Genomic DNA, 132,152 nt, shown 5'->3' on the forward strand with positions numbered 1-132,152 from the left:
AAGCACTCTGGCTTGTTTATGTAGAAAGATAGGTAGAAAGGGGAACTACTTGAATTAAAAGAGGGGACTGGGTGCTTATGATTTTGTCAGATTAGGTGGAAGAGCAGGTTTTAGGTTGGGCTTTAGGACCGACTCCCAGAACTCCAGCTCAGTGGACTCTGCAAAGGAGTCTCCCCTTCTGCCATGACCAGGAAACTGGGGGTTGGAGAAGCCGTGCCCCAACTGTTGACTCAGCAGTCTGGGACCAGGAAGTCTCAGCCACACCTCGTCTCCAGGACCACACTGCCTCAGCTGTATTGTGAATGCCTTGCACCCTGTCCCCAACACCCATGTGGCTGGAGACTACATCTAGACACTGAGATCTCCACTATGCTGATGAAGGAGAGAAAAAACAAAACCAAATCAAACCTGAAAAATAAAGACCACCCCCCCATCTTAATCCTGGGTGCCAGAGAGTCAGTAGATCTCTTGAGGATACGTCTGCTCAGGGGAAACCAGGTCACATGTGGCTCAGCTCTAAGGGAGACTGGGAATTGGAGACATTAGCTTTTCAGGCTCCAGCAAGTGGCAAGGGAGGTCATACCACTGGGTTGGGCTGACAAAACATGTGCATATATTTATGTCAGCACTTCCTTTACAACACTGCAATAGCCTGTTCTTGATGCTTTTCTCACCTACTGGCATTTCTCAGTCACCATCGGTATTCTTAACAGTACTTTATGGAGTATATTTAACAGCTCTGGCCAACATACCACTAAATACAGCAGTAATCTTTGATACATCCATTCCCCAGCATCCCAGTCACTGTTAACAACCAAAATTTCCCGAATATTTCTAAACATACCAGCTCTGCTTCTTAGTTGGAAGGAAGCAAGAGAAGGAAGGAAAAACTGGGAGTGAATCAGAAACGACTGGATAGCATCACTCAGGGACCTGCCCAACTCCCCTTCTAATCTTGAGATGTCCAAGTTCAGCCTGTCTTTCAAAGGCTATCTTTTCTACAGTTTTCCCACTAAATTCCTTCAGCTCTAGATCTGTTCCTCTTCTGATTCCTCTCTTCCAACCATCCATCCATCCATCTATCCAGTAAGTATTTATTGAGCACTTACAGTACACCAGGTGCACTGACCACTTTCTTCTTAGATAACAACTCTTTGCCTAAGTGTCTTATCTGATCTAACATGTTGTAATCTCAAGCAAATCTCACGTCTGATCTACTTTTACTCCTCCCAGTGTGCTTCGCAGAGCCAGTGCTTCTGCTGAATATGTCAGGAGAATGAGTGTTGCTGAATGCTGACACAAGTTTTAATGTACATTCCACATCTTTGTTCAAAGGCAGCAGGAATGGGGAGAGGGATGGATTGGGATTTTAGGACTGCAATGTGTACACTACTGTATATGGAATGGATGGTCAAAGGGACCTGCTGTATAGCACAGGCCTACTCTACTCGGGATTCAACTCAATACTCTGTGATAACCTACATGCGAAAAGAATCTGAAAAAAAATGGGTATTGGTATATGTGTAACTGAATCACTGTGCTGTACAGCAGAAATTAACACAATATTATAAATCAGCTCTACTTCAATAAAATTGCAAAAAACAAAAACAAAACCCCACAGGTGTTCTCCTTGTGGCTCAGTGGGTTAAGAACATGACACAGAGTCCATTAGGATGCGGGTCGGATGCCTGGCCTTGCTCAGTGAGTTAAGGATCCGGCATTGCCAAAAGCCGCGGTGTGGGTCACAGAGACAGCCCAGATCTGGTGTTGCTGTGGCTGTGGTGTAGGCCAGCAGCTGCAACTCCAATTTGACCCCTAGCTTGGGAATGTCCATATACCACAGTTGTGGCCGTAAAAAGAAAAAAAAAAAAGTATTTTTTAAATTGTGGCTTTATAATTAAAAAAACAAAAAACAAACAAACAAAAAAACTCACAAAGGCAGTGGGAGTCTTTTTAAAAAAGCAATGCTATTCTGATTTTCACAACATCTACACTATTACTTTCAAAAATTACCCATAACCTCAACACTATTCTTTTCCTGAAGGAGATAGAGTAAGGCGTGACAATTTCCTTCTTGGCCAGTCTAATCTTGTCCCAAGAGGTAACAACTGCCAATGACTTGCTGTCTTTCCTTCCAGACTTATAAAAACATGTTTATGTACCTTCTATACATATATGTCTACATGCATATTTATTATGTTTAAATTAGCACATGTTAGCTATGAGAATTGTGAATTCGTGAAGTAAATAAATTATGATGTCTAATTTAATGTATAAAGTTCTTTGTAAATACAAATACATTTACATTTACAGTTTTGAATTCATTGTGCTTATTTTATTCCCCAACTTTATCATGTAGGCTCAGAGATGTTGACAGACAGACTCCTGGTCACACAGCTGGTAAGTGGTAGCACTAGAACTTGAACCCAGATGTTTTGCCTTCTGATTCATTGCTGTTTCTACTATGTAAAATATTACCTGAATGATGATTTATGTAATAAAATTAATTATTCTTTGCTTGACTTTAGACGGTCAGTGTAGAATTTTTTGGAAATGCTTGTTTATATTTTCCAATAGTTATCAAGTGCTTACCATGTGCCAGAAACTGTTCTAAGCACTTTCCTTGCATTGCTTCATTTTATCCTCTTATAAGCCTATCATGTATGAAGTGTTGTCAACTCTATTTCCAACACAGAAACTCAGGTTCAGAAAGGTAGATAACTTGTTTGGGGATGAGCACCTGGTGTGCTACGCAGGCTCCCCTCCCACTCCCCATGCTGGGTATTTGAACACAAGTCTTTCTGCCTCCAAATCTGTACTTTTAGCCCCTCTCCTATACTTTGCAGCAGGCTATACACATTTTACATATATGTAACTTCACACAAGTAACTATTAGGTAAAATAAAACCAGGTGCAAACACGATGGGGATTCTAATTTAAAGGAATTTGTAAATTGAAAAAAGAAAAATCAATCTACTGTACAGAGTAAGATATTCAGATAAATGCTTGAATATGAGAAAGGGAGAAAAATGGCAAGAAAGAGAAATAGGGGAGTTCCTGTTGTGGCTCAGTGGCTAACAAATCCGACTAGGAACCATGAGGTTGTGGGTTCAATCCCTGGTCTCGCTCAATGGGTTAAGGATCTGGCGTTGCTGTGAGCTGTGGTGTAGGTCGAAGACGCATGTTGGATCTGGCATTGCTGTGGCTCACATAGGCTGGCGGCTACAGCTCCAATTCGACTCCTAGCCTGGGAACCTCCATATGCCACGGGAGTGGCCTAAGAAATGGCAAAAAGAAAAAAAAAAGAGAGAGAGAGAGACAGAGAAATAGGAACATACACAGAGACTGAAGAGACTGATTCTTCCATTGAGTTGAGAGAAAGAGTGAAAGATGTGGGAAACAGGAGATGGGAGGAGAAGGGACCAGAGCCACAGCCCTTCCATTCCTCTCACGAGTCCAGTCTGTCCGGGATTCTCCAGCCCCACTTGGGGCTCATTTTACATGTTCCCTGAAGCTACTTCTGCCTGTAGTCCTGGCCTAAGAACTGGGACTTGAGAGCAGGAGCTGAGAGAGGAGTGGAAGGAGTGTCTCCCAACATCCGCAGAACCCTGAGAATTGAGAGCCTGAGCTGGGAGGAGAGTGGCTGGGACAGAAAAGCCGGGAAGATGGCCCTGGAGAGTAGGGTCCCCTTTATCTGGGCTGAGCTGGGTAAGGCTGCAGGTGGGTCTTATTTGATGACAGATGTAAGGCCATCCCCACTGGCAAGGAGGCAAGGATGCTGCCACAGCACTCTTCCTCAAGAAGTCCTGCGCGTTTTGGGTACCACCGATCTGTGCGCTTGGTGGAGGGCACGGGGCAGGGGCGTGCCTGAGATTGAGCTGACAGATGGAGAGAACCACCCTTCCAGAGGGGCTGGCAGAGTGGAGGCAAGACCGTGGCAAGGGCAGAGGAAAACCCCTTTTGCCCTTGGGTGGTGGCAGCACGTAAAGGGGGAGCTGAGTCACTAGGGGAGGCCTGGAATCACTGGGATGGGTTTACACATCAACCTCCCTCACTTCCTTTCCAGTCATTTGGCTGTTTTCAAATTCTCCACCCCGTTGCCAGCTCTTTGCCGCCCCCATCAAATCCGGTTTGTACGGCGTCGTGTGTGTATGTGTCTTGGTGTGTGTGTCTGTGCACAGTTGGCTCTAGGTAAGTATAACATTAGCTAAAAACATAGAAACTGTGATATGATCTGACTATTTTGGCCAATAAAAACAGCTTTTTCACATGGCTCAGGACGGAAGGGGAAGCTAAATAAAAAGCTTGGTAGAACTCGTCATGGATGAATACATGGACCATAAATCCCAGCTCTGAAGCATGCTTCTCCTGACTTCAGTCAGAGGCTCTGTTCTGAGCCAGCTGCCTTGCTGTGCCCATGGTGACAGAGCACAAATCCATATGGTAGCTGGCTGAGCACCAGAGGGAATTTAGGCAAGTGTCTGCCTGGGATTGGGTGGTCACCTCTGTCGAGTTCTCTTAGCCATCTGCCAAACCTGTCTTGCTGCACTTGCAGTGTTTTTATACATATCCATCCCTCCAGGGTTGGTTGGGCTAGCTTCCAGGGGGTAAGAATGACAGAGGAGCTCAGGGAACACCTTCAGCTGCTGTGCTGTTTGATTTTGTGAGGAAATAGAATGCCCATCAGGACGCCACAGGAAGCCTGGAGGTCTGCCCCAGCTTTTCTCGGACCTGCTTGCTTTTCTGTTCTCCTCAAAGGCTGCTGTGCACCGTGTCTTGAATTCTCACTCCCACGGTGAGGGCACTTGCTGGGTCCAGTTAGTCACCATCTAGCACGGAACCCCCACAGATGACTGCCAAGGACCAGTAGATGATAGCCGGAGCCCAGTATATATGGAAAACATGATCTGCTTGTTTGAAAATGATTCAGAGTTTCAAGACAGCCTTCTGCATGGCCTGTGTGACTGCACAGGTTGTGTGTCCATGAAGCCAGTGTGGGTTGGCTCAGGTGCAGAGGCCAAGGCCATCATGTGGGGCCAGGAAGGCCACAGATGTGGAGTCCCCTTAAGAGACCACCCAGCTGCCTTTCCCTGACTGCCCCTAACCTCCCCTGCTACTTTCCAGAGGAGCCCATGGAGGGGGTGCACATAGCAAGGAATTGGGGAAGGAATTTAACTGTGGGTAAAGCAGGGCCAAATCAAGAAAGGAAGATTTGGAGAGTTTCTGTTGTTGTACAACGGGATCAGCAGCATCTCTGGATGCAGGTTCGATCCCTGGCCCCACACAGTGTGTTAAGTATATGACTCAAAGAGGCAAAAAAATAAATAAAATCTAGGAAAGAAGGAAAGAAAGGAAGAAAGAAAGGAAGAAAGAAAGAAAGAAAGAAAAAAAGAAAGAAAGGAAGGAAGGAAGGAAGGAAAGAAGGAAGGAAGGAAGAAAGAAAAGAGAAGAGAAAAGAGAAGAGGAGAAGATTTGGGAAAGTCTTTATCTTAGCCTAGAGTCTAATGGATCACTAACCTAAAGTCTCCAAATAACTTAATGCAAAGAGCTGGGAAATAGCATAGGAAAGAGTCCTCAGGCCTGACTGTAAATTGGGCTCACCAGCAGCCAAAATCCTTTCTGGCTACCTTTTTCTGCAACCAAAGTTTTGAACTGCCCTCACCTACCCTGTGCCCTCTTGGCTCCTCACAAAGCAGGAGTGAGGACCCCACTAGGTGAGCTGCCAGCCCAAGCATGGCTGGCCAGAATTCCAGAGATTTCACACAAACACATCCTCAGAGCTTTGGGAACCCATATAGGCAGAATCACTCCCAAGCAAAACACCACATTTATTCAGGACCTTCAGGTAGGGTTTACCTACAGTTCTGCCAGGGATGCGGATTTTCTTATAGGAATTGGGCACCCCCTGCTGGGCTCTAGGTAACATTGACATCCAGCTGTCAAAGCACCAAAATCTGAAAATATGCTTTAGGGGATTTGACCTTGAATAAGAACCGGAGACAGGGATGTGACTCATGGTAAAATCGTAAGTTATATGAGATACATGTGAGCTTGGCAATAGGTTGGATTTTTAAATGTTTCATGATTCCTAGGATCCTGATAAAAATTGTTTTTCAGTTCTTTATCTCGATCATAAAATAATGTAAACATTTGGAAGTTCTAAGTGATCCCATAGGATTTTTTTCCTAATTCAGAACAGAATGGTTGCAGAAGGGTTTTCAGGGGGAGATTACATGGTCCAGGGAGAGGACCAGGATTTTAAGATCAGACAGCCTAGGTTGGAATCCATTTACTACTTGAGTCACTTTAACTTGGAACAAGTTATTTAATTTTAAGCTGCTGTCTCCTGATCAATGAGGTCAGTAATACCTTAGAAAGTGGACTGGAGGGCTAGAGATCATGTGTCTAAAAAGCACAAAGAAGCACTCAGTTGACTGTGTTGTTACTGTATTATGAAGAAATGGATTTAAGTTGGGCTTTAAAGGATGGGCAACTCCTGGACCAGATTCTGTGTTTTTAGAGGACAGAAGTTACACCTGGAGTCCTGGGTCTGGGTTAGAGAATTTGCTTTTTGGTCACAGGACAGAGCTCACACTGGATGCCTGCGTGTGCCTCCTTTGAACCACACAACCACCATCTGGGGCACTGTTGTCATGACACACACCTCTCACCAGGCACACCTGGACAATGACCTCTGAGATAACCTAAGTCCCTTGACAACCATCCCCATTCTGCTGGTTCAGGCCATCATCATCCCTCACTTGAGCCAAGGCAAAGCTCTTCTGTCGTTCCACTTAGAAGGTTTTAACCTGTTCAAGCATAGAGTGTTTATATTAAAAAAAAAAAATCTGGTGGAGCCGCTCCCCCACTCCCTCCGGCCTCCCCACCCACTTTGCTTGGTGCCCACCCCACCTCCAGACTGCATGCAGTTTGCTCTTGGCCATCACCCCTCATCCCTCAATTCTTCCCCTGGCTACTAGGAACCATGAGGTTGCGGGTTCGATCCCTGCCCTTGCTCAGTGGGTTAACCATCCGGAGTTGCCGTGAGCTGTGGTATAGGTCGCAGACACAGCTCGGATCCTGCGTTGCTGTGGCTCTGGCATAGGCTGGCAGCTACAGCTCCGATTCGACCCCTAGCCTGGGAACCTCCATATGCCGCAGGAGCGGCCCAAGAAACGGCAAAAAAGACCAAAAAAAAAAAAAAAAAAAAAAAGAAATATCACATTTTATTGTCTTCAGAGCAAATTAAATCTTTTTGGCTGCACTCTGCTGTGCTGCAGCAGAATTAAATCTGTGGTCACTGGGGTGTTCTTTTCTCTTCCAGAGTATCACAGGCATTTAGGATGCTTACAGATAAGCTCATAAAAGGGTGAGGGGCTCTACTCTCCAGTCCATTCGTGTCCCTGCTGCCACCCTCACTACAAACTCTGATGGGCCCTTGCGGAAGGTGGTCCCAGTGCTTGGGGGGTCTCTGCCCAGGCTGAAAGACCCAGGATGACTCAATTTTCTTCAGGGAACCCCCAAACCGGGAGCCTCTGAAGTTCACCATCTCCCTGGGTACCACTGGAAACTGGGGAACAGACTTCAACTACTCCTAAGAAGCTCCTCCTCTCTCTCCCTCGCCTGCTCTTCAAACAGGGAGTAGGGTTGGTTCTGAGCATGTCTGCTCTCTGCTGTGAACAGGAAATCACTAAGGATCTGGCCACTTCTTTGGAAAATGGGATAAATTCAGAAGCAAATATTTGAAATGATGTGCTATCAAAAGCTACTTATCACATGGTCTCGCTGTGACTGTCTAATCTAAATGAGTTCCCCAGTCATACTCTATACTCTGCAGTGGTCACTGTTGGGGTCCAGGTCCTCTGCCGGTTCTGTCTGCACGCCCGTTCCCTGGTTGTGTTGGCTGCCACGAGCTCACAGCCACACTGTTGCCTGGAGAGCCCTGTCCACTGGCAACTCCTGGTTTCACCCTCCCTGGGGGAGGCCAGGAGGGCAGAGCCAATGAATGACCACCTCAGGCTGAGCACAGACGCCAGAGGTCTTGCTCCAAGATGGGAAAACTCTTGGTGACACCAAGCTCTGTCGCACGCATGGGATCAGGCAGAGGCCAGACTTCAGCTGAAGCCCCATCTTTGCTCAGTGCCTTCCCCTGTCCTACCCTGCTTCCCTCACATGCCCCTTCTGAGAACACAATTGCAATGAACTCCTTGCACAACAGACTGCCTCAGATTTTGCTTCCAGGAACCTAAGTAACATTTTCATTTTTCCTTCCTAGTGTGTGTCACAATATGAAATCCTAGATTTGTGTACCTGCTCGTTTAAAGCTTGTTTCCCTCACTGCCATCCTTATTTTGTTCACTGCTGTATCCCCAGCACCCACAGCTGCAGGACACTGCCTCTCAGCCTCCCTCTGCAGAAACCCTCCTCCTCGGGTGTTTTGATTGAAAAGCCACACTACAGTGGCAGCCGAGCATCTCTTGTGCCCATCAACATCCTCAAGTCAGTCCTAGACGGACAGGTTCCAAAGCTGTAGTTGATAATCTGGCCCAGAACTGGTCACCTAATTCCTCCTACAACAAGCTATGGTTCTGCCACCATCACAGGTCACAGATTTGGTGTGGGAGCAGTTCTCAGATGAGGTTCACGAGCCAAGCAGACAAAAGAGCAACCATCCACTGTACAGATATCATACGCTGATTCAGTTGAAATCCAGACAACTTTCATATTTCATTGGTCTACCAACACTCCTGGGAAGGGCTGGGCCCACAAGCAAGGCTGGATTCATAAGAACATCTGATAATTTCTAGACGTCAGTGTCTTAGTTATTATATACCAGAAGTAAAGTTGTAGGAAAACCCTCATTTAATTACAATGAAGAACTGTGGGAGCCTAGGTACTTTAGCTCTCTGAAAAGCTGTTTTCTGAGTTCCCGTCGTGGCTCAGTGGTTAATGAATCCAACTAAGATTCAATCCCTGCCCTCGCTCAGTGGGTTAAGGATCTGGCGCTGCCATGAGCTGTGGTGTAGGTCTCAGACGTGACTTGGATCTGGCGTTGCTGTGGCTGTGGTGTAGGCTGGCAGCAACAGCTCTGATTAGACCCCTAGCCTGGGAACCTCCATATGCCGAGGATGTGGCCCTAAAAAAGACAAAAAAATAAAACAAAATACAAGTTCTTATACGAATGTGTAATTAAATATTGAGTCTATGGTACCTCAGTTATATCTGAAAGGGCTTTGAGAAAATAGAAAATCCTGTTACTGAATAAAACTAGTGGTCCATATCTTGCCTCTCCAATAGCACCATAGGAAGTTATAGGGAAACCAGAAGTTAACTGTTGCATAGCTTTCAATCCATACATTTACCCAAAGTTTGAAAATATTCTGGGGAATCTTAGGAATCCCAGTAATCAGTAAATGGGCTGTCTATATATCCACTGTATCTAGACTCCACTCAGACCCTCCTCAGAATGGGGGTTTATAAAAAGTTAATAATTCTCATGCCTGGCCTCATCTTTCCTCATCTTACCCTCTCATATATTCAATCACCTGTGTCATAGGAAACGTGTAAATTTGGGAAAGGTTAATGACAGTAAAGCAAAACCAGAGTTAAAGGCAAATGTTTAATGAATCATGTTCAAACACAAGCTAGTCAATGAAGAATTTTAGGTTCAAAGAGTCAGATATTCCTGAGAAATCTCAATCAGCTTCTCATTCTGGGGAGTATTTTCACATTGCATTTTGCTGCCACAAAATAAGCCAATGTACATTTTTGAGTGTTGATCTATGACTAAAAGATACGAATTCGGACACTGACAGAAAACATTTTGCTATGTATTAAAAAAAAAAAATCCGTCCATGAACAAGGAGCCAGGCGTCAGTTTCCTATGGGGGGTACATTCTCATGGAGATACTGTAAGGCCAAGTCAGTCCACTTCATTTCTTGTTCTTTAACAGATTCTGTGGTGCCGCCATTGTCCTGTTCAGGTTCAGGAAGCTCATTCTGAAAAGGTAAAATGGACGTTCAGAATGATGGTGCACTATGCATTAACAAGACTCAAGAGCACTTAGAATTAAAACCTGTGAGTTCCTAGAAAGAGGTAGCATAGCTGGTAGAAGCATAAGCTAAGGAAAAGAGCTGGAATAAAAGATGTGAGGAAGTATCACAGAGTATCACTCAAATGCACCCTCTTCTGCCGTCTCCAGTAGGGAAGATGGCATTAGGGCCCTGGCACTTGTGTGGCAGAAGGCTAATGACACAGGCTTCTGGGAGCCACCAAGATTCAAGGCTCCACCATTTGCTGGGTTTCTTGTGCTAGGTATTCAGACCCTCGGGACCTCTGCTTCTTCTCTGGCAATGAGAGAAAAGAGCAGTCTCCTCACAGGACTACAGGTAATTTAGTTGGGTGCTCAGCACTGCATGAGATATCCAGTGCAAGGCTAGGAACACCGAACAGAACCAGCACTAACTCTTTTTTTAGGAGGCTACTTTATAGAACGCCACATTTGCTCTCATATTCCTTAGGCACAAGATAGGCATTCAAAACTATCCTGAACCCAGCATGCCTACTGTAAGAGAGGTAAGTGGGGAGCACTAGAAATATAACATAGTAGCTGAGACTGCCCCCTAGTGGTGGAGCAAGGCAACTTAACCTATCTTACCTGCAGTTTTCTTCAAACCCTAAGCCACAGGCCAGACTTATTGTAGAATCTAGAGTAGTTTGTATATATACTTTATTTCCAGCTTTATTTATTATTATTATTATTATCATTTGCTTTTTAGGGCCGCACCCACGGCATATGGGAGTTCCCTGGCTAGGGATTGAATTGGAGCCGTAGCTGCTGGCCTATGCCACAGCCACAGCATTGTGGGATCTGAGCCATGTCTGTGACCTACACCACAGCTCACAGCAACGCCAGATCCTTAACCCACTGAGTGAGGCCAGGGATTGAACCCACATCCTCATGGATACTAGTCAGGTTCATTACTGCTGAGCTATGACGGGAACTCCAAGATTTATTTTAGATGCAACACTTGTAAGTTTAAAGTGGTCAACATGATAAGATACGTGTATATATGTGAAATGATTACTGCAGTAAGGTTAGTTAGCACATCCATCACCTCACATAGTAAACCATTTTTTTTTGTGTGTGTGGTGAGAACTTTTTTGAGTTTCCTTGTATTTTAAATTTAATTTATTACTACCAGAACTCTGCTTCATACTAGAAATCACCGATAGCAAGATATTGCTTTTCAATTATCTAAATTGACTTGTTTTTCTCTTTCAAAATGATGTTCAATATATAAAAAGTAATTTATTTACAATACGTACAAATATATTTGAAACACATACATCCTGCTCTACAAATGTAACATGCAGATTCAAACATACTTGTACAACTTGAAAGGAACTATCATTTACTGTAAAGCAATAATACCCTCAAAGAAAAAGTCTGGTTTCAATAATTACTCATAGCTGACAAAGCATAACAAGTCCTTGGTTAATGAATTATTTCATTCAGAAATTATTTAATTTCACCTTGTTCAAAAATAACATGTCTTTCATTTGGATGACTGCCTCCTGCAAGGAATGCCAACATATAAAATTGCCTATGTGCTTGGAAAACAAAGTATCATAAAGTATTGTGAACACAATCATCTATTATGGGCTACTACAAAAATGGCCATAATTCTTGGCAGCTACTCCTCCTTATGAAAAGGTAGAGTCTATCTCCCCAACCTTGGAGTAGGACCGGCCATGTGACCTCTTGGTGTAGGCACCACAAAGCCTTGCAGCTTCCTCATGCTGCTCTTAGAACCTAAGATGACTATGTGAAGGCTGGACCAGTCTCCTGGGTAACGGCTTCGTCAACTCATCATCCCAGCTGACAGCCTGCTAACTGCCAGACATGTCAAAGTGTCCTGAGTGACACAGCCTCCAGCCAACCCGCCAGCCGACTACAAAACACCACCAAGTCCAGCAGGGATCAACCAAGCTGGCAAATATCAGGAGACTCTCTCAGCTGAGTGTCACAATCAGGACATAAACAGCAGTTGTTTTAAGGCACTATGTTTTGGGGTTATTTGTTAGGCAGCAGCAAAAGCTAACTAACACAAACATTGCCTTAGAACTGCAGGCCCTGGGAAAAGACATGGATTAGCAATACGGCCCGGCTACAACCTGGAAGTCGGCATTGAAATTTCCTTCTCCCTCAACCCTTTCTACATAAATGGTCCTGAAATTCTGCTGTTAGCATGTCCAGAATTCAGCAACTCCCTCCACTTTCCTGCTTTTGTTTAGGCCCTTTCTTCCTTGTCTAGACGTTATAATAGCATCCGAACTGGTCTCTGCCCTGTCACTGAACCCTTTCTCCACAACAGACATTCTTTAACAATGCTAAGCTGATCTTCTAATCTATGTGAGTGAGAAGGCAGATTTCCACTTTGAAGACCACTCACTCCTGCATATCCTTAAGATGAGGGCTAAGCATGGCATCCAATGCTCCTCTCAGAATTGGGTCCAACACCAACTTTTCTTACCACATTTGATGACGAGTATACCCTCCATCCACACGGAGGTTTCACCATCTCCCAAAGCCTTTCAAAACTCTAAGCCTTTGCACATTTGTCCCCTTTACTGGAGGGCCCTTGTTTACCCACTAAACCTCTGGTCCTTCCTCGTGACCAGCTTAAATGTGATTTTTTTTCGCTGAGGCCCTTCCTGATGTCTACTGCCTGGCTGTAGCTGTTTATCACCCCCCACTAAGAGCACCTACTATTAAAATTACTTATTATGTTGCATCTCTAGGCCCTGAGGGGCAGAAACTATACTTATGTTTACCCAGTCTTACGGCACACAGTAGGCTTCAAAGAGTTGCTTGTGGAATGAAGATACCAAAAAAGTCCACAGAACAGGATCTGGAGTCTCAGAGACTTAGATGTCAAGTCCAACCTATCAGCTACCAGCCTTTGGGCAAATTCCTCTCTTTGATCCTATATCCTTCCTGTACATTGAGGGTAACACCACCACCCCGAAGTTTAAGCATCAGGGATAATATACGTCAGACTTCGATCTTGGTCCATGGCACAAAACAGGTATTTGATAAGTGGAGCTATAGTTCTTGTATGCGCTTTTGACTATTTTTCTAAACTTGAACTAAGTTATGTGTTATGTGTATTATTCATTGAACATATTACCCGCCCCCCCCTTTTGCCATGCCTTAAGCATGCATAAGTTCCTGGACTAGGGACTGAACTCATGCCATAGTAATGACCAGAGCCACAGCAATGATGGATCCTTCACCTGCTAGGCCACCAGGGAACTCTGTTATCACTTATTCTTAAATGAAATGTCAATGGCAGCAGCAGTCCGCCTGCAAGCTGTCTTCTATTACCAGCTCTTCCTAGGAAAGTTGGTAGGCTCTAAAGGAAAACTCCCTGTTCTCCTTGTTAGGCCTTGGTAACATAAATACAAATTTTAATAAGCCCTCATTCAAAAAAAAAAAAAAAGTTTAGATAACTTATAACACGAGATTTAACAAACTCCTTGCAGAATTTTCCAAAGATCAGGAAACAAGAGAGCTCGATGGTCTAAATGCAAAAAAAAGAAAAGCCAGGTGTCTTCTGAGTATTTTCCAGGGAACCTAGGATAGGTGTGTGTTTCAAAAATGTGAGTGTCTAAAAATGTCAACTGATAAACCCACCTGTGGTGTGGCAGACAGAACATGGCTCAGAAGACCTGGGCTCTAGTTCTGGCATGACCCCTAACTGAGCTGGTCACATCAGTTCTCTGAAACACATTTCTCTTCAAATAAAAAAAAAACAAGATAATTGTTCTTCAGAGGATTCTAGAGTTAGAGGACTCTACAGCACTGATTTCTTTGCTTTACTAGTTTATGTGCCCATTGATATCCTACTTCTACTATATCAGACCTTTAACCCATCACCTCAGAATAAGCAGGGGCCTACCAGTGGTATTGCAACATCTTCATAAGGCAGCTTGTCCTCTCGCCAAGCATCGTCAATCAAATCCAAGATCCTTCCATCTCTCTGTACCTCACTGTCCATTTTCCTGCAGCTTTGCTCTTGCCAGATCTGAAAGCCAAAGAGGTTATTTCTTAAGCATGAGGAGATGATGTAATCTAGCACTAGGGGTTCTCCAAGCTTTTTAGCCTGGATGTGTCTTTTGGCATGATATCACTTTGGGAAAGACTCATCTCATCCGGGTCAGGTTATTTACAAGATCACAGTCCCTTCCAGCTGATTTTCCCAGTCACACACAGATCCCACCTTTCTGTAAGGGTTTCTCAGATCACTCCAGCTTCAGCCCACATCCTGCCCTTGATCTACCTTTTGTCCTTATGATCTACTAACCAAGTCAGGTCGACTTTGTGACCAACTGCTCAGGTATTACTGCTTCCAATTGCTGTGTGTAGTAAAATTTTTTGTCAGTGACTCAGCACATCTTTCCTCAATTTGGCCTCAATCTTTTTTCACCTGTCCCTCTTCCGAACACCTCTAACTCTGTTATCCTTTCCAGCCTTTGCACTCAAAGTTCTTTACCCCATCACTAACACACCCATTTTTCCTTCCAAACTCAAAGCTGGCGTCAGCTCATCAGAACCAACATGCCATTTCCAGAGTTAGGCGCTAAGGTGCCTTCTCTCTTCAGGGGCTGGAAAAAAGGAAAGCACAAGACGGGCAAAGAGGGGCAATGACCAGGAAATGACTACGTCTCAAACACTTGCCTCACTCAACAGAATGAAGCATTACCACTTTCCTGAACAAAGTTTTCTTACACATACGACTGTCCCAATGCCTGGAATGCTCTGTCTTCTTCCTTTTTTCCCCAGCTAACCCCAAACTGTCCAAAAAATTTAGCTCCCAGGTCGTCTTCTGCAGGAGTCGTTCTCTAAGAGCCAGAAGAGCGCAGTCCCCGCCCCTCCGCGGGTCCCATAGTTCTCTGGGCACAGAGAATGATCCCCATCAGGATCTTGGTATATTGCCTGTCACACGGTCTTTCCAGACACGAGACGCCTGCGTTTCCCGGGGGGAGGGCAGTTTTATTCATCTCTGCTTTAGAGCTCTGTGAAACATGCAGTTACATGAGCAAAACTGGGACGCCTTTTCCCTCGCTAGAAATGACCCTCTCGGGCCACCACCGTCCATACAGGCCTGGGAGGCCGCCCCACAGCCACGGCTTCCGGCCCGAGGCGGGATATACCAAATGCGGAAGCGAGGGGGGGGGGTCCGGACAGCCAAGCAAGTTCCCCTCCTCCCCGCCCAACGTGTGGTAAGAGAAGTGGTTAGGAGGGAGAGGATGATGTGAAAACAACGACCTAAGCCAAGAGAAACGGCAGGAGTCCGAACGCGCTCCCGTATCTCCAGACCCTACATTACGTGCGCGCAAACCCTTTTACCAGCCCCAAACCCAGCGTGTCACACACCCCCGCCGACCGCGCCCTCAGCATCACGTGACCCAGACGTCCTTCACTTTCCGATCCCCGGATGTGGGTGAGCCCATTTGCCGGAGCACAGGGGGAGTTAGGGAGGACATTGTTTTAATTAAAAGTGAAGGAGCAGTGGGCAAAACGAACGTGCTGACTGCTGTGGCTGGACGTCAGGTTGGCGGTGCCGCGCGTGCGCACCCCCAGCCGTAGGTAACGGCGGGAAGGCTCGGGGAGCGCTCGCGGCAGCCCTTAACCGCATTGCGAACGTCGGACGGGCGAGGGGCGGCCGTCTCTGGGCCTGGAGGTAGCCCTGGCTGCGGTGGGGCCGCGGGCCGAGCGGCCGAATGGCCTGGGGCCTGCTTCCTCAGCCGCCCGCTGGCCTCCAGGCCCGCCCCCGCCGGCCCGGCTCCGCCCCGGCGCCCCGCCCCCCGGCCTTTTCGCTGACGCCCGGCTGACCCGCGAAGCCGGATATGGCCTCCCTCGGCGTGCGGTCCCGGCCAGCCAGGTGGTCAGCTCTTACCTAGAGACCGGGCCGGCGGGAGGGCGGCGGGGTGGGCGAGCTGCTCGTCTTCCCGGAGCGGAGTTAGCCGCGGGCCACTCTTCCACTTCAGGGGAGGGATCCTCGGCAAGGCCCTCTCGCCTGGGCTGCCTCATCTGGTTAGCTTCTTAGCATTGTTGCGACTTAGGTCATTGATGGCAGGTGATAGCGGTTCATTCACGGGTGGGAAGTTTAGCAAGTTTTAAAAAGTGAGTTGGTTAAAAACGTATTGGAGGTACAGAAATGTGGCAGAAAACATGAAGGACTCAATTGGGGAACCCTGGACTTAGGGATCCATACAAATCAGGGATGGGAAATAAATGATAAATTGAGGAAATAAAAGGTATAGGTCCTTAGAACACTTTAATCATCAAGATACTTTAAGGCGGTAAATCTAGGCTTATAATGAGGTTTTTCTTATGCTTCTTGAAACAGTAAAGATGAGTCCGCTGTCAGCGACTACTCTTCCTTTGCAATTACAGTACATTTCTTTGCACAAAGTAGTTTTCCTTGAGCCTTACAGACAGTTCCTTAAACCAGTCTTTAAGAATTTTTTCTTCTTTTAATAAAGCAGTATTGTAGGGTTAGTGCCCTGTGGTAATAGTTTCCCACATGCGTGCATTTAATTTTCTAGACATGAAGAGGAAATCAAGGATTATTAACTACATGCTACCTTCGAATATTTATATTTATACTGATCACAACTGTAGCTTAATTATATAATAAAGTGTATGTGTTTTATTTTGAATACCGTATCCTTTTTTTTTTTTTTTTGTCTTTTTGCTATTTCTTGGGCCGCTCCTGCGGCATATGGAGGTTCCCAGGCTAGGGGTTGAATCGGAGCTGTAGCCACCTGCCTACGCCAGAGCCACAGCAACGCGGGATCCGAGCCGCGTCTGCAACCTACACCACAGCTCATGGCAAAGCCGGATCGTTAACCCACTGAGCAAGGGCAGGGACCGAACCCGCAACCTCATGGTTCCTAGTCGGATTCGTTAACCACTGTGCCACGAGGGGAACTCCCCATATCATTTTTAGATGGATTTTTATTCTGCCTTTTGATTATATCATTATCAGTGATTAGTAAGAAAGACAAATTAAAACGGGTTAGACATTTATAAACTTTCACTTTAAAATGAACTGCACTTTAAAATGTATGTTGATTCAGTTTTTAAAATTATTTCTAGTAATTGTGTATATTAATAGTACTGAAGCCACTCTTCTCCCATTAAAGGTAGAACACTCTTGCTTGATCCTACCTGTTCTTACTTGTGTACTAGTGGTGGTAGGTGGTGACAGCATCAGTAGTAGTCCACTTTATCAGAACTTCCTACTTTTAAATGTATATTAACTTGATTTGAAATTCACCTAAAGCCAGCGTTGACATATGTTTCAGGAATTGAATTTTTGGTCTTTATGGTATTTTAGGCTTTCTTCCTTCAATAATTAGTGTTTTCAGTTTTACAAAATTGTATTACTGTCATCACATCTATGACAATTAGTAAAATACCCGAAATGTCAATATTTAGTCTGAGTTTGGATTTCCCCAATTGTCCCAAATACGTGTTTTTACAGTTAGCTTGTTTGGATCAAAGTCCTTTAGAGACCCATTTGTTGCATTGGGTTGATACACCTTTTAGAAGTTTTTTATATGGCAGTTTTGTTGCCTCCCTTATTTCCCTTAACATTCTAGATTTAGTTGATTGCATCCACATAGTATCCTTTAACTTATATATCTATTCCCTTTATCACCTTTAAACTGGTAGTAAGGTCTAGAATTGCCCTGTCTAATATAGCAGGCACCAGCCAGCTATGGCTGTCTAAATGAATTAAAATAGGAAAAAACCCCAAAAATTTCAGTTCCCTAGTTGCATTGGCCACATTTCAAGTGCATGATAGTCACAGATGCCTAATGGCTACTATTTGAATTGTATATATAAAGATTTCCATAATTGCATAAAGGTCTTTTGAACAGTACTGATCTAGAAACTCGATCAGATTCAGCCTTGACTCTTTGGGAAGGGTGAGGGTGGGGCAAGATTTCATAGTTGGTGCAAAACAGTAATGTCCAAGTTTTTTCTCTTTGGTGTTACAACTGGGCAGCTATGGGGGTTCAGGTGTTGTCAGTCCAGTTTATCCATGATGAAATTCCCTGTGAACCTTTCACTTAATGGTGAGATCCTGTCCTGGATTTAGATTGCTTATATCCATTATTGCATTAGAGTTTGCAATATGGTGATTCTTTGATTCTATCCTCAGTATTTAATTAGCTGGAAATTTTTTGTGAAGAAGAACTTTTTACTTCAGCAAGCTATTTGACTACCCCGCCAGCTGTTTGCAATACAGTTTGTATAGGAAAGACAAGAAAAATGCTGAATTCTTTCCCTCTATTTCCAGAGTACAGTAATGAGTTGGTGGCCTAGCAATCTCCAAAGGTAACCATGAGCGTTTTGCCTTTTTTTTAAAAAAATCATCATGAACTTACAGACTTGAATATATTTAAACTGTTTCAACCTAGTGCGGGTTTTGGGGGGGGGTTGGGTACTTAACTTGTCCTGTTGTTGGCCAGTAGTAGCCTGAATAAGTTGTCTTTTGTCCACTTTGAGAGTTTCCTTATTGTTGAGTAAAAGGTGTTATTGGCTTATTTGTATATTTCCGACCACTAAGAAGCCCTGATTCCTTTGAGTGGATACTAGAGGTATACTTGCTGCTAGGCTGGCCATTGGTTTTAGGATTTAGTGCTCGAAGTTAGGAAATATGTACTTTTTTTCTTGAAGAGAAATACACAGAATTCACATGATATTTCTAATTTATTATTTATTTACTCACACTGATATTTCCTATTTATTTATTTATTTATTTTTCTTTTTAGGGCCACACTCATGGCATATGGAAGTTCCCAGGCTAGGGGTTGAATTGGAGCTGCAGCTTCTGGCTTACGCCACAGCCACAGCAAAGCCAGATCGGAGTTGCATCTTCAACCTCCACTGCAGCTCAGGGCAACACCAGATCCTTAACCCACTGAGCAAGGCCAGGGATGGAACAGCGTCCTCATGGATACTAGTCAGGTTCTTTACTGCTGAGCCACAACAGGAACCTCCCAATTTAATTTTATAATTTTTTAAAAACAACTTATTTAATATGTATCCTTTTCTCTTTTGCTGAAAGTCATGGTACCTAATGTTATTAACATGGTTACTTTTTTTCTTATGTATAAAGCTTGCAAATAAACAATACCAATTTTATTTTTAACAATATGATTCCTGAATGGTGTTAGGATTTCTTTGTATTACTTTTTTGTCCTTTGTATGTACCCCATTTGGAATATGTACAGTAAAATGATTACATTTTAAAAGCATATGAAACAATTTGTTAACATTGGCTGCCAATCTACTGTCTAGTTAAGTGTTGATGTATTTCATTTTGTTTCCAGTATTTTTCAAATACTGGAAACAGTATTTGAAATTACTGTTTTAATTCATTTGGATTTGGGAATTCCCGTTGGGGTGTAGTGGAAACGAATCTGACTAGGAACCATGAGGTTGCAGGTTCGATCCCTGGCCTTGCTCAGTGGGTTAAGGATCTGGTGTTGCCATGGTGTAGATCGCAGATTCGGCTCAGATCTGGCATTGCTGTGGCTGTGGCATAGGCCAGCAGCTGTAGCTCTGATTTGACCCCTAGCCTGGGAACTTCCATATGCTGCTGATATGGCCCTAAAAAGCAAAAAAAAAAAAAAAAAAAAAAAAAAAGAAAGAAAAGAAAAGAAATTCATTTGGATTTGTTTCATTATAAAGTAAAACACTAGCATAGTGCCTATCAAGCAAGTATCTGTTAATATATATGCAGACAAGTTAACCTTCCTGTTTTCTCTACTCTGACTATTTCCCTTCCTTGTAGGTATCATATTTACTAGTTTGGGGTTTATCTTTCCATAAAAACAAATGTACTATATATATTATGTAGTTATATACACTTAATATATTTTAATATGTTATGCATAACATGATACATACTTTATATACTATATATCTGTCATTTTCCCCCTTTGTTAGATAAAAGGTAGTATTTGCAGATAATGTTTTGTACCTTGCTTTTCTCATCTAATATTATATGCCCTATAGATCCCACCGTAGAATTATGTAGTAGAAGTATGTAGAATGTTTTTCTCCTTTCATAGCTTCCTAGTATTGTTCCATTGGTGGATGAGTATGCACCCAGTCCCCTGCTGATAAGACATTTGTGTTGTTTCCTACAATTGCAAATATTTCTGCAGTATATATCCTTCTGCATGTATTTTTTGTATTCTTGCCAAAGTATGTTTGGGATAGATTCCTAGAAGTGGCATTGTTGGATTAAAAGACTTCCAAATCAGTGATTGGAAATAAGAGCCAATTTCATCTTCCCAAATTGGTGTGTGGGTCAGTCATAATAAAATATTTCAAAAACCATTCAAAAATATATAAATGCATGTATATCAGTTGCTAAGTATTGCCAAAATCTCTGTAATGATTGTACCATTTTGCATTCCTGCTTACAATATGTGTTTTTGGTTTTTTTTTTGTCTTGTTTTTTTAGGGCCACACCCATTGCATATGGAGGTTCCCAGGCTAGAGCTATAGCTGCTGGCCTACACCAGAACCTCAGCAATGCCAGATTTGAGCTGCATCTGCAACCTACACCACAGCTCATGGCAGCGCCGGATCCTTAACCCACTGAGTGAGGCCAGGGATTGAACCCTCAACCTCATGTTTCCTAGTCAGATTCATTTCAGCTGCACCACAACAGGAACTCCTGTCTACAATATGTGAATGCCTGTTTTCCCTTAGCCTTCTCATCAGAGTATATTGTCAAACTTTTAATTTTTCATTAATCTGATACAGAATGGAGGGTAATTCAGTGTAGTTGAAATGTCTTTTTCTCCTATTGTGAGCTAGGTTGAGCATCTTTTCATTTGTTTAAGGTCATTTGCATTTCTTTTTCTCTGTATTCTTTGTTTATATCTTCTGCCCATTTTTCTATAGATTGCTTTTTTCCTTCAATTTTTTAGCAGCTCTTTTTGAATATGTAACCCCTTGTGACAAAATTTTCAAATGTTTTATCTTTCAACTTTTCGGAAGGCATTTTTCCTGTGTAAATGTGTATTTTTATCTACTCAGTTTTCTTAGTCTCTTAGTTTTTTTTCTTATTCTTTCCAATTTTGAGTCAAAGTTTGGACAGTGTTTTAACATGTCTTTCTTTTTTTTTTTTTGTTTTTGTTTTGTTTTTTCTTTTTTGTTTTTTAGGGCCGCACCCAGCGCATTATGGTGATTCCCAGGCTAGGGGTCAAATCAGAGCTGTAACTTCCGGCCTACACCACAGCCATAGCAATGCCAGATCCCAGCCTTGTCTGTGACCTACACCACAGCTCATGGCAACGCCAGTTCCTTAACCCACTGAGCAAGGCCAGCGATCAACCCTGCGTCCTCGTGGATATTAGTCAGCTTCGTTTCTGCTCACCCATGAGGGGAACTCCTAAAATTTCATTTTTACTTTGGAAAATTTCTTTAATACTTTATCTGATAATTTTTCCGCTTAAGTTTAAATAGGGAGCTTTCTGGGCAGGCATCAATGACATTTATTGTTTATTGGAGCAGCCACAGTTTACCAGTGGTGTTATATCTGACATAGCTGTAGGTCTTCGTACTCATAATAACACCAAGGCAGCTCAGGGGCAAAACATTGTTATCCTCCTTTAAATGAGACTTGATGAATAGGCAAATTCTTTCTCTTAGTACACATTTATTCATGATTCTATCCAAAGCGTTAATTTTCTTCCTCTGTCCCATTTCTTGAGTGGCCGTATACTCTGGATATTTTTCCTGATCCGTAAAGTGAAGAGATTAAATTGGAGGCCTCAGGTCCTTTCTAGCTCTTATATTCCAATGTGTCAATGAATTTCAAAAGATTTGCCCATGATCAGATACCCTCTGGATTCTTTTTCCTGTGTGATTTAAAGTATGTTTTCCCTGGTTCCCAGACTTGGTATAAAAGCTTGTATTTCTTTTAACCATTCTATTCCAGATTTCGGTGATTTAACACAGTTTTCATTCTAGAGGAGAGATAATTAATAACTTCTGTTTGTTGATATCTTAATCTAACTGCAGAAATGACTGAGATTGGCCTCTACCAATTGTAGTTTCCATTTAATTGCATTAACATTGTATGTTAGTGGCAAGGAGTAGCAGATTTATCAGGCTACAAATTTAATTACTTAAATTTGTATTTATTAAGGACAAAGAATGAACTTTACATAATTGACCACGTGGCACCAGCAAAAAAGAAGGCAAAGTGATGTAGTGCATGGAGCTAAATGAGGATACAGTTGGTCAGGAAAGGAATCAGTGATATGGCTGTGAGAAACTCAGAAAAGTCCACAGAAAATCTGCTTCCTTCCTGTTCAATCCTAGGGAATGACAAATGATAGTTTGTCAGCTGATCAAGGAGGTGGTGAATGTATTGTTAAAAAAAATTATATATGAGTAAGATTATTTCCAAGAGAATGGTACCGGTTCCCCTCACCCTACCCCCAGTTAGGTTTTTGTTTTGTTTTGTTTTGTTTTTTAATACAGACGTCTCCTAGGTTTAGTCTTAAACCATGATTTTAATTTCTGAAATGACTATTTTCCTCTATGTGGACTATTTTCACCTTTGTGCTACTGCCACCTGGTGGCCATGGTGGTGATGCCATACTTCAATTGGTATTTTTTTCCTGTGTCCAAACTTTTTCCATTTGGTTTGTGCCGAGAAAACGTTATTAAACAAAAGAAGATATGCGGCTGTATTTTAATATTTAGAATACTGTGAAATATGTAAATATTTCACATTGGCTGGCTCTTAGGAGTTCCACTGCCTGGGTTTGAATTCTAGGTCTGTGATTTATAGTTTACCATAGTCAAGTTATTTAACCTCCTAAGCCTCAGTTTCCTCCAAGTAATAGTATCTGTCTTTTATGAGTTTTTTGAAGATCGAATTAGACAATATAGACAAGGCAGAACAGTTGAGCGTTCAATGACATTTAGCTTCTATTATAAATATTGCTAATTACTGAAGAATGTCATCCAGAAAATATATTAACGTATTATACATTACTAAATCTGTGTTACTAGTATATATTACTAAATGTGTTATTTAGTACGGTAGCACTGTCCTTAGGAATAGCACTTTCCCATATACTTAATACATATCCATGTAGAGTTGTCAGAAGATGATGTCAGTAGACATGTAATTGGTCATTAGCATCTTATTAAAAAGTTGGAAGAAACATTGGAGATTAAATAGGTCATGCCGTTCACTTTATAAAGTCAAAACCTGAAGTTCAAAGGATACAAAAGCTAGTTGATAGCAGAGCAGGATTTTAGCCTTGTCTCCATCTGCCTGCTACCATGAACTGTGTACTGCCTCTCAGTTCCCTAGAATGGCTCAAAACACAGAATCTGTATTGTGTTGTAATTGACCATATTATTGCTGACAGCAAGTGGAGTAGAACATGAAAACTTTTTTCTTTAGGTTTTTATTTTGCCTAATGTTGGTGTGATACAAAGGATAAACCAACTGGAAAAAAAATTCCCTCCGCCATACTTGTGTATGAATAGTTATTTAATACTCTTGTTAGTAACTTTAGATATAGATGTAAATAATGTGCAGTGGTTCTATTTTCCAGTCTTTTCATTCTCCGGTGTCTCTAGGACACCCTGTGCATGCCTCTGTCGTTACACTTATCACTCTAGGGGACCATTTTGATTAATTTTTTCTTTCCCGTACAGGACTATTAATTCCTTGAAAGGGGCTATTTCATCACTGTATATCTAGTGGTTAGTGTAACACTGAATTCTCTGTTGACTAGAGGAGTCCTCTTCTCTGAGTAATATAATTTGAAGATGAGGCATTAGAACAAAGGAGTAGAACCTCCACACTACAGTCTTTGGGAATTACCTAAAGACTGATTCAGGGTTGAGCTGTGAAAGTTTAAGGAAAAAAGCAGTTTCTCAGGAGAGAAAAGTAGTTTGACATTGATGAACAGTTTGAAGATTTGTGATGAGAGGAGAAACGTATAGGAGGTACTACTGATTGGCATGTCTGATTTTAAGGGTGTTTTTCCCTCCTTCCTTCTCACCTGCTTTTCTTTATGGTGTGTCTCTCTTTCTGTCCCAGTCTGTCTTATCTCCCCTTCTTTCTCTGGTAGACTCTTCTCTGGGGTTCTCTAGCTATGACCTGTTTGCATAGGGGGTAGGTCAAAGAGGGAAGGGAGTTGGAGGTAAGTTCATCACAGGCCAGGTTGAAATGCTCTGAAACTGCAAGCATGAATAAAACGGGTTTTCTGCCCTGGAGGGTTGAATAGTAAGGAAAAAAAAAATGTGCCCCCCAAGAATAAAAATAAAGTTTCCAGTGTGGTGTAACTCCTGTGAAATAACCTGTTAAGAACCAGGAGCAATGAAGTGCAGAGGAGGGAGGGCCCACATAGCAGCCTTCCAGGGAAGGAAGGTTGTTCTGGGAGCTTCTTGGGCCTGTCATCTAGAAGGTGTATAGGATTTCCCATGATGGACCAAGGAGTTCAAGCCTAGGGCATTTACCCTTTTTATGCTATCAAAACAAAACAAAAATACACTTTTCCTCTGACCTGTATGACCCCAAATTTCTTCCTCTCATTTTGTGGCAGTGTCCGTCTGCTTGATCACCCCACCTCTACCCACGCCCACCCTTATATGAAGAGGTAGGGATGTGACAGTGAGGTATTTTGATTTCACTCATGCAGAGGGAGTGCCAACAACAACTCATATCATTTTAGATTATTTTCTTCTAGTTTAAAATATATTTGGATCTAGTAGTTTTTGAAGAGGCATTCCTTGACTGCTTCTACACTTAGGATTCTTCCATCCTAAGAAGTGCTGCATTTTCTCATCGTTACTTGTATGCTTTCTTTCACATTCTTAAGTTTATAAGTTGGAATGTTAGAGCATAAAACATAAAATTTCTCCTGACTTTTTTACTTTCCCAGTTGCCAGAACAAAGGGGATTTGGTGATGGAGGCTTTGTTGGAAGGAATACAAAATCGTGGACATGAAGGGTAAGTTTGCTTTTGACCTTAAGCTTCTCAATGAATTTAAAAGGCATGTCTGAGTTAAGCCTCTGACTATTTTGTGCCTTGGGTACAGACGCAGAAGTGTGAGCAAAAGCTAGGCTGAACCATGTCATGTTGTGGACAGCATCTCCCTTTGGGGTGTTTGCCTGATCTCAGCCATGTGAGGCTTGTCTTCATCCCAGTTTAAGTTTTCTACTCTTAAAAAAGCGAAAGGCTATAGAAGTTGTGTGACACTAGGAACAAATGCTTTTTTAAAAAAGTATTTAAGGCCTAGTAGTTACCTCTGTGGCCATTCCTGGAAACTGCTTTGAATCCAGTACAGCTAGTCCACTTTTGTTTCCCACCTTTGCAATATCTGGCATCTCCTGAAACACCGAAGGACATTAGTAAGTTAACAGTAATGTAGGTTGCAGTAAGTTTCTAACAATCAGGTGGAAATAGTCAAAATGAATTTGGCTCAAGGATGAATTTCTTGAAACAGCTCTGAAAATTGTACTGTCATTTTTCCTGATAGCCTACTTGTTTCCAAAGTGCTTTATTTTGGCCAGCTGAAAAGGTGACATATGCTTGCCTGGATTCCTCTTGAAAATTTCCTCAACATTTTACAAAAGAGCTAGTTGCTAGTTGTGGAAGTCTCACCCACAAGCCAGACTTGAAACATCAGCCTGTATTTGACCAAATGACTTAGGCTTTAGGTTGGCTATTAGAGGAAGACAAACTATTCTGTGGAATAAGTAATCACCTTGTATGAGCATTAAAAGGAGAAGCTCAGAGATCCTGTTCTTTGCTTCTGATAATAGATTTGTTGACTTGTTCCACCTCGGGTAGGTTTACATCTGCTGTGTTTGTTTACATGTGAAAGATGAAAAGCCAGTTGGATATATGTTCTATGTTCCTAATGGTCTGTTTTTATTTATAGGGGATTTTTGACATCCTGTGAAGCAGAACTACAGGAGCTCATGAAACAGATTGACATAATGGTAGCTCATAAAAAATCTGAGTGGGAAGGACAGACACATGCTCTAGAAACTTGCCTGGATGTCCGTGAACGGGAACTCAAGGCTCTCAGGAGTCAGTTGGATATGAAACACAAAGAGGTAAAACAGATGATTTCTTGCTCTTTTTGATATTTTTACCTTGCCTTTTATAGTGAATATGTTTTCTTAAATATTTCTGAAGAAAGCATTTAAAAAGTTTTTGGAAATTCAATTTACTTAAACTAAAGCAAAACAAAGTTCACTTATTTCTTCCACTCCCACTGAAGCCTTATCTCTCAAAGCCACAAATCCATTTTCTGTATCTACGAACTTGTTTTTTGTTTACTTTTTTCTTCTTTTTTTCTTTCTTTCTTTCCTTTTTTTTGTTTTTGTAGATTCCACATGTAAGAGAGATCATAGGGTATCCGTCTATCTGAATTATTTCACTTAGGGTAATGCTATCAAGGTCCATCCATGTTGAGGCAAATGGCAACATTTCTTTTCTTTCTTTTAATAGCTGAATAGCATTCTATATACATATGTACTACAGTTTTTTTTTTTTAAATAGATACTTAATCTGTTTCCACATCTTGGTTAATTATAAATAATACTGCAGTGAACCTGGAGTACATATAACTTTTTGAATTAGTTGGGGTTTTTGTTTGTTTTCTTAGATAAATACCCAGAGGTGGACTTGTTGTATTGTGTGTAGTTCCATTTTTAATTTTTGAGGAATCACCATACTATTTTCCATAACAGTTGCACCAATTCACCGTCTCACCAATAGTGCACGAGGGTTCCCTTTAGTCCATATCATTGCCAACACTTGTTATTTGTTGTCCTTTTGATAACTGACATTCTGCAAAGTGTGAGTTGATACCTCTTTGTTTGTTTGGTTGTTGTTGTTTTTTTTCATTTTGTTTTATTTTTATGGCCACACGTACAGCGTATGGAGGTTCCTGGGCCAGGGACTGAATCCAAGCCCCAGCTGTGAGCTACACTGCAACTGCAGCAAAGCCAGATCCTTTTTAACCGACTGGGCTGGGGATCAAACCTATACCTCTTCATCACCCCAAGCCGCAGCAGTCAGATTCTTAACCCACTGTGCCACAGTGGAAACTCCACTTTGTGGTTTTGATTCGCATTTCCCTGATGATTAGTGATGTTGATCATCTTTTCATGTACCTGTTGGGCACTTGTATTTTCTTTGGATAAATATCTTTTTGGACCTTCTGCCCATTTTTTTCATTAGATAGTTTCATTTTTTGCAATTGAATTGTATGAGTTCTTTGCATATTTTAGATATCAACGCCTTGTCAGATACATGATTTGCAGTTATTCCCTCCCATTCATTAAGTTGCCTTTTCATTTTGTTAATGGTTTCCTTTGCTATGCAGAAGCTTTTTAGTTTGAATTAGTCCCACTTGTGTATTTTGCTTTTGCTGCTTTTGCTTTTGCCATTGGTATCAGATTCAAAATATCATTGACAAGACCTATATCAAGATTACTGCTTACTGCCTGTTTTCTTCCAGGAGTTTTATGGTTTCAGGTCTTATATTCAAGTCTTTAATCCATTTTAAGTTAATTTTTGTGAATGGTGTAAGATAGTAGTCCAGCTTTCTTCTCTTGCAAGTGGCTGTACAGTTTTCCTGACATCATTTATTGAAGAGACTGTACTTTCCCTGTTGTATGTTTTTGGCTTATTTGTCATAAATTAATTGGCTGTATACATACGGGTTTATTTCTGTGCTATTCTGTTCCATTGATCTAAGTCACTGTTTTTATGCTAATACCCTATTGCTGTATGTAATAATAGCCTTATTACATTTCTTTGAAATTACATTTCTTTGAAATTAGAGAACGTGGTGCCTCCAGCTTTGTTCTTCCTCAAGATCACTTCGGCTATTCAATTCCATACAAATTTTAGGACTTTTTTCATTCTATTTCTATGAAAAACACCATTGGAATTTTGATAGGGATTGTGCTGAATCTTTAGATTGCTTTGGATAGTATGACCATTTTAACAGTATTAATTCTTTCAACCATGAACATAGAATATCTTTGCATTTATTTGTATCTTTTTTCCATTTCTTTACTGTCTTATAGTTTTCAGTTTACAGGTCTTTTACCTCCTTGATTAAGTTTATTCTTAGGTATTTTATTCTTTTTGATGCAGTTATAAATGGGATTACTTTCTTAATTTCTCTTTTTGATAGTTTGTTATTATTTAAAGACACACAGTCAACTTTTGTGTATTGATATTGTATCCTGCAACTTTATTAAATTCATTTATTAGTTCCATTAGTTTGTGGTGTAGTATTTAGGGTTTCCTAGCTATAGTTTCATGCCATCTGCAAACAGTGACAGTTTTACTTCTTTGTTTCCAATTTGGATGCCTTTTATTTCTTTTTCTTGCCTAATTATTCTGGCTAGGACTTCCAATACTATGTTGAATAAAAGTGGTGAGAGTGGACATCCTTGTCTTGTTCCTGATCTTAGAGGAAGAGCTATAAGCTTTTTAACAATGAGTCTGATGTTAGTTGTAGGCTTGTCTGTACAGCCTTAATTATGTTGAGTTATGTTCCTTCTACACCTGCTTTGTTGAGAGAATTTATCATAAATGGATTTGAATTTTGTCAAATGCTTTTTATGCATCTACTGAGATAATTTTTTGTGTTAATGTGGTATATTGCATTGATTGATTTATAGATGTTGGATCATCCCTGCACCTCTGGAATAAATCTCACTTGATCATGGTATGTGATCCTTTTAATTTATTGCTGAATTTGGTTTGCTGATATCTTGTTGAGAACTTTTGCATCTGTGTTCATCAGGCATATTAGCTTGTTAAAAAAATTTTTTTTTTGGCACTCTGTTCTGGTTTTGATTTCAGACTAATACTGGCCTCATAAAATGTATTTAGAAAAGGTCCTCCCTTTTCTATTTTTTGAAAGAATTTGAGAAGGATTGGTACCATTCCTTCTTTGAATGTTTAGTAGAATTCACCATTGAAACATCTGGTCTTAGACTTTTGTTTGTTGGGAGTTTTTGATTAGTGATTCAATCTCCTTGATAGTAATTGGTCTGTTTAGATTTTCTTTCTCATCATGATTCAGTCTTAGTTGCTTATATGTTTGTAGGAGTTTATCCATTACTTCTAGTTTGTCCAACTTGTTGGCACATAATGGTTTATAGTAGTCTTTATGATTCTTTGTATTTCTGTGGTATAGTAACATCTCCTTCATTTGTGACTTATTTGAGTCTTTTCTTTTCCTGGGTGAGTCTACCTAAAGTTTTATCAATTTTATTTATCTTTTTACAGAACTAGCCATCTCTTAGTTTCATTGATCTTTTTTGTTTTCTTTTTAGTCTCTATTTTGTTTACTTTTGCTCTGTATTTCCCTTCTACTAATGTTGGGCTTTGTTCTTCTTTTTCTAGTTCCTTAAGGTATAAAGTTAGGTTGTTTGTCTGAGACTTTTCTTGTTTCTTAAGTACATATTTATCACTGTGAACTTCCTTCATAGAATTGTTTTTGGTACAGCCCATAAATTTTGGTATACTACATTTCCATTTTGTTTTTCTCAAGGTATTTTAAAATTTCTCTTTTGATGTCTTCTTTAACCCATTGGTTATTCAGCAGCATGTTGTTTAATCCCCACATATTTGTGTATTTTCCTTTTTTCTTCATATAATTTCTCATTCCATGCCATTGTGACTGGGAAAAATGCTTGATATGATTTTAGTCCTCTTATATTTATTAAGACTTGATCTGTGGCCTAACATGAGAACTATCTTGGAAAATGTTCCATATGCACTTGAGAAAAATGTATATTCTGTTGCTTTTTATTCCTTCAGCCACTATGTCTTTTTGTTGAAGGATTTAGTTGCTTTTGGATGGAATGTCCTATAAATAAATATCTGTTAAGTCCATCTGGTCTAACGTGTTATTTAAGGCCAATATTTCCTTACTGATTTTCTGTCTGAATGATCTTTCTGTTGATGTAAGTGAGATACTAAAGTTTCCTCCTATTATTGTATTGCTGTCTGTGGCTCCCTTAAGTCTGTTAATAATAGTGTTAATAGTGTTAATAATATTTAGGTGCCCCCATGTTGGGTCTATAAATATTTATAAATGTTATATTCTCTTATTGGGATTGACCCCTTTGTCATAATATGTCCTTCTTTGACATTTATTAAAGTATTTTTACAGTCTTTTTTTTTCTTATATAAATATAGCTACTCCACCTTTCTTTTAGGCTTCCATTTGTGTGGAATGTCTTTCTCCATCCATTCACTTTCATTCTGTGTCCTTACCTCTAAAGTGTGTCTCTTGTAGGCAGCATATATAGATGTGTTTTACTTTTTATTCCTTCAGCCACTATGTCTTTTTGTTGAAGGATTTAGTCCATTTATGTTTAAAGTAATTATTGATAGGTGTGTGCTATCGTATTTTCTTAATTGTTTTCTAGCAGTTTTTGTAGTTCCTCTCCATTCCTTTCTTCTCTTGCTTGCTTCTTTTGTGGTTTGATGACTTACTGTAGTGGTATGCTTATATCCCTTTCTCTTTTTCTTTTGTATACTTACTATAGGTTTTTGCTTCCTGGTTACCATGAGACTTATATATAAGAATTTATATCTGTAACAGGCTATTTTAACTTGATAACAACTGAAGTTTTATTCCTTTCTCTAAAGCTCAACATTTACGCTCACATTTTGTGTTTTTGATTTCACATTTTTACATATTTTTATCTTGTGTATCCTTTAGCTAATTATCATATCAGTTTTGTTTTTTAACCTTTATACTAGATTTATAAGTAATTAACCCACTACCTTTACTATATATTTGCTTTTATAGTGAGACTTAGTCTTTCATATGTGTTCTTGTTACTAATTTGTGTTCTTCCTTTTTAGCTTGAAGATGTCCCTTTAAAATTTCTTGTACGTTCAGTTTATTGGTGATAAACTCCTTTAAGTTTTATTTATTTGGAAAGCTATTTTTATCTCTCCTTTGATTTGAATGAAGCTTTGCTGGGTAGAGTATTCCTGGTGGGAAGTTTTCTTCTTTCAGCACTTTGAATGCGTCATGTTTTCTGGCATGCAAAGTTTGTGCTGAAAAATCTGCTGATAGTCTTATGAGGATTCCCTGTACAAAATGAGCCATTTTTGCCTTGCAGATTTTTGTCTTTAACTTTTGATATTTTAATTATAATGTGTTTTGGTGTGGGTCTTTTTTATGTGACATCATCTTATTTTGAACACTCAGGGTTTTCTGGATCTAGATGTCTATTTTCTTCCCCAAGTGAATAAAGTTTTCAACCTTTTTTTTTTTTTTCCCCAAATAAGATTTCTTCCCCTTTCTCTCTTCTCTTTTTAGGAGTCCTACAAAGTGAAGGTTAGTCTCTTTGATGTTGATCCATACATCCTTTCTACACATTTTTTCCTTCTTTTTTCTTTTTGTTGCTCTTCACATTTTTTTCATTCTTTTTTCTTTTTGCTGCTTTGGTTGGGTGAATTCCACAGCTTTGTCTTCGAGTTGACTGATCCTTTCTTCTGCTTCTTCTAGTCTGCTGTTGAATTACTTTGGTGTATTCTTCAGTTCAGTTTTGGGATTCTTAATTCTGTGACTTCTACTTAATATTTTTCCATTCTCTTTGATGAAGTTATCACTGTGCTTATCCATTGTTCTCCCTAGTTCATGAGCATCTTTATGACCATTAGTTTGAACCCTTTATTAGGTAAATTACTTACCTCCATTTAATTACAGTTTTTTTTTCCCCCCTGAGGTTTATCTTGTTATTTCATTTGGAACATATTCCTCTGTTGCTTCATTTTACTTGACTCTGTTGGTTTCTATCTAGTAGGTGAAACAACTGCCTCTTCTAGTCTTGAAGGATTTGCCTTCTATAGGAGATCAACCTTGTTATTTAACCTTACTTCAGCTTCTCGTTGTCTTTCAACCCTCTGTGCTTGTCCAGGAAGCCTGTTATACTTTTAATAACTCCCAGTAGTTGAGGATATGCCAGGGCTTGTCATTATCCCAAAGTGGAGGATCTTGGCACCTAGATTCAGACTGACTAGAGGCTGGACCCTCAGGCAGCAGCTTTTAAAGTAGGCAAATATATGCAGTTCTGAGGGGCTGCACGGGTAAGCCACATTGGTTCTCAGAGCCAGGTTACCTGGAGGTGTCTATGTGGGCTCCAAAAGAGCTGTTTTCTGGGTGATGCTAGTGTGCTGGCACAAGGCAGAGGGAGAGTGCCAAGATGGTATTCACAGCTTACATTCCTTGAGGGCAGCTCCATAGGCCCCTAAATGTGAGTCAAAACAAGTAAAGAGGAGTCTTTCATAGAAAACCTGGGGAATGTACTTCATTATGCTTTCTGTGCAGTGCCCTGGGGTGGTAGCCTGCCAAGAACTATTCCTCCCATTGCCACAGTCTTGTGGGATCTAGGAATGCAAGCTCCTCTAGTCACTGGAGCAGTCATGGTTTGTCCCCTAAGTGCCAGCTGTGTATATAGCTACCCTCTAGGAGATACTGATACACTGGAGGCATCAGAGTATGGGAGCAAAGATAGCACCTGCCCTCCAAGGTCTCTGGACAGGATTACTATCAACCCCAAGATGAGTGCTTAATCAGAAACCCACCCCTCAGGCAACAGTCATGATGATCAATTAATAGTTCACCTTCACAGACAGATTGAGCTCCCAGATCTGTTGCCTCTTGCTCTTCCCTTGATATGGTAGCTGTTTATGAACTCTTTCTTCTTGGGCTGCAGTCCTTTAGGGACCATAAATAAAGGCCCTACTGACTTACCAGAGCCAATTGATGTAGAGGTGTCTCCTACAGCAGTCACAAAAATCCAGGCACCAGACAGGGGTGTGAGCTCCTTTCTGGGTGTCATCTGTTATATTCCCTTGGGACCCAGATTACAAGTTCTCCTGGCCTCCAGAGCCAGGTAATCAAGAATCATATCCTGGGCAGCAGCTGAAAAAATCAGGATACCAAATGTGTGTAAGGGCTTCCTTCCTGGAGAGACTAGTGCACTGGAGCATGGCAAAGGTGATACCTACCAGTCTTTGTTCCCACAGACTGTTCCAGCAGGTTCCTAGATGTGTGTGTTAGATGCCTGTCCCTCAGACAAAGATTTTAATATAAGTAGGTGAGCCTCCTTCTCTTTAATTCTAGGCATGATTGGCTGCCTCTGAGCTGGGCTCTGGGATGGGCACGAGAGCCCTATAGGAGGCATTTCTCAGATTGCTATTGTTTTGTGGCTCTTGGAACATACGACCCATTGGCTTTCAAAAATTAGATGTTTGGGAGGCTCATCTCTTAAGTGTAGGTCTTAAAAGTTGGGGTGTTCATTGTGGGGTTTGAGCCCTTTGCTCCTCAGAGAGAGCTCTAGATTTTGAGTTCCCTTCTGGTTGTTGGTTGCTATACCATGGGAGAGGTTTAAGATGAGATTGAGTCTCTGTCTACCCTATAGGCTTTTATATCGTTTTCTTCTTGTTTGCCCAATATATAGTCATCACTCAACTAGCCTTTAGGTTTTTTTTTTGTAAGGAGAAATTGTTCCATATTTAACTGTATATCCAGTGAATCTGGGAAGAGGTGAGTTCAGGATCTTGAACCGGTGATACTGTCTTTTTCATAATGCAGAGAAACTATTTGTGTGTCAGATTAGTTTCTATTCTGTTTTTTAATTCTGACGGTTTCTTTCAGAAGAAAAATTCATTGGTGAAAATGCATAAGAATATTAATTTAGTCCAAGGATCATCTTATGTTGGTCACATGCAATACATATATAACTAATTTAAGAAAATGTTAAGAGTGTCGCATGTTGTTTGTAAAACATTCTATTACATGTCCATATTAACAATCACCGAGTTTAGTAAACATTGCTTTTGGCCTCATTGTATGATTAGTGTAAAAAGTTAAGCCCCAAATTCAATAATTTTCTTCTTTTGGCTAGATTTAAAATAAAAGTCAGAAAAATCTTTTTAAAAAATTTGTATTTGCATTTGTTGAAAATTAGAACAAAAGAAAGAAAAGAGGAAAATAAAAATTATTTGCAATTTTACCACCCATAGTTATCGGTGACTTTGGGGAAAAGTTTAATAGTATTTCTAGTTGATTTCTCTTTATTTAGCTGGTATGGTAAAAATTACATTGAATATTGGAAGGGAAGCAGAAAGCATTTTTACGTGCAAGAATTACCTCTAAATTTCTGACATGAATGTCAATCTTAGAAGGGTTGGAAGAGTTGTATGGAAACACTGGTCCCAAGCCCACTTGAATGGGCTTTTCCCTCAGTAGGATCACCACTCATTAGTGCTGTTCTTCATCTTTAGCAGCACTTACGTGAGTGATACACTGAGATTGTGACTCTGGTGATAAGTGAGACTTATCAAGAATATTATATATTTCATGTCACAGGAAAGGAGTTAGTTTTCATAAAGTGGTTTTTTGGTTTTTGTTTTCTTTTGTTTTAATTTCAATGTCAAGAGAATCTTAATGGTTGGCCATTTGCATTTTGGGTCAAAGTAGTACAGTCGACTGTTGAACAGTATGGGGGCCAGGGGCTTCTAATCCATGTATAACTTTATAGCTAAACGCAGTCAAATCCATGTATAACATTATAGCTAACTCTCCTTGTCTGTTATTCCACATTTGTGAATTTATGTAGTACTGTAGTATTTATTGAAAAAGTCCTTGTATAAATGGACCCATGCATTTCAACCATGTTGTTCAGGGGTCAACTGTACATAGGAACATTGGCTGTGTTAGATTCAGTGTTCTGAGAATGCCACTTGCTAAACTGGAATTCATTTTAAAATTTGGGTAGACTTTTGAGAGGATATTTTGAAGTTGCACTTTATACAAAGATATAGAAGGGGGTGAAAAAGTATATGGAATCACAATCATATTTGACTTTTTCAAAATTGTAATTTAGGTAGGGTCAATACTCTTTGGCAGGGTACTTTAGTTACCACTTCCTTTATTTCTCTTCATAAAACAACAGAAGTTCTGTTTAGTAAGTTAAAAGTAATAGCAGTTTCCTAGTTAAAAAACACTGTACAGTTGACCCTTGAACAGCCTGGGAGTTAGGGGCACTGATCCCCCATGCAGTTGAAAATCCACATATAACTTTGCAGTTGGCCCTCGTATCTAGTTTTGAACACATGGATTCAATGAACTTCAGATGTTATAGTACTTGTTATAGTACTGTAGTACATATTTATTGAAAAACGTCCATGTATAAGGCGACCTGTGCAGTTCAAACCCATGTTGTTCAGGGGTTAACTGTATATCTAGATATCTAAGTTGTTTATTTTGTTAGAAGCACAAATTAAGAGAATTACCTCGTGTATAATCATGAGAATAGTCACTCTGAAGCTGTTTAAACTTATTCCTGTAGCTTAGTTTTGATGTCAAGGGCATTACTGCATTACAGGCAGGCCTTGTTTTATTAGCACTTTGCTGTACGGTGCTTTGCAGATGGTGTGTGGAAGGATTGCGAAAGCCTTGTGTTGAACAACTCTTGGCACCATTTTCCCAACATCATTTGAGTGATTCTTGTCTCTGTCAGATTTTGGTAATTCTTAAAATATTTCAAACTCTTTACCAGCATAAAGATTATGACTCATTGAAGGCTCAGATTATAGTTAGCATTTTTTGAACAATAAAGTATTTTTAGGAGTTCCCGTCGTGATGCAGCAGAAACGAATCCAACTAGGAACCATGAGGTTGTGGGTTTGATCCCTGGCCTTGCTCAGTAGGCTAAGGATCTGGCGTTGCCTTGAGCTGTGGTGTAGGTCGCAGACAGGGCTTAGATCCAGCATTGCTGTGGCTGTGGTGTAGGCTGGCAGCAACAGCTCCGATTAGACCCCTCACCTGGGAACCTCCATGTGCTACGAGTGCGGCCCTAAAAAGACCAAAGACCAAACAAACAAACAAAAAAACACAATAAAGTATTTTTAAAATAAGACATGTACATTGTTTTTTAAACATGATGCTTTTGCACCCCTAGTAGACTACAGTGCAGTGTAAACATAATGTTCACATGCACTGGGAAACTAAAAAATTCATGTGACTGTTTTCATTGCAATATTTGCTTTATTTTGGTGGTCCGGAAGGAATCTGCAGTATCTCTGAGGTATGTCTGTACTTAATACTTTAAAGAGAAATTAAAGGGATTATATAGATAGGTTCCTTGGTAAGGATTTGAGTAGTACAAATTTGGTCTGAGGACATAAAAGATATTTAGAAATGTAGCTGACTGGTTGATTTGCTGCTTCATTGATTGGGTTGCTGAAAGTTGATTACGTTTCTAGAGATAAAGTGCTAATTATAGGAATCTATTCCATAGAGTTTGTCTGTGAAATTGTAATTTCACTGTATTATTGGTGATAACATGTTTATAATCTACTTTGATCTGTACATGATAGAAGAACTAGAATATAGGGCTTTTAAGTTTTCATCATTTTTATTTGTTTGAAAGTTTCAGGCCTAGAAGCAGCTAGTCCTGTGGTATAAACCAGTGCTACTCAAATGACAGGTCCATGTGAGATAAAAGCCTTGGACCAGAATCTAAATCAGTGCATTGCGTCTTTTACCTCACTGAAGGTTTTGCTGTATAAAAATGGCAGTTGCACTAAACAGTGTTTTGTAATGTATTTGATTCACATTTTGCTTCAAGGTTCTAATCTCATGTTTGATTGCTGTTGTGACCAGCTCCAGCCCATCTCCAGATCATACTTGGAGGAATACTAGTATAAAGAACGCTTTTCTTTTCTTTTCCTTTTTTTTTTTCTTTTTTGCTTTTTTAGAGCCACACCCGAGGCATATGGGAGTTCCGAGGCTAGGGGTCGAATCCAAGCTACAGCTGCCAGCAACAGTGGATCCTTAACCCTCTGAACAAGGCCAGGGATCAAACCTGCATCCTCATGGATACTAGTCAGATTCATTGCTACACCATGATGGAAACTCCCAACAACTCGTTTTTTAAGTGAATGCTTTATATGTTTTCTGATTATGCTGTTGGGATTGGGTTGGTTTTAATGGACATTTTTGCTGATGTTACCTCCTAATGCTCTATAGAGCAGCAGGTAGAACCAATGAAACAAGTAAGGAATTTTGAGTCCTGGCTGTGCCTTTTTTCAGTTAAATGGGCTTGGACAAATAATTTAACCTCTCTAAGCCTGTTTCATCATGTGTAAAATTAGGGTATAATCTCTATGTCCTAGTGTGAAGGTTGAGTTACTATTTAAGAAACCACTTTGAAAACTCTAAATTGTATTTATTTACTAATTTTTAATTTTTTTAATTTTTTTTATTTTCCCACTGTAATAATTTTTTAAATTATAGTTGATTTGCAGTGTTCTGGCAATTTCTACTGTACAGCAAAGTGACCCAGTTACTCATATTATCTTCCATCATGTTCCATCACAAGTGATTGGATGTAGTTCCCTGTACTACTCAGCAGAATCTGATTGCTTATCCACTCCAAATGGAATAGTTTGCATCTACTAATCCCAAACTCCCAGTCTGTCCCACTCTCTCCCCCTGGCAACCACAAGCCTGTTCTCCATGTCCATGAGTTTATTTCTTTTCTATAGATAGTTTCATTTGTGCATATATTAGATTCCAGTTATAAGTGATATCATATGGTATTTGTCTTTCTCTTTTTGACTTGCTTCACTTAGTATGAGTCTCTAGTTCTACCCATGTTGCTGCAAATTGCATTATTTTGTCTTTTTTATGGCTGGGTAGTATTCCATTGTGTGTTATACCACATCTCAATCCATTCATCTGTTAATGGACATTTAGGTTGTTTCCGTATCTGGGCTATTGTGAATAGTGCAGCAGTGAATGTAGGTGTGCATGTCTTTTTGAATGAAAGTTTTGTCTGGATATATGCGCAGGAGAGGGATTGCTGGATCATGTAGTAGTTCTATATTTAGTTTTCCAAGGTACCTCTATATTGTTTTCCATAGTGTTTTACCAGTTTACATTCCCACCAACAGTTTAGGAGGGATTCCCTTATCTCCGAACCCTCTCTAGCATTTGTAGACTTATTAGTGGTAGCTGTTCTGACTGGCGTGAGGTGGTACCTCATCGTAGTTTTAATTTGCATTTCTCTAATAATTAGTGATGTTGAGCATTTTTCCATGTGCTTGTTGAAGAAATGTCTTTTTAGGTCTTCTGCCCGTTTTTCAATTGGGTTGTTTGTATTTTTGCTGTTGAGTTGTATGAGTTGTTTGTTTATTTTGGAGATTAAGCCCTTGTCAGTTGCATGTTTGCAATTATTTTCTCCCATTCCTTAGGTTGTCTTTTTTTTTTTTTTTTTTTTTTTTTATGGTTTCCTTTGCTGTGTTTGCAAGTTTGATTAGGTCCCATTGGTTTATTTTTTGTTTTTATTTCTATTCCTTTGGGCGACTGACCTAAGAAAATATTTGTATGGTTAATGTCAGAATGTTTTGCCTGTGTTCTATTTTAGGATTTTATGGTGTCTTACCTTGTGTTTAATTCTTTAAGCCATACTGAATTTATTTTTGTTCATGGTATGAGGGTATGTTCTAGTTTCATTGATTTACATGCAGCTTTCTAGTTTTTCCAGCACCACTTGCTGAAGTGACTTTTTCCATTTTATATTCTTACTTCTTTGTTGAAGATTAATTGACCACAAATGTCTGGGTTTATTTCTGGGTTCTCTATTCTGTTCAACTGGTTTATATGTCTGTTTTGGTACCAGTACCACACTGTCTTGATTACCATGGCTTTGTAACATTGCCTAAAGTCTGGGAGAGTTATCCCTCCTGCTTAGTTTTTTCTCCTCGGGATTGCTTTGGCAATTAAGGGTCCTTTATGGTTTCATAAATTTTTGGATTGTTTGTTGCAGTTCTGTGAAAAATGTCATGGATAATTTGATAGGGATTGCATTGAATCTGTAGATTGCTTTGGGTAATATAGCCATTTTAACGATATTAATCCTTCCAATCCAGGAGCATGGAGTATCTCTGCATTTTTGAATCCCCTTTAATTTCCTTCATTAATGTTTTATAGTTCTCAGCATATAAGTCTTTCACCTCCTGGTCAAGTTTATTACTAGGTATTTAATTTTTGGAAGTGTGATTTTAAGAGGTATTGTATTTTTATATTCCTTTTCTAATATTTCATTGTTTGTATACAGAAATGCAGCCGATTTTGAATGCTAATTTTGTATCCTGCTACTTTGCTGAATTCATCGATCATTTATTTTACATGGAATCCTTAGGGTTTTCTGTATATAGTATCATGTCATCTGCATACAGTGACAGTTTTACCTCTTCTCGTCCAGTTTGGATACCTTTTATTTCTTTTCTTTGTCTGATTGCTGTGGCTGGGACTTCCAGTACTATTTAAATAAAAGTGGTAAGAAAAAAAAAAAAAAGTGGTGAGAGTGGGCATTCTTGTCTTGATCCAGATTTTAGCGGGAAGGCTTTCAGCTTTTATTTGTTGAGTATTATATTGGCTGTGGCTTTGTCATAATGGCTTTTATTATGGCAAGGTATGTTCCCTCTATACCCACTTTGGTAAGAATTTTTATCATGGATGGATGATGGGTTTTGTCAAATGCTTTTTCTGAATCTATTGAGATGGTCATGTGGTTTTTGACTTTTTTTGTTAATATGGTGGATGACGTTGATTGATTTGCTTATGTTGAACTTGGAATGAATCCCACTTGGACATGGTGTATGATGTTTTTATGTGTTGTTGGATTCAGTTGGTTGGTTAAAATTTTGTTGAGAATTTTTGCATCTATATTCATTAAAGATACTGGCCTATAATTTTTTTTTTGGTAGTATCTTTGTCTGGTTTTGGTATTAGGGTGATGGTGGCTTCATAGAATGTCTTTGGGAATGTTCTTTCTTCTTCAACCTCTTGGAAAAGTTTAAGAAGGATAGGGTATAAGTTCTTTGTATGTTTGGTAGAATTTGCCTATGAAGCCACCTGGTCCTGGAATTTTGTTTGTGGGGACTGTTTTTATTACATATTCAGTTCCATTTCTAGTAATTTCTGTTCAAATGATATATTTCTTGATTCAGTTTTGATGGGCTCTATGTCTCAAGAAAGCTGTCCATTTCTTCTACGTTGTCAAATTTGTTGGCATATAATTGTTCATAGTATTCTTTTACGGTTTTTTATATTTTTGCAGTATCTGTTGAGATTGCTCCTTTTTCATTTTTTATTTTGATTATTTGGGTTCCCTCTTCTTGGTGAGTCTGGCCAGAGGTTTGTTGATTTTGTTGACCCTTTCAAATAACCACCTCTTGGTTTTATTGATTTTTTTTTTCCTGTTGTTTTTGAATCTCTATTTTCTTGATTTCCTCTCTGATCTTTGTGATTTCCTTCGTTCCGCTGCCTTTAGGGTTTTTTTTGTTCTTCTTTTTCTAATTCTTTTAGGTAGTAGGTTAAGTTGTCCATTTGAGATTTTTCTTCTTTTTTGAGGAAGGCCTTTATCACTATGAACTTCCCTCTAAGAACTGCTTTTGGGTTTTTTTTTTTAATCTCATAGTTTTTTTTATTACTCAATTAATTTTATTATATTTATAGTTGTGCAGTGATAATCACAACCAAATTTTATAGCATTTCCATCCCAAACCCCCAGCACATCCCCCACCCCCCAACCCGTCTCCTTTGAAAACCATAAGTTTTTCAAAGTCCGTGAGTCAGTATCTGTTCTGCAAAGAAGTTCATTGTGTCCTTTTTTTTAGATATAAGTGATAGCATATGATGTTGGTGTCTCACTGTCTGACTGACCTCACTTAGCATGACAATTCCTAGGTCCATCCATGTTGCTGCAAATGCCATTATTTCTTTCCTTTTAATGGCGGAGTAATAGTCCATTGTTTATATATACCACATCTTCTTTATCCACGCCTCTGTCAATGGACATTTAGGTTGTTTCCATGTCTTAGCTATTGTATATAGTGGTGCAAAGAACATTGGAATACATGTATCTTTTGAGTCATGGTTTTCTGTGGATAGATGCCCAGGAGTAGGATTGCTGGATCAAATGGTAATTCTTTTTTTTTTTTTTTTTTTTTTTTTTTTTTTTTTGTCTTTTGTCTTTTTTTTGTTGTTGTTGTTGTTGCTATTTCTCAAATGGTAATTCTATTTTTAGTTTTCTGAGAATCTCCATACTGTTTTCCACAGTGGTTGCACCAATTTACATTCCCACTAACAGTGTAATATGGTTCCCTTTTCTGGACACCCTCTCCAGTGTCTATTGTTTATAGCCTTTTTGATGATGGCTGCTCTGGCTGGTGTGAGGTGGTACCTCACAGTGGTTTTGATTTGCATTTCTCTAGTAGTTAGTGGTGTTGAACATCTTTTTATGTGATTTTTGGCCATCTGTGTGTCTTCATTGGAGAATTGTCTGCCTATTTTTTTCATGGGGTTGTTTGTTTTTTTGGTATGGAGCTGCAGAAGGTGTTTATAAATTTTGGAGATTAATCCCTTGTCAATTGCTTCATTTGCAAATATTTTCTCCCATTCTGTGGGTTGTCTTTTCGTTTTGTCTAGGGTTTCCTTTGCTGTGCAGAAACTTTTAAGTTTGTTTAAGTCCCATTTGTTTATTTTTGTTTTTATTGTCATTACTCTAAGAGGTGTATCTGAGAAGGTGTTGCTGTGGTTTATGCTGGAGAGTGTTTGGCCTATGTTTTCCTCTAAGAGTTTTATAGTATCTGGTCTTATATCTAGGTCTTTAATCTATTTTGAGTTTATTTTTGTGTATGGTATTAAAGAGTATTTTAGTTTCATTCTTTTACATGTGGCTGTCCAGTTTTCACAGCACCACTTACTGAAGGAGCTGTCTTTCCTCCATTGTATAGTCTTGCCTCCTTTGTCATAGATGAGTTGACTGTAGGTGCATGAGTTTAATTCTGGGCTTTCTTTCTTTTTGCTTTTTTTTTTAGGGCTGCACCTGGCATATGGAGGTTCCCAGGCTAGGGGTTAAATTGGAGCTACAGCTGCTGGCCTACGCCACAACCACAGCAACACAGATGTGAGCCACAACTGTGACCTACACCACAGCTCAGGGCAACACCAGATCCTTAACCCACTGAGCCCAGGCCAGGGATCAAACCTGCAACCTCATGGTTCCTAGTTGGACTTGTTTCTGCTGCGCCATGAATGAGAACTCCCAATTCTGTGCTTTCTATCCTGTTCCTCTGATCTATATTTCTAGTACCTTACAGTTTTGATGACTAGTTTTGTAGCATAGTCTGAAGTTGAGGAGACTGATTCCTCCAACTCCATTTTTCTTTCTCAGAATGGCTTTGCTATTCTGGGTCTTTTGTGCTTCCAAACAACTTTAAAATATTTTGTTCTAGTTCTGCAAAGATGTCCTTGGTAATTTGATAAGGATTTCATTGAATCTGTAGATTGCCTTGGGTACTATAGTCATTTTGATTCTTCCAATCCAAGAGCGTGGTATGTTTTTCCATCTGTTTGTGTCGTCTTTGATTTCTTTCATGAGCATCTTATAGTTTTCAGAGTACAGGTCTTTTGTCTCTTTAGGTATGTTTATTCCTAAGTATTTTATTCTCTTCGATGTGATGATAAATGGGATCATTTCCCTAATTTCTCTTTCTTATCTTTCATTGTTAGTATATAGAAATGTAGTCAATTTCTGTGTTTTAATTTTGTGTCCTGCAACTTTTCCAAATTCATCGATGAGCTCTAACAGGTTTTCAGTAGAGTCTTTAGGATTCTCTAGGTATAGTATCATGTCATCTGCAAATAGTGATACTTTTACTTCTGCTTTTCCAATTTGGATTCCTTTTATTTTTTTTTCTTCTCTGATTGCCATAGCTAGGACTTCTGATACTATGCTGAATAGTAGTCCTGAGAGCAGGCATCCTTGTCTTGTTCCTGATCTCAGTAGAATTCTTCCAGCTTTTCACCATTGATGTTAGCTGTGGGTTTGTCATATTTGGCCTTTATTATGTTGAGGTAGGTTCCCTCTATGCCCACTTTCTGAAGGGTTTTTATCAGAAAAGGGTGTTGGGGTTTGTCAGAGGATTTGTCTGCATCTACTGACAGGATCATATGGTTTTTATTCTTCAGTTTGTTAATATGATGTATGACACTGATTGAATTGCAGGTATTGAAGAATCCTTGCATCCCTGCGATAAATCCCACTTGATCATGATATACAATCCTTTTAATGTATTGCTGGATTCAGTTTGATAGTTATTTTGTTGAGGATTTTTCCATCTATGTTCCCCAGTGAAATTGGCCTATAATTTTCTTTTTTTGTGATATCTTTGTCTGGTTTTGGTATCAGGGGGATGGTGACCTCATAGAATGAGTTCGAGAGTGTTCCTTCCTCTGCAATTTTTTGGAATAGTTTCAGAAGGATAGGTGTTAGCTCTTCTCTAAATGTTTGATAGAATTTGTCTGTGAAGCCATCTGGTCCTGGACTTCTGTTTGTTGGAAGTTTTTTTTTTAATCACAGTTTCAGTTTCAGTACTTGGGATTGCTTCATTCATCCTTTCTATTTCATCTTGGTTTATTCTTGGAAGATTGTGCTTTTCTAAGTATGTGTCCATTTCTTCTAGGTTTTCCATTTTATTGGCATATAGTTGCATGTAGTGGTGTCTTATGATCCTTTGTATTTCTGTGATGTCCATTTTGACCTCTCCTTTTTCATTTCTAATTTTATTGATTTGAATCATCTCTTTTGTTCTTGATAAGTCTGGCTAAGGGTTTATCAATTTTGTTGATTTTTTCAAAGAACCAGCTTTTAGTTTCATTGATCTTTTCTATGGTTTTCTTCATTTCTAGTTCATTGATTTCTGCTCTAATCTTTATGATTTCTTTCCTTCTGCTAACTTTAGGTCTTGTCTGTTCTCTCTCTAGCTGCTTTAGATGCAAAGTTAGGCTGTTTATTTGAGCTTTTTCTTTCCTTAGGTAGGCTTGTATTGCTATAAACTTGCCTCTTAGAACTCCTTTTGCTGCATCCCATTGGTTTTGGAGTGTTGTATCTTTGTTGTCCTTTGCTTCTAGGTACTTTTTAATTTCCTCTTTGATTTCTTTAGTGATCCATTGGTTGTTTAATAGCATGTTGTTGAGTCTCCATGTGTTTGTGGTTTTTGCAGGTTTTTTTTCTCAATGTCTATTTCCAGTTGAATAGCATTGTGGTTAGAAAAGATGCTTGATTTGATGTCAGTTTTCTTAAAGTTACCAAAGCTTGATTTGTGGCCTAGAATGTGATCAATCCTAGAGAATGTTCCATGTGCACTTGAGAAGAATGTGTATTCTGCTGCTTTTGGATGGAATGTCCTATATATATCTATTAAGTCCATCTGGTCTAATGCTTCATTCCGGGCCTGTGTTTCTGGGTTGATTTTCTGTATGGATGATCTGTCCATTGCTGTAAGTGGGGTGTTAAAGTCCCCTGCTATTATTGTGTTATTGGTCATTTCTTCTTTTAAGGTTGCTAGCAGTTGCCTTATATATTGAGGTGACCCTATGTTGGGTGCATATATATTTACAATTGTTATATCTTCTTGGATTGATCCTTTGATCATTATGTAATGTTCTTCTTTGTCTCTTATAATATTCTTTATTTTAAGGTCGATTTTGTCTGATATGAGTATTGCTACTCCACCTTTCTTTTGATTCCCGTTGCATAGAATATTTTTTTCCATCCTCTCACTTTCAATTTGTATGTGTCCCTAGAAGTGAAGTGCTATCTTGAAGACAGCACACATATGGGTCTTGTTTTTGTATCCATTCAGCCAGCCTGTGTCTTTTGGTTGGGACATTTAGTCTATTAACATTTACGGTAATTATTGATATGTATGTTCTTACTGCCATTTTAGTAACTGTTTTGGGTTTGTTTTTGTTGCTCTTTTTTCTTCCCTTTTTCTCTTGTTCTCTCCTCTTGTGGTTTGATGACTATCTTTAGTATTTGAGTTGATATTTCTTATTTGTGTGTGTATCAGTTGTAGATTTTTGGTTTGCAGTTACTCTGAAGTTTTGATATAGAGTCTGTATATACACATGATTGTTTTAAGTTTTTGGTCTCTTAATTGCAAGTGCATCGGCAGTGTCCTGCATTTGTACCCCTCCTCTTCTCTCGAGTTCTGATTTTGGTAGCATAATTGTGTGTGGATGATCTCCTATCTTTACTGCATATATGCTTTACTGGTGAACCTTGTCATTTGTGGTATTTTTGTTTCTAGTTGTGGCCTTTTCTTTTCTGCCTAGAGAAGTTCCTTTAGTATTTGTTGTAAAGCTGGTTTAGTGTTGCTGAATTCTCTTAGCTTTTGCTTATCTGTAAAGCTTTTGATTTCTCCTTCAAATCTGAAATGAGAGCTTTCTGGGTAAAGTAAGGAAGTTGGAGGTTTTTTCCTTTCATCATGTTAAGCACATCATGCCATTCCCTTCTGGCCTGCAGAGTTTCTGCTGAAAAAAATCTGCTGATAACCTCATCAGGGTTCCCTTTTATGTTATTTTTTTTTTTTCCCTAGCTGCTTTTCTCTTTGTCTTTAATTTTGGTCAGTTTGATTAATATGTATCTCAGAGTTTATTTTATGTGGTACTCATTGTCCTTCCTGGATTTTAGTGAGTGGTTCCTTATCTCTTGGAATATTTTTTCTGTCCTTTCTCTTTTCTTCTTATGGCACCCCTGTAACACGGATGTTGGTGAGATTAACGTTGTCCCAGAGATCTCTTAGACTGTCGTCATTTCTTTTCAATCTTTTTTTCTATTTTTTGTTCCACATCGGTGATTTCCATTAGTCTGTCCTCCACCTCGCTTATTTGTTCTGCCTCCTGTATTCTGTTGTTGGTTGCTTCTAATGAATTTTTTATTTCAGTTATCGTATTTTGCATCTCTGCTTGCTTAAGTTTTAAATCTTGTATTTCTTTTTTTTTTGTTTTTGTTTTTTTTTGTTTTTTTGTATTTTTGTCTTTTTGTCTTTTTAGGGCTGCACTGCAGCATATGGAGGTTCCCAGGCCAGGGGTCTAATCGGAGCTGTGGCCACCGGCCTACGCCAGAGCCACAGCAATGCGGGATCCAAGCCGCGTCTGCAACCTACACCACAGCTCATGGCAACGCCGGATCGTTAACCCACTGAGCAAGGGCAGGGACCGAACCCGCAACCTCATGGTTCCTAGTCGGATTCATTAACCACTGCGCCACGACGGGAACTCCTTGGTGTGCTTTTTTACATCTTCATGTTTATCATTTTGCTGTTCCTTGGGTTTATTGTCACTTTCACAGTAGTTTTGTTTGTTTGTTTGTTTAGATCTGTATACTGGCTTATTTAAGTGATTACTTTCCAATTGTGATTTCCTCCATCCTATTTCTCCTTACCTTTTATTTAGGAGAGCCCTTTCAGTATGTCTTTCAGAATGGGTTCAGTATTGCTATACTCTTTTAGTCTTTGTTTGTTGGAGAAATTCTTTATTTCTCCTTCTATTTTAAGTGATATTCTTGGTGGGTAGAGTATTCGAGGCTGCAAATTTTTGAATATATCTTGCTGTTTTCTTCTGGCCTGTAGTGTTTCTATAGAGAAATCAGCTGATACCCTTATGGGGGTTCCCTTATAATTAACTCTTTTTCTCTTGCTCCTTTAGAATCCACTCCTTATCTTTAACATTTGCCATTTTTATTATAATATATCTTGGTGTAGGTCTGTTTGAGTTTCACTTGTGTGGGGTCCTTGGTGCTTCCTGTATCTTGATATCTGTTTCCTTTAGATTGGAAAGTTTTCACCCAAAATTTCTTCAAATATATTTTCAATTCCTTTTACTTTTTTGTCTCCTTCTGGGATCCCTATTATGCTTAGATTGGCCTGCTTTATATTATCCCACAGGTCTTTTATACTGCTTTCATGTTTTTTTCATTTGGTTTTCTGCCTGATGTCCTGATTGGGTGTGTGCATTCCCAGGGGAGTGAGAGCGACAAAGGGTGGTGCTCAGTTTCAGTGCCCTCCTCTGCAGTTACAGGGCAGCAGGTGGTGCTTGTTCTCAGACCCTTAGTGGAGGTGGGCCACAGCCATCTCTGGAATCTGAGATGGCTGCCATGGTTTGTCCCCACCATCCACAGCCCTTGCAAGAGCGCTCTACCACCTAAGTGCCTGCATGTGTGCAGAGAAAGATGTTCCTATTGTGGTCCCACCCCTCCTCCTCCTGGTCCCCAACAATGGTGCCTTGCTTCTCTTGTGGGCCCAGCCCTCCTCCTGGGTTCTTTCTGCTGTTTTGTTCTTCTCTCTAGCCCATGGCAGACTGTTCCCTAGCATCTTAAGTTGTCTCCACACAGCCAACCCTAGTCCTCTCATTGGTACTCTTCCCCGGAGCTTGAGTCTCAGCACCCAGCCCCGGCCCAAGGGTCTCAGGCTGTGGTGTCTGGGTGCAGTAGTACCAGCGGTTTGTGTGGCTTTCTCTCTGCTTTGCCTTCCTCAGTTTGGCTGCTGCAATTTTCTCCAAGGCTTTAAGGTTCCCTCTCAATATCCAGCTGGTCTCCCCACCAGTTAGGTGGCCTCCCATGGTGTGGATTACTTGCCTCTTTCACAGCTCCCTCTCAGGAGTGCTGGTCCCATCCTGATTCCTTTATTTTCCCTTCTCTCTCTTTTCCCTTTTGTTCTACCCAGTTAGTGTGGAGGGTTTCTTGCTCCTTTTGGATGTTTAAAGTCTTCTGCCAGTGTTCAGTAGATGTTTTATGTGAATCGTTCTACATGTAGATGATTTTTTTTTTAATGTGTATATTGGAGAAGTTGAGCACCACGTCTTACTTTTCTGCCATCTTGATCTCCTAATTATATTTAAAATGATATCACCCATACTGATGGCTCCCCAAATTGTATTTAAAATGATATCATCCATACTGATGGTTTTCAAACCTTGGCCCCCATTTCCCTACCTAATGCCACCCTTTCAGCAATTAACCTCTTTTTACCTCTTTTTTTCTTTAACATATTTAAATATTGTCATGTGCTGACTATAAACCAGATGCTGGTAAATAAATTAAGCAGTCTTTTTTCACATTTAATATTTAGGCTTGCCTCATGTAGTAAATGAAAAGAAAAATGGTTCTACAAGGCTCATAAGGGAAAAAAGTGATCGTTTGCCCTAGTCCTCTGACCTTTGCTTCTCTGAGGCGGTATTTCAGTGTCTTTAGTTCTTTCTCTTGGTATTCTCCTCATATTTCTAAATAACATTTTATGGTAATGTTTTTTAATTTTCAGTTTTAACTATTTATCTAATGACCTGCTATTATGAAAAATTAGGGCTTTGCTTTCTCACATATGATTCCCATCCCGTTATCCTGTCAGGATTGTATATCTTTTTTTTTTTTTTTTTGTCTTTTTGCCATTTCTTGGGCCGCTCCCATGGCATATGGAGGTTCCCAGGCTAGGGGTCTAATCGGAGCTGTAGCTGCCAGCCTACGTCAGAGCCACAGCAACGCGGGATCCGAGCCACGTCTGCAGTCTACACCACAGCTCACGGCAACACCGGATCGTTAACCCACTGAGCAAGGCCAGGACTGAATCCGCAACCTCATGGTTCCTAGTCGGATTCGTTAACCACTGCGCCACGAAGGGAACTCCAAGGGTTGTATATCTTAATTTTTGGTTTGGTCAGTATTCAGTATTAACATCATTAAGATGGTAAATACTATTCATAGCTGAATCAAGTAGCATAATAATAATCAAACTTATTTCTTGTACAATGTTTTTGTTTTCCTGGAAATTAGTAACTGTATCTTTTTATTTGCTTTTTTTTTAAATGCACCTTCCCAATGATAGGAAGAATTGATAATGCCAAGGTCTAGATTTGCCATGGATCTCTATCTCTTATTGCATCTGTCTTTTTTTTTTTTTTTTTTTTTTTTGTCTTTTTGCCATTTCTTGCGCTGCTCCCGCAGCATATGGGGGTTCCCAGGCTAGGGTCAAATCGGAGCTGTAGCCACCGGCCTACACCACAGCCACAGCAACGCGGGATCCGAGCTACATCTGCAACCTACACCACAGCTCATGGCAATGCCGGATCCTTAACCTACTGAGCAAGGCCAGGGGTCGAACCCACAACCCCATGGTTCCTAGTCGGATTTGTTAACCACTGAGCCACGACAGGAACTCCCTAGGGTTACTTTCTGAGTGAGTATCAAGCACTATATTTGCAAAATTATTTGAGGAAATAATTTAAGACCCAGAATGATGTTTTTTCCTTTGGAGAAATCTTAAGTTGCTTTTTCCAAGTTCCTGGAAGCCCTAGCACTTCAGAGATGCCTGGGGACAGGCAGTAACATTCTAAGATCATCTTAAACTGATTTCAGAGATTCTAGTGTCTGCATCTGAGTGGCAATTTCAAGAAGGCCTCTTCTACATATGTCCCATCCTTACTCCTAGGGCGCAGCCTTTCAGGGTCCCAGCTCAAAGCAGGAGGGTTTTGAGTGATATTGGGCATGAAATCTTTTATCTTCTTAGTTTCTCAAAGTTATCAAAATCCCCATTTGACCTCTCATCCTCTCAGCTGCCTTTTCTAGTTTTAGCTAATAATTGCCCTAAACCCAGGGCTCACCTCCCTCAACTTTTAGCATGGCCCAGATTCTGGTTTGGTAATTCTTCCCTATCTCGTTAGCACTTGATTTCAAATACATTTTAAAAAATCTAACTTAACTGTGTCCTCCATGCACACCCAGTCTGCTTTTACAAAATGTTAAAGTCTAAAATATTCATAGTAACTAAAGACATCCTGAGTCGAGTTTACTACTAACTTCTACAGCCAATCACTCTTTCAATGAGATGTGAAAAGAGAGTAAAGATATTTTCAGATATAAGATCTCAAAAGTATGTTCTATGAAAATGAGATGTACACTTATGAAGAAGATGACAAAGAGTTAGTTAAAAAAAAAAAGTAAAAAGAGGAAGAGCCAGGACAAGCCTCTAGAATAATGGTGAAAGGAGTTCCCAAGAGGATAGCTATACAGCTAGCCCAAAGAACAACTTATTCATATTTGAGAGTGGCAACCTCCAGGAAAGAATTGGAAACTATTAAAAGATGAGTGGAAATCATAATGCTGAAAAACAGAATGATTGAAATTAAGGCCTTAAAGATTAAGAGATAATTGCTGAACTGGAAGATAGGACAGAAGAAGTGTTTGGAATAAAGCGTGGACAGAATGATGGGAAATATAGAAGAGAGGGTAAGAGAAAAAGGATACAGTGAGAAGGTCTAATATGAATGCTCTGGGAATCCCTGAAGGAGAAAAAAGCATGAGAATGGGAGGAAGGAATATTTGAAGATAAAGTGGCTGAGATTTTACTCAAAGTGAGGAAGGGCCATGTACTTAAGAAGTCCAAGAACCTCAAGCAAGAGAAATAAACAGAAATGTTTACCTAGGTTGAAAACTAAAGACAAAGAAAAAATCTGAAAAGTAATCAAAGAAAAAAACAAGATATTTACCAAGAAAAAAAGATGACCTATAAGCAGCTCCTAACAGTTGACTTGTCAACTAAAACAGTGAAAGCCAAAAGACAATAGAATGATGTCCACAAAGAAATGACTCTTTTTTTCCCTCCCAAACCAGAAACAAATTCTATACCCAGACTATAGATGAAGTAAAGATATTTTCAGATCTACAAAAATTGAGAGAATTTGTAACTAGCAGACCTGCACCAAGGAAATAATAAAGAATGTTCCTTACGCAGAAGGAAAGTGATCCTAAATGGAAGCTCAAGAGGTAAAGGAAGAAATGAAAGGTTACAGTAAACGTGTAAGCAAATTTAGATGAATATTGACTGTATGTAACAAGAAGAACATTAAGTTGAACATGTATGTAGAACTATGATGGCATTTCAGTCAAGTTGTTGGGGAGGCGAATGGAATTAAAGTGTTGCTTAGTCCTTGGGTTGCCTGGTAATCGGTAAAACTACTAGTTAACATTGGATTTATTAAGTCACAGACCTATGTTTTAATCTTGAGAGAACCATTAAAAGTATGTATCTTCCAAGCTAGTAGAAGGAGAAAAATGAAATAAGAAGTTATCATTTCCACAGAAGGCAAGAAAGGAGAGAAAAAGGAACATAGGAACGTAGAGCGTATTAAGTACAAGTAGCGCTTAATAAGATGATAGATTTAAATCCAAAGATGTCCATTAAATGTAACTGTACTGAATGGCCTAATTAGAAAACAAAAGTTGTCCAACTGGGTAAAAATAATTGAACTCAATCATCTGATGTTTATAAAGATACAGCAAAGTTGAAAGTAAAATGTAAAAATACATGTTATGCAAACACTTTGACTAGAAATATGGTTTATCTATATTCACATTAGAAAAACCATAATTGAAGCATAATCAGTGACCATTATTAAAGTTCAAGAGAAACACTTTATAATGATAAAATATGAAATCTCAGGATAGGTAACTATAGCAGTTGTGGCCTATGTCACATCTTCTTTGCCCCCTGATTTCACCAGCATATTACATATAGTTTACTGTGTACTGCCAGCATCTTACTATACTATGCTTCTCCTTCTGGAAACTTAGAAAGATGTTCAGGTGAAATTGGGAGTGTGGGGCAGTTAACACTCCCTTCCAGTGGAGGGCCTGGGATCAGTGGATAAATTCTCCAACATCTTATCCCTTAGAAGGACAATTCTGAAACATATTCTGTTTGATTCCTTGGTGAGTTTCCTATGGGATTTGGCTCCACTGCTTACTGCAGAAATCAACCCAGTAACATATTTTATTGGCTTTACTTCCTTCTCTGGATCTCGCTCTCCATTTCTTCACTGTGCTTCCTGGGATCACTTCCAGTTACCTACCTGCCCTGAAATCTGCATTTTGGGGAGAACTCAAACTAAGACAAAAAGAAATCTAAATTTGTAAGGATCTTATGAGACAATATTAAATCTCTCCTTCTCTCTCCCTGTCTTTTTGTAGAGTGGCAGAACTACAAAGAGGACTAGATGGAGCCATAGTTGTAGCTGGGGATTTTAACCCAATTTTCTTAATAACTGCTGAAACAAGAGACAAACATTAGTAAGGATAGAGATTTGAACACTATGATCAACAAATTTGACCTAATTCATACATGTAGAACATTGCACAGAGAACTGCAGAGTGTATGTCTTTTCCTAGCACAAACGACTCTTGCCAAAATTGACCATATGCTAGACGATAAAATAAACCTTGACAAAATTCAAAGGCTTGAAATAATGGAGTACCTTCTTTGAACATAGTGGAAACAAGTTATTAAAAAGATACCTAGATACTAAAAATCCTTTGATATACTTTCGCAAATGTTTTTCTTAGTTTATTTTTTAATTTTAATGAGATTTTAAAAAATACAGAAGTTTCACGTTTTTACATAGTCTATCTATCATTCTCAAATGACTCATTAGTCTGTTTCTCCCCGTCCAGAAATTCAGTAAGTGTTCCTTTAGATCTTTTTTTAGGGTAGTTTTCTCTTTTCCGTTTTATTGTCTATATCTAATCATTCCTCTAGTTTGAACTTCAGAAGCAGTATTTTATTCCAAAAAAGAATTCTATTGGAATTTCTAATTGGAATTGCATTAACTCCTTGTTTTTATAAGAATTTTATTTCTGGGAGTTCCTGTCGTGGCGCAGTGGTTAACGAATCCGACTAGGAACCATGAGGTTGTGGGTTCGATCCCTGGCCTTGCTCAGTGGGTTAAGGATCCGGCGTTGCCTTGAGCTGTGGTGTGCATCGAAGACATGGCTCGGATCCCGCGTTGCTGTGGCTCTGGTGTAGGCCGGTGGCTATAGCTCTGATTTGACCCCTAGCCTGGGAACCTCCATATGCCGCAGAAGCAGCTCAAGAAAAGGCAAAAAGACAAAAAAAAAAAAAAAAAAAAAAAAGAAAAAGGAATTTTATTTCTGGAGTTCCCATTGTCGTGGCACAGCGGAAACGAATCAGTACAGGAACCATGAGAATGCAGGTTCAATCCCTGACCTCGCTCGGTGGGTTAAGGATCTAACATTGCCATGGGCTGTGGTGTAGGTTGCAGACATAGCTTGGATCTGGTGTTGTTGTAGCTCTGGTGTAGGCCAGCAGCTACAGGGCCGATTAGACCCCTAGCCTGGGAACCTCCATATGCTGCGAGTGCAGCCCTGAAAGGACAAAAGACCAAAAAAAAATTTATTTCTTTATTTTTTATTGAGATATAATTAAGGTATGATATTATATTAGTTTCAGCTATACAATGTAATGATTTGGTATTTGTGAGTATTGTGACATGATTGCCACGGTAGTCTAATAATATCTGTCATCAAACCTAGTTACAGATTTTTTTTCTTGTGATAAGAATTTTATACAGTTTTTTAATTTTTAAATTACCATGCTGTATTATGATTACTGCTTACTGTTCCCCACTCTCCCTCTCTCTCCTCACCTATTAATAGATGAAATGCCAACTGTTTATTGAGAGATGTAGAGAAATTCTGATGGGTATTAATGGAGGTGAGGGTTGGGCATGAGCTAGCTGTGGCTAGTGAAACTGGTTTTCTCTAAAATGGGGTAAATTGTTAGGTGGTACAAGTATCCTCTTTTTCTGTCTCATGTTACTATTCTGTACTTTGATTTATGGAATTTATTCTTAATGTCTCAGAGATTTTTGTTCAGTATTTTTAGATTCCAAGGTTTTTATAATTCTCAATCTCTTGTGAATTTTTTTTGATTAAAAAGTGTTGGGAAGAATAAGTGATATAGAGCAAGTTTTCATCTAAACCTAGAAATTTTAGAACAGTTGCTTGTTTTCCTTTTTTTTGGAGGTGTTATGGATTATTAAATAATTAGACGTTTGACTTCTTGAGAAGTTGGGTATTACCATGTACAGTTGAGAATGTGTATTTACAGATAAACACAAGGTTATTTCCCATTTTTATGCTTCAGGGTTATTGTTTCAATGCTAATAATGAAAAAAACTAATACCTCTGCTTTTAGGTTGGAATGTTGCGTCAGCAGGTAGAAGAACATGAAAAAGTCAAGCAAGAGATGGCCATGGAGTATAAGCAGGAGTTAAAGAAACTACATGAAGAAGTAAGATTTTAATTCTGTTATGTTTTGTATAATTTTATCTCTTCAACTCTTGAGAATTTTGTTAATGAGCGAGTTTCTACTTTGTAAATGGGCGGTATGGTATGGCAATAGAAATTATTTCTCTGTTCTTAAATGCAGGTAAAGAATCTTGCCTAATTATAATGTTTGATACTGTGTACAACAGTGATTCTAAAATGTGGTTTTCGGTTGAATACCTAAAAGAAATAGAGAAATTTTTGTATAATACCATGAAATATTGATACTAAAACTTATATTAAATGTTTTTGTTTTTTTAAGTTGAATCAGTTATAGTTTTTAAGTAATGAGGGGTCCAAAGTTTCCAGATGCATTTTGGGATAGATAAGAGAAGTAAGAAAATTCTATCGATTCAGTTTTATTTCCCAGACTGGGGAAAAGCTGCTTTTATTTTTATTTAATTTCAAAGTTCTCCTCTCCTGTTTACTGAATATCAGTGTTCCATAGGAAAATGGTCTCAAGAACTACATGCCTAGAGAAAGGAAAAAGAGTTTTTATTTGCTCTTTTTATTAGGGGTGTGTGTTGAGGGGCCTTTAAGTGCAAGGCTATTATGTATTGTAATAATAATTAAACTTTTGTTTATAAAATGTTTTCCCTTTATTTTTTTTTGACTTAGTATGTTTCTTTTCCAGTGTTATTTTTTATATGTGGTTTTGAGTTGTTTTGTATTTTTTCTAAAACATCCTATTTTCAGAGGTCCTAGTTAGCCCTATGCATACTTTCATAATGCCAATTTGTTGTACCATTGCTGTTTTCAAATTCTTAAATTTTAAGTCTAGAAATAACTGTGTCTCCAGTTAGGCAGATTGAAGAGAAGCTATGAAAAGCTACAGAAAAAGCATGTAAGAGATTTCAGAGGAAATACCAAAAATCACAGGGAAGATCGGTCTGAAATTGAGAGGTTAACTGGAAAAATAGAGGTATGTTCATAGCACTAATTTGTTCTTAGTGATTGTCAGAGTTCATGTAGGAAAATCCTGTTTCTAATAGTGCTATTTCCTGAAACCAGTTTTCTTCCATCTCCAGGACTATCACAGCTATTTCAAAGGTAGGATGGTGATCCACTGTACATCTGGTTCCCTGTGGTTACTAGCTATCAGTAGTTCTCAGCGGGGCAGTAGCACCCTTTGAGGGCATTGGATGTGTATGGAAACATTGTTTCAAGTGTCAGAATGACTGGGAGTGAAACTGGTATTATAGGGGACAGGGACTAGGGACTGTTGTACAATGGAAGGACTATTGTACCCCAAATACCAATATGGAGGAACATTGGCCACCAGTTATTAGTCATTTCGTATAGGCAGTGTCCTTATCTTATTGATCACCTAATATAGTAGGGACTTAGTAAGGGTTGAGGGTACATGGCTTTTTTGTACAGAGTACTCTGCATATCAGATTGTTTATCCTCAGAGTTCCTGTTATAGCTTAGCGGTAATGAACCTGACTAGTATCCATGAGTTTGATCCCTGGCCTCACTCAGTGGCAGTGGGTTAAGTATCCAGCATTACTGTGAGCTGCGATGTCACAGGTGCGGCTTGGATCCTGAGTTGCTATGGCCATGGCATAGGTCAGTTAGGCCCCTAGCCTGGGAAGTTCCATTTGCTGCATGTGTGGGGCCTAAAAAGCAAAAAAAAAAAAAAAAAAAAGAAAGAAAGAAAAGAAAGAAGAAAGATTGTTTATCCTCAGTTCCCATTATTTGGATATAGTAAGTCATTTACCTCCCCTTTGCTGACTTTGTTTTTATTGAGACTGAGTAACTTTGTGATTAGTGTATATATTGATTTCCTAGAGGACTTAAGGGAGTGGTTTGTTAATACTACCAAAAGCAGATGAAAGAGCAACACAAGGCTGGCGCTTTTTCCCCTTGAATGCCCCACTCCTCACATCTGTCTGTGCTCTTGCTTTTCCAATGGACCTAAGAGTCACCTAGGGTCCTCTTTAGGCTCTCAGAGATTCTGATGCAGTAGTATGGCATGTCAGCTAGGAATTTGCATTTTATCCCCTCCCCTAGCTGATGCTAACTTGAGAAACATTGTTCAACCTCTTTTTATGATTACTTCCAGTTTTTATACTCAGTGACCTGTCACCCACAAATGCCAGTATATTATTACTATATAGAATTTTAAGTTCTGCACTTAATACTTATTTTTACATCTCAATATTTTTATTTCATTTTATTTTATTGAAGCATAGTTGATTTACAATGTGTTAATTTCTAGTATACATCAAAGTAATTCAGTTATGCATATATATACATATTCTCTTTCATATTCTTTCCTGTGCTGTACACTAGGACCTTGTTGTTTATCCATCCTATATATAATAGATTGCATCTGCTAATCCCAAATTCCTAGTCCATCCCTACCCCCCCCACCTCCCCTTTGGCAACCACAAGTCTGTTTTCTGTCTGTGAGCCTGTTCTGTTTTGCAGAAGTTCATTTATATCATATTTTAGAGTCCACATTTAAGTGATATCATACAGTATTTCTTTTCCTGATTTCACTATGGTAATCTCTAGGTCCATCTGTGTTGCTGCAAATGGCATTATTTTATTCTTTTTTATGGATGAGTAGTATTCCATTGTGTATATGTACTGCCTCTTTTTTATTCATTCATCTGTCCATGAACATTTAGGTTGTTTCTATGAATTGGCTATTGTGAATAGTGCTGCTATGAGCATTGGGGTGCATGTATCTCCAAATTAGAGTTTTCTCCTGATATATAGCTAGGAGTGGGATTACTGGATCATGTGGCAACTCTATTTTTAGTTTTTTTGAAGGACCTCCAAACAGTTTTCCGTAGTGGCTGCCCCAATTTATATTCCCGTCAATAGTGTAGGAGGGTTCCCTTTTCTCCACACTGTATCCAGCATTTATTATTTGCAGACTTTTTAGTGATTTCAGTTCTGACCAGTGTGAGGTGGTAACTTACTTTAGTTTTGATTTGCATTTCTCTAATAATTAGCGAACCCCTCAGTATTTTTACACATTTGAGGAGCATAGAAACAGAGGACTACGCAGATACTGCTTTCCTTCCAGCCCTCTTCAGTGATGCCTTTTTTTTTTCTTCATAAAACCCCACGTGTTCTATTTCCTCATTACCACTCACTGACCGTTATCTTTTCTTTGTACCTCAGAAACTCCACTTTTGATTATCACGTCAATAGCACATACTACTAATCAGTGTACATATAGCCAAAGTAGTCATCTTCTGTGCCCTGGTTACTCTGCTGGTTCAAAGACTTTTTTTTGTCATTCTCTCCAACATTGCTCTTTTCATAATTCTAGGGATTTTGCTATCCACAGGAATGATGCTAATGATACTCTGGTCTTTGAGTTCCTTGGAGTTCTTTCCTCCACAGATATTTTGATCTCCTGTCTCTTCCCCCTGTTCCCAGAACTGTTCCTTAGATGTTGTCATTACCAATACTTGTAACCATCCCACAATCACATTTTTAAGCATCTCATTTTTTGACTACCATTCCTGTCTTTTCAGCTCACTCCTCTGTCTCCTGACACTTGATATTTATCTGACCTTCTATCTCTTAAAGTGCTTGGATCCTGCCACTTGTCACTGTTCCCTGTCTACCTCATGTCCTCACTTAGCACTTCAAGGTGTTATACTTGCTGTTCTCTCTTCTCAGAATAGTATAACTTTATCCTCCTCTCCCTTGGTGTTTGCTTAAATATTTTTCAATTTAGCCATTCCTTTTTAAAATTGCTTTCACCAACTCTGAGCATTCCATGCTCTATTGTCTACAAAACAGGTACAGTTGTCCGTGGGTTCCCCATCCATGGATTCAACCAGCCATGGATCTAAAATATTCTGGGGAAGAAATTCCAGAAAGTTCCAAAAAGCCAAACTTGAATTTCCCCTATGGGTAACTATTTACACAGCATTTTTTTTAATTAATTAATTTATTTATTTTTGGTCTTTCTGCTATTTCTTGGGCCACTCTTGCGGCATATGGAGGTTCCCAGGCTAGGGGTCAAATCGGAGCTGTAGCCACCGGCCTATGCCACAGCAACGTGGGATCCGAGCTGTGTCTGCAACCTATACCACAGCTCATGGCAATGCCGGATCCTTAACCCACTGAGCAAGGGCAGGGACCGAACCCTCAACCTCATGATTCCTAGTCGGATTCGTTAACCACTGCGCCACGACGGGAACTCCTTACATGGCATTTACACTGTATTAGGTATAAGTAATCTAGAAATGATTTCAAGTATATGGGAGGATGCGGGTTGGTTATATGCAAATAGTGTACTGTTTATGTAAGAGACTTGAGCATATGTGTATGTTAGTATCTCCCCACAGGTTCTGAGGGACAACTATATTGCCATCTAGTGTACTGTACAATGAATGTGTTGCCTATCTCCTTCCTATTGAGTGGGGCTAGAATTTTTATTTGTCTTGTTAAATATTGTATCCCCAACATTTAGAACAGTACCTGGCGTATCTGGTAGAATTAATGAGTAACTGTCAGCTGGTGAATGGTAATTACCCTAAGCTAGTGTGACACTTCTGGCGTTGAGGGTGCTGGAGGACAGTGATGAAAAGACTGAGGTTCCTTTCCCTTTGATTTGCCCCATTTTCATAAATGTTGGGCTCACTTTCTTGCTCCTGCAACTTGAAGTTACTGTTGGTTTGTCATGAATTTTGAACTGTTTGGCTTTGGGTTACAGATGTCTGTTAAAATTTAGTACAGATATTTCTTGTTATTCATGTATTTGCAATTCTGTTGAGATAATAAAAAATTGGAAATCAAAGGCTACTACTTTAATTGAATCTATTTGTAACATGTTGAGTATCCACGTGTTTGTGTTCTTTGCACATTTTTTCTTGTTGTTGATTTCTAGTTGTATAGCATTGTGGTCAGAAAAGATGCTTGATATGATTTCAGTTTTCTTAAAGTTACCGAGGTTGGATTTGTAGCCCAGGATGTGATCAATCTTAGAGAGTGTTCCATGTGCACTTGAGAAGAATGTGTATTCTGTTGCTTTTGGATGGAATGTCGTATAAATATGTATTAAGTCCATCTGGTTTAATGCATCATTCAGGGCCTGTGTTTCCTTATTGATTTTCTGTCTGGTTGATCTGTCCATTGCTGTAAGTGGGGTGTTAAAGTCTCCCACTATTATTGTGTTATTGTTGATTTGTCCTTTTAAGGTTCTTAGCAATTACCTTATATATTGTGGTGACCCTGTGTTGGGTGCATAGATGTTTAAAATTGTTATATCTTCTTCTTGGATTGATCCTTTGATCATTATGTAATGTTCTTCTTTGTCCCTTAAAATATTCTTCCTTTTAAAGTCTATTTTGTCTGATATGAGTATTGCTACTCCACCTTTCTTTTGATTCCTGTTTGCATGAAATATTTTCTTCCATCCTCTCACTTTCAATTTATATGTGTCCCTAGAAGTGAAGTGGGTCTCTTGAAAACAGCATATATATGGGTCTTGTTTTTGTATCCATTCAGCCAGTCTATGTCTTTTGGTTGGGGCATTTAGTCCATTAACATTCAAGGTAATTATTGATATGTATGTTCTTATTGCATTTTATTGATTGCTTTGGATTTGTTTTTGTTTCTCTTTTTTCTTTCCTTCCTCTCTGGTTCTTTTCTGCCTAGAGAAGTTCCTTTAGTATTTGTTGTAAGGCTGATTTAGTATTGCTGAATTCTCTCAGCTTTTGCTTATCTGTGAAGGTTTTGATTTCTCCTTCAAATCTGAATGAGAGCCTTGCTGGGTAAAGTAATCTTGGTTGGAGGTTTTTTCCTTTCATCACATTAAGCATATCATGCCACTCCCTTCTGGCCTGCAGAGTTTCTGCTGAAAAATCTGCCGATAACCTTATTGGGGTTCCCTTGTATGTTATTTGTTTCTTTTCCCTAGCTGCTTTCAAGATTTTCTCTTTGTCTTTAATTTTGGTCAGTTTGATTAATATGTGTCTCGGTGTATTCCCCCTTGGGTTATTTTATATGGTACTCGTTGTGCTTCCTGGATTTGAGTGAGTGGTTCCTTTCCCATGAGAGGGAAGTTTTCGGCTATTATCTCTTGTAATATTTTTTCTGTCCCCTTTTCTCTCTCTTCTGCTTCTGGCACCCCTATAATACAGATGTTGGTGCGTTTAACATTGTCCCAGAGTTCTCTGAGACTCTCTTCATTTCTTTTCAATCTTTTTTCTCTTTTCTATTCTGCATCCGTGATTTCCACTAATCTGTCCTCCACCTCACTTATTTGTTCTTCTACCTCCTGTATTCTGCTGTTAGCTGCTTCTAGTGAATTTTTTTTTTTTTTTGTCTTTTTGCTATTTCTTTGGGCTGCTCCTGCAGCATATGGAGGTTCCCAGGCTAGAGGTCGAATCGGAGCTGTAGCACTGGCCTACATCAGAGCCACAGCAACGTGGGATCCGTGCCGCGTCTGCAACCTACACCACAGCTCACGGCAACGCTGGATTGTTAACCCACTGAGCAAGGGCAGGGACCGAACCTGCAACCTCATGGTTCCTAGTCGGATTTGTTAACCACTGCGCCACGACGGGAACTCCTGCTTCTAGTGAATTTTTTATTTCAGTTATTGTATTTTGCATCTCTTCTTGTTTAAGTTTTATATCTTGTATCTCTTTGCTCAGTGTTTCCTGTAAGTTATCCATCTTTTCCTCCAGTTTATTTCCAATGTCTTGCATCATCTTCAGCATCAACAGTTTAAAGTCTTTTTCCTGGAGGCTGAGAATCTTCTCATCGCTTAGCTGATTTTCTGGGGTTTTTCCTTTCTCCCTCATCTGAGTTATAGTTCTCTGTCTTTTCATTTTTATAGGTTTTTGGTGTGGTGACCTTTTTACAGATAATAGAGTTGTAGCCTCTCTTACTTCTGGTGTCTGCCCCCCTTGTGGCTGAGGTTGGTGTGGGGGCTTGCTGTAGGCTTCCTGATGGGAGGGGCTGATGCCTGCCCACTCGTAGCTGGAGGTGACTCAATCCCTCTGGTGGGTGGGGCTTATGTATCTCCTAGGTTTTTTTTTTTTTTTTTTTTTTTTTTGTCTTTTTTGTCTTTTTGTCTTTTGTTGTTGTTGTTGTTGCTATTTCCTGGGCCGCTCCGGCGGCATATGGAGGTTCCCAGGCTAGGGGTTGAATCGGAGCTGTAGCCACCGGCTACGCCAGAGCCACTGCAACGCAGGATCCGAGCCGCGTCTGCAACCTACACCACAGCTCACGGCAACGCCGGATCGTTAACCCACTGAGCAAGGGCAGGGACCGAACCCGCAACCTCATGGTTCCTAGTCGGATTCGTTAACCACTGCGCCACGACGGGAACTCCTGTATCTCCTAGTTTTATAAGTGGTTCCAGAGTTCCCATTGTGGCTCAGCAGGTAAATAACCCAGTGTAGTGTCTTGAGGATGAGGGTTCGATCCCTGGCCTCACACAGTGGGTTAATGATCCAGCATTGTCACAAACTGCAGCATAATTCACAGATGTGCTCAGATCCAGTGTTGCTGTAGCTGTGGCATGGTCCTGCAGCTATATCTCCGATTCTACCTGGGAACTTCCATGTGTCACAGATGTGACCAAATGAGAAGGCGTGGATGACCGCAGCAGCAGAGGAGGTGATGACCTCTTTGGTCAGGCTGGGGACTGGAGAAGGGATCTGCTGGCCTCAGCCCTGACTCAGCAAGAGGAAAACCTAACTGAATCTATTTGGTTCCTGAGTTTTAGATACTAATAAGAATTGGGCTACTGAGGGCTTTATCTGAAAATTTATTCGAATCTGTTCAACTCCTGGGTTTGGTTATCAATAATGTGGATAGTGAGGGATATCTGTAATCATATTTTGAATTTTTCATTGTCTTAGCAGTTTTCTGAAAAAATCACTAAAAAAAAAATAACAACCCTTAGGTGGCAGCAAATCTATGAAAATTGTTATGAAGCTAGTATTTAGCATCTGTGTTTTGTACTCTTCACCATTAGGGTGTTAAATTTAGAAAGACAGGTATACAGATGCACAGTGTGTAAGAATTTAGTATTACTCTACAGTTCTATCAGCTAAGTGAGTAATGGGGCTCCTGCTGTGGAGAAAGGTGCGTGTGTACTGAGGGACCTGGGGAGAAATTAAAGTAAAAGTGAATCTGGAATGTAGTGACAGCAAGGGGAAGCACTTAAAAGTTAAGTACCTTAATTGCCTCTTCAGGAATTTCGTCAGAAATCACTGGACTGGGAGAAGCAGCGCCTGATTTATCAGCAACAAGTATCTTCTCTGGAGGCACAAAGGAAGACTCTGGCTGAACAATCAGAGATAATTCAGGTAGGTTTAAGTCATTTTTGAAATAATGGGAGGCAGAGAGGTTTTGATTAAACTTGAACTAGCTTAAAGCCGTGCATGTATGTTCACCCACGTCTCTTCCCCCCTCCCCTCTAACCCTGTGCTCCTGCACACTTGCTCCTGTGCTTGCTGGCTTCCTTGCAGGTTTGGTACTTCCTCACTCGTGCCTTGTACTCTCTCCTTCTGTCACTGTCTTGCATTCTCATGCTTAGTCCACACTCACATTCATTTCACTCTCCTAATCTTAGTTTCTTCTTCTTTCCCTTCTTTTCTTTTTCTACCTTTGCTCTCTGTCTCCTTCTCCATTTCTTTCTGACTCTGGCTTACATATTCTGGCTGTTTCTGGCTCTTGCCTTGGTTCCACTTCTGTCTGTCTTGCTCCATCTCTGTGACAGTGGGGGTGCCTAGGCTGAGGTCCCTCAGCCAGGGAGCTTCGGCTCATCTGCCTGCTTGGACACACATACTGAGAGATTCACACTAACTGAAGGCAATATCTTTGTGGTAATAGAAACACTACTAGAAACCTTTTTTAAAAATGAAGAACTAATGATTTAGACAAAACAAAAAATTAGCCACCTAATTTAGGAATTTTCTTCTTAGAACATATTCACTTTGCTTTTTCAGTTAAAAACCAAGAACAGGAATTCCTGTCATGGCTCAGTGGGTTAAGCACCTGACGTTGTCTCTGTGGATGTGGGTTTGGTCCTTGGCCTTGCTCAGTGGGTTGTGGATCTGACTTTGCAACAGGCTGTGGCATACGTTGCAGATGCAACTCAGATCTGTGTTGCTGTGGCTGTGGCATAGGCTTTAGTTGTATCTCCAATTTGACCCCTACCCCAGGAACTTCCATATATCTCAGGTGTGGCCATTTAAAAAAAAAGCCAGGGACAAAAAGGGAAGTGAATATAGAAGGTAATAAAGATTTGTGACCATCTTCCATATGCTAGACACTGTCTCAGTGCTTCTTCTAAATGTTGTTATCTAGAGTATATAGTTATATGTTATCTATTTAATTTGTCATGATAGTTTGTTGAGTCATCTCAATTTTATAGAAGAGTGAATTATTAGATAAATTGAGAGAGCTAGAGGGACCTTAAAATTTTTTTTTTAGGAGTTCCCGTTGTGGCGCAGTGGTTAACGAATCCAACTAGGAACCATGAGGTTGCGGGTTCGGTCCCTGCCCTTGCTCAGTGGGTTAACGATCCGGCGTTGCCGTGAGCTGTGGTGTAGGTTGCAGACGCGGCTCGGATCCGCGTTGCTGTGGCTCTGGCGTAGGCCGGTGGCTACAGCTCCGATTCAACCCCTAGCCTGGGAACCTCCATATGCCGCAGGAGTGGCCCAAGAATAGCAGCAACAACAACAACAAAAGACAAAAAGACAAAAAAAAAAAAAAAAATTTTTTTTTTAGGAGTTCCTCTTGTGGCTCAGTGGGTTAAGAACCCGACTAGTATCCATGAGGATACAGGTCCAATCCCTGGCCTTGCTCAGTGGGTTAAGTATCCAGCATTGCCATGAGCTGTGGTGTAGGTTGCAGATGCGGCTCGTATCTGGTGTTGCTGTGGATGTGGTGTAGACCAGCAGCTGCAACTCCAGTTGGACTCCTAGCCTGGGAACTTCCACAGGCCACACGTATGGCCCTAAATAAAAAGGAAAAGAAAAAAATAATAATCTTCATTATTTGATGCTCTAAGTCTCAGTAATACATTGACTTTTAATCATCCAGCACCCCTGAAATATCAGCTGGCTAATAAACTACCATGAATGGCTCTTCTATTAGTTACTCTACTCAGAGTGGGGAGGGGCCCACAGCAACCTCAAGGAAAAAATTATTTACTAGGCTGCCGCATGCTATGCAGTCAGAGGGGCCCAATAAAATCCTGGATGCCTAGGCCAGAATTCTATTGACCTGAATGCTTAAGTACTGTACAAATACAAATAGCTATAAAATAACCTTATATTCTAATTGTAGCCTTCAGATTGGCAAAAAAGAAAATTTGAGTCCTAGTTATTAAGTTCTCAATTACTCATCTTTGTAGCATACTTACTGTTGATTGTAGATACTTTTTTCAAATTGTTATTGTGATTATTCAGCATAATTAAAACTTCGTTGTTAGCAAACATAAAATTTTTATTTACCGTAATTCAGCTAGGACTGAATAAGAAGCTTTTAAAACTCCAACTTTTGATTTCCCTACTTAAAAGGTATTTGATTTATTCTTCTTTCTGATGGTTTTGTTTAAACTAAAACTGCTTTGAATGTTTAACAGAAAAAAATGTTACTTATATTTCTTTCTCCCTTAGGAAGCTAAATAAAATTAAATCTTTCTGTGATACAGTACGTATCAGTACTATATGGTCCTCATTTAAAAAATAAATAAATAAATTTCTATATACCTACTACCCAGCATTAACAGCTATCATTTTGCCGATCTTTTCTAAAATTGTGATAAAAAACATTAAAACTTATCCAAATCTTAACCATTTCAAAGAGTATAGTACAGTAGTGTTAACTATATCATATTGTTGTATAAGAAATCTCTAGAACTTTTTCAACTTGCAAAACTAAGACTGTACTTGTTAAACAACACCTCATTTTGCTAATTTTGTTTCATCTTTCCCTACTTTTTGCTTTTGGCTGGAATATTTCAAAGCAAATCACAGACATTCTCTTATTTTGCAACATATTAGAACTTAAAAAAAACAATTAAATGTACCAGTAACAGAATAAATAATAATTTCTTTAACAGCTTAATACCCAATCTGTTTGAATTTTCACAATTGTGTAAAATAATGTCTTTTTACAGTTGGATTTTCAAACTGGACTCCAGTGAAGGTTGAAACATTGCATTTTGTTGTTATTCACAAATCATCATTGAACAATAAAGATAGAAAATCTTAGAAATTGAATATATGGATAGCAATATCCACACATCGCACCAATTTTAAAAAATTTGATATTGTAGTTGCATTGTGGCTCAGCGGTAACAAACCTGACTAGTATCCATGAGGACTTGGGTTTGATCCCTGGCCCTGCTCAGTGGGTTAATTGCCATGAACTGTGGTGTAGGTCGCAGATGCAGCTTGGATCCTGCCACAGTTGCAGCTCTGATTCAGCCCCTAGCCTGGGGACTTACATATGCCATGGGTGTGGCCCTAAAAAGACCAAAAAAAAACAATTGATAGAAGGTTCTCTCTTATGTATTGTTTTAACATCAAGACTAGAATTCAAGATAACTTCTCATTCTTTTGAGTCCTATATTTGCTTGAGTTTTTTCTTTTAGTCAGCTATCAAAATGATATAGTACCTATTTATTTTAGAAAAAAGAAAATGTAGATGAAATATGCATTAAATAAAATTACTTATAATTCCATCCTTTAGAGGTTCACATGATTAATATTTTGGTGTAAATTTCTTCTTTTTCTATGCTTACATGCAGTGTACATTTATGTACATTTGGTAGAAAAAACACTGTATGTGTGTGTATGGGAAGGGAGGATAGTCGCAAACTTAAAAAATTACCAAGAGTGAAAAAAATGTTGATAGTTGTTGAAGTGAGATGATGAATATATATATAGGGGTTCATCATCTTATTCTTTCTCTTTTTTTTTTTTTTTTGTCTTTTTGTCTTTTTAAGGCCACACCCATGGCATATGGAGCTTCCCAGGCTAGGGGTCTAATTAGAGCTGTAGCTGCCGGCCTATGCCACAGCCACAACACCAGATCCGAGTTGCGTCTGCCACCTACACCATAGCTCACAGCAACACTGGATCCTTAACCCATTGATTGAGGCCAGGGATTGAACCTGCAACCTCATGGTTCCTAGTTGGATTCGTTTCCACTGTACCATCACGGGAACTCCTCTTTCCCTATTTTTATACCTTTGAAATTTTCCAGTAAACATAATGTGAAAAATGTAAATTATATGCTTATAATGCAATAGGCACTGTGTTAAGCACCTCTAATATTTAATTTTCGCAAGTTTAAAATTTTCTTTTTTAAATGTGACATATCAAAAAATGTGTCATAATGATTGCATAGACATTAAGTCTGCCATTAAATGTACCTTAATTTATGTAACCAGTCTTTTGTTGTAGAACATTTTTACTTTCCTGCTCTTATAAGCATTGCTTGGGTGAACGTCCTTACTTAGATATTTAGGAGTGTATGTCTATTTATTTTCTTAGCAAATGGCCCTAGATGTGAGATTCCTTCATTGAAGTAGTTATACAGGGAATCCCCATTGTGGCTCAGCAGTAGCAAAATTGACTAGTATCCATGAGGACGCAGGTTCAATTCCTGAACTTGCTCAGTGGGTTGAGAATCTGCTGCGGCTGTGGCTGTGGCGTAGGTCAGCAGCTACAGATCCAATTGGACCCCTAGCCTGGGAACTTCCAATATGCTGCCAGTGCAGCCCTAAAAAGCAAAAAAAAAAAAAAAAAAAAAAAAAAAAAAAGTAGTTGTACAGCCTTTAAGATATTAGTGTATATTGTCAATTACAAAAAGATATATTAATACAGTCTTTTACTAGCAGTGTTAGAATCACTCTTTCTCAATATTGGGCACTGTTATTTATTTCATTTTATCATGTTAATTTCCTCTACTTTTAAGCTTGTCTTTGCCAATCTGATGGGTGAAAAAAATGGCATTTGATTATTTGTTTTAATTTGCATTTCTTTAATTATGAATGAGATTGAGCATTTTTCATCTACTTATGGCAGTTTCCATTCTTTTGTAAATTATTTGTATTCTTTGCTTATTTTTAAAGGATATTTATATTTACAATTTTATAAGAGCTCTTCATACTCTTTTCTGTTTTGTTGCAATTATGTGTGTTTTCCCACTTTACCTTAATTTTGCCTAGTAATTTTTATGGAATTATACTTGTTTTATAAATAATTATTTAGAATAGCTTAATCTATTAATTTTTAAAGGTTTGTATCTTTGATGTCATAGTATAAAGCTTTATCAAAACTGAGATTTCTTCTAATGCTTTATAATTTCTTTTTTATGTATTTGTTCTGAAAATTTTTTGGTGTAAAATATTTGATAGGGATCTAAATTTGATTTTTCCCAATTGATTGTCCATATAATTTATTGACTGTTACATCTTAAGAACTTTATAGAATGATTCTAAAATTCATATGAAAGAATAAATGAATGATACTGGCAACATTTTTTAAAAGAAGAGTAAAGGCGGTATTTGTTTTATCAAATATTAAAATGTGTTAAATTTAAAAGTACAGTTGTTAAACAACATGATGTTATTTTGATAGTTATATAAGCATAGGGAAAGATCAGTGTAATCACTAAACTAAGGTCATTTCTGTTGAGAAGGCAAGCAACCACTTGCTACTTTCCCTCCTGCCCAAATAATCCAAGTGAAAAGGAGATATTCAGGGAAATCTTAGAGAACATTAAGAACATATGAAAAAAATTAATGTATTAAGCTAGCACAGAGTGTAAAATATTTAGCTTATACAGGTGTGTGAGAAAATAAACTAAAATATTGTAAAAAAATTTTTAAGAAAACATTGTATATGTTTTCCTTTTGAAATATTTAGATGAACTGTATAGTATTCAAGTTTGTTTTAAATCCACTGTTCAATTATATATATATATATATATATATATATATATATATATACACACCACACACACACACACACATATATATATACACACTTAGAAGTTTGAATTTATATTTTTTAAAGCACCATTTTCCTTATGAAGAAAAGCTGATCCTAACTCAAATGAATTGGCCCAGACCTACTGTTTAAAAGTTTATGGTGACAGAGACACAACAGTGATAAGGTCTTGCTGGGAGCTGTATTCTTTTTTTTTTTTTTTTTTTGTCTTTTGTCTTTTGTTGTTGTTGTTGTTGCTATTTCTTGGGCCGCTCCCTCGGCGGCATATGGAGGTTCCCAGGCTAGGGGTTGAATCGGAGCTGTAGCCACCGGCCTACGCCAGAGCCACAGCAACGCGGGATCCGAGCCGCGTCCACAACCTACACCACAGCTCACGGCAACGCCAGATCGTTAACCCACTGAGCAAGGGCAGGGACCGAAACCCGCAACCTCATGGTTCCTAGTCGGATTCGTTAACCACTGCGCCACGACGGGAACTCCGGAGCTGTATTCTTAACGGGCTGGCTCTCTAAGCGCTACTCAGTGGAAATGCTACAGAGCTGTGGCCTGCACTGATGTGTTCAAAGTCAACATTGACAGGGAGCTTGCTAAAATTGATGCCTGCAGTGGCCTATAGCTTTATGTTGGGATCCTTTAGAAAATTAAATAGAAACCCTTGTTGCTTTGTATCATATTGTTCTCAGTAATCTCACTGTCTGGAAGTGTTATTTTCTTGAAACCCCAGGATTGCATACCACAAAGCCAGAGAAGGATTTGAGTTCAACCTCCAATCCCCAACCCCTTCCCTGTTCTCATACTTTTTTTTTTTTTTTTTTTTTTTTTTTTGTCTTTTGTCTTTTTTGTTGTTGTTTTGTTGTTGTTGTTGTTGCTATTTCTTGGGCCGCTCCCACGGCATATGGAGGTTCCCAGGCTAGGGGTTGAATCGGAGCTGTAGCCACCGGCCTACGCCAGAGCCACAGCAACGCGGGATCCGAGCCGCGTCTGCAACCTACACCACAGCTCACGGCAACGCCGGATCGTTAACCCACTGAGCAAGGGCAGGGACCGAACCCGCAACCTCATGGTTCCTAGTCGGATTCATTAACCACTGCGCCACGACGGGAACTCCCCTGTTCTCATACTTTAGCTGCCCACCCTTAGCTTTGGTTTTTATCTCTGACATAAATTGCCTCTTAACTATTTCTTTACTTTTAACTACCTCCGCTCTGATTTTTGCTTTTGAAATAATTCCACCCACTCCAGTAGAATAGTTAGAATGCTATATGTTGTAATAGTAAGAGAAAGCTCTTGTTTCTAGTTCAAAAAATTAATGGCAGTGGTCAAAAAAAAAGTTTAAAAAATATATTATCCTTAAGGTATCTCTAATACCAGATACCTAAGAGAAATAGTTATTTTATAAATAGTTTGTGTTTTTATTTCTGACTCTCTTTGTATTGGAAGAAATATTCTTGAGATACTCTAATATAGCTCTGTCCAGTAGAAATATAGTATGAATCACTTATGTATAAAATTTTCTGGCAGTCATACTAAAGTAAAAAGAAACAAGTAAAATTAATATATTCTATTTATCTTAGTTTACTAAAAATATCATTATAACATTTACATTTTTTAAAACAGAGTGTTTGAAATCCAATGGGTATTTTACACTTTGAGTCCATCTTATTTCGGATTAGGCACAATTCAGGTGCTCAGTGGCCACATGTGTCTACTGACTGCTGTGTTGGAAAGCACAGGCCTAGTGTATTCATTTGAGGTAATGAAAATTTAGAATTTGTCCTAAGGATGATAATGTAATTTTCATTGTGCCTGAAAACAGTATATTTGTATGTGACTGATAGTAAGTCAATTAGAGATAGTCTATGCCTGCCCATAGCAGTCATGGCCAGGCCTTACAGCCAGGTGGCCTGGGGACCAATCCCACCCACTGATGTGCCTACAGTAATTGTGGCCCAGCCTAGACAGGAGATACCCCTCAAGCACTGGCTAGAGATGTAGTTGATATACCTTATAAAACTACACAGAAGCTCAGACAGGGAGAATCAGGAGAGAAAGGAACGTCTTTCAAATGAAAGATAAGACAAAACTTTGGCGGGGGGACGGGGGAGAACCACTATATAAAGCAGAGATAAGCGATTTGCCAGATAAAGAGTTCAAAGTGATAGTTGTAAAAATTCTCCAAATCATGAAGAAGAATGAATGAACTCAGTGAGAACTAAAAGTGGTAGAAAATATAATAAAGAATTCAATCAGAACTAAAGAATACAATACCTGAAATGAAAAATACACTACAGGGAATTAAACAGCATATTAGAGAATATAAAAGGATAGATTAGCAACCTGGATGACAGTGTAGTAGAAATGACCTAATCAAAACCAGAAGAAAAAAAGAATTTTAAAAAATGAGGCTAGTTTAAGGGACCTCTAAGACAACATCAAGCATACTGTCATTGGCAATTATTGGGAATCCCAAAAGGAGAGAAGAGAAAGGAACAGAAAACTTATTTGAAGAAATAATGGCTTAAAACTTCTGTGACCTAGTGAAGGAAACAGACATAAAGAGTCCAGTAAGCACAGAAAGAATTTCAAACAAGACAAACCCAAAGATATCCACATAAAGACACAGTATAACTAAATGTTAAAAGTTAAAAATAAAGAGAATCTAAAAAAGCATCCAAAGAAAGAGAGGGAGAGGGAGGGAGGGAAAGAGAGAGAGAGACTTAGAGACCAAGACCCTAGTTACATTAGAAGGAATCTCCATAAGGCTATCAGCTGATTTTTTAGCAGAAACTTTACAGGCTAGAAGGGACTGGCATGATATATTCAAAGTGCTAAAAGAAAAAAAACTTAAAATCAAGAATACTCTTAACTGGTTAGGTTACCATTCAGAATTGAAGGAGAGAGAGAATTTTCTATAGAGCAAAAGCTAAAGGAGTTCATCACCACTAAACCAGTCTTTATAAGAAATGTTAAAGGGAGTCCTATAAGTGGAAAAGAAAAGCCAATTCTGGAAACAAAATTATGAAAGAAAATTATCTCACTGGTAAAGGCAAACACATGGTAAAAGTAGTAGATCAATCACCTATAAAGTTAGTATGAAGGTTAAAAGACAAAAGTAGTAAAATTATAGCTAAAATAACTAGGACAGAGAAATCAAATCAGAAGGCAGAATAGAAGGATGTAGAACCCACCTTCTCTCACAAATACATCAGAATTACATCTACATGTGGAACAATTCTCACAGAATACCTACTGAACTCTGAGAGAAGATCTTATACAACCAAGGTTGGAAGAAAGATCACCATGTAACTGGGTAGGACAATTAAAAGGAAAAAGAAGGAATTGGGATAGGACCTGCATCCCTGGGAGGGAGCCGTGAAAGAGGAAAGCTTCCCTCATCCTGGGGGCTTGCTTCCCCAGTCAGGAAATTAGTGGGGACAGAAATAGAGCTTCATAACCTCACAAGCACCCAGCTTGTGGCAGGCAGAACAGGGAGAGACCAAAACAGATGGTCCTGGCTACCTCAATGCACTCCCCAGCTTGAGATATGTGTCTGATGGTGTACAAGGGGCTAGGCACTGAAACTCAGGCTTTAGCAGGCAGACTCAGGAAGAGAACTGGGTTTGGTTGCATGGAGACACCCTGAAAGGGCTGGGATGTGGCCTGGGCCACAACTTGGAGTGTGCAGAAGACAGAGCCCAGGTTCACCAATGAAGGAAGGCCCATTATTTTCTTTTTTAAAATCTTTTTTGGCCACCCCACAACATATGGAATTCACAGACTATAGATCAAATCCAAGCCATTGTCACAGCAATGTGGGATCCTTAACCCACTCTGCCTGCTGGGACTGAACCTGCATCCTAGTGCTCCCAAGAGGCTGCTTATCCTGTTGCACCATAGCGGGAACTCCAGTGAAGCCCCATTGTTAACATACATGATTTGAAAAGAGGGGTGGGGGTCTGCCATAGTAGCCTCATTCTTAGTGTGCTTACAGCTGGCACAGCTCCACCTCTGTGAGCTCCAGGAACACACAAGAACTGGAGGGTTGCCCACATGTGGAGGCAGGACTGAACTCTTGAGCTGTGTCTGGTGACTTTGCAGTTTTGGGAGATCTGTGCTACTGGCACCTTTGTAAGTTCAGTGCCAGTGAGATAGCCGAGTGTAATATTGGTACTCCTGTGGCTGGGGTGGGTCTAGTTAGCAGCTGTGGGCTTTTGGGCCCACATGCATGAAGTCAGGGCTGGTGTCTTCACTGATACTCTAGCTCCCACAGTGGGTCCATGTACATGACTACCCTTGACTATGGTGACTCCCAGTCCCTGACATCAGTGGATCTGTGCTAGTGGCTTTGTGAGCCCAGTGCCTGAGGAACATCAAGTCCTGCATTCCCATAGCTGAGGTGGGGCTGAGGGCAGTGCAAACACCAGTGTACTTTGTGAGTGTGTACAACAGGTGGCAGACACCACAGAGCACACTTTCCAGTGGATAACTCCTATGGAGAAATACCCAGCAGCTCTTCTTTTAGTGGGAGCACTCTAGTCCTGCCTACCCCACACTGCAGCTCAGAAATGGATCTCAGGGCTTCTACTTCAACAACTAGGGAGCAGACCCTGGTCCCAACAGGGCTATGACAATCACAAAGCAAAGAGGAAGCCCCACTCAACATCCATTTGCAGGCTGCAGTCATGACAACACCAATAACATCGTCTGTCAAGGGGATTATGACCTGTACACACTGAGGGAAGATGTGGCAGGGATCCATACTAAAAACAGCCCTCAAACAAAAAAATATTAGACTCATGTAAGCTATACAAGTACCTTCCCACATAAAAACAGCCCTTCAAGACCACAGTAGCTATTTCTCCTAAATTCATAGTCAGAGAAACATAAGTAAAACAAAGAAGCAGAACCACTTCCAATTAAAAGAACAAGAGAAATCCCTTGAAAGAACAAACATAGTGAAATATACTTCTCCAGTCTACCAGATCCTGAGTTCAAAAAAGGAGGTAGTGAAAATACGGAAAGAATTAAGAGCTTTTGATAGAAATGCAGATCACTTTAACAAGGAATTAGAAACTATACAGAGGAACCAATTAAAATTAGAAAACTCAGTTGCTGGATTTCCCATCATGGCTTAGTGGTTAATGAATCCGACTAAGAACCATGAGGTTGTGGGTTTGATCCCTGGCCTTGCTCAGTGGGTTAAGGATCCGGCATTGCTGTGAGCTGTGGTGTAGGTCACATACACGACTTGGATCCCATGTTGGCATGGCTGTGATGTAGGCTGGTGGCTATAGTTCCAGTTAGACCCCTAGCCTAGAAACCTCCATATGCCACAGGTGCATCCCTAGAAAAGACAAAAAGACAAAAAAAAAAAAAAAAAAGAAAGAAAAAAAAAGAAAAAAAGGGAAAGAAAACTCAGTTGCTGAAATGAAAACCAAACTAAAGACAATAAATAACAAAGTGAATATTGTAGAAGAATGTATAAATGATCTAGAAGATAGAATAATAGAAATTATCCAATCAGAACATCAGACAGAAAGACAAATGAAAAAAAGTGAAAGCAGTATTGAGATCTATGGGATAATATAAAGCACCCCAGTCTGTGCATAATAGGGATCCCAGAAGAGAAGAGAAAAGGAAATTGAAGATGCATTTGAAGAAATTATGGTTGAAACTTCCCAAATCTAAAGAAGGAAATTGTATCCAGGTACAGGAAGTATGGAGGATCCCAAACAAGATGAACCCAAATAGACCTACCCAAGACATTTTATAATTAAAATGGCAAAAGTTAGAGGATTATAAAGGCTGCAAGGGAAAAACCACGAACTAATTACAAGGGAACCCTCATAAGGCTCTCAGCTTATTTTTCTACAACAACATTGTAGACCGGAAGAGAGTGGCAAAATATATTCAAAGTCCTGGAAAGCAGAAACCTTCAACTTAGGATTCGCTACCCAGCAAGATTTTTCATTTAGAATTGAAGGAGAGGTAACAAGCAAAAACTAAAAGAATACAGCAATGCTAATCCTATCCTAAATGGTATATTAAAAGATTTTCTCTAAATAGGAAAGAAGCAAGAATCTATAAGAAAGGGAAAATCACAGTCGGAAAGTAAATCAATTAAATAAACCAGTACATAGAATAAAATTGTTTATGAAAGTAATAATAACTTCAGTGCTCAGCAAAATGATAAACATGAGGACATCATTGTCATAAAATGTGGAGGAAGGGAGGAAGGAAATGTAGATTGGTTTTTTTTTTTTTTTTTTAAAGAATGTGTTTGAGCCTCAATGACTACCAGTCTAAAGCAGGTAAATACAGTAATGGTTAATATACTTGAAAAACAGGGTAACCACAAATCAAAAACATACAATAGATTCACAAAAGCCAAAAAAGAAGGGAACTTAAGCATAATACTGAAGAAAACTATCAAACCACAAAAGGAAAAACAAAGTGAAAAAGAAAGGAACAGAAGAAATACAAAGTCAATTGAAAAACAAGGTTTAAAATAGCAATAAAGGAGTTCCCATCATGGCTCAGTGGTTAATGAATCTGACTAGGAACCATGGGGTTGTGGGTTCGATCCTTGGTCTTGCTCAGTGGGTTAAGGATCTGGCATTGCTGTGAGCTGTGGTGTGGGTGTGGGTCACAGACGTGGCTCTGATCCTGGGTTGCTGTGGCAGTGGTGTAGGCCGGCAGCTTATAGCTCTGATTGGACCCCTAGCCTGGGAACTTCCATATGCTGTGGGTGTGGCTTAAAAAGACAAAAAAACAATGGCAATAAATACTTATCTATCAATAATTACTTTAAGTGTCAATGGACTAAATGCTCCAATCAAAAGACATAGGGTGGCAGAGTAGATAATTAAACAGGAGCCTACAATATGCTGCATACAAGCAGTCGATTGTAAGTGAGGAGATGTAAAAAGATGTTTCATACAAATAGAAATGAAAAAAAAATTTGGAGTAGCAGTACTCATATCAGACAAAATAGACTTCAAAACAAAGCCATAAAGAAAGACAAAAATGATATAAAGATAAAAATGATTAAAAAAGGTATAATGCTAAAAAGAAATACAAGAAGGAGATATTATACTTGTCAGCATATATGTACCCAGTATAGGAACACCTAAATACATAAAACAGCTATTAACAGACATAAAGATAGACATTGACAGGAATACAATAATCGTAGGAGAGTTTAATACCCCACTGACATCAAGGAATAGGTCTTCCAGACAGAAAATCAGTAAGGCAAAATGGTGATCCCAAGTGATACAATAGAACAATTAGACCTAATTGATATTTTCAGGACATTACATCCAGAAAAACCAGAATACACATTTCTTTCAAGTGCACATGGGACATTGTCTAGGATAGACCACATACTAGGACACAAAACAAGCCCCAGCATATTTAGGAGAATGGAAATTATTTCAAGCATCCTTTCTGACTACAGTGGCATGAAACTAGAAATCAACCACAGAAAGAGAAACAAGAAAAAAAAAAAAAAGATTACTTGGAGACTTAACCGTTTAGTCTGCTACTAAAAAAAAAAAAAAAAGGGTCAAGAATGAAATCAAATAGGAAAGTATAAAAATACCTTGAGAGAAACGACAGTGAAAACACAACCATACGAAATCTATGGGATGCAGCAAAAGTCCTAAGAGGGAAGTTCTTCATGATACAGGCCTTCCTCAGAAAAATAAACAAGAAAAATCTCAAGCAACCTAATTTACCACCTAAAAGAATTAGAAAAAGAAGAACAAACAAAATCTAAAGTCAGCAAAAGGAAGGAGATAATAAAAATCAGGAGGAAATAGAAATTTTTTAAAAATAGGAAAAAATCAATAAAACTAAGAGCAGTTTTTTGAAAGAGTAAAGAAAATTGACAGACCTCTGGCCAGGCTCACCAAGAAGAAAAGAGAGGATCCAAATAAAATAAATGAAAGAGGAGAAATAGCAGCTGATACCACAGAAACACACACACAAAAAAACAGAATATTATGAACAAGTATGTGCTAACAAATTGGACAAGCTGCAAGAAATGGAGAAGTTCCTAGAAACATTCAACCTGCCAAAACTGAATCAAGAAGAAATAGATAATTTGAACATACTGATCATTGGAACTGAAATAGAATCTGTAATTTGAAAAACTCCCTACAAACAAAAGTTCAGGACTGGATGTCTTTAATGGGAAATTCTACCAAACAAAAGAGAGTTTATATCCTCAAACTCTTCCAAAAGTTTGAAGAGGAGAGAACACTCTCAGAGTCATTCTGTGAAGCCACCCTTGCTCTGATACTAAAACCAAAGACACTACCAAAAAGGAAGATTACAGATCAATATCTTTGATGAATATATAAGCAAAAATCCTCAACAAAATTTTACGGAACTGAATCCAACAACACTCTAAAAAGATCATACAGTGCAATCAAGTTGGATTCATCCCAGGGTCACAGGGATGGTTCAACATACGCAAATCAATCAATGTGTGAACTGGAGTTTGGCACTTGCCATCACTTCCCATCTGCCTCTACATGGATTAAATCATGGGCTACCACAGCTGCCATCCTGTACTACCCCCTGAGCAGAGCTCAGGGTGGAAATCAGGAGTGAAGCACTCTGCTCTGGGAAAAATCAAAGAACAGGTCTTCAGATAGTCCAATATTTTTAGAAGATTTCATGTGCCCAACTTTTGCATCTCCTCATATCTAGAAAAACACTGAAATCCTTCATAGTGATGTCTTCTCCTTGTGACCAGTAGTAACCTTCACAAGACCAGAAACAAACTTTTGTAATTTGTGTATGGCTGCATGCACCACCTCCTTCACCTTTATCACATATACACTGATATTATTTCCCCCTGCCTCTTTGGAGCAGTATTTCAGATAGCTCTTTTTAAAAACAAAAGGATATCACAGTCGTCTGTGAGTGCAGCCACTCCCAAAGGTGAACCAGGGAACCCCAAAAGAAGTCAGGAAGGAAACAGAATATTGGCCTCGAAGGCTGAAGTGCATATCAAATGAATGATACCAGTAAGCCCATACCTTTGCATCTTCCCATAGAAACACGGTAAATTCCTCAACTTGAGATATCTGGTTTTCTATAATCTTTGTTTCTACTACCTGCCCTTTGTTGAAAAAGCTCCTCTATCCCTTGCCTCCTCAGAGCAGTTTTTCAGGGCTACCCTAAAATGCTGTCTCCCAATTAGGCTTAAGTCCTAATTTTGCCCCAAATAAAACTTAACTCTCACCTTGTAGGTTGTGCATTTTTTTTAAGTCGACAAATGTGATACACCATATTAAAACAACAAATGATATGATCATCTCAATAGATGCAGGAAAAAAGCATTCAAAATTCAGAAAAACATAAAAAGAACAAAATAATGCCATTTGCAGCAACTTGGATGGAACTAGAGACTCATATTAAGTGAAGCAAGTCAGAAAGAGAAAGACAAATACCGTATGATATCACTTATATCTGGAGTCTAATAAATGGCACAAGTGAACCTTTCTACAGAAAAGAAACAAACTCGTGGACTTGGAGAACAGACTTGTGGTTGCCAAGGGGGAGGGTGTGGGATGAACTGAGAGTTTGGGGTTAGTAGATGCAAACTATTGCTTTTGGCGTGGATAAGCAATAGAATCTGCAGTATAGCACAGGGAACTATATCTAGTCACTTGTGATGGAACATGATGGAAGATAATGTGAGAAAATGTGCGTGTGTGTGTATATATATGTATATATATGACTGGGTCACTGCTGTACAGCAGAAATTGATAGAACATTAAATCTTACAAAAAAACAAAATTCAGAAAAGCATTCAAGGAGTTCCCATCGTGGCTCAGCAGGAACAAATCTGATTAGTATCCATGAGGACACAGGTTCGATCCCTGGTCTCGCTCGTGGGACAGGTGTCCATCGTTGCTGTGAGCTGTGGTGTAGGTTGCAGCCACGGCTCAGATGTGGTGTTGCTGTGCCCATGGTGTAGGCCAGCGCCTATAGCTCTGATTCAACCCCTAGCCTGGAAACCTCCATATGCCATTGGTGTGGCCCTAAAAACAACCCCCCTCAAAAACATTCAAAAAGCATTCAAAATGGACAAAATTCTATATCCACGTATAATAAGAACTTCAAAAAAGGTGTAGAGGGAACATACTTCAGTATAATAAAGGCCATATATGACAGACCCACAGCTAGCTTTAATACTCAACTCTGAAAAACTGAAAGATTTTGGAAGATTTTCCTCTTGGAGGAGACAAGGATGCCCACTCTTAGCACTTTTATTCAGCATAGTATTCATAGTCCTAGTCATTGCAGTCAGACAAGAAAAAGAGATGAAACGCAGCATATTAGAAGGGAAGGTATAAAATTGCCACTTTTTGCAGATGACAAACAGATGATATAATAGAAAACCCTAAAGACTCCACCGAAAAACCTAATGAGTTCAGTGAAGTTACAGGATACAGACTCAATGTACAGAAATCTGTTGCTTTTCTATACACTAATGATGAACTATCAGAAAGAGAAAGACTACAATCCCATTTACAACTGCATCGTAAAGAATAAAACACCTAGGAATAAGTTTAACCAAAGACATGAAACACTTGTACTTTGAAAACTCTTAAGATGCTGATGGAAGAATTGAAGATGACATAAATAAATGGAAAGATATATCATGCTCATGGATTAGAAGAATTTATACTATTAAAATATCTGTACTACCCAAAGCAATTTACATATTTAGTGCAATATCTATCAAAATTCCATTGATATTTTTCACAAAACTGGAATAATAAGTCTATTTTTTAAGTTTCTATAGAACCACACACACAAACACAACACACAAAATCCCAATAGCTAAAGCAATTTTAAGAAAGAAGAACAAAGCTGGAGGTATCACTGTCCCTGATTTCAAGCTATACTACGAATCTTAGAGTAATCAAAACTGTATGGTACTGGCACAAAAACAGACACATAGATCAATGGAACAGAATAGAGCTCAGAAATAAACCCACACTGGAGTTTCCGTCGTGGCTCAGTGGTTAACGAACCTAACTAGCATCCACAAGGACACAGGTTTGATCCCTGGCCTTGCTCAGTGGGTTAAGGATCTGGCATTGCCATGAGCTGTGGTGTAAGTCACAGATGTGGCTTAGATCCTGTGTTGCTGTGGCTGTGGTATAGGCCAGCAGCTACAGCTCCGATTAGACCCCTAGCCTTGGAACCTCCATATGCTGCAGATGCGGCCCTAAAAAGACGAAAGATAAAAGAAAGAAAGAAACCCACACTTACATGGTCAGTTTATGACAGGGGAGCCGAGTATATATAATGGGGAACGGGCAGTCTGTTGAAGAGACCAAATTTATTTACCATTTGTTGAAAGTGGTGTTGGGAAAACTGGACCACTTTCTTATACAATGTACAAATTAAACTCAAAATGGATTAAAGACTTAAATGTGAAACCTGAAAGCATAAAACTCCTAGAAGAAAACATAGGCAGTACATTCTTTGGAATTGTACTTTGCAATATATTTTTTTTGGATATGTGCCCTCAGGCAAGGAAAACAAAAGCAAAGTGAACAAGTGGGACTACATCAAACTAAAAAGCTTTCACACAGCAAAGTAAACTGTCAGCAAAATGAAAAGGCAGCCTGAATGAGAGAACATTTTCGTAAATGGTATATTTGATAGGGATTTATATCAGAATATACAAAGAGCAGCTCAAAATCAAAAAACAACCTGATTCAAAAATTGGCTGAGGACTGGAATAGACCTTTTTTTTTTTTTGAAAACATACAGATTGCCAACAGACAGGAGAAACTTTGTTCAACATAGCTAATCATCACAAAATGCAAATCAATACCTCAGTAGATACCACCTCACACCTGTCAAATAGCCATTATCAAAAAGATAACAAATAACAAGTGGTAGCAATGATGTAGAGAAAGGGAAACCCTCATGCATTATTGGTGGGAAGGTCAGTTGGTGCAGCCACTCTAGAAAACTGTATGGAGATTCCTCAAAAATTAAAAATAGAACTGCCATATGAGCGAGCAATTACACCCCCCAAAAAACTCCAAAAATACTACTTCAAAAAAATGTATGCACCTCTGTGTTTATTGTGGCATTATTCACAGTAGCCAAGATAGAGAAGCAGCCTAAATGCCCACTGATAGATGGATAAAGAAGATGTGGTACATATATATATATGATGGAATATTACTCAGCCACAAAAAGAATGACATTTTGCCATTGCAACACCATGGATGAATATAGAAGGTATTATGCTAATTGAAATAAGTCAGGCAGAGAGAGACAGATTCTCCATGTACATGTTTTTGTTTGGGCATACATTTTCAACTCTTCTGGGTGTATGTTAAGAAGCATAATTGCTAGATTGTATGGTAAGAATATATTAAGTTTTGTAAAGAGAACACCAAGCCGTCTTCCAAAATGGCTGTAACATTTTGCATTCCCACCAGCAGTGTATTATGAGTTTCTGTTACTCCACATTCTTGACAGCATCTGATATTATCAGTATTCCAGATTTTGGCATTCTAATAAGTATGTAATTTTTTTTATTTACATTTCTCTGATGACATATGATGTAGATATCTTTTAAAATATTTATTTGCCACCTGTATTTGGTCAATTTTTAAATGTTTTTAATTTTTCAATTTGTTTTCTTAAAGTTGTATTTTAAGAATTCATTTTATATTTTATATAATAGTCCTTTTATCAGGTGTGTCTTTTGCAATATTTTCTGCCAATCTGTGGCTTGTCTTCATTCTCTTGACATTGTCTTTCTATTTGTTTTCTTTCAGTCTTTTTAGGGCTGCACCTGCAGCATAAGGAAGTTCCCAGGTTAGGGGTCGAATGGAGCTGCAGCTGTTGATCTACACCACAGCCACAGCAATGCAGGATCTGAGCTGGATATGTGACCTACACCACAGCTCACGGCAACACTGGATCCTTAACCCACTGAGCAGGGCTAGGGATCAAACCCATATCCTCATGGATACTAGTTGGGTTCGTTACCGCTGAGCCACGATAGGAACTCCTTGACATTGTGTTTCACAGAGCAAAAGTTTTTAATTTTAATGAATTTCAGCTTATCAATTATTTCTTTCAGGGATCTTGTCTTTGGTGTTGTATAAGTATCACAAAAGGCGTGACTATATCCAAAGTCTTCTAAGTATTCTGTTATCTTCTAAGAATTTTATAGTTTTGCATATTACATTTAAGTCTGTGATCCATTTATAGTTAATTTTTGTGGAAAGTTTAAGGCCTTTGTCTAGATTCATTTTTTTGCACATAGATGTCCAGTTGTTCAGCACCATTTGTTGAAGAGATTATCTTTGCTGCATTGTATTACCTTTGCTCTCTTTTCAAAGGTCAGTTGACTGTATTTTTAGGAGTCTATTCCTGGGCTCTTGTTGAAAGTGGTGTTGGGAAAACTGGACCACTTTCTTATACAATGTACAAATTAAACTCAAAATGGATTAAAGACTTAAGTGTGAAACCTGAAAGCATAAAACTCCTAGAAGAAAACATAGGCAGTACATTCTTTGGAATTGTACTTTGCAATATTTTTTTTTTGGATATGTGGTCTGTTCTATCAATCTATTTTTCTACTCTTTTGCCAATACTGTACTGTCTTGACCACTGTAGCTTTATGGTAAATCTTGAAGTTAGGTGACATTATTCATCCAACTTTCTTCTTCTCTTCAGTATTATATTGGCTATTCTGAGTCTTTGAATCTTCCTATAAACTTTAGAATCAGTTTGTTAATATCTGTAAAATAACTTGCTGATATTTTGATTGGGATTGTATTGAATCCATAAATAATATGGGAAGAACTGAATCTTGATAGCATTAAGTCTTCCTTTCCATAAACATGGAATATCTCTTCATTTACTTTGTGATTCTTTGATTTCATTTATCAGAGTTTTATGGTTTTTCTCATATAGATCTTGTAAGTATTTTGTTAGATTTAAATATGAGAATTCCTGGGTCCCACATCAGGTTTTGAGTTTAGATCTCCTGGGGTGGAGCACAGGAATCTACATTTTTTTTTTTTTTTTGGCCCCAGTGTACAGTGGCTTAATGAAGGATCACAGCTCCCAGGCCAGAGATCAAACCTGGGCCTCAGTGGTGAAATCATCAAGTCCTAACCACTAGACCATCAAGGAGCTCCCATATTTTATTAGATTTATTCTTAAGTATTTAATTTATTTATTTATTTATTTATTTATTTTTTTGGTCTTTTTAGGGCCACACCCACAGCATATAGAGGTTCCCAGGCTAGGGGTCCAATTGGAACCGTAGCCCCTGGCCTACACCACAGCAGTGCCAGGTCCAAGCTATGTCTGTGACCTACACCACAGCTCATGGCAATGCCAGATCCTTAACCCACTGAGCAAGCCAGGGATTGAACCCGCAACCTCATGGTTCCTAGTTGGATTCATTTCTGCTGTGCCACGATGGGAACTCCACAGTATTTAATTTCTTTAGGTGTTAATGTAAGTAGCAGTGCGTTTTTAATTTAAATTCCACATGTTCATTGTTGGTATATATATATGGGAAAGTGATTGACTTTTATGTATTTGACTTGCATCCTAAAATCTTGCTACAATTGCTTATTAATTCCAGGATTTTTTTTTTTTTAGTGGATTCTTTTCAGATTTTCTGCATAGGTGATCATGTTATCTTTGAACAAAGACGGTTTTGTGTCTTCTTTCATTATATATATATACCTTTTATTTCCTTTTCTTGCCTTATTACATTAACAGGGATATCCATTGTGATCTTGAAAAGGAGTGGTGTGAAGGCACATCCTTGCCTTGCATCTGATCTTAATGGGAAAGTGTTGAGTTTACCGCCATTAAATGTAATGTTAGCTGTATGGTTTCTGTAGATAGTCTTTATCAACTGAGAAAGTTTCTCTCTATTCCTGTTTTTTATCATGAAAATTTTTCTATTATGAATGAGTTATATATTTTTAATGAGTTAATACTTTATGTTTTTATAAAAGTAAAACTCATGTTTACATCATTTTAGTCTTCCTTACTCATAGATTATACATCTTGTCACTTTTTACCAATTGTTAATCTGTGTGTTTCTAGGCTCAGCTTGCCAATCGGAAACAAAAATTAGAGTCTGTAGAGTTGTCTAGCCAGTCGGAAATCCAGCACCTGAGCAGTAAGCTGGAGCGGGCCAACGACACTATCTGTGCCAATGAGTTGGAAATAGAGCGCCTCACCATGAGGGTCAATGACTTGGTTGGAACCAATATGACTATTATGCAAGAGCAGCGGCAAAAAGAAGAAAAATTGAGGGAATCTGACAAACTGCTAGAGGTATGTTTTTAAATTGTGGTATACTATAACTGAGGAAATGTGTGTTTCAGTGTTTTAAGAGAAACTAATTAACCTAGGACTAGGTTCCAAAATCTGTGGTTTCTTCCCTGCTCTAACCAATGAATCAGATACTGATATTAATAACAGGATCGAAATAACAAGCCTTATTAATATTAAGCCTTATTAATTCACAGTCTGACCCACTGGCTTCCTCTTCCTGTGGTACAGAAAAATTGTAATAACATCTGACTTTTTTTCCGAGTATTTTTTGTAGGTTCTACAAGAAGAAAAGAGAGAATTGAAGGCTGCTCTTCAGACTCAAGAAAATTTTATCCGTGAAGCAAGAATACAAAAGGAGAAGCTCCAAGCAAAATTAAAGGCAGCTGACACTCAACACACATTAGAGACCATGAGGTACATTTACTCTTTTCTGGGCCTCACCCATGGCATGGCGGAAATTTGGGGGCCAGGAACTGAACCCATGCCACAGCAGTGACCACACCAGATTCTTAACCTGCTGAGCCACCAGGGAACTCTTATTTGATCTTAAATTATTAATCTTAGCCACAGAGTGATTTAGCATTAAGTGCCATTTTTAATATTGCCTTTTCATAATTTTGTATTTGATTCTATTATGGTTTTTGTTTTTAGTTTTAGTTTTGAGTTAAATTTTTATAGTATTGGAAAATATCGTGTGGTTAGTTTTTTTCTGCCTCCAGTTTGGGTCCCTAACCAAGGAATCTGACGTTTAGAAAGTTAGAAACCCCTGTGTCAACCTGTACCCTTGGTGAAAGTGAAAAGATATGAAAGGAATTGTAATCCATATCCCCTGGGAAGCATCCCTTCCTTGGTAGAATTAGTCTTGATTAGTAGCTGCTTATTTATCATCAGTATCATCAATAAGCCAGTTATGGAGTTCCCGTCGTGGCGCAGTGGTTAACGAATCCGACTAGGAACCATGAGGTTGCGGGTTCGGTCCCTGCCCTTGCTCAGTGGGTTAACGATCCGGCGTTGCCGTGAGCTGTGGTGTAGATTGCAGACGCGGCACGGATCCTGTGTTGCTGCGGCTCTGGCGTAGGCTGGTGGCTACAGCTCCGATTCGAACCCTAGCCTGGGAACTTCCATATGCCGTGGGAGCGGCCCAAGAAATAGCAAAAAAAGACAAAAAAAAAAAAAAAAAAAAAAAAAGCCAGTTATTAAGATAGCCCTTTAAAAAAACTTGTGAAACTAATTTTATTTCTATCTATGAATTGTTGCTATGAGATTTGTGTGGAAAGTAAAAGGAGAAGCTCTACTCCTTTTGCTTGAATCTGGTGCACATTCTGTTGTTACCAGAACTCTCCGTAACCTCAGTTTCTTTGACTGAAGGGGTCAAGGGTCAAAAAGATGGTTTTTGTCATTTTGTCTTTTTCTCTTGAAAAAACAGGCCAAATCCCAAGTGAGAAAGGAGTAAACTGTTGCTGACTTTTTCAAGAAAAATCTTCTCTGCCTCTTTACTCTCCCAGTGTTTATTATTATAAAGCAGGAAACAAACTGAAGAGTTCCCTTACCAAAACAGTTGGGAAATATGAACTGGCTCAATGTTGTTTTTGTTTGTAAAGATACAAGGCCTTAACAGTCCTCCTGGGTCCTCCCATAGGTCACTGGAGGAGGCTCAGGAAGAAAGGGGGTATCCCTCTCAAGGGCAGGGGGACTTGGAGAAAGTGCTCTCCCGGCTGGATTTTACCCACACTAGTGAAGAACTTCTCCAAGCGGAGGTGACTCATCTGGAAGGCAGGTAGATAATTACATACAAATTCAAAAACATCCACATTGTTAAAAATGATTTTTGGCCATTACATTGATAAAGTAAGCTGATATAACAAGTGAAAACAAAAGTTTTTTTCTCTTCTATCCTCAAATGGCCTAACTTCTTATTTCATTGAGATTAAAGCTCTCCTTTAAGCATCATCATCATAAAAGAGAATTTCCTAATCTTGCTACTGCCAAATCTGTCAGAGTAGATGAATTAATGGAGGCACGTGTCTGTGCCCCTAAGACTCCATTTGTGTACTGTTTCTGTAGTTTTTTCCTTAATCTTTTATGTCATCAAGTTCTTCCTCTCTGCTAAATCATTTCCGGGGTATAAAATATATTTTAATATTCCCCATCTTGGGAAAAAAGTGAAAATTCTCCTTTAATTCTATATTCCTTTTGAGTTTCTTCCATATTTCTCTGCTCTCTTTCAAAGCCAAATTCTTCAAAAGGGTTGTTTGTATTGACTGTCTGTACTTCACATTTCTCCTGTGCAGAAGGCCTTCTAGTTGCTCTTGGCAGTGTCACTCTCGACACGTGGTGCTCCTTCTTTTTGTCCTGAAGTGCAAGCAATATTTCCTTAGGTGTTAATTGAATCCTGACTTTGCTATACCATGCCCAGCTTACTTGTATTATCTTATTTGTGAGCTTTTTTTGGTCATACCACTAAATTTTTTGATTGGGAAGAGTTTTATATTTTGTTTTAAATGTAAATCATAATCCTTTGTACACTAATATTTTCTGTATGTAAAAGACAAAAATACACAAACCATTAGCCTTTAGGCAACAAACAGCTACAAAATTTCCATTTCACTCTTTTAGATTTATCTTTATTATATTTTTTTGTACTGCCTTTAAGTAATACATCTTTTATTTCTGATTTTGGAAGTCGTTAAGCATTTTTTTTTCATGTTAAATGTACATGCATACACAGAGTTTTTACTTTATTTCTTCCTCACCTTGGAAGACTTAAGATATTCTTGGTTATCATTGAGGTATATGTGCACACTTTAGATTGAATAAAATAAATTAAAGCTTAGCATTCTTATTGACATTAGAATGAATATTTATATTTTAAAATTATAGTTTATTTGTAATGTGCCAATTTCTGCTGTACAGCAAAGTGTATACATTCTTTTTTTTTAATATTATTTTCCATCATGGTCTTTCCCAAGAGACTGGATATAGTTCCCTGTGCTATATATTAAGACCTTATTGTTTATCCATTCTAAATGTAATAGTTTGCATCTACTAATCCAAATGCCCAGTCTATCCCACTGCTTCCCCTCTCTCCCTTGGCAACCACAAGTCTGTTCTCTATGCCCAAGAGTCTATTTCTGTTTTATAGATTGGTTCATTTGTGCCATATTTTAGATTCCGTGTATAAGTGATGTCATATGGTATTTGTCCTTCTCTTTCTGACTTACTCCACTTAGTGTGATAATCTGTAATTGTAGCCATGTTGCTACAAATGAAATTATTTTGTCCTTTTTTATGGCCAAGTAATATTCCATTGTGTTTATATACCACATCTTCCTAATCCAATCATCTGTTGATGAACATTTAGATTGTTTCCATTTCTTAGCTGTTGTAAATAGTGCTGCAGTGAATATAGGGGTGCATGTATCTTTTTGAATGAAAGTTTTGTCCAGATATATGCCCAGGAGTGGAATTGCTGGCTCATATGTTAATTCTGTATTTCATTTTCTGAGGAACCTCCATACAATTTTCCATAGTGGTTGTACCAATGTACATTCCCACCAACAGTGTAGGAGGGTTCCTTTTTCCATACCCTCTCTAGCATTTGTTGTTTGAGGGCTGAATAGTGATGGCCATTCTCACCAGTGTGAGGTGGTTACTCATTGTAATTTTGATTTGCATTTCTCTAATAATTAGCAGTGTTGAACATCTTTCCATGTGCCTATTGGCCATCCATATGTCCTCTCTGAAGAATTTTCTATTTAGGTCTTTTGTCTATTTTTTGATTGGGTTGTTTGTTTTTTCATTGTTGAGTTGTATGAGTTGTTTGTGTATTTTGCAACTCTTTTCTCTCATACTGTAGGTTATCTTTTCATTTTCTTACGGTTTTCTTTGCTGTGCAAAACTTAATAAGTTTTGGAGTTCCTGTCATGGCGCAGTGGTTAACAAATCCGACTAGGAACCATGAGGTTGTGGGTTCGATCCCTGCCCTTGCTCAGTGGGTTAATGATCCAGCGTTGCTGTGAGCTGTGGTGTATTGCAGACGTGGCTCAGATCCCGCGTTGCTGTGGCTGTGGTGTAGGCTGGCAGCTACAGCTCTGATTAGACCCCTAGCCTGGGAACCTCCATAAGCTGTGGGAGCGGTCCAAGAAATGGCAAAAAGACAAAAAAAAAAAAAAAAAAAAAAAAAAAAAAAAAAAACTTGTAAGTTTGATTAGATCCCATTAGTATTATTTTTGTTTTTAATTTCTATTGCCTTGGAGACTGACCTAAGAAAATATTTCTACTGTTGATGTCAGAGAATGTTTTGCTTATGTTCTCTTGTAGAAGTTTTATGGTGTCATTTTATGTTTACGTTTTTAAGCCATTTTGAGTTTATTTTTGTGCATGGTGTGAGGGTGTGTTCTAGTTTCATTGATTTACATGCAGCTGTCCAGTTTTCCTCGCATCATTTGCTGAATACACTGTCTTTTTCCTCATTTATGTTTTTGCCTCCTTTGTTGAAGATTAATCGACTGTAGGTGTCTGGGTTTATTTCTGGGTTCTCTATTCTATTCTATTGATCTATATGTCTGTTTTTGTGCCAGTACCACACTGTCTAGATTACTGTAGCTTTTCAGTATTGTCTGAAGTCTGGGAGGGTTATGCCTCCAGTCTCATTTGTTTGGTTTTTTCCCCTTGATTGTTTTGGCAGTTCTAGGTCTTTTATGGTTCCATGTGAAATTTTAGATTATTTGTTCTAGTTCTGTGAAAAAAATGTCATTGGTAATTTGATAGGGGTTGGATTACATCTGTAGATTGCCTTGGGTAGTATGGCTATTTTAACAATATTAATTTTCTAATCCAAGAGCATAGGATATCATTACATTTTTTTGAATCCTCTTTAGTTTCCTTTATTAATGTTTTATAGTTCTCAGCGTCTTTTACCTCCTGGGTCAGGTTTATTCCTAGGTTTTTGTGTTTCTTTTTGGTGTGATTTTAATAGGTTTTATTTATTTATTTATTTATTTTTTGCATTCCTTTTCTGATATTTCATTGTTAGTACACAGAAATGCTACTGATTTCTGAATGTTAGTCTTGTACCTTGCAACTTTGCTGAATTTATCAGATCAAGTATTTTTTGTTGCGTCCTCAGGGTTTTCTATATATAGTATCATGTCAACTACATATAGTGACAATTTTACCTCTTCCCTTACAATACCTATTTCTTTCTCTTTTCTGATTGCTATTCCTAGGACTTCAATACTATGTTGAATAAAAATGGTGAGAGAGGGTATCATATGGGTTTTGGGTTTGTCATAAATGGCCTTCATTATGTTGAGATATGTTCTCTTATACCCACTGTGGTAAGAGTTTTTATCATGAATGAATGTTGAATTTTGCAGATGCTTTTTCTGTATTGATTGAGATGATCTGTGGTTTTTGACTTTTCTTTTGTTAATGTGGTATATTACATTGATTGATTTGTGTATGTTGAACCATCCATGTGAATTTGGAGTGAATTCACTTGGTTGTGGTGTATGATCTTTTTTATGTGTTGTTTGATTCAGTTTGAGAATATTTTGTTGAGAATTTTTACACTATATTTGTCAAAGATTGGTCATTAATTTACTTTTTTGGTGATATGTTTTTCTGGTTTTGGTATTAGGGTGATAGCTTTATAAAATGTCTTTGGAAGTATTCCCTCCACTTCAGTTTTTGTGAAGGATCCGTATAAGTTCTTAGTGTGTTTGATAGAATTCTCCTGGGAAGCCATCTGGTCCTGGACCTTTGTTTACATTATATATTCAAATTCACTTCTAGTGAACAATCTGTTCAAATTATCTATTTCATCTTGATTTTTTGTGGGCTATATGTTTCTAGAAAGTTGTCCATCTCTTCTAGATTGTCAAATTTGTTGGCATATAATTGTTCATAGTATTTTCTTATGGTTTTTTGTATTTCTGCAGTATCAGTTGAGATTTCTCCTTTTTCATTTCTTATTTGGTTTAGTTGGGTTCTCTCTTTGCTTCTTGGTGAGCCTGGCCAGAAGTTTGTCAGTTTTGTTTACCCTTTCAAATTATCAGCTCATGGTTTTATTGAATTTTTTCTCTTCTTTTTTAAAAATCTATTTTATTTATTTTCTCTCTGATTATGTTATTTCCTTCTTTCTGCTGACTTTAGGTTTTATTTGTTCTTCTTTTTCTAATGCTGTTTTATATGATTTTTATTTTTTCCATTATAGTTGATTTACAGTGTTCTATCAATATCTACTGTACAGCAAAATGATCCAGTCATAATATATATGTGTGTGTATATATATATATATATATATATATTCTTTTTCTCACGTTTTCCTCCACTATGTTCCATCACAAGTGATATAGTTCCCTGTGCTATACAATAGCAGGATCTCATTGCTTTTCCACTCCAAATGCAGTAGTTTGCATCTATTAACCCCAAACTCCCAGTCCATCCCATTCCCTCCCCTTTGGCAATCTTTTTCTAAATCTTTTAGGTGGAAAGTTAGGTTGTTGATTTGAGATTTTTCTTGTTTTTTTTTTTTTTTTTTTTTTTGAGGAAGGACTTATAGCTATGAACTTCCCTCTAAGAATTGCTTTTGTGGCATACCACAGATTTTATATTGTTGTATTTTCATTGTCATTTGTCTCAAGGTTTTTTTTTAATTTTCTTTTTGGTTTCTTCTTTGATCCATTGGTTTTTTAGTAGCATCTCGATTAGGTTCCATATAATTAGTTTTTTCTCATTTCTTTTCCTATAGTCAATTTCTAGTTCCATGCCATTGTGGTCAGAGAAGATGCTTGAAATAATTTCTATACTCTTAAATTTGTTGGTGTTAGTTTTGTTCCCTAGTATGTGGTCAGCCCTAGAGAATGTTCCATTTGCACTTGAAAAGAGTATGTATTCTGGTTTTATTGGATGAAATATCCTGAAAATATCAATTAACTCAACTGTTCTATTGTGTCATTTAGTATCTCTGTTGCCTTATTGATTTTCTGTCTAGAAGATCTGTCCATTGATGTGAGTGGGGTATTAAAGTCTTGTACTGTTATTGTATTCCCATCAATTTTTCTGTTTATGTCTGTCAATATTTGTTTTATGTATTTGAGTGTTCCTATACTAGGTGCATGTATATTGATGAGTGTAGTATCCTCTTCTTCTTTTTTTTTTTTTTCTTGCTTTTTGGGCCACTCCTGTGGCATATGGAGGTTCCCAAGTTAGGGGTTGAATCGGTTAGGGGTGCTCAGGCTAGGGGTCCAATGCTGGATCCAAGCTGCATCTGCAACTCTACACCATAGCTCATAGCAACGCCAGATCCTTAACCCACTGAGCAAGGCCAGGGATCGAACCCTCAACCTCATGGTTCCTAGTCGGATTCATTTCCGCTGCACCACGACGGGAACTCTGAAATTTTGCCGTTTTTATTTTAATATGTCTTGGTGTAGGTCTGTTTGGGCTTATCTTGTTTGCAACCCTCTGTACTTTCTATATCTGGATATCTGTTTCCTTCTTTAGATTTGGGAAATTTTCAGCCATAATTTCTTCAAATACGTTTTCAATCCCCTTCTCTCTTCTCGTCTGGGATCCTTATTATGCGTAGATTGGTACAGTTTATATTATCCCATAGTTTTCTTATATTGTTTCATTTTTTTCCATTTGGCCGTCTGCTGTCCTGATTTTTCTATCTATCTTCCAAGTCACTTATTCATTCCTCTGCATTATTCATTCTGCAATTTATTGCCTTTAGCCCATCTTTCATTTCAGCAAATGAATTTTCTAATTTTTCTTGACTCCTCCATATAGTTTCTACTTCCTTTTTACAGTCATCTTCATTACTTTTGGTAGCTGTTCTTAACTCCTTCAGTACTTTCATTACCTTCTTTTTGAACTTGGTGTCTGCTAGACTAAAGAGGTCTGTTTTGTTGTTTGCTCCAGCAGGGAAATTCTCCTGTTCTTTTAACTGGGAATGTTTCCTGTGCTTCCTCATTTTGCTTATATTTTTCTTATTCTGTGAGTTTAGGGGAAACAATTATCCATTGTAGTCTTGTAGGTCTATTTATATGCAGGAGTGTCCCTGGTTGTACTGTTTTTTTGGTGTGAGGGCTACTTTTGGTTCGGATGCTTGCTGTCTCTTTCTTCAGTGTGTTCAGGCCCTTATCCCCTTCATAGAAGGTGTGTGGGTGTACGGCCCATGCATGTTTCCCTTATCCCTTTCATAGAGGTGGGGGCAGTGGATGGCACCTGCAGACAGTGCCTGGTCACTGGGCCTTGGCAGTGCCTGGACCCACAGAGAGGTGGTAGCAGCAGGCTGCACAGTCCTTGACAGTAGCAGCATCCTTCAGGGAGGTGGAGGTGGCACCTAGTCATGGGACCCTCAGCTTGGCAAAGGCAGGGGATGTGTGTTCCCAGGGAAGTAGGATCGAAGGGTAGTGCCTCAATGCAGGACCCTTGGCAGCAGTGGTGGTGGCAGGCCGTATGTCCCCAGAGAGCTGATGGCAATGGGTGGCACCTGGTTGCAGGGCCCTCCTCAGCAATGTGGGTCCCTGAGGTGGTGAGGGTGGCAGGCAGTGGTGGCTGCACCCACTTCTGGAGTCTGGAATGGCTGCAGCAGCTAGCACCCACCTTCATGGCCCACACAAGAAATGCCCTGCTGCCTGAGAGCCTGCACACATGCGCAGAGACGGAAGTTCTTATATGGTCCTGCCTCCCCATCCCCCACCCCGCACTCTCCAGGCACAGTGCCTTGCTTCTCTGGAGGGCCCAGGCCTTCTCTCTTCCCTCACTGTGGCACACCACTCCCTAGCCTCCTCAGGCTGTTTCCACACAGCTAACCCTAGTCCTCTTTCTGGGACTGACCTCCAAAGCCTGAAAATCAGCACCTACCCCCACCTGAATGTCTCATCTGTGCAGCTCTCTGAGGCTTTGCTCTCCTCAGACCAGCTGCTGTGCTTTTCTCTGAGATTTTGAGGCTCCCCTCATCAACCGGATGGCCTCCCAGTATGTAGATTCCTTTCCTGTTTCACAGGTCCCTCCCAGAAGTGCTGGTCCCATCCTGATTATTTGTTCTCTCTTCTCTCTCTCTGTTTTTTCCTTTTGTCCTATCTAGTTATGTGGAGGTTTTCTTCCCTTTTTGGAAGTCTGAGGTCTTCTGCCAGCTTTCAGTAGATGATCTGTGAATATCATTCTACACGTAGATGAATTTTTTTTTTTAGTGTGTTTGTGGGAGCAGGTGAACTCCATGTACTGTTTCTCCCCCATCTGGCCTATTTATGTTTTTTCAATCATAGATTTTCCATTGGTTGACTTTTTAGTGGTATCTCTTTCTCACTCTCTCTCTCTCCACATATATATATATTTGTTTGTTTTGTTTTGTTTTTTTACTGTGCTCTCAGCAGGCTCTGAAGACTCTAATTTCTGACACTGCCTCTTATGTTGTCACCTGAGACAGCTTGGTCTCTTTAGGCCTCGGTTTTTCCCATCTGTAGATAGGACAAGGTGATCTCTGATTTTTCTTCTCTCTCTACCTCAGTGTTTGACACATTGTAGTCACATACCATGTACCAAATAAGTTAGCATTTTAGGATTTTTAGAAATAGTTAAAATTGGAATAAATGAACACAAATACAAGTGTTCAGTAGTAAAACAATGACTTTTTAAAAACTATTTTTCTGTATCAAAAGACAATCAGAAAAAGAACACTTATAGACATCTTATTTGTGTTGTTCAGTTTGAACAAAATATTTCCTGAAACAGGAACTGGAGGAAGTTAAATGATTGTTTTTGTGTTGTTGCATTACACATATGTTGTTTTCGAATGATAGCTTATCTGGTAAGTTGGCTATGTGGGTGAAACAATCAGGATAGTTATTAAGCACTTATTGAACAGTCTGGATCCAGATGATGCAGGGCCTGAGGGGATGGCAGGCAAGGTTAGAGGGAGGTGAGAAGTAAAAGACATTATTTTCATCCTAGAATTTGTAGTTTGACAAATATAATATGCACATTAAAAGACCTACGAGCAACTTAATGTGAAAATTCTAGAAAATACCTACAGTCAAGCTTTAACAATTGAAAAGAAACTGTTTTTAAGGTGATTAGGGCACTGAGGGTTGGGGTGGTTTTATCAGGTAAATGCTGATCTGATTCTTTAAAGGGGATTGACTGTCCATTGCAGCTTCCCCTCCCAGGGGAAGGGAGAGGAAGCTGTAGTATGGTCTAGAGGATGGTGTGTGAAGAGACAAGGAGCAAGCTTAGCAAACAGCACATGGCAGACCGTAAAGCCTAGCAATTTAAAGGGGGAAAAGACTTTATTAGTAGGTAGGAGCAGCAAAGATAAGAGAGGTATGATACCCATGAGGAGCCATCAATCCCTGACGAGGGACTGATTCTTAAGGCAGGTGACAAGTTGGAAATTCTTTAAAGAAGATGATCTTGGCAGCTGTGTGTAGGATGGAATTGTAATTAAGTAGGATGAAAATTGAGATTATAATGGTACCTTCTGTACAACTAGAGAGAAAAAATTATCTAAATTGCTAGAATCTTTAGGATTTTGTAACCAGTTACATTTTAAACAAAGAGAAAGAATATAGGTAAACACAGAAATCAAAAGTGTTTCCAGAAGTGTGAATTGGATTTAGCTGCCTCCAGTGATAAGGAAATTAGAAACAAGTTTTGATTTGGGGTTGGGGTGATATATAGGATATTTCTTTGATTTTTTAAAATTACTCAATGAATGTTATTACATTTATAGTTGTACAACAATCATCACAACTAGATTTTATAGCATTTCCATCTCACACCCTCAGTGCATCCCCTGACCCCCCAACCTGTTATCTCATTTGGAAACCCTAAGTTTTTCAAAGTCTATGAGTCGGTATCTGTTCTGCAAAGAAGTTCATTGTGTCCTTTTTTTAGATTCCAGTGTAAGTGATAGCATTTGATGTTGGTGTCTCATTGTCTGACTGACTTCACTTAACATGATAATTTCTAGGTCCATCCATGTTGCTAAAAATGCTATTATTTTGTTCCTTTTAATGGCTGAGTGATATTCCATTGTGTATATGTACCACATCTTATTGATCCACTCCTCTGTTGATGGGCATTTAGGTTGTTTCCATTTCTTGGTTATTGTATATAGTGCTGCAGTGAACACTGCAGTACATGTATTTTTTTTTTTTTTTTTTTTTGTCTTTTTGCCATTTCTTGGGCCTCTCCCGCAGCATATGGAGTTTCCCAGGCTAGGGGTCGAATCGGAGCTGTAGCCGCTGGCCTACACCAGAGCCACAGCAATGCATGATCCGAGCCACGTCTGCGACCCACACCACAGCTCACGCAACACTGGATCCTTAACCCACTGAGCAAGGCCAGAGATCGAACCCGCAACCTCATGGTTCCTAGTGGGATTCGTTAACCACTATGCCACGATGGGAACTCCAGTGGTACATGTATCTTTTTGAGTCATAGTTTTCTCTTGATAGATGCCCAGGAGTGGGATCAATTAGTAATTCTACATTTAGTTTTCTGAGGAATCTCCAAACTGTTTTCCACAGTGGTTGCACCAGTTTACATTCCCACCAACAGTGTAACAGGGTTCCCTTTTCTCCACACCCTCTCCAGCACTTTATTGTTCATACACTTTTTGATGATGGCCATTCTAGCCAGTGTAAGATGGTACCTCATAGTGGTTTTGATTAGCATTTCTCTAGTAATTAGTGATATTGAACATCTTTTCATGTGTTTTTTTGGCCATCTGTATGTCTTTGGAGAATTGTCTGTTTAGATCTTCTGCCCATTTTTTGATGGGGTTGTTTGGTTTTTTTTTGGTATTGAGCTGCAGAAGGTGTTTATAAATTTTGGAGATTAATCCCTTGTCAGTCACTTTATTTGCAAATATCTTCTCCCATTCTGTGAATTGTCTTTTCATTTTGTTTAGGGTTTCCTTTTCTGTGCAGAAACTTTTAAGTTTGTTTAAGTTTGTTTTTGTTTTTGTTTTTTTATTTTTTATTTTTCCCGCTGTACAGCATGGGGATCAAGTTGCTCTTACATGTATACATTTTTTCCCCACCCTTTGTTCTGTTGCAATATGAGTATCTAGACATAGTTCTCAATGCTACTCAGCAGGATCTCTTTGTAAATCTATTCTAAGTTGTGTCTGATAAGCTCAAGCTCCTGATTCCTCTACTCCCTCCCTCTCCCGTCGGGCAGCCACAAGTCTATTCTTCAAGTCCATGATTTTCTTTTCTGTGGAGATGTTCATTTGTGCTGGATATTAGATTCCAGTTATAAGTGATATCATATGGTGTTTGTCTTTCTGACTCATTTCACTCAGTATGAGTCTCTAGTTCCATCCATGTTGCTGTAAATGGCATTATGTCATTCTTTTTTATGGCTGAGTAGTATTCCATGGTGTATATATACCACATCTTCTTAATCCAATCATCTGTCGATGGACATTTGGGTTGTTTCTATGTCTTGGCTATTGTGAATAGTGCTGCAATGAACATGTGGGTGCATGTGTCTCTTTTAAGTAGAGTTTTGCCTGGATATATGCCCAAGAGTGGGATTGTGGGGTCATATGGAAGTTCTATGTAAAGATTTCTAAGGTATCTCCAAAGTGTTCTCCATAGTGGCTATACCAGTTTACATTCCCACCAGCAGTGCAAGAGGGTTCCCTTTTCTCCAAAACCCCTCCAGCACTTGTTATTTGTGGACTTATTAATGATGGCCATGCTGAGTGGTGTGAGGTAGTATCTCATGGTAGTTTTGATTTGCATTTCTCTTATAATCAACGATGTTGAGCATTTTTTCATGTGTTTGCTGGCCATCTGTATTTCTTCCTTGGAGAAATGTCTATTCAGGTCTTTTGCCCATTTTTCCATTGGTTGATTGGCTTTTTTGCTGTTGGGTTGTATAAGTTGCTTATATATTCTAGAGATTAAGCCCTTGTCTGTTGTATCATTTGAAACTATTTTCTCCCATTCTGTAAGTTGTCTTTTTGTTTTCTTTGGGTTTCCTTTGCTGTGCAAAAGCTTTTCAGTTTGATTAGGTCCCATTGGTTTATTATTGCTCTTATTTGTGTTGCTTTGGGAGACTGACCTGAGAAAATATTCATGATGTTGATGTCAGAGAGTGTTTTGCCTATGTTCTCTTCTAGGAGTTTGATGGTGTCTTTTCTTATATTTAAGTCTTTCAGCCATTTTAAGTTTATTTTTGTGCATGGCGTGAGGGTGTGTTCTAGTTTCATTGCTTTGCATGCAGCTGTCCAGGTTTCCCAGCAATGCTTGCTGAATAGACTTTCTTTTTCCCATTTTATGTTCTTGCCTCCCTTGTCAAAGATTAATTGACCATAAGTGTCAGGGTTTATTTCCGGGTTCTGTATTCTGTTTCATTGGTCTGTCTGTCTGTTCTGATACCAATACCACACTGTTTTGATGACTGTGGCTTTGTAATATTTCTTGAAGTCTGGGAAAGTTATGCCTCCTGCTTGGTTTTTGTTTCTCAGGATTGCTTTGGCGATTCTGGGTCTTTTGTTGTTCCGTATAAATTTTTGGGTTGTTTGTTCTAGTTCTGTGAAAGATGTCATGGGTAATTTGATAGGGATTGCATTGAATCTGTAGATTGCTTTGGGTAGGATGGCCATTTTCACAATATTGATTTTTCCAATCCAGGAACATGGAATATCTTTCCATTTCTTTACATCTTCTTTAATTTCTTTGATTAAAGTTTTATGGTTCTCAGCATATAAGTCCTTTACCTCCTTGGTCAGGTATTCTGAGGTATTTGATTTTTTGAGGTGCAATTTTCAAAGGTATTGTATTTTTGTATTCCTTTTCTAATATTTCATTGCTGGTATACAGAAATGCAACTGACTTCTGAATGTTAATCTTATATTCTGCTACTTCGCTGAGTTTATTAATCAGTTCAGGTAGTTTTGGGGTTGAGTCCTTAGCGTTTTCTATGTATAGTATCATGTCGTCTGCATACAGTGACAGTTTTATCTTTTCTCTTCCTATATGGATGCCTTTTATTTCTTTTGTTTGTCTAAGTGCTGTGTCTAGGACTTCCAAAACTATGTTGAATAGCAGTGGTGAGAGTGGGCATCCCTGTCTTGTTCCAGATTTGAGTGAGAAGGCTTTCAGTTTTTCTCCATTGAGTATTATATTTGCTCTGGGTTTGTCATAAATGGCTTTGATTATGCTCAGGAATGTTCCCTCTATACCCACTTTGGCGAGAGTTTTGATCATGAATGGATGTTGGACTTTGTCAAATGCTTTTTCTGCATCTATTGAGATGATCATATGATTTTTGACTTTTCTTTTGTTAATGCGGTTTATGACGTTGATTGATTTGCATATGTTGAACCATCCTTGTGAACCTGGAATGAACCCTACCTGGTCATGGTGTACGATCTTTTTGATATGTTGCTGGATTTTGTTGGCAAAGATTTTGTTGAGAATTTTTGCATCTATATTCATCAAAGATATTGGCTGATAGTTTTCTTTTTTGGTATTATCTTTGTCTGGTTTTGGAATGAGGGTGATGGTGGCATCATAGAATGTCTTTGGGAGTATTCCTTCTTCTTCAACCTTTTGAAAAAGTTTAAGGAGGATGGGCACCAGATCCTCTTTATATGTTTGATAGAATTCGCCTGTGAAGCCATCTGGTCCTGGACTTTTATTTGTAGGGAGTGTTTTTATGACTTCTTCAATTTCATTTCTAGTGATCAGTCTGTTCAGTTGGTTGTTTCTTCTTGATTCAGTTTTGCAGGCTGTAAGATTGTAGAAAATTGTCCATTTCTTCCAGATTGTCAAATTTGTTGGCATGTAGTTGTTCATAGTATTCTCTTATGGTTTTTTGTATTTCTGCAGTATCCATTTTGATTTCTCCTTTTTCATTTATAATTTTGTTTATTTGAGTTCTTTCTCTGCTCTTCTTAGTGAGTCTAGCCAGGGGTTTGTCAATTTTGTTTACCTTTTCAAAGAACCAGCTTTTAGTTTTATTAATTTTCTCTGTTGTTTTTTAAATCTCTATTTTATTGATTTCCTCTTTGATCTTTATAATTCCTTCCTTCTGCTGACTTTAGGTCTTTTTTGTTCTTCTTTTTCTAATTCGTTTAGGTGGCGGGTTAAGTTTTCAATTTGGGATCTTTCTTCTTTTTTGAGAAAGGCCTGTATCGCTATAAATTTCCCCCTGAGCGCTGCTTTTGCAGCATCCCATAGATTTTGAGAGCTTGTGCCTTCATTATCGTTTGTCTCAAGGTATTTTTCAATTTCCTTCTTGATTTCCTCATTGACCCATTGGTTTTTTTAGTAGTATGTTGTTTAGTCTCCATGTAGTAGGTTTTTTCTCATTTCTTTTCCCATGGTTGATTTCTAGTTTCATGGCGTTGTGGTCAGAGCAGATACTTGAAATAAGTTCTGTGTTCCTAAATTTGTTGAGGTTAGCTTTGTGTCCCAATATGTGGTCGATTCTTGAGAATGTTCCATGTGCACTTGAGAAGAATGCGTATTCTGATTTTTTTTGGATGTAGTGTCCTGAAGATGTCAATTAAGTCTACCTTTTCTATTGTTTCCTTTAGGATCTCTGTTGCTTTATTGGTTTTCTGTCTAGAGGATCTGTCCATTGGTGTGAGTCGGGTATTAAAGTCTCCTACTATGATTGTATTCCCATCAATTTCTCCCTTTATGTCTGTTAATATTTGTTGTATGTATCTGGGTGCTCCTGTATTTGGGGCATATATGTTTTTTGTCTTTTTTTTTTGTTGTTGTTGTTGCTATTTCTTGGGCCGCTCCCGCGGCATATGGAGGTTCCCAGGCTAGGGGTTGAATCGGAGCTGTAGCCACCGGCCTACGCCAGAGCCACAGCAACGCGGGATCCGAGCCGCGTCTGCAACCTACACCACAGCTCACGGCAACGCTGGATCGTTAACCCACTGAGCAAGGGCAGGGACCGAACCCGCAACCTCATGGTTCCTAGTCGGATTCGTTAACCACTGCGCCACGACGGGAACTCCCTGGGGCATATATGTTGATGATAGTAATATCCTCTCCTTGGATGGATCCCTTAATCATTAAATAGTGTCCTTCTTTGTCTTTCTTTATGTCTTTTGTTTTAAAGTCTATTTTGTCTGATATGAGTGTTGCAACTCCTGCTTTCCTGTCATGTCTATTGGCGAGAATTTTTTTTTTCCCACCCCTTCACTTTCAATCTATATGTGTCCTTTGTCCTAAGGTGAGTTCCTTGTAGGCAGCAGATTGCAGGTTTTTGCTTTTTTAGCCACTCAGCCACTCTGTGTCTTTTGATTGGAGCATTCAGTCCATTGACATTTAAGGTGATAATTGATAGATGATTATTACTGCCATTTTAAACCTCGTGTTCCAGTTGATTCTATGGTTCTCCATTCTTCCTTTCTTTTTTTGGTTGGATGGTCTCCGGTTATTTTCTGTGTGAGTTTTTTTGTTTTTTTTGGTTTTGTTTTTTTCATTTTTTGCGAATGCAGTGTTTGGTTTGGCTTGTGGTTGCCCTGTTTTTTAAGTATGCTAACCCTTCCTATAATTGTATGTTTTAGTCTGATGGTCCTATAGGTTCAAACACTTCATTACTATACTAAAATTAAGAAGAGAAACAAACCAAAAAAAAAAGGGGGGGTCTATTTATTTTCTTACTTCCCTTGCCCACATTTTCTGATTTTGTTGACTCTTTTTTTTCTTTTTAATTTTTTTTTATTTGAAACATGTTCATGATTAAATCTGTATGCTGGCTTATTTGAGTGACTGCTCTCTGTGGTTTCCTCAATCCTAGTTCTTCCTCCTTTTTTTTTTTTTTCCTTTTTCCTCCCTTTCTTTCCTTCCTTTTTTTTTTTGATTTAGAGAAGCCCTTTCAATATTTCTTTTAGCCTGGGTTTTGTATTGCTGTATTCTTTTAGCTTTTGTTTGTTGGAAAAAAATTTATATTTATCCTTCTATTTTAAATGATATTCTTGCTGGATAGAGTATTCTAGGTTGCACATTTTTTCTTTTTAGCACTTTAAATATCTCTTGCCAATCCCTCCTGGCCTGTAGAGTTTCTGTAGAGAAATCAGCTGATAACTTTATGGGGGTTCCCTTAGAGGTAACATTCTGCTTTTCTCCTGCTGCCTTTAGGATCCTCTCTTTATCATTAACTTCTGCCATTTTTATTATAATGTGTCTGCCATTTTTATTATAATGTGTCTTGGGTTCAACTTGTTTGGGGCCCTCTGTGTCTTGAACTCAGTATCCTTTAGATTTGGGAAGTTTCCAGGGATAATTTCTTCAAATATATTTTCCATCCCCTTACCTTTTTCTACTCCTTCTGAAATTCCTATTATGCATAGATTGGCCCACTTTATATTATCCCATAGGTCTCTTATATTGCTTTCATGTTTTTTCATTTGGTTTTCTGTCTACTGACCTGATTGGGGGATTTCCATTATTCTATCTTCCATATCACTAATTCGTTCTTCTGCATTATTCATTCTGGTTTTTACTGCCCTTACTTCAGTTTGTATCTCTGCAAATGGATTTTTTAGTTTTTCTTGACTCCTCCTTATATTTTCTAGTTCCTTTCTGAGGGTGTCTGCATTACTGTTCATATCTTCTCTTAATTCCTTCAGTATTTTCACTATTTCTCTTTTGAACGCCAGGTCTGTCAGACTGCAGAGATCTGTTTCATTGTTGACTGCTTTAGGTGAGTTCTCCTGTTGGTTTAACTGGGGGTGGTTTCTCAGCTTCTTCATCTTGCTTGTTGTTTTCTTTTTCCTGGTGGAGTTGTATTCTCCGTGGCCAGGCAGTATTTGCCTTGGCACTGCTGTGGAATGTTTCCTGAGGGCTGGCGTTGTTGGTCAGTCTTCTTTGAGGCAGCATGGTTTTTCCAGAGGGTGGGCGGGGCTGACAGGGTCTCTCTAGGCAAAGGAGGACTTCCTGAGGGCAGACAGGACTGGGAGGTCCGCACCATGATGGGAGCAGATTTCACTTGGCTGGGCAGAGCTTGCTCTGGTGTTTTTGGGCTGTGGGGCTCTTTCAGGGGGCTGGCGGTGCTGGGCAGCTGTTCCATAGGAGTGCAGCACCCCCCGAGGGCTGAAGCAGCTAGCTGGGCAGCTCAGAACCCAAGAGGCTCTTCCCCAGGGCAGCCCGACTTGGAAGGACTGCCTGAGAATGGAGGCAGATTTTTCACAGCCTGGCCGAGCTTATTCTAGCTTTTCTGGGCTGCAGACCTTTTCCCAGCGGCTGCCAGTATTGGATGCTGCTCTGCGGGGGTGTAGCCCCTCTAGAGAGCAAGCAGGCCAGGGCAGGGAAAGCCCCTGCAGTGGTAGGCTTCTGGCAAATGTTGAGGCCAGCCCTCCAGGATGGCAGGCAGCCCTAGGTCCAGTGCGCACGTGAGGGGTAGGGGGAGGGGGGATGCACTGGGAAGCACAGCTTTCTGATAGCTGGTGGGCTGGTGAGCTCGCTGTGGCATGGGGAGTATTCTATGGTAGCCCACCCCTTCTTCTCTCCCCTCCCCAACACTGGTGCCTTGTCTCTCCTGCAGATCCAGTTCTTCTCCCAGGTTCCCTCTGATGTGGCTTTCCACTTCCCAGCCCTTAGTGTATTGCTCCCTCCCCCTGCAATGCTCTGCTTTCTAGTCTCCCAAACAGTCTCTGCCCTGTAAAACCTGACAGACTGGTTACTAGGCCCTCCCCACAAGCAGTCTACACACCACCCACCCCAACCCGTTCCAGGGGACTAACCTCCGGAGCCGAGGTCTCTCTGCCCAGCCCCGACCCAAGCGTCTCAATTTTTGGTGACTGTGCCAGTAGTTCAGATGATCTGTTCGGTTCTCACTCTGCTTTTCAGAACTCCGACTTCCTGCTGCACTCTTCTCTGTATCTGGAGATTCCTCCGATTGGGCTGATCTTTCCATCGAGTAGGTGACTTTCCAGGGTGTGGGATCCCTTTCTCCTCCACAGTTCCCTTTTGGGAGCACCTATCCAGCTCGGATTCCCCTTCTCTCACTCTCCTCTTTTCTCTTGTTTTACCCAGTTATGTCACGAGATTCTTGCCATCATTGGAGTTTAGGTTCTTCCGACAGCGATTGATTGCTGTTCTGTGTGAGTCGCTTAACCTGTAGATGTGTTTTTGTTGTGTTTGTGGGAGAAGGCGAGTGTGTCCCCCTACTCTTCCGCCATCTTGCCTCCTCCCCCCATTTATTTATTTTTGTTTTTATTGCCATTACTCTAAGAGGTGGATCTGATAAGATATTGCTGTGATTTATGTTGGAGAGTGTTCAGCCTATGTTTTCCTCTCAGAGTTTTATCTGGTCTTATATCTAATTCTTTAATCTATTTTGAGCTTTTTTAAATCTATTTGGGATTTATTTTTGTGTATGGGGTTTGGAAGTGTTCTAATTTCATTATTTTACATGTTGCTGTCCAGTTTTCCCAGCACCACTTATTGAAGGGGCTGTCTTTTCTCCATTGTATATTCTTGCCTCCTTTGTCATAGATGAGTTGACTGTAGGTGCACGGGTTTAATTCTGGGCTTTCTATGCTGTTCCACTGATCTATATTTCTGTCTTTTTGCCAGTACCACACGATGACTGTAGCTTTGTTGTATAGTCTGAAGTCCGGGAGCCTGATTCCTCCAGCTCCATTTTTCTTTTTCAGAATGGCTTTGGCTATTCTGGGTCTTCTGTGCTTCCAAACAAACTTTAAAATATTTTGTTCGAGTTCTGTGAAAAATGTCCTTGGTAATTTGATAGGGATTTCATTGAATCTGTAGATTGCCTTGGGTGGTATAGTCGTTTTGACAATATTGGCTCTTCCAGTCCAAGAACATCATATGTGTTTCCATCCGTTTGTGTCACCTTTGATTTCTTTCATGAGCATCTTATAGTTTTCAGAGTACAGGTTTTTTGTCTCTTTAGATAGGTTTATTCCTAAGTATTTTAATCTCTTTGATGTGATAATAAATGGGATTATTTCTCTAATTTCTCTTTCTGACCTTTCATTGTTAGTATATAGAAATGCACTTGATTTCTGTATTAATTTTGTATGCTGCAACTTTGCCACATCCATTAATGAGCTCTAACAGTTTTCTGGCAGGGTCTTCAGGATTCTCTAGGCATGGTATCATGTCATCTGCAAATAGTGATAGTTGTACTTCTTCCTTTCCAATTTGGATTCCTTTTATTTCTTTTTCTTCTTAGATTGCCATGGCTAGGACTAGCAAAACTATTTTGAATAGTAGTGGCGAGAGCGGACATCCTTGTCTTGTTCCTGATCTCAGCGGGAATTCTTTCAGCTTTTTACCATTGAGAAAAGCTGATGTTAGCTCTGAGTTTGTCATATATGGTCTTTATTATGTTGAGGTAGGTTCCCTCTATGCCCACTTTCTGAAGGGTTTTTATCAGAAATGGGTGTTGGATTTTGTCAAAGGCTTTTTCTGCATCTATTGTAGGATATTTCTTTAGACATCAACAAAGTAAAATAACTTGATTTCAGTGGTTTCAGGGTTTTCATTTTGTTTTAAATACATAATTTTATTTTTGTCTTACAGCTTGGAATCTGTGAGTGCTACATGTAAACAGCTGAGCCAAGAGCTAATGGAAAAATATGAAGAGCTGAAGAAGATGGAAGTGCATAACAATGAGTACAGGGCTGAGATTAAGAAGGTAAAGGTCCACATGCCTGGGATTGCAGAGCCCTGAGTGTTTACAGCCTGAGCTGCGGGTTGGAGATTACAGGAGTATTTTTAAGGAGAGAAAAGTGTGTAGTGCAGAGCCCATTTGATGCTCAGGAGTAGAGAGTACCTGAAAGGTGCTTAGGAGAGTGCCTTCTATGTCATCCTCAGGGATATGCTATGTAAGTATTTTCCAGATAATTGAAGCCTGCCCCCTTTGAACTCCAGTTATATTTTAAACATGTCTTGATGAAAAGTTTTCTAAAAGATACACACCTCAGAGTTCCCATTGTGGCCCAGCAATAGCAAACCCGACCAGTATCCACGAAGATGTCAGTTCGATCTCTGGCCTCGCTCAGTGGGTTAAAGGATCCGGGGTTGCCATGAGCTTTGGCGTAAGTCACACACGTGGCTTGAATCCGGAGTTGCTGTGGCTGTGGTATAGGCCAGCGGCTGTAGCTCCAATTGAGTCCCTAGCCTGGGAACTTCCACATGCCATGGATTCAGCTCTGAAAAGACGAAAAGAAAAGATACACACCTTGCATGCACAAACACATTATGTGAGCTGGCATTGAATATTTTCTTACTGACTGAAGGTGATGATGAGGGTGTGCTATGGGTAGTTATATCCGAAATGGCGTATGACGTGTGCAGAGTTTATCTCTATGTTAATGGGTCCTGGCTGTTGACTCAGATTTTTTATTACTTCTTCAAGATTACTTCTAGCCCCTTTCTTCTTCTGTTATCTTCTATGGACTATGAAACCATATAAGCAAAAATTTTAGATTTGCAGCTGAAAAAAGAATGAAGGTTACAGGAGCTGTCCTCTAAACAATGTATACTTGGGCTTTAATACTGGTTCTCAGCACTTGAGTAACCCATCTTTCCCTGTTTTGTTTTGTTTGTTTGTTTATTTTTTCTTTTAGGGCCACATGTGTGGCATATGGAAATTCCAGGCTAGGGGTTGAATTGGAGCTGCAGTTGCTGGTTTCCGCCACAGCCACAGCAACACAGGATCTGAGCCACATTTGCCACCTATGCCACAGCTTGAGGCAACACCAGATCCTTAACCCACCGAGTGAGGCCAGGGATCGAACCTGCATCCCCATGGATTCTAGTCGGATTCTTAACCTGCTGAGCCACAAAAGGAACTCCCCATCTCCCCCTGTTTTAAGATCTAATAACTAATTGTGGGTATAGCCATCTGACTTTCAATACAGATATGCAACTTGGTAAACTTGCTAATTTTCTACAGATTTAATCAGGGAAATTTATGTCTTGAGGTAAGGTAAAAATTACTTTGTTATTTTAACTATTAATGTATTTTTCTGTCTATATATTTTCTCTCAATTTTTCATGCTTTCTATTTCTTTGTAGTTGAAAGAACAGATTTTACAGGCCGAACAGAGTTATAGTTCTGTCCTAGAAGGAATGAAGATGGAGATTTCCCAACTAACTCGAGAGTTACATCAGCGAGATATCACTATTGCTTCCACCAAAAGTTCTTCATCTGACATGGAAAGGCGACTTAAAGTAGAGATACAAAAGGCAGAAGAAAAAGCAGTAGAGCATAAGGTGAAACTTGGACTAAAACTTTTTTATTTTTGTCTTTTTGTCTTCCTAGGGCCTCACCCATGGCATACGGAGGTTCCCAGGCTAGGGGTCTAATTGGAGCTGTAGCTGCTGGCCTACACCACAGCCACAGCAGCACCATATCTGAGCCTCGTCTGTGACCTACACCACAGCTGCTAGCAACGCCGGATCCTTAACCCACTGAAGGAGGCCAGGGATCAAACCCCCAACCTCAAGGTTCCTAGTCAGATTCATTTCCACTGTTCCACGACAGGAACTCCAGGACTAAAACTCCTTATTTGAAGTTTGTTTTTGAAGATTCGGTTTATTAAAAGTATAATTTCCACAGTATTTAATTCAGTAAATTTTTATTAGTCCTCTTCTTCAGGTTGAGGGTGGGCTGGTTTATCTAGTGAAGATCGGTGGGGAGGTAAGAGAAGATGCTGATACAGACACGTGATGAGACAGTTTCTGTGGTGTGTAGTGAGGGTGAGCCATGTTCACTGAGACAGACTAGAGCTCAGGCAGGGCCAGTGGCAAGGGATGAGACTGGAATGCAGGGATCAGCTCCAGAAGGGCCTTGCCAACCTGTGCAGGAGTTTTCGTGTTACCTCGAGGGCCTGTAGAAAATGACATTAAGCAGGAATAAGAGGTCTCTGTGGCTGTCTTGTGGAGAATAAGCACGGAGGCAAGGAGACCACTTAGATTCTATCACAGCTGCAAGATGGTGGCCTGAGCAGTGTACATGGGAGACAGAGGGAAATGGATGAATTCTGGAGATACTTGGCTGGTAAAATGGACTGGTCTTTGTTCAGTTGATTGGACAGGAAGAATGAATTAGAGTTAGGGAAAGATGTCACTCAGGATTCCAGCCTGGGCAACAGGAATAGAAAGTGATGCTTTTTAGTGAAATGCAGAAAAGATAGGGAGTAGGTTTGGGCAGGATAATGAATTTGCATCAAAGGTATACAAAGTAGGGAAGTTGGCAGAGGGGACATTGGTTTGACATAAAGGCTGGACTTTCATATGGAAATATATAAATTCTGGAGTCAGTTCTCCAGAAGACTTGGATGGAGTTCAAGATTAAAATCAAGGTAAGACATTTTGCATGAGGTCGATGTTTGAAACCCTGGGAGAATTAGAGGATTATGAGAAAGCAGAGGGTATGAAGAGGAGAGACTCGCACCAAACTTAGGAAACTACTCATTTAGAGTAGAAAGGTGTTGGAATGGAGCTAAGAAGAAAAGTAGCAGTAAGGAAGGAAACCACATAGTCCTTGCAGGAGAAGCAGAAAGCTAAAAGTAGGGATGGTCAAGCAGAAAAGCTAAGGAGAAAGGGCACTAAAAATAAGTTAGTACCTTTTGCAAGGAGTGTAGTCCACATGCTGTTGGAGGTAGAGGCCAGTAAGAGTAGGCGACACAGAAGTGCTTAGGGAGTTAGGAGTGCCCTGTCATCATGTTAGAATAATGTTCCAATTGGGTGCATTTTAAGTCATTTTGAAACACCTTTTCAAAAAGCATTTTAGAAATCATTCGTATATATGCATGAAGAATATAACTTCACTTAATGAAAATTACATGTGGAAAAATTATATAAGATGCATTTGATTTAACTGATTATTTTATCTATTATTTTTTCTATTTTCCCTTCTCAGGAGATTTTGAATCAGCTGGAGTCACTCAAATTAGAAAATCGTCATCTTTCTGAAATGGTGATGAAATTGGAATTGGGTTTACATGAGGTACGTAAGTAGAAACTAAAGTTTTTCTACTATCCGAGCCTTTAAGAAATCACTTTGTAAAGCAAAAGTTCAAATCAAATTGTGAAATGCTCCTTCTCCAGAAACTTTCTCAAATAAAAAGAAGTCAAGACACTTGATGGGGGTGAGCAAAATATGACTCTCCACTTCAGCAATTGGAAGATTTTTTTAAATATTATGTAATAAAATATGCGTATAGTCTGTATCCTTAATAGTGAGAATGTATATAATATATATATGTCTAGCATAGTGTCTCGCATTTAGTAAGTGCACAGTAAAGGTTAGATGCTATAATTATTACTGTAATTATAATGTTTATAATATCTTTTCATTATGAAGTGTGTCAGCTTTTAAATAATTTGGTTTCATATCATATCTATCTTATGTTTTTATAAGATATGTCATTTTAATCAAACATAGTAGAATCTTTTATGTTCAGAGTATTTTAGTAAATAGTGTAATGGACACAGGGATGAATTAAAATAGGACTCTTGCCTTTAAGAGATTGAGGGTAAATCACAATGAAAATTAGAATATTTTAAACTGAATAATGTTGAAAATATGTCATTCACTTTTGGGAGGACAACAAAAATTATGCTTAATAATTTTAAAGTGTGTTTGACAAGTGTGTTGAAGTATATTTGTAGAAGTAGTTGGTAATTTTTTTGTTATTAATTTTAGCTAAATTCCACAGTGGTCAGGAAATATACTCTTGAGTTATTCCAATTTTTTTTTTTTATGGCCACACCTGCAGCATATGAAAGTTCCAGGGCCAGGGATTGAATCCAAACTGAAGCTGCTGACCTATGCCAGCCATGCCAGCCATGCCAGCCATACCAGCACCTTTAACTCTTTGCACCAGGCCAGGGGTTGAACCTGCGCCTCTGAAGCAACCAGCACTGCCACAGTCAGATCCTGTGCCACAGCAGGAATTCGTATTTCAGTTATTTTAAGTCATTGTGACTTTCTTCCTCTGTCCCAGCATTTTGTCCGTATTGGCAAGCTTTCCAAATGCACTTGGAAGGAATGTGTATTCTGTCATTATCAAGTGTAATGTTTCATTTATGTCCAATCAAATTTTTTAATCCTTTTATTCAGACAGATCTTGTCTTTACTGATGTTTATCTTGTTTTATCATTTTGTGAGAGAGGTGTGTTAAACCTTCCTATTAAGCTTGTGTGCTGAGCCACGACAGGAACTCTTCGTAAAATTTGTGTAATTTGCAAAACAACCCATTGTTTTGACCCATCTTTTCTTGATGTGGGTCAAATGCCCAGAGATTTTAAAACTTATTTTTTTCTGTATTTCCAGAGAGTATGTGCTTCCAAAGATTCATGGTTACAGGGGCGTGGTTACAGTGCTCTTGTTTGCCTCTAAGTAGTTTCAGTTCCACACATGGATTATGAAGGCTGAGTGGAGGGAGAATGTATAGAACACTGTACAAATACCTTATTTTAGCTAAAAGAAAATATGGACGACTATTTTTATAACCCTTTGGGAGGGTGAGACTCTCTTAGTATCATGAAACCGTAAAAAATTTGGAGTTCCCGTCGTGGCTCAGTGGTTAACGAATCTGCTAGGAACGATGAAGTTGCGGGTTTGATCCCTGGCCTTGCTCAGTGGGCTAAGGATCCGGCGTTGCCATGAGCTGTGGTGTAGGTCACAGACATGGCTTGGATCCCGCATTGCTGTGGCTGTGGTGTAGGCAGCTATAGCTCCGATTTGACCACTAGCCTGGGAACCTGCATATGCCGGGGGAGCGGCCCAAGAAATGGCAAAAAGACAAAAAAAAAATTTTTACAACATGAGGAATTTTATGACATAAAAATATAAAATCTAGATGACAAGAGGCCCCATAAAAAAGAGTAATTGACTAGAGGACAACAATATTAACAGATAAAAAGTTAATATAAAATATTAGGATTTCTTATAAAGATAACAAAAAGATTGGAATTTAGTGGGAAAATGGGCAAGGGACATAAATAGATAATTCATAGAAATGATGCAAAAATCCAGTGAAGAGGAAAAGCAGTTACACACCTCTAATAATCAAAAGAAATAAATGTTCTTTTGCTTATTGGCTTGACAGTTTTTTTTAACTGATACAGCCATTGTTGGCAAGGATACAGAGCAACAGGCTCTTCGGTGCTCTGTTAATGAGAAAGTGAATTGATACAGCTATTCTAGAGGGCAATTTAGCAATATCCATTAAACTCGTGAATACATAGAGCCTATAAAGTCTGTGCGTTTCTGATTTTGATTGTCATTGCTGAATTGTTCTCCAGAAAGGTCGTATCAGTTTGCATTCCCAAAGAACCCATCCTGTAGGAGCAAATGCACAAAAATGGTTATTTCAGTGTTGTTTGCAATAACCAAAATTTTGGAAAAAAACCAAAATGTTAATCTATAGAGGGATGGTTAATTGTGACTTTCTATACTAGGAAATATTATGCCATCATTTAAGATGGCAGATGAGCATATGCAACTAATCATGTTCCCTCCCCAAATCCCTCCTATAATGAAAGGATTTTTTTTTTTTTTTTTTTTTTTTTAAAGCACAAACCTATAAGGATGGGAAAAGTGGGAGAGGAGACAATAGCTAAACATTCTGTAAGGGGGGAAGATGGGTGGGTGGATGGATAGAAGGAGGGAAGGAAAGAACAATGGAGGGAAGGAAAATGACTTTATATGCACTGATAAGGCCAGTACTAAGCTAAAGTGGTGGAGAAAACCAAGAACCAACCTGATTTGCACAGAATCTTCAAAAGGCTCAGCATTTGGCAATGTGTGAACACAGTGATTACCTGTTCATATTTGAGAGTTGGGAACTCTGAGAGTGCTTAAGCCAGCTATGACCAGAGATTCTGTTCACTTTAGTTTATTCTGAAACTTCTGTCTAACGGTGCTAATACTATCCTTTCTTGACACAGCCAGGTATGTGCTTGCTATGCGCCTTTCTTATTACCTTTCACATTCATTTAACTGTAGTTGTTGTTAATAAAATAATATATTTGAGAAATGTTTAAAAGATGCCTGCCTGGCAAAGGCAAACATTATCTTCTCTTAAAATGTACGTTTAATGACATCAGACATTACTCTGGTGCGAAATACCATCAGCGGTTTAAACTTTCTCTGGTGTTGAAGATACATACCATGTAAACATGGTATATGTATTAAGAACAATTATTAGAAAGTGCCTTTTTTTTTTGGGAGTTCCCGTCGTGGCGCAGTGGTTAACGAATCCGACTAGGAACCATGAGGTTGCGGGTTCGGTCCCTGCCCTTGCTCAGTGGGTTAACAATCCGGCGTTGCCGTGAGCTGTGGTGTAGGTTGCAGACGCGGCTCGGATCCTGCGCTGCTGTGGCTCTGGCATAGGCCGGCGGCTACAGCTCCGATTGGACCCCTAGCCTGGGAACCTCCATATGCCGCGGGAGCGGCCCAAGAAATAGCAACAACAACAACAACAACAACAAAAATTAAAAAAAAAAAAAAAAAAAGAAAGTGCCTTTTTGCATTTGACCATCTAGGAAGGTGGGAATTACTTTTACAAATTAATATTTTGGCTAAATAACTGTTTTAATAAAATTATCTAATTATCCTAATGAAAACAATAGCTCTGATTATTTACCATATTAAAAAAATTGACTGTAGTTTATAATTTAACTCCTATGTCCTGCAAATTTCCTTTGAGATTTTATCTGTCATCAGCAACTTATTAAAAGATTTCGTAACTTATTGTCACTAGTGGTATAGGTAGTTAAAAAGTTGTATTTTAAGATTTATGTTTTCATTAGGTACATTCTGTTTGTCAAAGCACTGTGGAGCAGCTTACTTTCAGAAAATTCTTTATAGAAAAGACCAAGCTAAACATCCTATAAAATTCCAAAGAAGATAATCATAGGAGTTCCCATTGTGGCTTGGTGGTAATGAACTCAACTAGTATCCATGAGGATGTGGATTTGATCCCTGGTCTCACTCAGTGGGTTGAGGATCTGGAATTGCCACAAGCTGTGGTGTAGGTTTGCAGATGTGGTTGGATCCTGAGTTGCTGTGGTATAGGCCAGCAGCTACAGCTCCAATTTTACCCCTCGCCTGGGAACTTCCATATGCTGCCAGTGTAGCCCTAAAAAGCAAAAAAAGAAAAAAAAAAAAAAAAACCATAAATTTTCAGAATGCTAATGAAAATATTTTATCATTAGAAAACAATGGTCCAGGAGTTCCCGTCGCGGCGCAGTGGTTAACGAATCCGACTAGGAACCATGAGGTTGCGGGTTCGATCCCTGCCCTTGCTCAGTGGGTCAAGGTTCCGGCGTTGCCGTGAGCTGTGGTGTAGGTCGCAGACGCGGCTCGGATCCTGCGTTGCTGTGGCTCTGGCGTAGGCTGGCAGCTACAGCTCCGATTCGACCCCTAGCCCGGGAACCTCCACATGCCGCAGGAGTGGCCCAAGAAATGGCAAAAAGACAAAAAGAAAAAAAAAAAGAAAGAAAACAATGGTCCATCTAGACTCCTGTTTTTTCAGGTACTATATTACCAGAAAACACCTAGAATTGAAGAGGAATAAAATTTATAATCATAGAACTTTGACCAGATTGCAGTAGTAATTTCTGCGTTACCCTTGAATACTGCTTTATCATATCCAAATTTATTTCATATGCCAGAATAGGTGCCAATATTATGTAAACATCTATAAGACCAGAGAATAATTTATTTAAAATTTGTCCCTGCCAGCCAGAATTGCTGTTCAGAACCTTATGTTCAAATTTCTTTCTTTGAAATAGATCTCTCGATTTTTTTCCACAGGTATTCTGGGACTATTTAACCTTCTCTCTCTCTTTTTTTAATTAGTAGCTTTTTAAAAAATTATAGTTGTATATATATAATTACAATATTAAAGTGTACATACAACATACTGATTCAGCATTTTTATAGATTATACTGTTTAAAGTCATAAAATAATGGCCCTATTCCCTGTGCTGTACAGTAATATACCTTTGTAGCTTATTTATTTTATACTTTTTGTGTCTCTTTTTCCCCTGCTCCTATCTTGCCCCTTTCCTTTCCACTCCCCATTGGTAACCACTATTTTGTTCTCTGTATCTCTGAGTCTGTTTCTGTTCATTTATTTGTTTTATTTTTGAAATAAATGTGAGATATATAGATATATATGCGATAACGTAAATGATAACATAAGTCTTTGTATTTCTCTGTTTGACTTATTTCACTAAGCTCAACCTTCTCTTTCTTGAAGGAGAATCCCTGGCTACTATTTTCTTTCTTTTCCCCTATTTTTGATTCTCATTTATACCTTTCTTCAGTCATACTCCCAGCCTTCTCTAGCTCCTTCGATATTCCTTGGCACATCAGGGTGGCCCACTGTGCTCCTCATTTTCTACCCCCATTTACTATAAGAAACAGAATGCTTTTTCTCTTTTAGGGGGCCAAAACCAAACCTTCACGTTTTCCTACAGAAAGTCATAGATTGAGTAGTTACAGCTAAAAAAATGTTATTTTCTGCTATCAGTATCACAGATCACAAGTATTCTTATACAAATGAAGTGACTCCAGTATTCTTTTTTTATTAGGCAAAAGAGATTTCACTAGCAGACCTCCAGGAGAATTATATTGAGGCATTAAATAAATTAGTGTCTGAAAATCAACAACTACAGAAAGATTTGATGGATACCAAATCCCAGCTGGAGATTTCTACTCAGATGTGCAAAAAAAACCATGACAGGATCTTTAAACCAACACATAGCAGAATACCTGTGTTCAAGTAAAATTTCTTCATGGTTTATTTAAAATGTGTATCTTTATAATTCTCATTTCTTTGAGAATATTTTCCGATTTATGGAAATTAAATCTTCATCACAAGACTCTCTACTTAATTCTGAAGTACATTGTGCACAAGTAAAGCTACTATTAGGTAAAAAAATGCAGGGAGTTACATAGCACTTTCATTCAAGCCTCGGTTTTAGACTCTCTGGATGTAGGTATAAACAGCAGCCTTTCCCCCGAGCCTTTTCATGCCCCTCCCACCTCTCCAACCCCACTAGTCCTATAAGAAGTAGAAGTTGACTTTTTATAAACAGCTTCTTTTGTATTTTTGGTCAACTAATGATAGACTGTTACCTAAGAAAACAGCATTCAATGAAATACCACCTGGCTTCAGCTCTTACTGTGTGGCTTCCATAGTTTCCTACCAAGAGTCTTTACTGAAACCCTCACCTCCACTCCCACCTCTGCCCCCCAAATGAGGATAGGTGCCTCTGTGTGCACAGTGCTTCCCTCTGTCCCAGCACCAACCACACTGTTTGTCATCCTTGCTGTATTGTAAGTGTGTGGGGGCGTGGGGCTTGGATATTTGAGGCCCGAGTGATAGATAGAACACCTAGCCTGAGGAACTGCTCATTTTATAAATTATAGCCTTCTCTGCAGTCTGGTCTTGTTTGTTTTTTTTTTTCCGGGCCAGATGTCAAACATGCACCACAGCAGCGACCCCAGCAATAGCAGTGACAACGCCAGATCCATAACCCACTACACTGCCAGGGAACTCCTTGGCCCTGTATTTTTTGCGAACTTCCCACAAGTCTGTTTTAAATGAGAGGAAAGTTGCTACGATGTTTATCTGTTTTGTTTTCTAATCTGCTGTTCAGGCCAGCCCATGGCCAGCACAGGCAGGATGGGATGCAGACTGAGCACTACAAGGCAGGTCTTCACTCTCCAAGAGGACAAGCATCGGATAGCATAGAGCCCCTGTCCAGGGGCCTCAGCCCCGCGAGAAGTCAGATCAGCCCTTGCTGCTCCACCATGTCTCTGCCGTCTAACTTTCTCTCCAAAACTCACTCTCTGCCTTCAGTGCTAGATACAAATGAAACCAATTTTTCTGACACTATCTCTGAGAGTATAAATGACCAAGAAGACTTTATATCTTCGGTATGGAAACTTTTTAATCTTACTAGTTTAATTAGTTTACTTGGTTTCATTTTTTTATTTTAAAGCAGAGATTTTGTTTTGTTTCGTTTTGTTTTTCCCCCTTGCTGCTGGTTTTCTATCTTCACTACCTTTGTTATTCTCATATATTTTTGTCTTAATGTTTTGCTTGTGGAAGACATAGTCAGCTATGATTTCCTATGCATCTTAGGAAATATAAGTGTTAGGTATTCATTTCTTATTAGCCCGAATTGGAAATTCCCTTCCTGTCTTTTTCAGAGAGGATCAATTTTGTGTTGTAATGATGGTTCAAGGAATACCTCTGCCTGCTGAGATAGCCCTGAGGCATAGACAGTGGGGGAGGGAGAAGGGAACAAATGGAAAGGGGTGGGTGGAGGTGGAGGAAGGACTCAGATCTGACGTATCTGGAACATGGACGGGGTGCCACACAGTGGTGGCCCTGTGGGCAGAGGCAGCCCTTTGACCCAGGCTGTCCCCTTTTCTTGCAGCTGCTGCGAGGACTCCACGCCACCATCTCCCTTTCCTTCTGTGCTGGAACCTTCGCCTCTGGCCATTCATTCCCATCACCCTCCCATGGTCCTGTCCCTGTGAAAGTTCTATGTTTTTGACTTTTAAATGTGCCAACAAATCCATGGGAAGGTTTTTTTTTAGCTGTCAAAATAAATCCCCGCTTCACTTGTATATAGTTCTAAAATCCAAAAAAAGTCCTGACAACTAACTATCTTCTTAAGTTTGTCAGCAAAACTTATTTGGCACTAAAACCTGACCTGGCCTAAACTGAATAGGTAATATGTATAGCCAGTGTTTATCCCACTTAGCATTTTACCTCAGAAATATCAATGTATTTGATTATGGATATTACCTGACTCCTCAAGAGTCATGGATTCTGTATTTATAAATTTGCCCCTACTTGCTAAACCATTTGTAATTCCTAAGCCATACTCATAAGCACTTCCACAGTCTTTCATAAACATGTGCAGAGCTGCACAAATTTGAGTCATCAGACTTGCTTGTTTCCAGCTGAAGTCAGTCAAGGCCATGCCCTTTTGTTTCAGCTCTTGTACTGAGATGCCCAGGGGATGGAGATGCTGGGGTGGGGGGCGCAGCACAGCAGAGTGCAAGAAGTTGGATGCTGGGGTTGAACAGGGTTTGAACCCTAACTCTGACATCTTTCGTGGGGTGGCCCTGGGCAAGTCACTAAACACTCTGCACCTTGTTTTCTTTTTTATAAAATAAAGAAAATAGACTCTTACCGGGATGAATTGTTTTTAGGAGTTAGGATTATAATCTGTGTGAAGTGTGAGAGCGTGTGTGTGTGTGTGTGTGTGCGTGTGTGTGTATTTCCCATAAGAGCAGTGTTTCGGTGTGCATTAATTCAGTATTTGAGGTGACTTCATACAAAATGACTACTGCAAATGAGGATCAACTGAATATGACACATGTGACCTTTCTAAAATCTAAATTCTGAAACCAGTGGTTTTAGCAAATTGGGGGCTGTGGATTGAAATTTTGGGGAAAGGAAAATATTGATTTTAACTGGTATCTAATTTATTATAAATAGATTTTCTGTGCTTTAAAATGAAAGTAACATTCAGATTTTAAAAGTCAGTTTGAAATAACAGGAATTAATATCTCTTCTGAGGTATAGAAAGATGTACAAGTCTAACTTGAGAAAGTCTTCAGACCAGTAATATATTTATATGACACTTTATATTTATACAACTTGTGTCAGGAAGGAAAGGGTGTGTGTTAACTTTTGCAGAACTTTTTTTTTTTTTTTTTTTTTTTTTTTTTTACTATTATTAGGATGAAAACAAATATCTCTTCAGAGGAAAATATTTTTTAAAACTCACCTTTTAATATTGCTAGTTAGGAAATATCATGAGTACTATGTCTTAGAAGTATACTATTCAACTTATGTATGTCAAAATGTGTTTCTTTTCAAGTGTCCCTTGCCTCTGTCTCCTCTTGGTTCAATTGCTACAAGATTTTTGGAAGAGGAGGAACTGAGGTCTCATCATATTCTCGAGCGCCTGGATGCCCATATTGAAGAACTAAAACGAGAGAGTGAAAAGACAGTGAAACAATTCACAGCCCAAAAGTAGCCTCCTAAAAAATCACAAACATGGAATAAAAATAAACACTGAGGAGTTACTGTCATCATGAAGTAGCGGCTCTTTGAAAGCATGAACGTATAAAAACCGTGAAGATGAGACTGCTGTGAGGAATCTGAGAAACTGATACTTAGCTCTGAGGTGTTTTCACTGCACTTGTTTGTTTGAAGGACATTTTCCAGCAGTAACTTGTAAATAAACCACTTTGCTAGACTTTTTTTCTCATATTAATATTTATTGTCATAAAATGAGACTTTCTCTTGCTGACTTAAGCGTGAATAGACTAATTAAAATAAAAATTTTATGATGCATGTTGAAAATAAAATAACTGTAGGAACCTCCTTTGCGGGCAGTGTATGTGGCGGAAGCATGGATTTCAGAATCAGAGTGGTCCAGATGGCTGGGTTCGTTTGGCTGGGCACTAGCCAGCTGCACTGGTGATGTGTGGAGGCTGGGTGGAAGTGTGTGAAGGGACCAAGGGACATAGACAGGAAGCCTCCTCTTGCTTAAAGAGAGAGGTGGGAATGGGAGCTGGGTTAATGTGGGTGCTGGGGGACACCCAGTGGTGGATATCTTGGCTTCTGTGCCTCTGAGGAGAGGTTTAGAGGTGGAGACAAAGATCTCAAGGTGTCGACAGCACTCAAAGCCATGGGAGCTGACGGCCTACCAAGAAGGAGGGCATCAAGAAATGAGAGCAGATATTGGGGTCCTGAAGGACATCTGTATATGAGCATCGTGGGGAAATCCAGCAGAGGAGCTGGGATGTGCAACTGAAAACCAGAAAGTGGGCTGGAGGGCTCTTGCCACCCAAGGATGAGGCCCCCTGTAGCATCAGCACACAAACATCCTATTACCCAGACGTCTTCACAAGAATGCCTTCAGTGAGTGTTCCTGTTGTCTTCTTAACTCTCTCCAACCCCAGTGCCCTCCCCTCCAGGAAATGGCTCTCCTGTGCTGTTAATGCCCAGTGACCCATTCGTCCTGAGCATCATTTCATACGCTTGGCCTCTCCCTCTTCCTCTCTTGGCTTCTCTGACCCGACACACCTGCCCACCGGCCACTCCAAATCCTTCAACTCTTCTATAGGCCCCCCTAAGGCTTTGATGTGGGTTGTCTCACTGCACATACTCTTCCCTAGACACTTGCATTCAACTTTTAGGCTTTTAGTACCAGCTATAGGCCAGTGACTGCTGCTACATTCAAAACTGATCTTGACCTCTTCCCAGAGCTGCCACCTCAGATATATATCTGCTTATGGAATATCTTCACTCAAATGTCTGCTAAGCCTCTTAGGTTGAACATTTCCAAGAGAGGACTCGATTCTCTGTCTTGCTTAGATTCCATGTCAGGACAGCATCGTGTGTGCAGTTGCTTGGAGTTATCCTTAATGCCTTCCTTACCCACACCACTGTATCCAAGCCATCAGGAGGTCCTGCCAACCCTGTTCCTTTCTCAGATCCAACCACGTCTCCTCCACGCTGCCATCCTGATCCAAGCTAACCCAGTCTCCAAGCTAACCCAGTCTCACCTAGATGCCAGTGGTAGCCTCCTAATTGGTATTACTCCCACTCCTGACCCCAATAATTCATTCTCCAAGCTGCCTCCAGAGTTATCCTTTAGAAATGCAAATGAGACAATGTCACTGCCACCTCCCTTCAAAGCCTTCAAAGACTCCTTGTTACACTCAGATTATATCTGAATTGCTCATCATTTCCTACAAGGCCCTCAATACTCCATGCCTGCCTCCGTCACCCCCTACATCATCGTCCTTCTGTCGTGCTCCAGCCAAACTGGCCTCCTTTCTGTTTCTTCTTCTTTTTTTTTTTTTTTTAATTATAGTTGATTTACAATGTTGCACCAATTTCTGCTATACAGCAAAGCGACCCAGTTATACACACATATGCATTCCTTTTATGTTATCTTCCATCATGGTCCATCCCAAGAGACTGAATATAGTTCCCTGTGCTGTACAGTAGGACCTCATTGCTTATCCATTCTAAATGTAATAGTTTGCACCTACCAACCCCAGACTCCCAGTCCATGCCATTCCCTCCCCCTCCCCCTTGACAGTCATAAGTCTGTTCTCTGTGAGTCTGTTTGTCTTCTCCTTTTTCTTAAGTGCAGCCGGCTTCAGCCTCTTAGGGTCATTGCACTTGCTGTTCACTGGAGTCCCCTTCTTTTTCTTTTTTTTTCTCCTCTTTTTTTTTTCTTTTTGTCTTTTTTTTGCCATTTCTTGGACTGCTCCCGCGGCATATGGAGGTTCCCAGGCTAGGGGTCGAATTGGAGCTGTAGCTGCCAGCCTATGCCAGAGCCACAGTAACGCGGGATCCTAGCGCTTCTGCGACCTACACCACAGCTCTCAGCAACGCCAGATCGTTAACCCACTGAGCAAGGCAGGGATCTAACCCACAACCTCATGGTTCCTAGTCGGATTCGTTAACCTCTGCACCATGATGGGAATTCCAGGAGTCCCCTTCTCACCTCGCCCATGTGGTAGGTGTTTTCTCCAAAGCCTTCCCTGACTGCTGGCTTCAAAACCTGCTTCTCGGAGTTCCTGGTGTGGCACAGTGGTTAACAAATCCAACTAGGAATGATGAGGTTGCGGGTTCGATTCCCTGGCCTTGCTCAGTGGGTTAAGGATCCGGTGTTGCTGTGAGCTGTGGTGTAGGCCGGTGGCTACAGCTCCAATTAGACCCCTAGCCTGGGAACCTCCATATGCTTCAGGAGCGGCCCTAGAAAAGGCAGAAAGACAAAATAAAAAAATAAAAACCTGCTTCTCCCAGTTTCCTTGCTCACTGCCCTGTTATTTCCTTCATAGTGCTCACCACTCTCTGAAATGATTTTGTTACTTGATTTATGTTTTTATTGTCTATTCTGCCTTTAGAGTTAAGCTCTCTGAGGGGCTGTCTGGTGGGGCTCTCATCTCTGAACACAGCCCCAGCACTCAGAGGTGCTCAGGTAGCTCAAAAACCAGTGAGCTACCTGAGTGCCTTCTGCAGATGGCACCCATTTCCCTTTCGTGTCTTTGTACATGCCGTCCCTTCTGCCAGTCCCTCTTCCCTCACACCCCCACAGCCCCTATTATCTTTCTTGGCAAAGCTTTTCCATGTCCCAGGAGAGTCCCTCATTTCTCACAGGGCCCTGTGTGCACACTGCTCAGAGCACCAACCACTGTGCTTCCTCTTCAATTTCTGTCTCTCCCACTGAACTGAAAACTCCTCAGAAGCAGGGGCCGTCCTCAGTCAGCAGGCTGCCTAACACATAATAGGTACTAAGGAAATACTAGGTCGATGAAAGTCACTACCATTCTGGGCATCGCTGAACTGATTGGTGAAAAGGAATTGTATTTCCTGGGGTTGAGAGGATTTACTGAAAATGGATTTCTGAAAAGACTCTGCAGACTCAAAATACTCTACCTGTGTGGACTGATATGAGGGGGTTTCTGAATTTCAGGCTATCCCAAGCTTCCACTTAAAATACGTAGGGTACCACCCCTGCTTCTGGAATGTTCATAACACTTGTTGGCTAAGAGGAACAATGGCAGACTCTTCAGGAATCAGGAGGTGCTGTTTACTCCCTTAAATGTAAACTGTGTTTAAAGCTGAAGTCGTTAACCGATTGCCTGAATTTGTCAGAACGTTTGATTGTAATTTAATCTCTCAATTTCATTGTTCAAAAAGTCATGACAAATATTAAAAGTGTCAAAATTGGATTTGAGTTAGTTTCTTCATGTACATCTTACGAAACGTCTCAGTGATAAGCGTGACCCAATTAGCTGACAAAGATAAGGGTGCTGTCATCCACCTTTGGTGTTTTCCAATGACATTTTGTTGGGTGAGTTATCCCACTCTTTCTTGGCCTGAAGACACCCAAGTTTAGTGAAATTTTGTCTGGACTTGTATGCAGACTTTAGCTGAAGAAAAATAAGTGCCCATCATGGCTTGGACTCAACCTTTCCATGAAACCTCATATGATCTCTACAAGTCTAGGAGGCAGTGGGTGTCATTGTTCCCATGTGACAGGATTTAAGTGGCTTGCCCAGGGTCCCAAAGCCCCAGCTCTTCCTAGCAGTGCCTGGAGGTAGAGAATGTGAACTCTGCAGGCAGACAACCCGATTCCTAATCCCGGCTCTGCCACTTACTAGCCCTGTGACCTTGGGCAAGTTAGTTAACCCCTATGTGTCTCAGTGTTCTCATCTGTAAAGTGGGGGAAATAAAACCCTACCTCACAGGGTTTGTGAAGATTAGTATTTATAAAGCACTTAGAACAATGCCTGTCTTAGTAAGCACTCTGAAAGTATTTTGTTGAGTAGAAACAATACAATACTCTGTGTTTCTGTCTGCTTAGCTGCAAAAATTTCTCCCTTCTCTTACATACAGAGACATGTAACACCTGGTAAACCATGGGTGATGGTTATCTCTTTTCAAAATACCCTCGAGTTCAGAGTCTGAAAGTTAACAGGTGAGAAAAATAATTACAAAGTAAGCTCTTGTCTGTCACCGAGAACATACATTAAGCAAGCAGTTGTCATGCATAGCATTTCATGAGTACACAACATAAAGTGCAGAATGGCAAGATAAAAAGAAATGCATTGCCTTGTTCTAGAAAGAGCTTGAGATAGTATACATAAAGGAAGAAACAATAGGGCTGAACCAAAGAGGAAAGGATGGCTATAAATGCTGGTCACAAATGAATAGCTAGTCCAGTCCACTGCTAGAGGCAGGCGGCAACGTTACCTCCGGGCTTTTTTCCTTTTTTCGGCCGCCCCGCGGCACATGGAGTTCCGAGGCCAGGGATCAGATCTGAGCCGCAATTGCTACCTATGCCGCAGCTGTGGCAATGCTAGATCCTTAACCTGCTGTGCCCAGCCAGGGATCGAACCTGCAAACCACTGCGGCAAAGATGCCACTGATCCCATTGCGCCACAGTGGGAGCTCCACCTCTGGGCTACTTAAGGGCCAGAGCAGAGAAGAAAACAGTATTATTTATTTATTACTCAAGTACATAATATTATTAATTATTACAAAATCAAGACACCATGCGTTCAAGAAAAGCACTCTTTTTCTCAATGTGTGTTTGAACACTCGGAGCAGGTCTACAGCATTTTCATTATTGAATAATAAGAGGATCTGTCCAGGTTTCTTCAAGGGGACTTCAATGTGGGCTGATGGCACAAGGCTGGAGTGCAATTCAGAGGAACCGGTTCTCAGAAGTCCCAGACATGAGGGTGTGAAGCTCTTGTGGCCTGGCTGAATCAAAGGGGAATATTTAGAGGAATGATGGACTATAGGCCTTTAAAGCAATATTCTATAAGAGCTATTTTTCCATAGCACGATTTTAATATTTTGAAAAACACAGTGCACTTTCTCTGTGGGAACCTAGCAGCTGGGAAAAATATGTTGCCCATTAAGGCAAGTTCAAATGATTTGACAGTCTAATCAGAAGAAGGTTTATACTCTTCTTTTGAAAAGAAGGAACCTAATCAAGACAAAGGTTGAATGCTGGAAGGTCCAGGAACCCCGGATATTAAATGCAGGGAGAGGATCTATAGTTTCCACCAGACTTTCAGAGATATCTGTGAGCCAAAAAGAGATTAAGAACCACAATTTTAGGGGCTGGAATTCTCCCAGAATGGTCCTCCGCTTCCTGGGGAGAGAGACAAAATTGGAGGAGCCCAAAAAAATTCCTATTGGGGGCGCTGAGTTTCAAAGTGCTATTGAATAGTCATGAAAAATTCAAGCTTTTCAATCACAAAAAGACAAACAACCCAATTTGAAAGTGGGCAAAGGATCTGAATGGACATTTCTCTAAAGAAGATAGGCAGATGGCTAATAAGCACATGGAAAGACACTCAACATCATTAGTCATCAGGGAACTGCAACTCAAAACCCTTCACCTCCACTTCTATTTAAAAAAATGGACCATAACAAGTGTTGATGAGGATGTGGAAACATTAGATCACTCTTATGCTGCTGATGGGGAATGTAAAAATTCAGATACTTTGGAAGACAATTTGGCAGTTCCCCCAAAAATTTAGATTTACCTTATTACCCAGCAGCATCAAGTCTAGGTATAGACCCAAGCTCACTGAGAGTGTATGTCCACACAGGGTTGCTCACAGCTTCACAGCAGCATTATTCATAAGAGCCCTCAAATGGAAAAAACCTGAAATGTCCATCAACTGATGAATGGGTAAACAAAGCATGGTGCATCTATACAATGGAATATTATTTGGGAATAAACACGGTTAAAGTTCTGATACTACAATATGGGTAAAATCTGAACACATTATGCTAAGTGAAGGAAGCCAGTCTCAAAACGCCGCATATGGTGTGATTCCATTTATATGAAAGGTCCGTGGTAGGCAAATCTGTAGAGACAGAAAGCAGTTGGTGGTTGCCTGGGGCTGGAGGGTATGGCGGGATTGGGGGTGAAGGCTAAAGGCTATGGGTTTCTTTGGGATTATAAAAATGTTGAAAAATTGATTGTGTTGATGGCTGCAAACTCTGAATATAGCACAACTAAAACCCATTGACTTGTACACTTTAAATGGACGAATTATATGGCATGTGAGTTATATCTTAATAAAGCTCTCACCAAAAAAAGCCTCTGATGCACAGCAACACTTAAAAAGTCAAGTTTATATTCAGAAAACATCACAGCATATGCAATTCTAAAATTTCATATTTTCCACTTTCACACTCGGGACTAAGAGTGGTACCCTCTTTAGAGGGCGGTGATCAAGCTCTGTCTGCATAAATGCTCACGGGGACGTGGTTCCGCACCAAGACTTCATGGGTAAGGGCTTTGCCAGGAGCCGGGTGCACTGAGGGTTCCCGCTCTCCCCCAAGCGGAGTGCAGGCTTGCGCTGCCCACAAACGGGGAGCTGTTTCCAAAATAACCAAGGGCCCTGGTGGCCACGTCCGTGATAATCAGCCAGGCAGAGTTTCTTGCCTAAATATATCGTTAGGAAGGGTGGCAGGAAGGCCTGGCACTATCTCAGTGGGTAGAGGTATGTTTCAGAGGGGGCTCCAGACCACTGATGAAGGTATGGAAACGCAGGACTGTGCCCTAAGACTGCTTGGCAAGTCCCTCGATGTCTCCATAGGTGTGATGGCAAAACAGAGGAAGAGAAGCCAGGTACATTACATGCACCTGCTCTTTTCTTCAGCTATGGGAAGCAGATCAGCTAAGACATGGTTCGATACCACATTGCCCAGTGTTTTCATGGACCAGCCATGCTCTGGGAGGAAGCCAGGGTGGGTGAGCTGGCCACCATTTCCCAGAGCTATCCCGAGTTCCATGGTACTGGCTTGGGGCAGAAGTGAGGACCTCTTGCTGGGCCATTTCTTGGATTTGTTTTGCCCCTAATGTATAATATATACTAAAACAATGTACCACTCTAGAAACTCACCAATTTCTGCAATCTAGGACATGCATTTCAGATCCTCAGCCTAAAATTACATGCCACAAACAAGGTGACAAGTGTTTTATATCAATTAGTCCCTTCAGCCATGACTGAGCACAGCCCTTGCTCCCAGCAGGAGCATCCTCCAAATGTGCAGGTCCCCGTGTCACCTGACAGGGTTGTGTCTGGGGCAAGAGCCCTGTGGCTTCCCCAGTGATTCCTCTTCTGGCTGACAGGCCCCTCAGCCCAGCGTGGAACCCTGGTAGCAGCCTGTTCATGTTAATAAGTGCTGGACCATGAGCAAAGAATAGGGAAATTCTAGATTCCCAATATGTTCACCCTGCTACTTCCTGGGTGAGCTCCATTTGTGTACTAAGAAGCTATCACCTGATCTCCAAAAAGATTTCATACCAGAGTTCCCGTCATAGCTCAGTATCCATGAGGGCATGGGCTCGATCCCTGGCCTTGCTCAGTGGGTTAAAGATCTGGCATTGCCGTGAGCTGTGGTGTAAGTCGTAGATGAGGCTTGGTGCTGTGACTGTGGTGTCGGCCGACAGCTATAGCTCCGATTAGCCCCTAGCCTGGGAACATCCATATGCTCCCCCCCAAAAAAAAGATTTCACACCAACACGTGGTTTAACTCAATTCTTGCATATTCCAGGTTAGGTCATTCCTTAAATCCACATTTCTCAAATTGTTTTCCAGAGATCTGAAGTTTTTCCAGGTGTTGTAAGTGCTCCTTACAAATGTGCCAAAGAAAGGGAAAGGCAGCTTATCATCCCCCGGGAGCTGGGATGGAATTAGGAGAGTGGCCTCTCCTCCTCCCACTGGCCACAGCCCCTCCATCCCTCTCCCTGATGGCTTCCCCTGTGCTCCCTCAAATTACCAGGAGATGGTGGCCTTAGGCACTTAGAGGTTTTTTGGGGGGCCAGATCCAGAGCATGTAGAAGTTCCAGGGTCAGGAATAGAACCCAAGCCACAGCAGCAACCTGAGCCACTGCAGTGACAATGCCGGTTTCTTAACCCACTGAACCACCAGGGAACTCCTAAGTTCTTAACCTTCTGTGTGCCAGGGACTGCTTTGGTAGTGTGGTGAAGCCTATGAACCCCTTAGAATAGTGACTAAGTGCACAAAATAAAATATATAACCTTTAAAACAAAACCCAATTATACTGCCATTCAGTCATCAAAATCTAAGAAAAAACAAATTTGCATTAAAGCATGACATGAGCCTTTTTGTTAACTCATTAAATAATGAGACTGAGTGGTAGGTCTATTGCCTACTATGTTTTGAAGCATCAATGCATGAAAATATTATTTTGAGGTGTCTGCAACAGCTGTAGTGAGATGTGAAAGTATCTGTGATTTCTAGTGCAATATAGCCCCAGGTACTTTCTAGCACTGCTGCAGTTCCAGGCTTATATTCCTAATGGAATGGAAGTTAAACTTTACTTAGAGCTTATTGAGAATTAGAATGTCAACTTTCCCCACCCAAAGTTCACGTTCCCCTAAATTCTCTCCTTGGACCACTTAATGGGGTGGGGGTGGGGGTGCAGGTGGGGGTGGGGGTCTGTGGACTCCAAGTTAAGAATATAGAGGTTTTGAGCTTTTTTTTTTTTTTTTCCCAACCTTTCAGGGCTGCACTCACAGCATATAGAAGTTCCCAAACTAGGGGTTGAATTGGAGCTGCAGCTGCTAGCCTATACCACAGCCACAGCAACGTGGGATCTGAGCCATGTCTGTGACCTACTCCACAGCTCATGGCAACACTAGATCCTTAACCCACTGGACGAGACTAGGGATTGAACTCAAATTCTTATGGATACTAGTCGGGTTCGTTCCCATCCAGCCACAAGGTTATTTGTGCTTTGAGGTTATTCGAAGCTTTGAGGTTATTTGTGCTTCACCTTGTAACCAGTGTGTCTGTCTGGTTCTCTGTGAACACTCACTTGTGTAGTGGGGGCAGTATTTGTGATTCTAAAAACTCAGTCTTTAAGTGGACTAGATCACAAGTCCACTTACCCAAGGGGAGCCTTTTTTCCCATTATTCATGGAGTACATTTGGGTACCTTGGAGAACTAGTGTTATACATGGGACAGGTCAGAGCATCCTACCTGGGTTACCAGGGACCCTTGACTCGTGGATGCCCTCAGCTTTTAGGGCAGCCTGGTCCAGTCTGGGATGGTCAGAGCTCCTGACCTGGAGCTCCTTGGAGAAAAGCTAGGTTTGGCCAAGCAGCCTGCAGTCTCTGTAGGTGACAAGTCTGATGAGTGACAAGTAGCATTATGGACTTGCTGCATATGATCAGGAAGAACCTGGACCACTGGGACATCTTCTCCGACAGAGCCACAGAGGGCGCAGCTGTCCAAGGTGGACAAGGAGCCCATGACACATGGGGGAGCTGGTGGTCTATGCACCAAGCAGAATTCTACAGTCCAAGTGCAGGCAATGGGCCAGAAGGAGGGTGATTGGTATGGGGAGGCCAGTGGAGTTCCTGTGGGTACAACTCTAGATGGTGGTCCTGAATCTCTGTCCTCACAAAACAAACCAGTAGTCTCTGAATCATAAGACATACATTTTGGACCCTTGGCCTAAAATTAAATCCTACAGACAAGGCAAAACATTTTATCTAGCAGTGATCAGATAATCATAGCTTTCTGTTGTGTACCCTGCTGCCTCTCACTCCAAGCCAGCTACAAGATGACTGCTCCAACAGGAAACAGAAGTTCCCTAAAATTACTGCTTCTTATAATTTAACAGTTGGTCTAAAAATGTTCGATTGGTTTCAAAATCATCCATAATATTACTGGAAACTTCAATAATAAGTTTGTCAATTAAAGAGAGGAATTGCAATGGGAAACTTTATTTATTTATTTATTTATGTTTTTTAGGGCCACACCTGTGGCATATGGAAGTTCCCAGGCTCGGGGTCGAATCAGAGCTACAGCTGCCAGCCTACACCACAGCCACAGCAACTCAGGATTCCAGCCGCATCTGCAATCTACACTGCAGCTCATGTCAACGCCGGATCCTTAACTCAATGAGCAAGGCCAGGGATGGAACCCGCATCCTCATGGATCCTAGTCAGGTTCGTGAACTGCTGAGCCACGAAAGGTACTCCTGCAATTGGAGTCTTTAAATTCATTTTGTAGTGTTGTAATTTTCAAGGTAATATTGTCAAGAAAATTATCGCCACTTTGCAAAGTTTCTCATCAAAATGGTCTAGAAAGAATTTAAAGATATTGTTAGCTAAGAACATCTTGACCAGGAATTGTTTGTAACAATTTCTAACATAAATCCTGATAGAAAAAGTTAAGGGCATTAATCAAACTCAAAGGCTTTTGCACAGCAAAGGAAACTATTGACCAAATGAATGGGGGAAAATGTTTGCAAAGGATGAAACTGGCAAGGGGTTAATTTCCAAAATATACAAATAGTACATACAGCCCAATATCAAAAAAATCAAACAACCCAATCAAAAAATGGGCAGAAGACCTAAACAGACATTTTGCCAAAGACATGCAGATGGCCAGCAGGCACATGAAAAGATGTTCAGTGTTGGAGAAATATAAATGAAAACTCAGTATCTCTTCATTCCAATCAGAATGGCTATCATCAAATAATAAATGCTGGAGAGGGTGTGGAGAAAAGGGAATCCTCCTACCTTGGTGAGAATGTAAGTTGGCGTAGCCACTATGGAAAACAGTATGGATATTCCTTTAAAAACTAAAACTTGACTGTGATATGATCCAGTAATTCTACTCTTGGTCCTATATCTGGAAAAGACAAAAGCTCTAATTCCAAAAGATTCACACACCCCAGTGGCCCTAATTACAATAGCTAAGACATGGAAGCAACCCCAAGTGTTCATTGACAAATGAATAGAGCAGTACATATATACACTGGACCACCACTCAGCCATAAAAAAGAATGAAAGAACGCCATTTGCAGCAACATGGATGGATCTAGAGATTATCATACTAAGCGAAGTAAGTCTGACAGAAAAAGACAAATATCATATGACATCATTTGTATGTGGAATCTAAAAAATAATACCAATGAATTTATTTACAAAACAGAAACAGACTTATAGACATAGAAAACAAGCTTATGGTTACCAAAGGAAAGGGGAGGGAAGGGGATAAATTAGGAATATGGGATTAACAGCTGCAAACTTCTGACATGAAATAGAAAGGTCACAAGAATTTACTGTGTAACACAGGGAACAATATTATTATCTTGTATTAACCAATAATGGAAAATAATCTGAAAAAATATATATGTAGGAGTTCCTGCTATAGTGCAGTGGGTTAAGAATCTGACTGCAGCAGCTCAAGTCACTGTGGTGGTATGCATGGGTTCAATCCCCAGCCTAGAGCAGTAGGTTAAGTATCTGGTATTGCCATTGTGGTGTAGGTGGCAGCTGTGTCTCCACTTCAGTCCCTGGCCTGGGAACTTCCATATGCTGCAGGTGCAACCATAAAATAAAAATTAAAAATTAAAATAAAAACTAAAAATATCTATGTTAAATATATATTTATATATCTGAATATAGATATATCTGAATCACTTTACTGTACACCCCAAACTAACACAATATTGTAAATCAACTATTCTTCAATTTAAAAAGTTCAGGTCATGAAAGAAAGCTTAGGATTTTCATTAAAATTTTCTGAAAAGATCATATTGGAAGTTTTATATGTATTCAATGTCTTTCCTAATACTTACATTTTATTTTTATCATCATAATTACATATTGCAGAGAAAATGTAATGAATTTTGTAGACACATAGACACATTTAAATCCTCTCTGGTTTTGGTTGTGCAAATATTATTGTCTACGATTTTTTCTTTTTTTTTTCATGTCCGCACCCGCAGCATATGGAAGTTCCCAGTCTGGGGATTGAATCTGAGCTGCAGCTGCGACCTGCACGATAGCTTTGGCAACACCAGGTCCTTTAACCACTGTGCCAAGCTGGGGATCAAACCCTCACCTCCTAGGCGACCCAAGCCACTGCAGTTGGATTCCTAACCCAGCGCACCACGGCAGGTATTCCTGTCTATGCTTCTCAGGGTATGTTCTTTCTTAAATGCTCAGCCTTGAGATGAGAGGCCTTAGGTGGCGAGGATATATTATAGGCTACCCTTCCTTCTCTTCCTTTATGCTTGAGCTAAAATATTTGTGCAGTTAAGATGTGTTTTGATTAATGGTTAAATGTATGTGGGCTACTCAGATGACAGTTCATCCACTTATTAATTCATTCATCAAATATTTAATCAAGCAAACTCCTCATCTTAAGAATCCTGAGCTCCTGCAATTCCCTGAAGATGCTGTGGACACAGACTGCAGCTCCTTTCTTGCTCCCTTCTTGCTCCCAGAACCTTAGCAATTTGCATCACCGTTGCTTAAAGACGGTCTAGGTGCCCCGGGCGATAGGCAGAGCGAAATGAGTCTGAGAGCAGAGAAGGAAGCCTCAAAGCCAGCTTTCCACTTAGCAACTGTATGCCCTTGGGCAGTTTCTTCATATGCAGAACATGGACTCTGATACTCAGCAAGGCTGTCGTGAGGCCAGGTGAGATGCTTAATAGGGAAGAGAATCAAAAAGCCATAGATAAGGCCTGCAGGTAACAGCTGTAGGAAAGCCTCCACTCAGGTGCAGGCAGCTATCCCTGGCTTTAGGGTCTGGGAGACAGTCAGAGGGGCAGGTATGGGATGACCTGAGAGCCAGCTTATCCAATGGGGGTGCTGCAACTTGGTTCCCTGTGGAGAGGGTCACAGGCTTCTGGGCAAAAGTTGCCAGTCAGATTTTAATGAGATTTCCCTGATTTTTAAATGTTGGCTCCGATTAACACTGGGCAGGCACAACAGTAAGGTTTGCAAATTCTGCCCACATCGTTGTTGGGGTAATAAGCATGTCCTGGGATGGGGTCCATCACCACAGCCAAGGCCCCCAGGAGAGGGGGTGGGGAGGGCTGCCAGGGACAGGCCATCTTCCCTTGTCCACAGGCCACAGCAGCTGGCCACCTGCCACGTGCTCCTTCCATCCTCTGGGAGCAACAGGGCTCACAGAATAGAGTACGTTCCCTTAAGAGCTAAAAACATAAAACCTCTAGAAGAAAACAGGAGATCTTCATGATCCTGGGTTAGACAAAGATTCTTTTTCTTTGATGAAAAAAAGGAGAGGGAGGGGGCCAAGTGTTGGATGCAGGATTTCTTCTTAGGCTGGAATCAGTGACTGATAGGGGTTTATGAGGAACCTGCGACCTTTGGATTCTTCAGGGAACAACCCAGAACTTGTCTGAATCACCCTGGTGATGCTGGTGACACTGGGGTATGCTGGTGATGAAAGCTGAGCCCCACTGAGCACTTCCAGAGTGCCAGGGACTTCCTATTCTATGGATCCTTGTTCACGCCTTCAAACCCCATAAGAAGCTCACATGGTGGCTGCTGTATTATCCCCGTTTTATTGCTGAGGAAACTGAGGCAGGAGGTTCAGCAACTTGCCAAGAGCAGTGGCGGGTGGTGTAGCTGGGGTGGAATCCAGGTGGCTGACCGCAGGCTTGGTGCGTTTAAGCATCATACCAACCTGATGCTTCCCCAGCTTGGGAGCTCTGCAAGGGGGAGGGGTCTCAGGACCCTAGGCTTTCCCCATTCAAGCCAGTGTTTATAGAGGGAAACTGAAGCTTCCATCCTGCAGGCTGGCTCCTGATTGCACAGGACAGCTTTCACTCCAACAGGGGCCGGCGGCTGAGAGGCCGTCTTTCTAGGAAGAAGCCGAGTGGCTTTTTTTTCAAATTGGACTTTGAACACTCTTGTTGTGCTTTAAAAATATCAAGTGAATCTTTCGCAAAGTAGATTTCCTGACACCATCAGGTTAACTTGTTCTCTCTGCTGTGTCTCTCCCGGGAGGTGGGGAAGGGGATCTGATGCTGATGAAGCGGACACGCAAGAGTTCAGGATGCTCTATGCTCTCCCTAATCCTGAGGGCGGGGCGATCACAGAGGATGGGGGAGCAGCCTCCAAACGCCGATGGCATCTGGGCTATACTTAATTTTCTAGAACATAACGATATTTTCTTCTTTTCTTTTTTCTTTTTAAAGCTGCACCCGTGGCATATGGAGGTTCCCATGCTAGGGGTTGAGTTGGAGGAGCTGTAGCTGCCAGCCCTACACCACACCCACAGCAACACCAGATCCTTAACCCACTGAGCGAGGCCAGAGATGGAACCCTTGTCTTCGTGGACACTATGCTGGATTCTTAACCTACTGAGCCACAAGGGGAACTCCTATATAATGATATTTTCAATGTTAGCTTTCAGATCCCCTTGGCGTTCACGTCCACCCTAACACAAGTACCTCTCGCAGAAGGTTCACTGGACCATTCGTCATCTTGTGATATTTCTTTTACATAAAATTTTCTCATCTTCCCTCATCATCATTCTTTGTCCACATGTGAGCCGCCAGGGGTCCCTCATTTCTAACATCTGTTCTCCATTATTCATGCGGCCTAGTTGTTCTTGGCCACTCACAGTGTGGCTGCCCCACTGTCCTCATGGCACCGGCCTCCTCACCATCCTCCCCGCCACCCTGGAGGGGGTGGCACTGCCCAGGCTCCCGCACAGCTGGGGTGAAATGATGGCTGATTGTTTGTGTCATGGAGGCAGCCAGCCGTCCCTGATGGAGACAAAGCAACATCAGCACAAGCTGAGGGCGGCAGGTCCCCTGGGAGGAAGGGCACTCCTCTGATCGATCAGTGGCCCCGATTGCCTCCGAGAGGCAAACGCCAGGAGCACACCCAGGCAGGTGGCCGTCTTTGTCTTTCTGTAAATCCACGTTTCTGCAAGGGCAAAGGAGATTGTCACCGGCATATACCTTTTAGTTGCAAAAAATAAAATGTCTCTTTAGGATGCTGTGACTTAATACTCTTTTGGGTCAACAGCCACATAGATAAATCCAATGATCTAAAATTTCATTTCTTTTTTTAAATAATGATTTTTATTTTTTTCTATTATAGTTGGTTTACAGTGTCTACTGTACAACAGAGTGACCCAGGCACACACACACATACACACATATATATTCTTTTTCTCACATAATCCTCCATCATGCTCCATCACAAGTGACTAGATACAGTTTTCAGTGCTATATACCAGGATCTTGTTGCTTATCCATTCCAAA

The 132,152-nt window shown here is 39.8% G+C and overlaps 2 protein-coding genes across 20 annotated transcripts; one reads left to right on the forward strand and one right to left on the reverse strand.

The window, feature by feature from the left end:
* On the reverse strand, nucleotides 9,601-15,471 carry ANAPC13 (anaphase promoting complex subunit 13). 7 transcript variants are annotated; one of them, XM_021068372.1, is made up of 4 exons: nucleotides 14,796-14,964; nucleotides 14,371-14,422; nucleotides 13,966-14,091; nucleotides 9,601-9,999 (listed from the first exon to the last, which is right to left on the reverse strand). In XM_021068372.1, exons 3-4 carry the CDS (start codon nucleotides 14,062-14,064, stop codon nucleotides 9,874-9,876), a joined length of 225 nt encoding a protein of 74 aa, XP_020924031.1. In that variant the 5' UTR covers nucleotides 14,065-14,091; nucleotides 14,371-14,422; nucleotides 14,796-14,964; the 3' UTR covers nucleotides 9,601-9,873. The 7 variants fall into 7 exon arrangements, with proteins under 7 accessions (XP_020924031.1, XP_020924033.1, XP_020924029.1 ...); XM_021068374.1 differs by lacking the exons at nucleotides 14,371-14,422; nucleotides 14,796-14,964 and adding an exon at nucleotides 15,336-15,471; XM_021068370.1 differs by lacking the exons at nucleotides 14,371-14,422; nucleotides 14,796-14,964 and adding an exon at nucleotides 15,444-15,463.
* CEP63 (centrosomal protein 63) lies at nucleotides 15,426-116,891 on the forward strand. 13 transcript variants are annotated; one of them, XM_021069474.1, is made up of 16 exons: nucleotides 15,517-15,656; nucleotides 18,382-18,419; nucleotides 25,019-25,087; nucleotides 26,022-26,199; nucleotides 54,044-54,139; nucleotides 54,974-55,096; nucleotides 62,358-62,471; nucleotides 83,268-83,501; nucleotides 83,776-83,915; nucleotides 85,141-85,278; nucleotides 104,048-104,162; nucleotides 105,548-105,745; nucleotides 107,397-107,483; nucleotides 113,084-113,274; nucleotides 114,155-114,434; nucleotides 116,399-116,886. In XM_021069474.1, the coding sequence occupies exons 2-16, from the start codon at nucleotides 18,391-18,393 to the stop codon at nucleotides 116,555-116,557; spliced, it is 2,151 nt and encodes a 716-aa protein (XP_020925133.1). In that variant the 5' UTR covers nucleotides 15,517-15,656; nucleotides 18,382-18,390; the 3' UTR covers nucleotides 116,558-116,886. The 13 variants fall into 13 exon arrangements, 12 of the variants coding, with proteins under 12 accessions (XP_005669915.1, XP_020925136.1, XP_020925137.1 ...); XM_005669858.3 differs by lacking the exons at nucleotides 15,517-15,656; nucleotides 18,382-18,419 and adding an exon at nucleotides 15,426-15,510; XM_005669857.3 differs by lacking the exon at nucleotides 18,382-18,419 and having other exon boundaries at nucleotides 15,489-15,656.

The sequence above is a fragment of the Sus scrofa genome, chromosome 13 (genome assembly GCF_000003025.6).
Source record: "Sus scrofa isolate TJ Tabasco breed Duroc chromosome 13, Sscrofa11.1, whole genome shotgun sequence".
Lineage (NCBI taxonomy): Eukaryota > Metazoa > Chordata > Mammalia > Artiodactyla > Suidae > Sus > Sus scrofa.

Excerpts from the sequence above, each read along its gene's own strand:
- ANAPC13 (XM_021068374.1), bottom strand. The coding sequence starts at position 14,064 with ATGGACAGTGAGGTACAGAGAGATGGAAGGATCTTGGATTTGATTGAC. Across the intron at positions 10,000-13,965 it reads AAGATGTTGCAATACCACTG|AATGAGCTTCCTGAACCTGA; the intron begins GTAGGCCCCTGC and ends TTACCTTTTCAG.
- CEP63 (XM_005669856.3), top strand. The coding sequence starts at position 15,917 with ATGGCCTCCCTCGGCGTGCGGTCCCGGCCAGCCAG. Across the intron at positions 26,200-54,043 it reads TGGATATGAAACACAAAGAG|GTTGGAATGTTGCGTCAGCA; the intron begins GTAAAACAGATG and ends CTCTGCTTTTAG. Across the intron at positions 55,097-62,357 it reads GGTTAACTGGAAAAATAGAG|GAATTTCGTCAGAAATCACT; the intron begins GTATGTTCATAG and ends TTGCCTCTTCAG.